The sequence below is a fragment of the Rhineura floridana genome, chromosome 3 (assembly GCF_030035675.1).
Source record: "Rhineura floridana isolate rRhiFlo1 chromosome 3, rRhiFlo1.hap2, whole genome shotgun sequence".
NCBI classification, from domain to species: domain Eukaryota; kingdom Metazoa; phylum Chordata; class Lepidosauria; order Squamata; family Rhineuridae; genus Rhineura; species Rhineura floridana.
This window is the reverse complement of record NC_084482.1, coordinates 31,001,780-31,145,958: the sequence shown is the minus strand read 5'-3', so window position 1 is coordinate 31,145,958 and position 144,179 is coordinate 31,001,780. Positions and strand designations below refer to the sequence as shown.

Below are 144,179 nucleotides of genomic sequence, written 5' to 3'. Positions count from 1 at the left end.
GTCACTGAACTCTTCATCGGGGAGAATACATTGGAACCTTGCATACCACCACACAAGGGTGCATGGGTGTAGCAGGGTAACTGGTATCCCATAGGTCAAATTCAGTATCTGAAGCAACCCTTTCTGGGCCCCAGTGGGCCTGCCAAATAGTTGTATAAAAAACCCCATCTTGGCTTATTATTTTACCAGCAAGGAACAGAGCAAGCAACAAGGCTCCATATGCATTTCATATACATTTTATGTTATCGCTCTCTCATGTGCAATCTTAATCTTAGAAGGCACAGAAGAACTGTTGCCTGTCTGCTTCTTGAGAAGTTCTTTCAAGAAACACATTTATGCTTTTTACCATCACCATCCTCTCACATCAATGACCACATAACATCCAAACATAAGTTCTCCATATCTGCACAATAGATGATATCAATTTTATCACAGAACATGGTCATTTGTGAAGGAATTAGATCAATTTAGCCTCTAGACTAGAAAACAGAGTGTCTCCCCAGTCCTCCCACAAAAGAAAACATCAATAAACATCAATAAAGACTAGCCCACTAAAAATATAACTGTAAGGGATGCCTCACCATTGGTCATGCTGGCTAGGGATGATGGGAGTTGGAATTTAACACCATCTGGAGGATCCCAGATTCTGCACCCTAGTCTTATAGATCTGGATACAAAAAGGAGGAATATTCCTTAGGAGCAAAGGGGGGAAGGCTATTTAGGGTGATCTTAGGGTTTTTGTTTTCACTGTTATCTTTTTGGCGCCAGGTCAAGACTTTCCTCTTCTCCCAGGCATTTTAGCATGTGTTTTTAAATTGCTTTTTAAAAATGTGTTTTTAAATTGCTTTTTAAAAATGTGTTTTTAAAATTTGTATATTTGTTTGTAATGTTTTTAATTGCTGTGAACCGCCCAGAGAGCTTCGGCTATGGGGCAGTATATAAATGCAACAACAACAATAATAATAATCGTGCAGAGTGCAAGAGGAGGGCTGTGCACATAATTTTGATGTGAGTTTCTAACCTTAATAGTTGCTAATATGTTCTCCAGTAGTTGGCATGGTGCTTCAGGTATGACTATTTCCTTAGCCAGGGCTCTCTTGGATGGCCAGTTAACTGACTTGACTGCCTAATCAGCCAATAAATGGGCACACCTTGGTGACATGATGCACTAGGAACCAGGCAGGGAGGAAAGCAGTTGCATATTCTGCAGGTCTCCTGCCTCTTCGCCTACAGCAAGATTCACTCCTATAGTCTACGCTAATGGAGGACAATCTGGACACACTTATTATTATTATTTATTATTATTATTATTTATTTATACCCCACCTTTCGGCCCAAAGCCCTCAAGGCGGCTTACAGAAGACACAAATATCAAAATACAATATAAGAATACATCAATAAAACAATAAAGCAATACAATAAAGCAATACGATTTACAAAACACAATTTACAAGAGTTAAATAATAACCATCACAATCTACATTTCCAACCTAACACTTGCAGCGCTAAAATTGGCCCCAAGGTACCATCTAAAAGCACATAAGTCCATGAGTCCACTACCTAGCTGGAACTAAGCAGGTCTGGGTATGTCAGGCCTGGGTGGATATCTGCAAAGAAACCTCACGTACGCTGCCTTGAGCCCCATGATGGAAGGAGGCTTGGTGCCTACGGTAGGCCCTTCCCGGTAGCTAACTCGCTCCTTGAAGCGGCTCAGGAAGGCAAAAGTTAGATTAGTCCTGAAGGAATACGCAGGCAAGGCTCCTGAAGAAACAGACCTGCTGCTGTTGCTGTCGCCTCCTCCTCCTTCACCGAGCTGGTGTGGCTGCCTCTAATGCTACTGGCCCGCCTGCGTGCTTGAGGCTGAGCCAAGGCCGCTGTGGGACTGGCATGAGGAAGGAGCATGCTGTGTGGGGAAGAGTCTCAGTGGGCCTGCTGGTGTTGCCACTAAAAGCGCTACTGCTGGGCCCCAGCTCCCGCTCCCGCCTCCCGCTGCACACTCTCCCTCACTCTCCAACGGCTGCTCCATACCATTGAGGAGTAACTCCCTACATATTACTGTGCTGCCGATTTCCATTCATGGAGCTCGGCACGGCCGCTCCTCAGGCTACAGGTGCTGGTCCAGTTCCTGCCGGGTCCCCTACGTCGTTCCACCCTCTGCCATCCCAGTCCAGCTGGGCCTGCGGCAACCAGTGACACCAACAGTGCCTCTTCATTGAGCGCACTTGCTGCTTAGCATACCTTCACAGACAAAATGGAGATTTTAGGAGCAAGTCTGGCCCTCTAGGTAACAAAGAGCAGGCACTTGGGCTAGCTGCTGCCATTTAAACTTCCCGCAATGCCCCTGGCCTGCTGTTGCTGTGGTGTGTTACGAAAAATTAAAACTGCAGCTAGACCCAACTGTCCATGGTGCTTGGAGCATCAGAACAGTGCAAGGAAGCACTGGATGTGTCCTACAGCACACTCTTGGTTCAGGCAAGGCAATAGTGAGACTCACCCTGGGGTATAATTTACAAAATTCCCCATGATCTTCCGCATCATGCATGGATTCTCAGCAGACAAATCAGTATTGAAAAGGTTCTCTAAAGGTACAAAATGTGAAAATCACTGCTCTGTGGAAAGGAGATTAACAAGGCTCAAGCTGTAACCATACTAACCTGGGAGTAGGTCCCATTGTTTAGGGTGGGAGTGACTTACTTTCCAGTAAGGATGGAAAGATCTGTCAATTTCAGTTCTCTAATGTATTTTTTTCCAGTCTTAAATTCAGTTCTCCATGTTTCTGCAGCTATTTAATTTTAAAAAAAAAATCCTCATTGCAATTCTTTAGCATTTAGTGCGGATTTCTCCTAACAAACACATTTTGTATGCAGTTTTACCCAATGTACACATTTTTGCAAGTATTTTCTCCTAATATAATACATTTTTGGATGCTATTTTCCCAAATATATTCATTTCTATGCACACTTCCCTAATATATACATTTTTGTCAACTTTGATTGCACTGCAAAATTCGGATAAGTGTGAATTTCCAAGGATGGCTGTCTTTTGGTTCTCATATTGTTTCGGAAAGTGGGAATTTGATAGATTTGCCTTTGAATGTGAACTGAATCAAATTTCTTCCCCATCCCTACTTCCAAGTAAACATGTACAGTAGGGCCCCGCTAATACAGCGGGTTGGGGACCAGGCCCCTGCCGTAAAGCAGAAATCACAGTAAACCAGAACCCATAGACTATAATGGGCAGTGTCGTGCGAAAATGACGCCAAAATGTCGCAAAACGCCATAAAAGCGCAAAATCGGCTTTAAAATGGGGAATTTCCCCGGATTGAAAGCCGCTGCATGAGCAGAATGCCACAAAACGGAACGCCGGTAAGCGGGGCCCTACTTTATAGGATTTAGGCATGGGGCAGAACTTAGATTCAGTTCACATTTACAGGTGAACGTACCTAATTCACATTTTCCAAAACAATATGCAGACCTACACTAAACCATCCTCCATCCCTAACAGGAGTGTGATGACAGACTATATACAATTGAGGGTCACACTTGATAAGATGATGGAGATCTGTGATCAGGTCTCCTCCCATATATGTATAGCCCCAGCTGGGGAGCCAGAGCAGCAGTCAGGAAACCAATCAAGACTGCAGAGGGGCAGACGTAAGGAAGATGGATAAAGAAGAGGTAAAAGTGGGGGGAAATAGCACTGCCAGCCTCGGCTTGGCATTCAGCTTAGAGAAAGGAGTAAGAAAAGAGGGACTGAAGAAGGAGCAGCCAGATTCCTGGCAAGGGAGTGGCTTCAAGAGAGCCTACCCATGATAATTAGTAAGGGTTGCTGTGAAGCAGATTTGCTCATATACATGTTACATGTGAGCAGGTGCCAACTCTTCCATCAACCACTTAATCCCACTCATTTTTAACTCCCAGATTGTGAGCTGTGCCTGTCCCCAATCATCTGTTTCCCATAATGTGCTCTGCAGGTGAGGGCCTCCTGCAGATACCATCTTATCAGGAGGTTCATTCTGCACAATATAGGAAACGGACCTTTAGTGTGGCAACACCTACCCTGTGGAATTCCCTCCCTTTGAACATTAGGCAGGCGCCATCTCTGCTATCTTTTCGGCGCCTTTTGAAGACTTTCCTCTTTCAACAAGACTGTTAGGTTGAGACCTATCCCAGTCTGCGTCTGTGTCAGAATTGCTTAATATGCTTTTTAATAATGTTTTCAACCCTTTTTTAAAGTTGTTTTTTAAAAAATGTTTTTAACACTGTTTTGTTTTAATGTATTTTAGGACCTGTTGTTATGATGTTTTAAAGTGTTTTTAGCGCTTTGTTTGCCGCCCTGGGCTCCTGCTGGGAGGAAGGGTGGGATACAAATTAAATAATAAATAAATAAATAAATAATGCAGCAATTTCCTGCCATCCTGTTTGCTGTGTCTGCTACAGAACAGGTACCCAACGTAATGCCATCCAGACGATGCTGAACTGCAAGTCCCATCATCCCTGACCGTTGGCCTTATTGGTTGGGGCTGATCAGAGTTGAAGTCCAACAACATCTGGAGGGCTCCATGTTAGCTATCCCTGCTGTAGAACCCACCCACCCCAACTGACCTGCTAAGCATACCTTATCACAAAAGGCGTTATAGAATATGTAGCAGAGTTTCCTGATGGTACTGTGAGAACTGGCTGTCAAGAGGCGGCACACAGCAATCAGTGTGAGTATCATCTCTGTGTGTGTGTGTGTCTGTGACTAAGGTGAGATACTGCTCTTGATTGAATGTCTACTACATTCAGGCAGATGACACCCTTTTGAGTCTATGCCATCCTAAGCAGTCCACATAGAGATTAGCTTCAGTCACCTCTGAGCAGGGCCTGTGAGCTCAGGTTATGAGGTTTCACTGACCTCATAGGGGCCCAGAGGGGAGGCTGCAGGAAGAGGAGTGTGCAAGGAACAAAGACACAGGGAGCTGGGCGACATGACAAGTCCAGGAACCAGCCAGAGCGCTAAATGTAGGAGATTAGAGCAGATCTTGATCCAAGGCTATAAACCCCACCACCCACCATGTTGGCACTAATGGGAGTCACTCTCCTCTTGCTGGCAACCCACACTTCCTACATTAATATGGCCACCAATGACCCAGAAGTTACCACACTAGGCTGCATCTCAGAGCGTCTGAACCCGGAAGAATGCCGCGAGCTCTACATTCGGCTGGCCATCCCGCAGAAGGATGCAGAGCGGCCCTCCGAGGAGAGGGAGCTTTTCCCTCCTAGCCAATGGCAAGACATCTCCAACATGGACCAATGCAAAGACAGCCTCAACCACTGGCTAGCGATGCAAAGGGGTGCCATCGATTGGGACCGCCTGGCCCGAGCTCTCCGACAAATTGGGCGCCCCGATGTCTCCAGGGAATTAAAGAAGAGTCTCAACAAGAACCGGAGCTTGGAACCGAAATGGACTACAGAAGGAAACCAGACGGTGGCAGGGACCCCACAGCCAGCTCTACTCATTGAAAACAGGGTGCCCAGCCAGAGAAGCCGTTATGGACCTGTCCAGAAGCACAGGAAGACATTAGTGAAGGAGGGGAGCTGGGGGTCGAGCACTTTCTTCCTAAAGCTGTTCCCACTCCCATTGCACAACCTGACCCTGCAGCAGTGCATTGGCCCAGCCACCCGACTGCTCCTCACAAGCTTCCTCACGGGGCTGGTCCTCTGGCTCATTTCCGTGTATTACATCATTTGCTGGAACTTGGGTCAATGTCTCTTTGCCAGTGGGGCTCTCTACAATGTGACCCCAACTCAGCAGAACATGAACTTGACGGTGATTTGGAATCACCAATCCGGTGAAGATTCTATGGATGAGGACACATCAGAGGATGAGGACGGTACTGAGGACAAACCGTGACATCTCCTCCCCACCCCCCCCACCCCCAGCAGCTCCCGGTGAATTCTGCAGGAAAGTTGATCTCGTTTAATAAATTCACTTGTGAATCTTTTGTTTGGGCTCAGTCCAATTACTTACCCCAGGCTTGGCTTAGTGGAACACATTGCAGACTCAGAGCACACCGCCCGATGTTCTGTTGTTCTGTGACAGCAGATGCAGGAAGGTAACATGAGTGGGATAGTGGAGAGGGGTGCAGATGCCCTGGACACAAAGCAGACCTGCAAAATAAAATTGTGCGATATATTGAGAGCTATCAAAATGTTAAATTATGTCAGAACATTTTCTTTTTACTATGTGGAATAACTAAGATGGTTGCTTACTGAGAAGTTTAGGGGAGCAGCAGGCTAGGCAGAGTGACACTGATGCCGCATTGTCATTGGTCCTGTGCCTACAGCCTAACACAGGAAAGCACATCTGCCCTCACTAAACACAGCTGGCAGAGGGAAGAGAAAGTCAGAGACATGTCATGCTGGATGGCAGCAGCCAGCTGATTTTTTTAATATATATACATAGCCTTCTAAGCAAGAGTAGTCTATCTGAGTAATGAGAATTTTGAATTTCAGCAATAGTACCATTAAAGGTCCACGACAATTTTTAACTTGGCCCAGTGCCAGTTCCTGTACTTACTCAGTTAAGAACATAAGAAGAGCCTGCTGGATCAGGCCAGTGGCCAACCAGTTGCCCATGAGAAGCCCACAAGCAGGACCTGAGTGCAAGAGCGCTCTCCCCTCCTGTGGCTTCTGGCAACTGATTTAGAGAAGCATACTGCCTCTTTAACCTGGATTCCTGCATTGAGCAGGGGGTTGGACTCGATGGCCTTATAGGCCCCATCCAACCCTGCTGTTCTATGATTCTATGACGATGATAGCCATCATAGCTAATAGCCACTGATAGCCTTATCTTCCATGAATTTGTTTAATCCTCTTTTAAAGCAATCCAAGTTGGTGGCCATCACTGCCTCTTTGGGGAGCGAATTCCATAGTTTAACTATGCGCTGAGTAAAGAAGTACTTCCTTTTGTCTGTCCTGAATCTTCCGACTTTCTGTTTTATTGAATGTCCATAAGTTCTAGTATTATGAGAGAGGGAGAAAAACATTTCTCTGTCCACTTTCTCCATGCCATGCATTATTTTATACACTTTTATCATGTTGCAATGTTGCAACCAGAGGCTATAGCCAAGGCTTGGCTCAATTTGACTCTAAGGTTAACTAAGTCACTCACATTGGCGGAGAAAGCTAATATTCAATCTGAGAAGGCCAAATGACATACTATGTGAGAAATCTGCGATTGGATGTTTTTTGGTTTTCCTTTTGTCCTGTTGTGGGAGGAAGGGAATGAACTAGACTGGAGTAGTGGCGCTGGCTTTTCTCTTTCCACATCTGCTGTTTCCTCATTTGAATCCCCCTTCTTGCAGCTGCCATTAAGTCCATGGTAGAAAAATCTACAGGTACATGTATTTACACATGAAAAGCTAGCAGTAACTTCAGGATCAGGAAATACAGTACAGGCAGGCAGGCTTAAACATTTCCACGCCACGTGTTCCTGCTCCAGTCAAATTGAGAGCTCCAGGAACAGCAATAGAAACTGGACCTTTAAAGTAAAATTAAAAAATATTGGAGAATGCAGCCACGGCTCTCTTGTATGCAGTTTGATCCCAAGGACTGATTAAAATGTTACACTCTTCAGTGGACACAGAGACTGCTGAGAAGCGTTTCTATGTGGCAGTGCTCGCAAGGAGGTCATGATGTTGAATGGAAGAAAAGAGAAGCAGTGCTATTCCATCCATTCTGCGGAAAGACCAATTGCCTTTGGCTGTCCCTCTGCTGCTGTCACCCAGCAGCAGTCATTCCATCAGGCTGCAGCACAGGGAGAGAAGGAAAGCAGGGCTATTCTATCGGCTTTGCTGAGACACCAGCTGCCTTTGGCCCTCCGTCCTCAACGAGCCCCTAGCATTAGCCATTCTGTCAGGTTTTCAGCCTGAGGGTCCCCTTCCCTTCTGGACAACCTTCCAGGGGCCACATGCCAGTGGTGGGTGGGGCCAGAGGCAAAAGTGGGTGAAGCAATGAATGTAAATTTTACCTTTGTGCAGTAAGCTAGTTTCTCTGCGTCCTCACATTCCTCTCTCTGTCCTCCACTAAGAGGCATTATGAGAGGACACATTCCAGCCAAGCTAAAACACTAAGGGAAGACATGGAACTGGGGCTGGCGAGGTGTGTGCAGCTGGTGAGGGGTGTGGCTGGGAGGCTCCTGAGGGCCAGACAGAGAGGTCTGGAGGGCCACATTCAGCCCCTGGGCCTGAGATCCCACACCCCAGTTTTAGATTATAAGCCCAATGGCAGAAATTGTCTTACCGCTGATGACTGTAGACTATTTTAGGAGCTTTTTCGGCTAAAGACCACAGGAAAAATAAAATAAACAATGCTTCAGAGGGAAAGGGCTATAACTCAGAGGTAGAACATCTGCTTTACATGCAGAAGGTCCCAGGTGCAGTCCAGCATTTCTGGGTAAGGTTCTGAAGGTCCCCTGCCTGAAACCCTGAACAGTCACTGCTGGTCAGTGTGGACAACACTAAGCTAGATAGGCCAAGGGTCTGACTCAGTATAAAGCAGTATCCTGTGTTCCAATGAAATCCAGTGGTGAGTCTCATAGAGGACTGGCAGCACTACTAGCGCAGAGGACAAAATAGTGTGAATCAGCCATAAAGAACTTGTCCAGATTGTAGCTGCTGTCATGTATTTATGATTTTGCACTGCATTGCTAAAGAAGTTGAGGGGAAAGGTACCACCAACCAACTCACATATGGTTTTTATTGTGTGACAGTCACTCTTTCTTCCATACTTATCCTCCTAGTGGATTTAATGTGACCTAAATGCTTCTGAAGCAACAGTCGCTGCTTTGTGTTTTCCAGGGCACTGTGCCGCTTCCAGGAGATTTGTAATCAACCAACTCCACCTTGTGGCTTCTTTGGGCTCTTGTTACAGCCGATGCCAGAAAGGAGGGAATGGTAGACCAGGCCAGAGATAGAACCATCTGGCTAGATAGGCAGATGTAGTTTTGAGTGTATCTGCTTGAGTTTTGCTTCATATATCTGCTGGGTACAGACAGTATTTAACAATAAGTATTTTTATGGAAGCTATGCTTAACCTGTTTGGGAATTAGATTGGCGGTATGATGCTTTAGATTCTGATATTATTATTATTGTTGTTGTTGTTGTTATTGTTGTTATTATTATTATTAAACAGAATATCTTATCTAATTGTTCTGTGCTGCTCTAAAATGTGGAATTCTAATTATATTGTTTGTATTGTTTGTGTGATATTTTGTTCTGTGCTACTTTAAAATGTGGAATTTTTATTGTATTTTTTGTATTTATTTGTGATACTTTTAGGAAGTTGTAAACCACTTAGAGATGTATTTGAAATATGAGGTGATATATAATTCACTTAAATACATAATTAATAAATAAATGTATGTGACATACCCCAAGAGTCCAAAGCACTTTCACATATATTTGATCAGTAATCCTTCTTTATTATTTATTACATTTATACCCCGCCTTTTTTTCATGATAGAAACCCAAGGCGGCTTACATATGGTTCCCAGGCAGTCTCCCATCCAGGCACTGACCAGACCCGATCCTGCTTAGCTTCAGCAGGGAGCTGGCCTTATGTGCCTTCAGACCATAGCCTTTCAACAGCCTTGTGTGGTAGGCCAGTATTTCTACAGTTGTGGGGACTGAGCCTTAGGAAAGAGTGGCTTGCTTATGGCCATCTGATGAGTTCATGGCTGAGGTGAGATTTGAAGCACGAGAATTCTCACCCTCATGCTCTCTGCCACTGTGGTACATCAGGTCTCTAAAATCTTTTGAGCCATGCTTCTATTGGGCTTCACATTGTAAAGTATTCCTAACAGGCCAAAAGGCTAAACAAATACATTAGGAAATAGCTATATCCAAATCTATGGCCACTTATTTTATTGTTGCATCTATATCCCATCTTTCCTCCAAGGCGCTCAAGATGCCATACTTTTCCACTTGGATCACTGTGACTTCTGCTTGCCAATGGCCACCTACAGTACACTCCTACACAGAACTGAGCCTCATGGAATACTTACTTATAGGACAGAGATGGAGAACCTTTTTGGCTCCACAGGCCAGATGCTAATTGGGATCGACCTCACTGGCCAAATTTGACAGGTGGGCAGGAGGTTCCCCACTCCTGTTATAGGATTTACTCCCAGGCAAGTGTATATAGAACTGCAGCCTTGGTGAGCACCTGAGCGAGACAAGATTTAAGCTGGGGAGTTCCTGACATGCAGTTCATACAACCTAATCTGGTGCATGTTTACTTGGACATAAGCCCCACTAGTGGTGTAGTTAGGTAAATTTAGACTCTGGTCTTACAAGGAGGCCCATTTAGATAGCCATGTCCAGTGCTTTTTTTGTGACAGTAGTTACTAGTACTGAGTACTGGCACATCTTTTTTGGCTGCCCATGGCAGCCATTTTGTACTGGCACACAAAGCATTTTTATCAAGAATTTCAAGATATGAGTACCAGCACCTATTTATTTATTAATTTATTAACAGCACTGGCTATATCTATTACATCAGCTGGGAAGTGTATAGTTCTCTTATTCCCCATTCCATCACCATTCTGTGTTTTACAACTCCTTCTACATTCCTAATACATTAGAACCAAACCAACCCTGATTGAAGGGGAAAAAAATACTGTGAGGATGTGCAAGTTCACATTTTAGAAACTCACATAAATCATTGCACCACCATGACTAGAGGAGTAAAATGGACTTTGTTGGGAATAAACACCATTTTGTTGTAGAAAAAGATCATATGTCTAAGCATTCCTGTTTAAGCCAGGCATTTGATGGGTGAAAGATACTGGTCTTGGCACCCCTGAAATCATTGGCTGAGAGAACGTGATTGTTTTAAAAGTGTTTTTGGAATGTTTTTAAACTGTTTTTAGAAAGTCTTAATGATATTATTATTGATGTGTTTGCTGTCCTGGGCTCCTGTGGAAGGAAGGGTGGGATATAAATTTAATAAATCATTAGCAATTAAAATAATATATTTTAAAAGTAAAAATTAAATGTGCATCTGTAACCATGTATGTGCCCACCCGTCCACACCCTAGCTATAAGATGTGTTTAAAAATAGGGGGTGGAGGATGCTGTGGTTTCCTTATTAGCCCTGGCCTTTCCATGTGCTGGCCTAGCTGCTCGTGTGTGGCCTATTTGCTGCTGCTCAGTGGAGGCTGGTGACTCCATGTCAGTGTGGCAGTGGAATACATTCTGGCTTTTCCAGGAGCTGTCCAGAGTCCTGAAACCTAATTAGGTTTCAGCACCACGGGCAGCTCCTGGAAAACCCCACTGCCCCGCTGACATGGAGCCACCAGCCTCCACTGCCCTCCACGCTACTCTCTGAGAAGTCATGGGGAAAGGGCTGGCCTGAAGTCCAGTCCTAGTGCACCATTGAGCCCCACTGTGTTGGATGGGGCTTATTCCCAGGTAAATGTGTATAGGATACGTGCTTTAGCCACTACGATCCCAACAAGCTACAAAGACAGGAGTGTTACATTACTGTCATGTAAGAGAGCCTGAAATGTGGCTTTTAGATGAATCAATCATTTGGATGCACCCACCATTCAGTGCCTCTTGTGCCACTGATCCACCTCCCCTCTTACCTCTGCCCATATATAGTCAGTGACATCATCCCAAGGGAGGAAATAATGATGCACTGGTATTCCTCTGCATAGCCTGTGCTGACCAGCATGGTGGGAACTCCCAGAAGTATAACCATTGCTCTGAACACCTAGCCTAACATCTCATTGACTGACTGGGCAAAGGGGAAGGTGTGATAGCAGTAGGCAATATGAACTATTTTACACAGTAGTGTTGTCAGGGAATGACTGGGACAGAAGTCCAGAAGTCCACCTTGCATCTGGCTCCACCCCTCTGAGCCACTAGGTGGTGCCTGACTCCAGCCTGAACTCTAATCTTCAGCATATGTGTGTGCTCTGCTGATTTGTTTTGATAGGCTAGCATTCTCCTTTGTAAAAAAAAAGGGGGGGAGTGAAATCCTGAGCATTCTTCACAAGCATTAGCAACAATATTCTGAATCCTACAGAACAACTGATGCCATACAGATTCTTAGAACCGCTACATGCATTTTATTCGGAGACCTCACCTCCATTCTAATTTCCACAAAATCATATAAGCTTAGGCCTATATAGCTGGATGACATTGGGGCTTCTTGAATCTGCAATAAGACAGGCACGATTCACCAAACACATAACTGGTGACATAACAGGGCTGCAGTCCAATGGGGAAGACTGTAGCTCAGTGGTATAACATCTGCTTTCCATGCTGACGGTCCCAAGTTCAATTCCTGGCATCTCAAGTAGGGGCTGGAAATGTACCAGTCTGGAGTGTTGGAGAGACACTGCCAGTCAATGTAGACAATACTTCCCTAGATGGAACAATGATTTGACTCAGTGTAAGGCAGGTTCCTATCTTCCTACACTTTTTGGGAATTGGAAGTAAGGCTCCTTTAAGTCAGTAAGATTCCCAATGGTCAGAGAAAAAAATGTTTCCCTCCATTATCTTGAAAATGGCACAACTCAGGGTAGGAAGGATAAAAGCAATGGCTGTGCCTGCCAGAGGGTTATATTGCATGTAGTCAGGAGGGACAGTGGAAGATGCTGAAGTGTGTGTGTGTAGAGGACAGGGTATTGGTGAAGGAGGGACCAGAAGGGGGTGCTGTTGGAAAAGGAAAAAATCATAAGGCACTATGAAATAAAAATGTTAAGATAAAACTCCCCCGTTTTAGGCTTAGGTTGTTGGGCTGCAGCAGCCATCGTCTAATATCTGTATTTAAATAACACCGCGTTATTAGGAATGTTGTTCTAAGATATGAAACAGCATCCTATAATAAAGTGATAATAGCAAACTCTGAGTGTGGATTCTTATGTAGCCAAAACAAGAAGGAGATATTAGCAAGCTTGGGGGAACTCCACGTTTTGCAGAAGTACAAAAAAGAAAAGAAAAACCCTTTTGAAAATAAACCCAACGGGGAAATGACTCCAAAACAGCTCAGTGAGGAGGACTGAGCATACACCATGAAAAGCTGACTGTCTGTTGTGGAGAATGGAAAACTGGGGAATGATGGAATGGAAATGGGAATGGCTAGTTGGCTAGAATCCTGAGCAGGAGCACTCCACACTGCAACATTTTGTTGCAGGTCCCACTGTTCAGCCTAATGATAAATACAGGTGGTGCAGAGGTATTTTAACTACTACAGCTATATTAGGAAACTTACCTGCAAATGCAGGAAGAGAAAAGGAGAAAAATAACACACCTAGCCTCTAGCCTTCTAAGGTATCAGAAGTGATATAACTTGCTCAGAACTTGCTGAGCCCATAGGGAGAGGATTACAATGCACAGCTTCCTGAGATAACCCCCATAAGCCATAAACCCACTCCAGGCCCTTTCCTTGCATTAAGACAAGGAGACGGTGAGCTAATTGTCCATTTGAGAAGCATGTGGATGACATGTCAGTGTCACAAGGGCAGACGTCACGCTGCATCTTGGATACATCGACTGGTCCCAGAAAGGGACTGGCTTGATGAGGGAGAGATGGCAATTGATAAGACGTGTTGCTGTTCTCTAAAATGTTATGTAATGTTGGCTAAAGAAAGCTTGCTCTCTAGTCAGGAAGTGCGTGGCTCTGGCGAAAACATCAAGCCCAATAAGAGCAAAGACCCCTTCAAAATAATGGTGGCTTAAAAGCCACCATTATTTCCTTCCTATCTCCCCACCGCCCATTTTTCTTTTCATTTTGATCACTATGACATATTTACTCTGGCCTTTGACACCCGATAGATACAGGCCACATTCACACCAGACATTTATTCAATTATTATTCCACTTTAAACAGTCATGGCTTCCTCCAAAGAATCATGGGAAGTGTAGTTTGTGAAGGGTGCTGAGAATTGTTAGGAGAGCCCTGTTCTCATCACAGAGGTAAAGTTTTCCAGAATGGTTTAATAGTAATTTCCTCTTCCCAGAAAACTCTGAGAATTGTGGCTCTATGAGGGAAACAGGAGCCTTCTGACAGCTTTCAGCACCCTTCATAAACTATACTTCCCAGGATTCTTTGAGGGAAGCCATGACTGTTTAAAGTGGAATAATAGTGGGATGTGTCTGGTGTGAATGTGGCCCCAGATATAGATTTTGGACCCACTCTATTCTTCTTATAAATCGTTCTAACTGATTTTACTCTTGTATTTTATAGCGTTATAACCTGGCCTGAGACCTTATGGTGAAGGGCAGGTAAGAAATCCAGTTATTATTGATGATGATGATGGTGTGTGTGTATGTTTTGTACCACTGTTTGTTTATTTGCTTAAATTTGTTTGTTTTTGACAAAGTCCAAATCCAGGATTCCACAACTCGATTCAAATAAACCTGTTTTATGAGAAAATTGGGGAAAGAAGCAAAAAATAAATAAATAAATCAGCCCTAGCATTCACATCCTGATTACGTGCATTGAGTTGCATATTATACATTTTACAACTAAATGTATTAAATAAAATCAACATTGCTGAATATTTAACTCTCTATCAACTCACTCCTTTATCTGTCTATTTTTGCAACTCCATCTCTATCACTCTGAGTTTCTCTGCCTTCCTAAACAATTACACTGCTGCCCCCTATGCCTGGAACCCCTCCCCACACACACACACATGCACACACACTCTCTCCCTTCAGATTCTTTGTGTAACCCACCTTTTCCATAAAGCCTTTGGTATAACCACTTATTCTTCATCTAAATGGCATACAAGTGCCGTTGCACATATTCATCTCCAATTCACTTCACCTCATCTTTCCCTTTGTTTCTCCCTATTACTGCCACCACTGGCAAGCATGTAAACTGGGAATGAGGAACCTGTGGCGTTCCAGTTGTTGCAGAACTACAACTCACATCATCCCTGACCACTGACCATGGTAATGGGTTGATGGGAGGATTAGTCCAACAACATCTGTGCAACTACCGGCTCCCTATCCCCGATGTAAATTTAGACTGGGAGCTCTGTAGGACAGGGATCTGTCTTTTCTTAGAAAGTGGTAGGTAGAGAGTGGATGTCATTCAATGAAACAGTTGAATGGAGGGGGGTAGCCCAGAATGACTCAAATCATAGACGGACTATATTTTACTCTGCAGCTTTCAACAAACACGCTCACTAGATTCAGCCTGATGAACGTGCAGCTGATAGCAACAATCTTTTGAATAGAATCTGAATCATCATTACTTTGAATGAAGAATTTAAAATAAGCATCCCCTGATGAAGGCTATATAAGATTAGCCGAACTGCGTTGGGCTTTTTTTACAATTTTAATTTACATAAATGGAATAAAACAGTGACTTTTTACTTACGCTTTTTCTTAGAAAGTGCCATATACACTACAGGACCATCATTTACTTCTTTAAAAAATTACTTAAAAGTTTAAACCACCTAGTGACTGCCACTGCCTAATCTCAAGAGGGAGTAATTCCAGAGCTGGGGTGCCGTTACCAAAAAAACCCTGTTCCAGTGGCTAATCAATTAAATTTCTATAAGTAACTGCATTACTAACAGCCCACACAAACACACACTGGATCGCAACACAGAGAGAGGTTAGTATTGGAAGAGGACAGTCTTGAAGGACAGACCCCATAGAACATATTACAAAAATCAAGCCAGGAAGGGCCCTATTGGTCCCATCATGGGCAGAAGTTCAACCATATGCAAAAAAAATTGATTATATGCCCAAAGCAACAGTGTAGCTGTGACGTACAGAGATCTGGGAGCAAGATTTTCAGCAACTTGCTGCTATTATCTACTAGGGATGGGTGAGAAATTCAATTCAATTCACATTTCAAGCTGCATCTATCAAATTTGCACTTTCCGAAACAATATGAGAACCAAAACCCATCCTTCAAAATCTGCACTTATCCAAATTTCGTGATGCAGTTCTCTAGCCAAGCAATGTTTATAAAAATGCATATATTAGGGGAAAGAGTACGCAAAAAGAATATATTGATGAAAATAACATACAAAAATGCATTATATGATGAGATATTTCTTGCAAAAACATGTACATTGGTCATAACATCCTACAAAATGTGTTTATTTGAAAAAAAATTGCACTAAGATGCTGGGGAAAAAAATTTAAGCAAAATTTGCAGATTGCTGCAGAAATGTGAACTGAATTTAAGACTGGAAAAATGAGAAACCGAGAGAACTGAAATGGAAAGATTATTGGCATCCCAATTATCGACCTCTAGATCAGCTCTGATGACTTATAAACCAGCTGTCATTGGCACACCCTTGGCAACTGGCAAGTTCTGCAGCTCACTACTCGATGACGGTTGCTTCCCCAGCTGCAAAGTATGTGCAAAGTAGACACACCAAGCGTAGTGGACCTTGAGCTGCAATGGCTTCATTCCCTTTCTTGGGTCTAGGAATCCCATGTATAAATAAAGCAAATGAGAATCCAGTAGGTAAAATTAACTCCTGATTTAAATACTCTCCAAATCCTGCTCAGAGCTGTTTTAAGTAATGGCGCCAATTAAGATGTCTTCCCTAGCTAAGCCTATGGCAACGTGCAAGCTGTCACATCTCTGGAGTCTAAATCCCCATTTGGGGCCCAAGGCTGAAGCTTCTTTCCTCCCTGGGGGTGGTAGAAGACTGTGTCAGAAAATCTCCAAATGTCTCATTAGTATCTCTGAATGATGCTTCACCTAGTATGTGCTGCAGTGCAAACCACAGGGAGAGGCACAAGAGCAAAACATCTGAGTCTTTCAGGGTAAGTCTTAGCAAGGAGATAGGCACAGGGTTAAGACTGATAGCATATAAAGACTACCAGCTAAGTTGGGCAAAAGGGCTGAATCTCAAAGCAGGGATTGAATCAGCATGTATTCCTCAGGGATCACTATCAATTAATGAACCAAGCTGAGCATTCTGGCAAGCTCTGAGAGCTATTCTGCTAAGGGCAGTATATAAATTGAAATAATAAAATAATAAAATAATAATAAATAAATAATACCCAATTTCCCCTTTAAAGATAACAAGCAATGGAGAATTCCCATCAACACCAGGTACGTTTTACCAATTATTCATTCCTCTCACTGTTATCATTATTAGAAATTCTGCCACAAATGTGTGGCCTCATAGTTAGGTTTGATGCCACATTGTTCTGAAAATATGAAGATTTAGCTACATTGAAACTATTAAAGGAAAGAACTGAACATCAGGAAATAGGGGTGCAATTCGTGGTGTGTGTATATGCCTTGCCATTTGTTTTGAAAATTGTTCTTATATTTGAGGATTGGGATTTTACAATTTGAGATTAGAGAAAGGTGGTTCAGTATCTGAATTTTGCAGTATTACATTGTAAGTTCTGTAAAGTACCTTATTGGTAGGCAGGCCTTTCTTCTTGGAGTGTTAAATAAGCCTTTCAATGGTGCATTCTCGACCAAGAGAATCAGGGGACCTGCTACAATTTGCACAACTTATTGAAGCATTTGCAGACTATTACTGTTAAAGAACTGATGATTTGTGAGAGCATTAGGAAACAAATTCATGGTTTGAAATGGGTTTAATTGGGGGAGGATAGATGTCTTGACCTGAATGTATGAAGAAGCCTTATGCTTAATCAGATCCTTGATCCATCTAGCACAGTACTGTCTGCTGTGAGTGACTGCAGCTCTCCAAGGTCTCAGACATAGTTTTTTCTATGAAAAATAGCGGCCATCTGCTGAGTGCGTCTCTTTGATATCGCATATATCAAGGATGGGAACCTGTGGGCCCTTCAGATATTGTTGAAGTCCATCTCCCATCTGCCACAGCCAGCATGGCCGATGGGAGTTGTAGACTAGCAACAAATGAAGGGCCACAGGTTCACCATCCCTGACTTACATAGAGAATAATAACAACAGGTTACCGGAACATGACGTGAACAACCAGGGAGGGTTGTTAAAAAGCAAGTCTATTCAAACGTGCCTTTTCTCACAGACCTCAGTAAAATCAATTAATACAACCAGTCCTAATTCTCATGTTAAAATATTTGTACTTTCACCTACAACTAAACCACTTAGGCCCCAAATATCTGAAAGACTGCCTCTTTCTCAACAGATCCTCTTGAGTGTTAAAATCAGCAGAGGCCCTCTTGGTAGTTCTGCTGCCCTCAGAAGCTCAGGGTGGTGGTAACCCAGGAGAGGGCCTACTCTGTGGCAGCCCCTAAGTTGTGGAACTCCCTCCCCACAGAGGTGCATCTGGCAACTTCACTGGTCTTTGATACCTGAGATGTATGTTTTTAGCATCCACCCTATTTTTTGTGGTGTTTTGGGGTTGTTTTTACCTATTTTTAATCATGTATTTTAAAACTATTGTGAGCTGCCCTGGAATCTTTGGGTGATGGGTGGGTGATTTATTGTTTATTATTATTATTATTATTATTATTATTATTATTAATAATAATAATAATAATAATAATAATAATAATAATAATAATAATAATAATAATAATAATAATAATAATAATAATAATAATAATAATTGGTAACTACTAGTTAATTTCTCTGAATGAGAGAGGGAAAGGAGTTTATCTTTCCTCTAGAGATGACATTTTCAGTGGTAAGGACCACATCAGTAATATAATTTGACACTGTCCAGCTACACATTATGTGGAAGCTCATGACTTTAATGTCTTGTTCTATTACAAAAAGCAGCCATAGGGAGTTTTGGATTGGGGCCATAGTACACAGGAAGGGGGGGTCTCACACTTTGCCCACACACCATAGTACCAATTTAGTTCCCTCCCCTGCCAAGCTGCTATTAACCCCAGAGAGAGAAACTTACAGGTTTAACAAAGTTTTGCCAAAGTTCCATAAAACTTTATTGTACATGCAAAAAAAAAAAACTACTGGATGCATCTGTGTTTCTAGAACTCTTTGTGCTAAGTGTAAAAACTTTGGTAAATCTCTTAATAGGGTTACCATGTGTCCAGTTTTTGCCCAGAGACTCCAGATTTTGGGGGTGCTCTCTGGGTCTCCAGGTGACTCACCTTAATCTCCGGACTCTCAGCTTTAATTTAAAAAAAAGTAAGTTTCTAGGTGGTCTGGTTCACGAGATATATACCAAAACGTCAGCACACACACCCGCAACTTCTGTTAAATCAGCTCATAGCAGGCTGTTCTATCCCTGCCCTTTCAGGTTTGTAGCCAATAAGTGAAGTCGGGTTGTGATTTGTTGACCTCCAGGCAGTGCCTAGACCCCATTGCAATGCCAGAAAATGGTTGTTTTTTCCTATTTATCTGAAAATCTCATAAATGGAGTAAGTATATAGCTTTCAGTTTAAAGTTTAAATTTTCCTGGGCTGATGAAGACGGCAGTGTTTTAAAAACCTTCCCAATATGAAGCTTTAATCCAATACTTGTTTTCTGGTAGTAAAGCTGCAGTGCTAATCCCACATACCCAGAGTAAACCTCATTGAATTCAATAGAACTTACTTTTGAATAGACATGGTTAGGATTGTGCTGTAAATCAGTGGGACTTTTGAGTGAACGTAGCAAAGAATTGTGTTTGTGTTGTAAATCTTTCTCTCCCCCTCCAGTCCTATTTTTAAAGCAATTAGGCAGGGCTTACCTAGGTATCACATTTTTTATTATGTAGGAAACTAATACTGATTTTTTAAAAAAATGTTCTGCAATGAGCAACTGGTTTGACAATAAACTATTATACAGGGTGCATGTATTTTTACATCTGCAATGTGTTTGTGTGTATGGAGTCTTTCCAACCACCTTGTGTGGTAGGGTTGGTGATTGGAAACCCAGGCAGCTCACGATAAGAAATAAATCCCTTTAAAATCCAATAACCATAAAAACAAGTATAAACAGTTGCAAAACAGCTTAAAGTGGCATGATTCTGAATTTTGGGTTGAGTGAATGAAGTTCCTTATCACTTCCATTCATTCATTTATTCATTCTATTTGTATGCCACTTTTCCACACAAATGTGTCCAAAGTGGCTCACAACACAAAAGAAAAAAATGCATATCAATATAACATTACAATAACAGTCCAACGACAAGTATGTGTCTACGATAACTTTGTCCCCCTAGAATCCGTCCAAACTAAATTCTTACGCTCTATTCTTGGCATCCCTGCCTGCGTGCCCAATTCCATCCTGTGATTAGAAGCCGGGGTATCCAAGATAGAAACGCATATTTGGACGTGTAGAATAAAATTTTGGCTAAAAATGATTTTTGCTCCTGTAGGCTTGGCCCCACTTATACTGTCCGATCCTTTTCAATCCAAGTGGAAACAGTCACTAAATGTGGAACTACTAAGATTAGGCTTCTCCACCACTTCGATCTTCACTTTAGGCTATACTAAAGCAAAAGCTTCCATATTCCAACGAATTTTAGATACAGATTTTCTAAATCAGTTAACGTTGGCTGCTCCTTACTCTGATCTCAGATTCAACTCTAGACCATTCGCCCTCGCTCATTACCTAGCCACCCTGACTATTCCAAAGTTCAGGAAAGCGTTTACGCGTGCAAAGCTCAATATTTTTTCCTCGGCACTTTTATTGGGTAGGTTTAAGAAAACTCCGTATAAAGAGCAGATCTGTCCTTGTGGCGAAGGGGCAGTGGAGGCAGTAGGACATGTCCTACTGCACTGTACATTTTACTGTGAACTACGTCCTGTTTTAATCACTCCTATCTTGCAAAATATTCCTGGTAGGGACAAGGCTTTTATGTGGAATTCCTTCTATCTGATCTCACTCCGCAAATATCAGCCAAGGTAGCTAGCTTTTGTGCTGCTGCCATAAGCTGCAGAAGGAATTTGACTTCTGGCTAAATAACATAGCACTGATTTTAACATGTATATTTTTAAGCATTATATCTTGTATTAACTGTAAAATTGAGAAAATGACTGGTTGAATTTCTCTATTTTTATGTATTTTTTACCTTGTATTTTAAACTGGTCTTTGTACCATAATAAACTCAGTCAAATCAGTCCGATGACTATTCAAACACAACCTTGAGGTTGTAGTACTCTGCACGCTTCCTTGTATGAATAAGCCCCATTGAATACACTGGGACTTGCTTCTGAGAAAACAAACATGGATTGCACTATAAATAACTTTACAGGTTGTATAAATAATAAACATCTTTGATAGTCATGCTTATATAAATATTTCTTCATACTGTGTCCCAATAAGTATTTGATTTCACACTATGGTTGTAGATTATTATTTCCTCCACATTTTAAGTGTGTGCTTCTTCCTTGGAGTGGTCATGGTTGCCCTCTCTTGTTTTCATCCTGAGAGGCCGATTAGGCTGAGAGATGGTGAGTAGCCCATGGTCACCCAGTACACTTTATAGCTCATTTCCATTTTGAAAAATTAATTAAAACGATGTACATGCAGGCAAAGTATATTAAGTAGATCCACACAATACATGTAAAGCACATCCAGCTCGCATTTAAAGTGCATGACTTCCCCTAAAGAATCCCAGGAAGTGTAGTTTCCCCCTCACAGTTATAGTTCCCAGCACCCTTAACAAACTACAGTTCCCATGATTCTGTGGTGGAATTAATGTACTCAAATGTGTATTGAATGTGCTTTAAATGAATGGTGTGGATCTGCCCTAGGTATGATGTGTATTCATTAGTGAATTGAAATGAACAATTTTAAAAGACACTTCTTAAACAGGGGAAGGATTGTAGCTCAGTGGCAGGGCATATGTTCTGCATGCAAAGGTCCAAAATTCAATTTCTGGAAAAGACTATTGCCTGGAATCCTGGAGAGCCAATGCTAGTCCATGTCATCAGTACTAAGCTAGATGGTACCAAATGGCCTGAGTCAGTATAAGGCAGATTCCTTTGTTCCCAAAAGTGGGAAGAGACTCAAGAGACACAGTGACTCCAAAATTTATTTATATATTTTATCTACAACATTTATATACTGTTTTATTGTAAAAAATCTTAAAGCGGTTTACAGAAGGAATTAAAACAATAAAAGTATTGTTAAAGACAGGTATTTAAAAACATTCAAAATAATAAAACCAACAATGAGTTAAAACAGATAAAAAATGCAATAGCTTCAACATGCCTGGGTAGGCTAAACAAACATGTTTTTAGTGGGTGCTGGAAAGAGTGCAATGAAGGTATCTGCCTAATGGCAATAGGCAGGGAGTTCAAAAGCGTAAGTGCTGCCACACCAAAAGACTGATTTCTTACAAGAGCAGAACAAGTACTATGTGGAACCCATAACATGGAAAACACACCTTGAACTTGGCCTGGTATCAAATTAGCAACCAGTGCAGATTTCAGAGCAGAGGTATTATGTGCTGATAGGGTCTCACTCATGTCAGCAATCATGCCACAGCATTCTGCACTAACTGCAGCCTCTCGGTCAGGTTGTGCTGCATGGGGATTTCTGTGACCTTGGCTGACTGGCTGCCAGGATTTTTATAGTTTTGGTTTTTGGTTATGAATCCTGACTGGTTATGGGATGCTGAGTTGTCTGCTTTACTCATAGGAATCTTGTTGTGGTTGGTATGTATTGCATTTAGGAAATCATCACTGCTTTTTTTCTTTTCTATTTGCATCTAATTTACCTTTAACCTCACTTCCTTAATCCATAGAAGCAACAACAGTGGTTCCATGCGCTCAGCTCAACTCCCTTAAACCCATTGATGATGCACCTTGTTGGTTGCACGATGGTTTGTTTCTTGCCCAATAGTGGTAAAAGAGAATTCACATATTTGGAAGTGTTGCTTCAATTGTTGTTGTGCCCAAGCTGCTGCCTGTGAAGGTAGACCAAACGGTGTGTGTTTTCTCTCTGTTAGTTATTACTCACTGGAATTGAGTTGGCTGTCAAAGTGAGTTTATAGCAGCCCCCAGGGTAGACAGAAAAGGGTAGAGAATCTTCTTACTCTTACTCATTTCTCAGACCTCTTTCTGAAGTGAAGGGTCAAATCTGTAAAGACGTTTGGGGCAGCCACGTTAAAAGGCAGGCAGGGCATTCCAGGCAGGGGGTTGCCAACCCTGCTTGGATATGGATATCTTTGCAGAGGATCCCTAGTCAAGCTTTACCAACAGCACAATCCAAACCATATCTACTCAGAAGTAAGTCCTGTTGAGTTCTATGAGTCTTACTAAGTCTGTTTAGAATTGCAGCCTTCAGGGGCATCCATCTTTACTCTTGAGTGCTCCCATCTAACATCTCCACAACACTAGGCTTCTTTCTTCCTACAATGGCCTTCTGGTGACTGGCCTGGCCCAAGGGCATTTAAACCCATCTTGCCAGAACCCTTTTCATATTAACTTGTCTGGTGGAGAACTATAGAACATCTGCCATACAGCCCCTTCCATGTTGCAGAGGATTCTTAGACCTCTATCTAGGGATGGGGGAGAAACTCAGTTCAGCTTGCATTTAAAGGCAAACTTGCCTAATTCACACCTCCTGAAACAATACACAAAACAAACCACAGACATCCTTCAAAATTTGCACTTCTCCAAATTTTGCAATGCAGTTCTCCAGCCAAGAAATGTGTACAAAAATGTACATTTACTAGGGTAAAATATGCATATATTGGTAAAAATAACATACAAAAATTAATTATATTAGGGAATATTTCTTGCAAAAAATGTGTATTAAGGGAAATTGCACAATATGTTTATATTAGGAGAAATTCTAATGAATTTTCATGAGGACATTTTTTAAAAATGCATACTGATGTGGAAATAGTCCCAGGCTATGGTCTGAAGGCGCATAAGGCCAGCTCCCTGCTGAAGCTAAGCAGAGTCAGTTGTGGTCAGTGCCTAGATGGGAGACCGCCTGGGAACCATATGTAAGCTGCCTTGGGTTTCAATCATGAAAAAGAAAGGCGGGGTAAAAATGTAATAAATAAATAAATAAATGTGGAGAACTGAACTGAAGATTGGAACAAATTGGGAAAAGAGAAAAATCAAAATTGACAGATTCTCCCATCCTTACCTCTATCTGGTGGATACTCAGTTCACATGAACTGAGGTCCTAATTGGACCTATCACCACCCAGTGTGGACTTTAGAACATACCTATACTCCACCCACTGATCAGTAAATAGCAGGGAGAAATCAGTAGTAGTGCTCAAGTTATCTTTTAGGGTTCCTTCAGATGACCTATTTATTGAGTGTTCATCCTGATTTGCTTGCACAAAGCTTATGAAGTAATTAGACTATGCCTGGTCTTTGAGCATTCATTCTGGTTTGTTTAGGGGTGGTTCTGATTTGCCCGTGGGGTGTTTACACATCTTACTATTAGTCATTCATTCATCCCACACTTTTCAATGCATTGTTATGGGTTTGGGGTTAAGATGGATGATTTCTATTAGTCCCCTTCCAGCTGCTGATTTGGAACCCTGCACCTGGAGGTGGGCAGCAGAGAAACCTGTTCCTGGTCAGATGAGTCTCTTTTGCTAATCTAATAGAGTGGGTTAATGGGTCTATCGAGTGACCATTAACTGGTGAATGGGCCAGGGAGATCCTATAGTTATTGAAACTCTTCAGGAGAGCCTCCCCCCCCTCCTGGGGCTTAGGAGAGGCTTGTGTTTTTAGCTGGGTCTGAGGAAAGGCTGGGAACTGGAGGCAGGCAGAGAGGCTGGCTCTCTGCACCATGGCTTTAGGGTGCCTCCTGTAACCCTGATGGAAAATGCAAGATCTATTGGACTGCTGATGCTTTGAACCCCTGCTGATGCTTTTGTTCTGGTTGGAATGTGTGTAAATAAATAAACCATATTTCATAAAGATAACACAGACTCTGCTGACCTTCTTTCCAAGGAAACCAAACCCCTGGGTAAGCGCAGGGACCCCTGAAAATCTCTCACTGCTTGGAGATTGGGGTGGCGCAGAACAGCATTTTCCTGTCACTTTTCATACCATAAAAAGTCTGCTGTTGTGTTTTCAAAAGTGGGTTTGTTGTGCCAGGGCGGCACAGCCCTTTAATCCACTTTAATTGTGCAAACCTAAAGTTCTGGTATGTGCTTGAATCCCTCTCACAAAATACTGACAGGCTGGAGGCAGCCTTAAGAGAAGCTTGTCTGTCATTATTGATTTCTTTGATGATAATAATCTTCCAAAGAAGCTTAGGGTTCCCTGGAACACAGTTTGAAAGGCACTCCTTTAGAAGATCCTGAGCAGATGGCCTGTGCTCAGAACAATTAAGAGATTATCAAATGATCTCTCAAACCCATGAAATGTTCAGGGAGAAAAAGTCATATTTGGGGAGGAATTTGTTTTCTGGAGAGAGAGAAAGAGAAAGAGATTTAAAAACAGTGCCAGTTGTTCATAGTGGGTGGCTAATCTTCTTCTTTGCTTTGCAGATCTCCAGTGTGTAACTGAGGAGGGTGGTAGAGCGTAAGGGAAAAGGTCATTGTCACTGAAACGACCATGGGCAGCCAAAACAACAACAAACACAGCTTGCTGTGAGTGGGCTGGATGACTGATGCCAGACACAAATACACCACCCACCCTAAATGAGTCAGACCAAGAGCTATACTATGAGGAAGGTGAAGAGGATGAAGGGAGTGAGGGGGGACATTCAGATATCTGCAGCATCCTCTCTGATGACTCTGTCTGCCCTGTCTATGAATCTGCTCCGTCTGGCAATGATGATGGCATGGAGCTCACATTCTACCGGCTCTGTCTCAAGAACGATGCAAAGCTCTTGCAGGAGAAACTTGATAGGAGGGTGACCAGAGAAGAAGTCATGGAACTGGATATCAATGGACGGGTAATTGAACCCCAGACCCTGACACAAAGCACCTAAGAGCTAGCAGTGAAATGGCCTTGGATGAAAAGAAGGCATGGCTCAAAAGGGATATAGACATCACATAGAATAGCACTATAGACCAATAATGGCCCTTCTCTATTCCAAGAAATCATCCAGTCATGGTAAATCATTCCAGCCATGCAGTGAGCTCAACATGCCTTGTGTGGTGACTACACAACAAAGTGGTCATTGAACTGCTCCACTATGTGTGTGGGGCTAGCTAGATCAATTTTCATTGAGTGTGGGGGGTGGGGTGGCTGTGGCTGGATGGCACTAAGTCAGGTGTGCAAAATGAAAGACATCCTAGGGTATGAATGAATCGGACAATTACCTGAAGGAGGCCATTGGTCTACGCTACCATCAATCTGATTGGTTCTAGCATCAAATGTTTATGCATGAGGGCTCTTCCCAGCCCTTTCTCCTAGGAGTCCAAAGCTAGGGACTGAAACTAGGACCACTTGTAGGTTGTGCCTGTGCTGTTGTAGTTCCACACTTAGCTTCTTTAAAATACTAGAATATGTGTCTAGGGTCCCCAGACTCCACACAGGAACTGTGGAAGGATGGAGAGAACCATGCCATGGTCTGGATCCCTGGGAGATAAATATCCCATGATGGGCTATTATCCTAGTTGCTCCTGTGGCTGTGTGGTTAGATGCTGCTCTGTGGTGCAGAAGTCTTGAGCTGCAGTTCTGCTTTTCCTCCCTTTTCCAGCTCACAATTATTTTTGTTGGCAGAATAGCCAAGAGGCGTGTTCTGTCTGCTGAGGCCACATATGCATCTCCCCACCTCCTGTTTCTCACTGCATTGCTTTTACACACTCCGCTTCTGGCCAGGTCACACTGTTGCCTCCTGGGAGTTTGCTGTGATCGCAGCTTCCATTCTGCCTTGTCCACATGGTTCCCTTCCCTCTTCCTTGCATAAGGCTTGTTCCCCTCACACAGATACCAACACAGAGATCTGTGTTATGAATAGCAGCTTTGAGAAACAGAAGGAGTCAGACCATTGGTCCATCTACCTCAGTATTATCTACACTGACTGGCAGCGGCTCACCAGAGTTTCAGACAGGAGTCATTCCCAGGCCTACCTGGAGATACCAGGGATTGAACCTGGGACCTTTTGCAGGCAAATCATGTACCCTATCACTGAGCTACATCCCCTCCCCTTGATTGACGGCATTGATGCCCTCTTATCAGAACTCAAACCTGTGCCCTCACTTCTGGGAAACCTGTGGGTTTTGCATGCAAGACTACTGACCAGTGGTCCATGGGAGGCTCCTGTTGCAGAGTTGCTGTCATCAGCTATTCATAGCAGAAAAATGGTGTGTTATGTGTGGGAAAAGGTTGGACTTGGTTCTGTGATGATATTACTGCAAACCACCCAGAGGACTTTTGTTATTGTTATTTAGTGGTTTATAAATATTGTAAACAAATAAATAAAACATGTTATCATGCTATTCTGGCCATCCCCAAGTTTTGATTTGTACCTTCTTTCCATGTATGGTAAATGGAGGAGCACTATCAGTTATGCAATGTCATGATTGATGGATAGCAGTGGAGTTTTTCAATATTTTTATTAGGTTTTCAATATACGTTAACCAATTATTACAGATACGTTTATTTCTCATCACACTAATACCATTTGCCCTCATATTCAAGGGAAATACTTAATTACATACAGGAAAATGTTACATTATCTTTACTTTACCATACTTATTTTTTTCTCCTTTTGTTGACTCAGTTACCCCAAACTGAAAGATATCATCGGGGAACCAATCTCCACACTGCTGGTCTCCAATGCAATCAAGAAACTTTTTCCATATTTCAAAAAACTGAACTTTTTTTCACTTGTCCTCACATTAGCTTGTTGTTATATGCCTTCAAGTCAATTATGACTTATAGCAACCCTATGAATCTTTTGGATGTATTCATAGGGTTTTCATGGTAAGAGGTATTCAGAGGTGGTTACCATTGCCTTCCTTCAAGCCTACAGCACCTGGTATTCCCAGGCGGTGTCACATCCAAGTACTAATCAGGCCTGACCCTGCTTAGGTTCCGAGATCAGATGAGATCAGGTGTGTTCAGGGCAGTATGGCTGTAGGCCACATTAGCTTAACTGTCCATTTTTCCATCACAGCTATTTGCCATACTCTCTGATACCATTGATTCATATCCAATCCTTTAAAGTTCTTCCAATGATGAGTAATTATCACAGCACACAACAAATGAGAAATAAGATTCCTAGATGTTAAGTCCCTCAGTGGTCCAGAGAATATATTTAATAAGGTTAAGGCCATGTACAGTTGTATCATCTGTTGAGTAATCCTGGAGATCTCTTGGAGCACCTTTACCCAGAAAGCTTTGCAGTCCCACCACATGTTTTGGTATGTTGGTAGCAGTGCAGTTGGCAGGCATTCTATGGGAGTGACTGTTGTTATTGCTCAGATGCTGGAACAATCAGAGTGCCATGGTGGAACCAATCAGAGTGACTGGAGCATGGGCTTTGGACTTAGCGGCTGGTAGAGGGTAGGAGTATGACCACATTTCACCAGGGTCAGCCCTGGTGCAGTGACTGCCAGTCTATTTGGACTAAAGGATTGTGTTTCCTGAATGGGCAGATAGGCAAGGAGGAGTCAATGTATGGGAGAGAACATTCCTTCCTCATGTGGCTGAATCTTAACACCTGTACCCTTTTCCTCCACAGAATGGCCTATTGGTGGCATGTTTCAAGGGCTTCGTAGACATTGTCACTGTCCTCAGCAAATGCCCATACCTAGATATCAATCATCAGGATAATGATGGAAACACAGCACTCATGATAGCAGCTCAGGCAGGTAGGAAATGTTCTGCTTTCAGAGTGAGAAGTGGTGGGTGGTATCCAAAAAGATGGAAGGCTCACACAGGGTTGTGCATCTGACCAAGGTTCTAAAAACAGAAAATTGAAGAATGCAGTTTCATGTTGCCTGCAAGAAAGGACAGGTGCATCTGTCCATTTCAGTTTCTCTCAGTTTCTCATTTTTCCAGTCTTAAATTCAGCTCTCCACATTTCCACATCTGTTTACATTTTTAAAAGTCCTCATTAAAATTCATCAGCACTTTAGTGAAAATTTCTCCTAATATACACAATTGCATATTTGTATGCAATTTTACCTAATATACACATTTTTGCAAAGCAATTTTTCCTAATATAATGCATTTTATATGTTATTTTCACTAATATATACATTTAGATGAACACTTTACCCAGTATATACTTTTATTTTTATTTTTTGTACACATTGCTTGCCTGGAGAAGTATGAATTTTGAAGGATGGCTATGTATCAACTCACATATTGTTTCAGAAATTGCAAATAAAGTAGGTTGCAGGTGAAATGCTTTCTGCCGATAATTTACTCTGAAATATTATTGATGCATATTTTACAGATTTCTATTATTTTTCCGAATCCTTCCAATCAATACATTTGAGTCCTGCAAATTAGTTGATTGAGAAAGAAGGTTCATTGGTTAAGTTTATGCTGATGTCACAAATGACAAGGTTCAGAATGGCTTGAATAAACTGTGCCCCTCAATAATATTAGGTGAGGGGTTATGTTTTCATGGTCTCAGCATGTGATTGGCACTAATCTAATTTATCTATGGCCTGCCATTCCATTTGCAAGTACCACCAGCTCAGTGGAGAGTATCAGCATTTGTCCAAAAAGGGAACTCTTTGAGAAGACCCACTAACTCTGGAGGCCTAATCCATTAAACTCAGAACTAACCAATCTCTTAACTGGCAAAGTAGTGTTAGTGTTTCTCGCATGTATACCACATGTTCCCATTTGTGTGCCAGCATGAAAGTGTGAATATTTATTTATTTATTTATTATTTGATTTATATCCCGCCCTTCCTCCCAGCCGGAGCCCAGGGCAGCAAACAAAAGCACTAAAAACATATGCATGTATATGTGCATGCATTTGTAGAGAGATTATGTATTTGAAATAATTGGCATTTCAGGGATTATATTATCTGATACAAAGGAGCTATACATCATGGATAGGGTTGCCAGGTCTCCGGTTTTCACCCAGAAACTCTGGATTTGGAGAGTCCTCTCCACTGCTCCAGATGAGTCACCCCAATCTCTGGACACTCTGCTTTCATTTTTTAAAAAATTAAGTTCCTAGGTGTTCTGGTTCAAGAGATATACACCAAAACTTCACATTCCCGCCACAACTTCTGTTAAATGAGCTCATAGCTGGCTACTCTAACCCTGCCCTTTCATGTTTGTAGCCAATAAATGAAGTCAGGGTTGTGACTGACAAGGAATTTGTTGATCTCCAGGCAATAGCTAGAACCCATTGCAAGTCCAGAAAACTGTTAACTTTTCCTACTTGCCTGAAAATCTCATAAACTGAGTAAGTTTATAGCTTTTAGCAGTAGCAGTAGCACCCTTTCTCTGTGTGTGCAGGAGATGTAGAACAAAAGATCACAGCAGGATCTTGGTAGGCATGCACAGTAAACAATTTCAGTTATGATAATAAAAGTGTACATACAGGGTTTTTTTAATTACTTGCAAAAATAGGGTAGTATACATTTTATCTTTCAAATAATTTTTGAACAGAATTTTTTTAAGTGTGCATGCAGCCTATGATGTCATTACAATGCGTTACACTTTTCTAATTATGAGGAGTCAAACAAGTTTAAATTTTCCTGGGCTGATGAAGAGGGCAGTTTATTTGTTCAATTCATGGCCTGTTTTGAAAACCTTCCCAATATGAAACTTTAACCCTATACTTGCTTTTCTGGGAGTTAAGCTGCAATGCTAATCTCACATACCAGGAGTAAACTCCACTGAATTTAATAGGATTTACTTTTGAGTTGACATGGTTAGGATTGTGCTGTAAATAATGGCACTTTTGAGTGAACATAGCAAGGGATTGTGCTTGTGTTATAAATCTTTCTCTCCCCCTCCAATCCTAGTTTTTAAGGCAATTCGGCAAGGCTTGCTTAGGTGTCACTGCTTTTATTTTGTAGGAAACTAATACTAATTTTATTTTTTAAAAATGTTCTGCAATGACCAACTGGTTTTGACAAGGAACTGTTATATGGAATGTATGTGAGGTAGGGTTGCTGATTGGAAACCAAGGCAGCTCACAAGAAATAAATCCATTTATGTGTTTAGAATTGTAGGAGCATCTATCTTTACTCATGAGTGCTCCTATCTAACATCTCCACAACACTAGGCTCCCTTTTTCCTACAATCTTGAATATGGCAAACATAAATATCACTAGGGATGATATATATGTTCTCTCAGTTCCTCTCGGTTTTTCATTTTTCCAATTTTAAATTCAGTTCTCCACATTTCTGAAGCAATTTGCAATTATTATTTTTAAATCCTCATGAAACTTCATCAACATTTTAGGGCAAATTTCCCCTAATGAACTCATTTTTATATGCAGTTTTGATTTGTATGCACATTAATTTTGCAAGCAATTTTCCCTAATAGAATGCATTTTGTATGTTAGTTTCACTCACATACTCATTTTTATGCAAACTTTCCCCTAATATATGCATTTTTGTAAACTTTGGTTGGAGAACTACATCACAAAATTCAGATGTGTGCATTTCAAAGGGTAACTGTTTCAGTTCATATCTTGGTTCAAGAAGGGTGAATTAGTTAGTTTCTCATTAAAATGCAAATTTCTAACCCATCCCTATGTATCACACAAGTATTTTTTAACTGCAGCTGAGGAGCAAAGTACACCTAACATGCAACTGCACACACAGAAGTTCCAACATTTTTCCATTGAAAATCTTTTCCCCATTCCCCTCACCTGAACCACATGGGGAAAGACAACTCTGAAAAAAGTGCCAGTGGGGAAAGGATTAAGCCATTCTTTTGGTTAGAGTCACAATTCATATGCATTTGTGTGTAACATGTAGTTTGCCCCTGAGAGCACCTTGTTGAGTGCAGACTTGGTAGCATATCTGGGTTTGTCTCTCAGTAATGTGTGGCATGACTGTGAAGAGTGCAAAGGAGGGACAGGACAAAGGGAAAGGCACTTGAATACTCTGTGCCTTTTTTCATCCCATATTTTCCTCTACTCTCATTGTAGAAAATTATGATTCTGCTGGCCGCACAAAAGGTTTTCGGAAAAGGCCACATGGATGTATACAGAGAAAGAGCTGATCGAGGCAATTGGCAGGAAGAGAGAAGATGCACTCTCAAGTTTCCTGCTCTATTTCCAATAATTTTGAGTGAACTCTCTTATATCCAGAAGCAAGCAGATGGGTATAGATATAGATCATGTGGTTATTCTGAATTAGTATTCTGGGCAAAGAAAAGGGCATCGTCATCATCATTATCATCATCATTATTCCTCCTGAAGGAGTCCAAGGTGGCGAACATAAATAAAACAATTTAACAAGGAAAAAAATACTAAAAACAGTTTAAAACATTCCAACAACACAGTTACAGTTAAAAATATTGTGCAAAACCATTAACCCATTTTACTTCTGTCCTATTTTAATGAAAAGGTGACAATGAGCTCAGGTTCCAGATGGCCACTCCTCTGTGAAAAATAGAGCCAAATTGTATCATCATGATAAAGATCAAATTTGATTAATATATTATACGCACAATGTGCACATTTGAATTCAGGTCTCTTTTGGCATTCCAGACTTGCAGAGGAGTTATCATTTCACACTTCCTTCCCTTCCTAATTTATTTGTCTGTTTAGTGCTCTGCAATTTGTTTAGGCAGACTGTATCCCAGACTGCATGTAACACTAAGCCAAACTATGGCTAAGTGTGAAGGAGCAATTACGCTGGTGCTCACAGTGAGCATCACTGCTTCACTCCACCCCCAGTCCTGCTGCTGCCCAAGGTTAAGCCATGGGTTGGCTTGACATTATATGCAAACCAGGGCTTGTGGTTTGTCTCACTCCCAACAAGGCACAAGCTGATACCAAGGTTTGTTCTTGAATTGCTGGTAGGGTTGCCAGGTTCAAGGCCTGAGACTGATCCTGCATCTTTAGGAGAAGAGAAAGTCAGCCAAGTGCAGGTGTTCTTGCAACCCTGTAATGAGAAAAACCACAAGGTGGAATTCTCCCTTCCCCCTGCACAACTTTTAAAGATACAGAAGACCTCCTGGAGGCCGGGCCTGGCAACCAAGAGGTCTTCTGTATCTTTAAAAGCTGTGCAGGGGGAAGGAAGAATTCCACCTTGTGGTTTTTCCCATTACAGAGTTGCAAGAACACCTTATTTAAATGTAATAAATAAATAAATATTTTAAGGAAAAGCACTTTTAAAAATAGAAATGAACAGTCCATCTGCAGCATGGAGAGAGGGCCAAAACTGACAAGTGAACCAGTGTTTGATTGGCTGGTATTTACATCTGTCGTTCAAAATGTGTAGCTCAGTGGAAGCTGGGTTCAAACCACAGTTGAAGAATTGGCTGTGAGTCTGTCTTCATCCGAAGCTAAACAAAGTTCTGAACTAAGTTCTGAACTTAGAATGCAATGTAGTATCATAAGCCTGTACTGAAGTATCCCCCACTTTCCCAGCTACAGCTGAGAGACAATGACTGTTGCAAGTGAGCTTCATGGCTAGATGAGGATTTAAACCTGGGTTCTCCCTGGTCCTAATCTATCACTCCAACCACTACTCCACACTGACTCTTACTTGTGGTGCACTGGTCCATTAGCTCACATATTCATTCTTTCATTCATTCATTCATATCCTCATACTTATTATCCCGCACTCCCTCCCAGTAGAAGCACAGAGAGGCTAGCAATATGCCACAACAACTTAAAAAAGAATGTGAACAACATGTATGATGCAACAAAGAGGCTTTCACCTTGCACCTAAATGAAACCAATGTAGGGGCAACCAAATGTCATTTGGGAGGGAGTTCCATAATTATAGGGGCTGCCACGAAGAATGCCTTGTCTGCTGTTGTTGCATGCCCAGCAGAAGCTAACAGTAGAGTAACAAGCAGGACATCCCCAACAGATCTTAATTTATGGGTAGGGCAGTACTGGAGAAGGTGTTCTTTCAGGGCACTCGTCGGGTCCCAAGTCGTTTAGGGCTTTGTATACTAATATCGGCACCTTGAATTGGGCCCAGAGGTTTACAGGCAATCATTGCAGGGATTTAAGGATTGGGATAATGTGCCCCCCCTCAGTGCCCCAGATAATGATCAGACAGTGACATTCTGCACCAACTGCAGTTTCTGGACCATCTTCAAGGGTAGCCCCATGTAGAATCCATTCTAGTAATCTATTTTGGAAGTTATTAACATAGGAAGACTGAGGCCAAGCTGTCCCAGTCCAGGAATGACCACATCTGATGGATCAGCCAGAGCTGGGTGTAGGCATTCCTCGCCACTGAAAACACTTGAGCCTCCAGCAATAATGTAGAATCAAGGAGCACCCCCAAGCTGTGAACCTAGTCTTTTCAGGGGGCTTCATAAGGCCAAATTGGTGATTTGTGCTTGTGGCAGGCTGGTAGACATGATCCATTCAATCCCTGGGGCAGGGGAAAATCTGCATGGATAGAAAAATCATTCATTGTGTGTTTACACCCGTGGTCTTTAATCCACGCTAAAAATGTATTTTTGATAAGTATTTGCAACCATAACACTGTTTCCTTTCTCTCTCTTGCCATGAAGGACACATTACTATTCTTAACTATCTTCTGAACTACTATCCAACATTAGAGCTTGAGATGAGAGACTTCAGGGGTCTGACTGCGCTCATGAAGGCTGCGGTACAAGGGAGGAATGAGTGTGTCGCAGCTTTGCTCATGGCAGGTATGTTACTCCTCATGAGCCAGCTCAGGATGAAAGGGTTATTTCTAACACCTACTGCTAACTTGTCAAGTAGTAAAACATGTGTTGAACTGATATGAGTAGACCCAGCAGCAACAATCGGTACAGTCGGGTAGTTGCTAAGACCCAGGGGTGCAATGGGAGGAGTATCTGGTGGCACCAGAGGAAATTAAGCATAAGAGAGTTATGCTCCACTCCCTCATCCAGGCATCCCTGGACAATGAAAGATGGGAGATCTCCCAAGATGTAAAGAGGTGTGATTCTCTTGTACACTGTTGAGTGTGAGGCAGATGAGCTCCAAAGTTGTGCTCAGGGACAATTCTCCCATTTTCTGGAGCAGCGTTCTTCAACCTTGGGCGCCCAGATATTGCTGGACTGCAACTCCCATCATCTTTAGCTAGCTTAGCCAATGGTTAGGGATGATGGGGATTTCACTGATGAAATAATGGTATTAAGCTGTGTGTTAGAATATTTTAACTGTGTTTTAGAAAGTTTTTAATTGCATTGCGTTTTGGAATGTTTTAAACTGTTTTAGTATGTTTTTCTTTTTCATGCTAAATTGTTTTGTTTATGTTTGCCACCCTGGGCTCCTTTGGGTGGAAGGGCGGGATACAAATTCAATAAATAAATAAAATAAATACAGTAGGGCCCCACTGCCGGGTTACATTCCAGACTGCCCAAAAGCAGAATTCCATCAATAAAATGGTGCCCGGCGCCCGAAAAACACTATAAAAGCGGAACAAGCGCCGTATGAGTGGGGTCTTACTCTAATTGAAAGCTGCTGTATTAGCAGAACACCGAAAAGTGGGCCACCAAAAAGTGGGGCCCTACTGTATTCCAATAACGTCTGGAGCTCAAAGTTTAAAGAACACCACTGTAGAAAGATGAGCACCAGAGGGAGTTGAGTTCACCTGTTTCATGCTCCAAGGAACTCCAAGATATAAACAGTCACATGATCACTAACTCAGGTAGGCAAAGCCATATTCGTAACAAACACCCTGCCTGTGATCCAAAAGCATGAGCACAGCCAACTTAGGTCTGAGATATGTCCTGGGCAAATTGGCCTCTGGAGTGGCTCCCTCCTCGGTCAGAGGGCCACCTTGGGCTTTACCAGGCAGTGACAGGCAGTAGCCTTTTTAGCAATGCTCAACACTGGCTGCTGCATCTAGTTGCCATTTCAATTTCCCACAATACCCCAGAATGATGCTGTGTTAGGGGCATTGTGGGAATTTAATATAGCAGCTGACCCAGCCACTTGATGCTGCTCAGTGAGCTAAGCCAGACTTTTTTTTAAATGCTGGGCCTGCCCAGGACAGGGATCAACAGTGGGGCCTGCCAGGTTGCTGGAGTTCTGAAAGGATGCCCTGAGTGTGGGGGTGGAAAGATGGCTCAGACACCCTGGAATGCCTTATCTATGAAAACAAATCCAAGGGTAGGCTGTTGTTGTTACCCTGCTATCCAACCTTGGAAGCAAACACAATTCTAGTTGATTTTTAAAAGGGCAGCACATATGTTCAAAAACACAAAGGTTTCATTCAAGACTAGGAATGCAGGAGAAATTTGATTCAGTTAGCATTTAAAGCCAAATGTATCAAATTTGCACTTTCCAAAACAACATGAGAAGCTACACAGCCATCCTTCGAAATTTGCACATATCCAGATTTTGCAATGCAGTTCTCCAACTAAGCAATGTTTGCAAAAATGCATATATTAGGGGAAAGTGTTCATTTAAACAAATATGTTAGTAAAAACAGCATACGAAATGGCATTATATTAGAGAAAGTTGCTTGTGCATTACTCAAAACTGCACTACAAAATGTGTTAAGAGAAATTCACACTAAAAAGCTGAATTTTCATGAGGATTTTGAAAAATAAATTTGCAAATTGCTGCAGAAATATGGAGGACTGAATGTAAGATTGGAAAAATAAGAAACTGAGAAGCAAAACTGACAGAACCTTCTATTCCTATTCAAGACTAAGTTCGAAATGGGTCTCTAGATAGCCAGTGGGCTTTTCACTCACCTTTTGTCAAAAATGAATAACTCACATTGGTCATTTAATGCTTGATAAGCCCTCTTACAGTTGGAGTCCTCCTCTCACTGCAGTCCAATGATGGAAACCAGAAGCTCTGCCTGCTCACATTTTCTTGATCTAACTCTGAAGATATATTTTCAATTTGTACCTACTGCCATCTGCTGGTACTTAGGAAGGACAACAGTCTTTAACTCTTCTTGTTACCATGTTCAGTGAGTGCCCCAGTGCCATCTAACAGCAGCCCTGTGGGCCAAATAATTACACATGATGCTCAACACGTCATTGCAGGTTTCTTTTTTAAAAACAATTCCTCCAAATAGCAGGACCAGAGGGGTTGATCAGGATCAAGACCACTGCAAAGGATTCTTAACATCTTCCTTCCCCACGATGGTCCAGATGAAAGGTGCTATCATCCCCATGAGGAATCCTCCCATTGGTTCCAACTCTGGAGAACTAGGGAGATGCCAGGTCCCATCATTCCCAAACCCTGCCCAAGGGACTTGCGTAATTAAGACATGCAAAAGGTATGTGGCCAGCACCGTTTCTGATTTTCCCAGCCCAATGGATCAAGTCCCACGGAGGACTGACAGGGGCAGACAGGAAGGCAGCATCTTAGCAGAGGCTACGAGACTAAAGTAATCTTCAGGAAAGTAAGCTGACCCGTTTACAGGGCTAGTTTACAGCTCAAGAACCACAAGGAGGGAGAGCAAGAGCCTTGAGGTTGCCCCTCAACAGCCCCTGAACTGCAGACTGAGCGAGCACAATGGTCACTTGGTCATGATCTTCCCCGCTATAGGGAGATGCATTGTATTTCTGTTTCTATTATATAAATTGTTTCTAAATCTATACATATAGGTTAGCATATGCCAATCGGCACCCTCTCTTGTCCACTTTTTTGGTGAAACATAAGTGGTCACCCCCAAGTCATATACTCCATCAAGACACCGCACCTCCAACCTGGAGAATGAGCTCTTACTACAATTCTCAGAATTCTTTGAGAGAAGCTATAGCTGTTAAAGCGGTATAAGGGTGCTTTTAAATCTATGGTGTGGATGCGACCTTAGTGAGCTGCCAAAGGGTGCTGTTAGTGATTAGCATGTTGGACTTGGGCTGCAGAGACTTAAGTTCACATCCCTGTGATCAGACATGAAGTTCCCCTTGGGCTAGTCACTGTTTTACCCTAGCCTACCCAACAAAGGGATCCTGTGCCATGCCAGACCTGTCCTCCAACACCCTCCCTCCCTCCCTCCCTCCCTCGATTATAACACTGGAAAATACCACTCCAGCAAATGATGTCACTGTTCCTGTTGTAAAAATAAGTACTGGAACTGATCTCCCCCCCACCTCCACCCCCCCCACATTTCTGCTCCACTACATCACTGAAAGGGACCAAAGTTGGATTCCTAACAACTTGTGGTTCCCCCTAGGAGCTGACCTCACTGCTGTGGACCCAGTTAAAGGAAAGACAGCACGGGAGTGGGCAGCCCTGACTGGGCGCTTTGAAACGATTGTACGGATCTGAACCCTTCTGCAGCGCCCGTGCGCCGAGCAGTTCTGCAACAAGTACTTGCCACAATGGCCCATTCTGCCTGAGTTGGTGGCAAAAGCAGCGGGCACAAAACCCAGAGCCAAACACCTGTTGGAGACAATCTGCTCCACCTTCACAATCAATTTCCCACACGACCCTGAGCCAGATGGTGTGATGGATCACATGGTGCGCATGACCACTTGCTTGGCCAGCCCGTTTGTGACCACTGCTTGCCAAACTGTCTGTCCTGGTAGCCCACCAGAAGTGGGCAAGCAGAGACTCTCAGTGCCAGAGATCCTCAAGGACACACCAGATCCTGGCACCAAATCCATGGTCAGCGCATCATCCTGCAATGGGCAACTCATGACACCAACCCAGGTTCTGCTGCCGTACCAACCCCACAATACCATTGTGAAGCTGCTGTCTTTTTCCTTGTGCATGCGACACAACAGCATCTTCCCTGGAGGGATCCCAAAAATCGAACTCACCAAGTCGCCTGCCCAGTCACCTCCCAAAGAGAACGAGCCGCGACGCTCCAAGGACAAGAATACATTGCAGCTGCCACAACGGCAGTATAAAGAGCTCAAGGAAGAAAAGAAGAAAGAAGAGGAAGAAGGAGAAGAAGGGAAACCCAAGAAGAAAGAGAAGGGCAAGGGGAAAGGAAAAGGCAAAAAATCGTAATAGCTAGTGGGTGTGGGTGTGGATGAATTTGAAAAGAAACCAGGGATTAAAGGCCAAAATCTGCCCCGGTGATTTAGATAACATTATCCACACGTCAATTTTGGCCATCTCTTGCCAGGCTATGTGGCCAGGCAACAGGGCCTCTGATGCTTCTAGAGGAGGGACTACAGAGTAACAAAGTGGCAGGGGAAAGGGGGGGGAGTGCTTAACCCCTACCCTGCCTGCAGTTTCTCTGCTCTAAATAGCCCCCTCCCACCGCCTTCCCTCTCCCAGGTTTCAAATGTATGTTTGCCCTCCTGGTCTGAGCTCTGGGGAGAGGGGGAACCTCTTGGAGAGGATTTGGAGCTGGAAAATGGTAGGGTGGGAGGTGCTAGCCCCTCCTTTCACTTCTCCACTCTAAGTGACCTCCTCTCAAAGTGGCTTTGTTTAAAAAGGCATCAGGGTACTGCCATGCATGTCACAGATAGTTTAGCATGTCGTATATAGTTTACTCCAAAGACTTCTATCTCGCTAAGCCCTTGTGGCTTCCAGCAAAATCCTGCAGCCCTTTCTCTGTTAGGGTGAACGTGGATGTCATATTAACAGGGGTACTTTAGAAGTGCCCTTACCGCATTCTGTTCAAATTGTGTACCATTCTCCTTCTGAACTAAAGTGTGAGGGGGAAGGAGGGATGGTGGGCAGAAGAACTGTGAATGATGTCAGTTGGCTAGCACCTGTGATGTCATCAAGATAGCACCTGTAATATCACCTCCCCCATTCCCAGAACAGTTTTGTTGGTTTTTTAAAAAAACATCTGCCCTGAATACTGTGAAGCTGGGAGGAAGCTGAGCTCACACTATAAGGAAAGAATCTCCTGTGACTTCTCTTTAAATATTACTTCTGCTTTCACCCCTAGTGAGGATTTACAGTTGTCAAACGGCTCCAAAGAAACCCAGATTTTACCACAGCACTATCAGTACCCCTGCCTCATGCCTGCTTTGTTTTTTGCTTGCCTGGGGGAAAGTTCCTGACAGGCCTTACAGTAATGACGAGATTTGTCAAGAACTTTTCCCCAATGCTTTTTTCAAGCCTGATTGTTGGGGGGGGTGTAAGTGTGTGTGAATGAGAGAGAATGAATGAATGTGTGCTCTGTGTGTGTGTGTGTGAATAGAGGATGGAGTGACTACTGCCAAGGTCTAGCCACACCCACTGTGTCCACACCCACTTTTGGTTTGGCCACATCCACCACCGCCATGTTACCTCCAGAAGGCTGGCCATCAGGGAATGCGGCCCTCTGGTTCTCCACCCCTGATGTAAACGGGCACTACTTTCTGAACAGAACACCTCCAGGGAACAGAACTTCTGCAGCCAGCATCAGAGTTATTAGGAAAGTTTGCAAATGTTGATGGGTTCCTTCTTCCAGCATAAGGGCGCATCTGAATGTGAATTTCTCCTGTTTATGGTACAGGGTTTTTAGAACCAAGCAGGAAGTACCTAAAATTCACTTCAGAAAATGGTGCAGCAAAACCCCATGATGATGTCATAACTTGCGTGATTTGAACAGAGTGGCCCATCCTAGATTTGCTCTTATGCACATAGGTGGTCTAGGCTGAGCTGTAGGCTTCTTCATGTGGGAGCCAGAATGTCAGAACTGGAAAATATTCCAAAAGCCACTAAAGATTGCTATTGCCCAGGGAAAGATCCAGCATAGGTAGGAAGCCTTTGTAGGCCTTCCTGTTAAGGACAGCCAAGGGGCCTGCCTGTCACCCTGATACCTGGGAATCCTTTAATGTCCAGAGATATGCTTCGCCTGGGACAGCTGCACATAGCACAATGGGTGCCCAATTCTACCCGTTCCTGTTGTTATGTTATGTTACGGTTTATTTCTAGACTGCCTTTTGGCCAAAAAGGCCCCCAAGTCGGCTACCTGTCCAAAGCCGTGTTCAGAGAGAGCTTGTGTACTGATAGGGTGACCACGTGTCCTACTTTACAGAGGATGCTCCTCTATTCCAGGGGTACAGAGGATGACCCTCTGCTCCAACATGGTGCCCTCCATATGTTGTGGACTACAACTCCCATCAGCCCCAACCAACATGGCCTATGGTCAGGGACCGTGTTGGTTGTCCCTGCTGTATTCAAAGGACTGTGCGGTCCAGAAACAGAGCACAGCCAGTCAGCACCTAAACAGCAGACTGAGCAAGTCAACTGGTTCCAGTCTTCCCTGCTATGGTAAGGTGTGTTGTATTGCTATTTAAATGATAGTAATTATTTCTAAATTTGCATCTATATATATCATATGCAAATTCTACACAAATATGTGTCATCCTCTTTTTTTATGATGCATTCCTGTTCTTTTTTTGGCAGTGCTGAAGTGGTCACCCTACTGTATATACTGAATATGTAGAGTGGACCAGTGCTAAAGGGGAACTCATTGATTTCATCCCTCCACTCCCTCTCCCACTTTACACTCTGTCTTCTTGAGCTTGATTTTAGGAAATGCTAAATAAAACTGAAAGTGCTTGCTATATATGCATTTATTAATAAATGAAACCTCACAGATGAGCATTGCTGGTTATTGCAGACGTTTTCCCCACCACCACCTCAAAGGATTAGATTACAGGGAGTTAACAGACTATTTATTTTATTATTTGCTTGTTTGTTACATCATTTCCATCCTGGCACCTTTCCATTAAAAATAAATAAATTCACAAGGCCATTAAAACCACCCACTTATTATGGTTTGGTCAGAGAAGAGATTAACAACTTGACTAGATACAAAGGAGGACAAAGACTCCCTAGGCTTGCAGTCAGCTTGGAGGCAAATAGCAGCTTCCCTCCTCCGGCCAATAGCAGCGTGAGGGGAGCAGACTTTCCACTGGGACAGCAGCACAATTGAAAAGGGTTTAAAGAACTCCCCCCCCCCGTGTGCCATGGTCCTAATCAAACCCTCTCTCACCATAGCTGCTGTTATACATCACTTAGAGATTTTTGAAATATTAAACAGTTTATACATGCAAATAAATAAATGGGGAAAGGTGCACATGCAATGACAAACTATGTATTTAACAAATGTTCAGCCTGGGCTTTTTATAGTTTATATAGATAACCACTTCTGTGGCAATACATCTTGCCACACTAAGCCAGATTCTTCCTCCTGTGCACCACAGTTCATCAGCAAACATCTCTAGCTCTGCCTAGGCAGGTGAACTAGGACATATTTTGTGGGCTAATAATATTCATGGACAGTTATGATTGCAAGCCTGCCTTAGCCTTTGTTCTAGACACTAGTTAGGGGCTGATTCTAAAAATTCTGATTGAGATGTTTTCCCATATTTTCTTCAGCAATCTCCATGTTGTAGCAATATCTGAATAGTTTTAATGGGGGCTGGGAGGAATGGTTCATGAAAATGTTTTTTTTCTGGAGCAATTTAAAATCATGTGTTATTTCACAAAGGAATATTTATCAGGTTCTAATCAGCCCCCCTTCTTCTGTTTTCCACTCCTCCCTATCCCTAAAACGTGGCTCAGAGGGAATGTTCAGCAGTGGTGTTACACAATGTGCTGAAATGGTAACTAAATGCAGATTCCCAAATCTGTTATATGTGTCAAGCTTCAGTATTTTATTTTTTAAAACCCAACATTTCCAAAATATCTCCAAGCAACAGTTAACATTGCTATGAAAACAGCCAGAAGAGCTCATATGGGAACAAATGAAGCAATTGTCAAAGTCTCCACATATTTTTTTGTGTCCGTGTAAAAGTCTGTAACATTAGTGCTGTATATTATAAACAGTTAAAACCATGAAAAATATCCACTATTTTTTCAGAATCACGCACATAGAAATGCAAAATTCTTACTGCTTTTCAGTATGACAGTGAAAGAGCTGTGTGTAACCCTGCTGTAGACACATTTGTACAAAAGGTACAGATTCTATATAACTACCCAATTATATCTGTTTCATTCGAGGCTTTCCTCAAAGAATACTGGGAATTATAAATTGCAAACATGTTTACAAGTCATTGGAATTAATCTTGCAGGTTTAAAACACTGCACAAGGAGATGGAATGCTTGTCTGCACATGGGATAATGTAGAAAAGTGCTAATAACAGATCAGAAGTTGCTTCACACTAACCCTTTTCTCCGGAATTCATTCACTCAGTTATTACAAGCAATCCAGACAACATCACTGCCAAATCTTTGTATTTCCGCATTTTCCCATTTATTCTCGATTTATAAAGATCTGAGGTGCTTCCTGACAGGGGCTTAATATTGCAAATGCATCATTTTGCAAAACGATCATTGACTACAGGACTTTTCAACATTAGATTTTATGTGGAAAGGGTAAATACAGATTAAATTAGAGGGATATGTCCTGGCATTTTGATGCCAGCAATGTTGTAGTGGCTGTTAAAAAAATTGCATTCATGAGGGGCATCAATCCCACAATAAACACCTGTCTCCAAACACACTTACTGCTTTTCTGGTTTGCAATACAAGTACAGCACCAGCCTGTGTAATGTGTGCATTGGCAAAGCACTGCTGATGCTTCTGGGGAACAGACATGGAGGAGAAATTATCCATGTTGGTAATGCCCTGCTATGTCTACTCCTATTACATTTTCCACCTCACATTTCCTTCTTCCATTACGCTTTGAGCTTAGCACAAGTACTCAAGTAAACGGATGAATGGATATAGACAGATTTTAACGTTTTGTATTTCCAACTAGGAATGAGAAAGAAAATAGGTTCAGTTCTGATTTAAAGGTGAACCTACCTAATTTGCACTTTCCGGAAGACTGCAAACCGAAACGCATCCATCCTCCAAACTTTGCACTTCTCTAAATTTTGCAGTGCAGTTCTCCAGCCAAGTACAAGAAAATATATACTAAAGTGTGGCATATAAATGTATATATTAGTAAAAAATAACATGCACAAATGTATTGTATTTGGGGAAACTGCTTTACAAAAAAAGTCTACATTAGGCAAAATTCCGTACAAAGAAGTGTATATGTAGGATAAATTTGTACAAAAGTGCTGATTAACTTTCATGAGGACTTTAAAAAATGCAAACTGATGTGGAAATGTGGCGAACTGAATTGAAGATTGGACAAGTGAGAAACGGAGAGAGACTGAAACTGACAGATCCCGGCATCCCTCACTCCAACACAAATGCACTCTTTTGTGTGTGTGTGGAAAACAAATAGATGTGCCACTGCATAAGTGCAATTAAAAAAAAAAAGACAACCCTGCAACAAAGGGAAGAAATTAGTAATTAAAGGGCAAATTAAATGAGGGAATGTCTGCACTTAGTGGCTTCGCCAAGGCCAGTAAAGAAGGCACAAGTGGGGAAGGAAGGAAGGAAGGAGCCAGCACAGAGGGAGGGAAGCTGAATCAACAGCACAGGGCTCTTTCCCCAGCTGGATTGGGTCATGGGAGCATCCAAAAGCTCCCCCCACTGCAGCCATACAAAAGGATGTGTAGAATTGCCTGCTGGGCTGGGGCCGGGAAGTTCTGATGATGTCTTCTCACAGGCAAACTATGCATTGCTATGAAAATGATCTAAAGCAACAGCAGCTGATGTCCAGAAGACTATTTTTGACCAGGAACAACTCAGGACAAAATGACAATTTGTCCTGTGACAAGTGCCTACTCCCTGTAGATTCCCCTGCCTCCAATACATTTTCTTCTCCCTCCCTCTACTTTCCCTGATCTTCTAGGTCAGGGATCACGAGCACTTTTGGACTAGTGGGCACATGGTGAATATTGAGAGAGTACCTAGTGTGCCAGACACAAAATGGCTGTCATGGGGGCATGGCATAATACAACATTAGGGAGAGTATAGCCATTGCTGCTTCCTCATCTAACCCCAGACAACTTCATGTTTACCATGCAAAGTCAGCTATGTCCTGCTGGTCCTGAGTACAGCTGTTAAAGGCACAGAAACCCTGCTTTCCCCAATGCCAATCCTCAACCAAAGCCTAGGCTGCCATCTGTACGCACGCATTGGCTATAACACTGCCATGTTGGAACTACCAGGCTGGTTCATTTCAGAGAAATCACTTAGAATGGTACCTGCACATTTTGCTTCATAACCTTTCTAGAAGGGTTAGAGACCTTTTTCTTTTAAAGAAAGTTCAGAGTCTGGGGCCCCTGCTTAGGGCACCAATGAAGGCCTTTGCGGGAGCCATGTTGCCCGTAGGTACTTGGTTGGCGACCCCTGTTCTAGGCAGCAAGTCCCACTGAAATGAATGAAACTTACTTCTGAATAACATAGGTTGCCTGTCTATTTTTGCCTTTGTTGTGGAGATGGACATTGCAAGACTACAGTGGGAAATACAGTGTTAGAAGCAAGGTTTAATTCTGCTTGCAACTGATTGAAGCATTGCCTCAGGCAGCACTAAAAGGCTTTATTAGTATGGAAGTAATCAGAGGCCTATATCTCTTTCTCATGAGAGCATACTAGAGTCCCCTCAGGATTAGGAATCTGACTGGTCCGATCTCTCCATACTATGGACCCTGAAGGAGTAAAGTAGTCAGAGCTTTTATGAACAGATTTCAGAATGGGAAAAACAGTATTGGATGCGTCTAAAAAGGTTTTGGGATGGGGCGGTATAGTAGACCAAGGCTTCGTTCAAATGTTGCTTTAGCCTGGTTCACATAATGTGGTAATCCAAACTATGGTTTACTGAGACTATGGGAACATGCAAACTCCCAGAAAGGAGCTCCTTGGTCCTTTTTACTCTTGTGTTGCACTGAGCTACTGCAAGGATTGGTTTAGCTCAGCACAGAGCAGGAGTAAAAAGGACCAGAGAGGAGTTTTCCTCATCCTCTGGTCCTGCTGGTGCTGTACTATTGTGAACTAAGGTATGGTTTGGCTTTGCATGTCATCCAAGCCCAGACTCATAGTTTGTCTCACTCCAGAAAACCAAGAGCTATAACCAAGGTTTGTTCTTGGTTTGCAGCTCATGATTTGTGTGGAGGAGGTAAACTGTGAGGTCAGGCTCAGACAACACACTATGCCAAATCATGGCTTAGCCCTGGGTAGGGTGGCAGCAGGAGGACTGGGGGAGGAGCAAAGGCAATCTCCTCTCCAAGAGCAATGGTTTGGCTTACCATTATGTGCAAACTGAGCCATAATATCACAAACACAACAAATTCTGCTTCAAATTTCTGACATACATTAGCTGCCTCAGAAGCGAAAGAAACTTTCTGTATATGTTCATATTTTTATTAGCTAGTAACTGCTCAATCATCTGGTGAAGCAACCAATGGATCTTTCTTAAATGTTTTTTGGAGGACAGAAATCCAGTTCTCGAGGACAGGGAAGTTCCTTTTCGTCCTGTCAATCTCCCAGCCCAGAGTACCTGTAGGACCATCAAAGATCTCTCAGACGGCAGACTTCTTCCTTCTTCTTATTTCATCCCCATGCTCTGCTGTTTTTTTCTTTATCTAACTTCTCCAGCACAGCTTACATATGGGATGGGGGCGTTCAGCAGGATGCGGGAAATATCTGCTCTGTACACACTGTCCTAGTTTGTCTTCAGCGTCTGGTGGGGAAGGAGAAAGGGGGAAGCTAAGGATAAGAACATAAGATCATAAGAAGAGCCCTGCTGGATCAGGCCAAAGGACCATCAAGTCCAGCATCCTGGTTTCACAGAGGTCAAATTCATGAGTGCAACAGCACTCTCCCCACTTATAACATAAGAGCCCTTTTGGATCAGGCCAAACGCCCCTCCAGTCCAGCATCCTGTTCTCACAGTGGCCAGCCAGTTGCCCATGGGAAACCCACAAGCAGGACCTGAGTGCAAAGAGCACTCTGCCCTCCTGCAGTTTGCAGCAACTGGCATTCAGAAGCATACTGCCTCTGCAGCAACTGGTATTTGGAAGCATACTGGTTCCACCTATGAAAGCAGAGCACAGCCATCATAGCTAGTAGCCACTGATAGCCCTTTCCTCCAGCAACTGGCATTTAGAGGCCCACTGCTTCCCACAGTGGAGGTAGAACATAGCCAATGTGGCTATTAGCCATTGATAGCCTTGTCCACCTTGAATTTGTCTAACCCTCATTTATAGCCATCCAAGTTGATGGCCATCACTACTTCTTGTGGGAGTAACTTCCATATTATTATTATTATTATTATTATTATTATTATTATTATTATTGACAGCTGGTATAGCACAATGGGGAGGAGAGCCTGGCGGGGAGTCCAGAGTCTGTGAGTTCAAATCCCCACTTGTGTCTCCTGGTGTCAAGGGCCAACTAAAGATCACCCCCACAGGGAGTGGCTCAGGGTCGGAGCTTGCAAAAGTTACTTTTTTTGAACTACAACTCCCATCAGCCCAATCCACTGGCCATGCTGGCTGGGGCTGATGGGAGTTGTACTTCAAAAAAGTGACTTTTCCAAGCTCTGCTCAGGGGTTACGTGCCCTGCCCCCTGTGCAGCCGTGGGCAAGCTGCATAGTCCCAAGGAGCCCAGTGGCCCCCCAGCTGGCAGTTGCGGACAAGGAAGGCGCTGGCTTGTGCAGCTGTGGCAAGCTGAGCAGGCCCTAGCCAGCTGGGGAGGACTAGCCTCAGAGGGAGGCAATGGTAAACCCCCTCTGAATACGGCTTACCATGAAAATCAACTTGAAGGCAGTCCATTTCCATTTTCCCATTTTTTTAATTATTATTATTATATCCCACCCTTCCTCCCAGTAGGATCCCAGGGTGGCAGAGCAGAATTCAAACAAGAGTATGTATATGTCACTTTAGCCAAATCACTGGGTTGAAACTATGTACTGTGTGAAGAAGCACTTTCTTCTCATAGGAATTATTGAGGAGATGCTAGAAATTCTCATTAATTCAATGTCTTGGGAGGACCAAACTAGACATGTTTTTTGACACGTGTCTGTCTTGTTCTCATGTATAAAGAAAGGAATAAAGGTCTTATTTTTAACAGTAAAAGGAGCACAAGAGAGAGGGACAGAGAACTTCTTTCAGTCTAGGCCTTATGACCCCTCAGGTGGCTGCTCCAGGTACTTCTCTCCCTTGAGCCAGGAATGGAGAAAAGTGCCTGGGGCAATAGACTGAGGCGAGGTAAGATGCAGTAGTGGAAGGGCGTCAACACCTCTCTCATATACTAATTTTTTTACTAGTGCACTAAGACATTTCCCCTGCATTTGATACATGAACAAGATAAATGGACACGAGTGCTATCATGTCTAGTTTGGCCTACAGAAGGCTGGGTTTGGAGACTGATCCTCTCATCTAAGCCTAGATGGCAGAATCCAGGCCATTCCTTCCACTTATGTCTAGGCCTGTATGGCTAAAACTGAGGTTTCGGAGTTGCAATATTCTATGAACATGTATAATACGGGGATTAAGATAACAGCAGCAAGCTCTGCCCCAACATACATTCATTTTAAGGTCTGAATAAAGACCCTACACACACACATTCTTAGAGGCGGCACAGTCCTGCAAGGGCTCTGCCTTAAGCCCTATTTGAGAATGTTTGGATCAGCTTCCAGTTCTGCTTCCACAAAATTAGTATGCCCCAAGTCTTTTGTCTATAACCAGTTTTCTCACAGTCTGAGGCTGGTTTACATATGCAGGAGAATGAGACAGAAATGAGGTGGAAGAATCCTGAGGTGGCAGAACATACTTCAGGCAGGGAACACCAGTTCTGAATTCTCCCTTACATAAGAAACTGCCCACGCAGCTCTGTCCTCCTTGAGCCGGCAGCAGTGTGCTCTTTCGAACAGGGGTGGGGAAGGGTGGGGACAGGACAGTGGCAAGGTCAAAGAAGCTCTGGGTTGGTGGCAGCCCTGCAGGTATGTGGGCAAGTAGCTATTTGCAAGGTGTTTTGCTCCCCTCGAGGTCCTCCATTAAAATATACCACATTCTTCTCCTGTTTCTCTAAATCCCCTTTCCTGAGATGAAAGCAAGATCTGCCTTCTGAAGTGGCTTTGTTTTACCTCCGAGGCCGAATCTGTCTGTTTCTTCGTTTTGGCAGGTTTGGTCTGCCAAAATGTCATCATCCCACAACTCCCACCCCAAACAACAGAAGGGGGCTAGGCTTTGATCATGGCAGGCTGTGAGTTGGACACTTGAATAAAACATCTTTCAGAAATCTAAATATTCCATTGGAGAATGTCAAATAACTCTCCTCAAGAGCTTGTGTGTAGGAGTTGATTTGGCTTCAGTATTTTGGCTGTTGAATGAGAAATTAATGACTCTGGTTGTAACACCTCACAGACAGTTTCTCACTGTCTTCATTAGAATACCCAGGGCCAGAAAGGGCTTCTGTCCCTTTACAAGTCGCACAGAAGACAATGTCACTAGCTGTGGGTTCTCTCAACACTGGAGTCCTGTGGCAGGAAAAGCCACACTTGGATTTCTAAGCCAGTATGGCACATCATTAGCTGGAAATAGAATTAAAACTGGTTTCAGCTGGCACTAAATATAATCTAGTGTAATATTATCTAGCAATGCCCATGGCCAAGATCTTCAGAGTTTATTCAGAGGTCAGTCCCATCCACCAAAGGTCCCTTGCAACTTTAATTAGAAGCTTCCTCCTTGATGATTCTGCCTCTGTGTTTTTCAGCATAAGTCTGTGACATCTGCATTTTTTCCTTTAGGAACTGGTTGAGAGAGTCATATTATTGTGCAAGATTTCTTGTGCTAGGAGTGGGAGCATATCTTCCAGGTCCTTAAACAATTATACTATCTGCTTGTTCTTAGCTGGACACAATTGAAAGTGCTAGTGCTGCCCTTAAAATTCTTGATGGCTTGGGAGCAGGGTACCTGAAGGATCACCTATCTCCACATCAGTCAGTTTGTGGACTGAGGTAATAATCAGAGGCTCTTCTCCCGGTGCCCCCACTGACCAAGGTATGGCAGGTGGCAACCAAGGAGAAGAGCATCTCAGAGATGGTTTCCCATCTATGGAATGTTCTCCCCAGAAAGGCTCACCTAGCACCAACTTTGTTGTCTTTTCAGAACCACTCTGGACCTTCTTATTTCCCCCAGATTTATAAAGAACTTTTAACCCTGCACTGATCAGCTTTATCCTATTATGCTGCTTTTATTTTGCTGCTTTTAACCCTGAAGGGCTGGGTAAAGCTTTTTTGCCCAAATTAAAAAATAGTTTGTCCTATTTGCCCTGGACGGCAAGTGCAGCTTTTCCCAACAGAGATTTGGAGTGACTGGAAAACCTGCAGAGAGTGGAGTTTTTGTTCAGTTTTGTGCCACATTTATGAAGAGAACAAAGGACGTATGTCGAAAAATCTGCCAAGCTTGTTTGATGAAATCCTGCAGCGGAACAGAAGAAAATACTGTGTGAATCACTTTGAAATTAGATACAAGAGCCCTCTCAGATCTGGGGATCCCACTGAATACTGGACAAAATCCTTTACAAAGTAAAATCCTTTACACGCAGCAACCCCAAAGAGCTCATACAGTGCAATCCTAATATAATCATGTTTATTCAAAATAAGTCCTGCTGGGTTCAATGGAGTTTACTCCGCAGTAAGTATGTTTAGGATTGCAGCTTGAACATAAGAGAACACATGGCTCAATTAATTGTTCCCATGTGCTTTGCCATATTAAACTCTCCAGAATTAGTACATATCATATATATTGTATCAATAAATGATCAGATTATTTATTGATGTAGCCTTCCCAGAGCTTGGAAGTAACTAGTTACATGTAATGAATTACTTGTTATTTATTACTTTTTTGAGTAACGAGTGGGTAACTTCATTACATTGTGCTGGTAATAGAACGAGTAGTAACTTCATTACTTTTGAGGAGTAATTGTAATGTTTCCAGCATTACTTTTGCGCATTACTTGGGGGGGAGTGTGATGCGTCCTTCCCTGGCTCTCCCTGTCAGGTTCCTACCTGCTCGTGGTTACTGCCTGTCTCTAGGCACCACCAGGGACTCCACCAGTCCGGACCGCTCTCTCTTATGGTTTCTCTCCCCGCTCTAGCACAGATCTCAACAGATCCCCCTGCTAGGCAACCACCAGTAACGTCCCAATACTAGTATTCCCAGAGACTCTGAATACTGGTATTGTTATTCTCTTCACCGCTGCCACCATTTGTTACAGTTCCCCTTCAGCCTTGGTCATTACCTTACCCTCCCTTCTAGTCTGTGAAACCCCAGCCAAGGATCAGGCCTTTGGTAAACCAAATTAAGTATTTGTTACAGATAACAAAGCTAACAAGATTTCTTCTTAAGGCACATAAGCATATGGTTTTACTCAATACTAATCCGAACTCCACCTCCCTCCTGGCAAACAACTCTCTAAACCCCACCAACCAACCCACTCAGTTCTCTTCTCCCCCCCAGATTCCACTCTCACTCTTCCTTTTATACATTCAGCCATTTTAAACACTCAGCCAATCATCTCGCATTCTACTGCCCATTCACTCCCCCTCTTTCACTCCACTTACCATGTATCTTCTAAAACAACAACACTTACCATATATACATTAATATAGGAACATCACAGGGAGCAGGGGAAGTCTTCTGCTCCTCTGATTTGTGAATAAAAATCATGTGCTTCAAATTGGGCTTCTGTGCAGCGTTGTTCTTCATGCTCTATGGGTGCTTAGGAGGTGATGAGGGAGGAGGTGGAGAGCGAGATGGGGTGGAGAAAACAATTGTTTAAAAAATGACAGGAGTAGAAGGAGAAAAGAGCTGGAGGCAATATATATGTACAAAAATCCAGTCCTCCCAACAAAAACAGGCTTTTGAGGTTGATAATTTTATTGATTAGCCGATAATCAATGCAAAACCTTGTCGTTCCATCTTTTTTCGGAACCAGGACAATACTTGAGGCCCAGGGACTGATGGATTCCCTGATCACTCCTAATTCCAGCATATCTTCCACCTCCTTTTTGATCTCATTCAAAACTTTCCCATTCACACGGTACGGAACAGATCTGATTGGGGCATGATCTCCAGTATCAATGGAATGTATAACTATACTGGTTCGGCCAGGTTTGTTGCTAAAGAGATTGCTATAGGTTTTCAAAACTCTCAGAATCTCTTCTTTTACTTCCTCCTCTACCTCCTCTGACCATTCCACTTGATCTACCCCTCCTTTGTCTTTGCTTTCCTGTACCAAATCTGGAAGTTCAGGCCCACTTCCCTCAGGTAATAAGGTAACTTGCAACACCTGTACATCCCTGGTATGGTAAGGCTTCAACATATTTACATGAACCACTTTGCTTTTGTTTAATTGGTCTGTGGTGATTACATACGTCACTGTGTCAAGCCTTTCTCTGATGGTATATGGTCCTTCCCAGTTAGTCTGTAATTTGTCATGTTTTCTGGGTATGAACGCTATAACCATATCTCCCACATCATACACACGTTCCCTGGCTGTTCTGTCATACCAGTAATGTTGCTTCTCCTGTGCTTGACTCAAATTCTTTTCCACCACCTCCATCATTGATGTTAATTTATTGCGGAATTCCAATACAAAATCTACTACAGATGTTTTGTACTCTCCCAGGGTTCCTTCCCATGAATTTTTTAATAGTTCCAAAGGTCCCCTCACTTTTCTAGTGAACATGAGTTCAAAGGGTGAGAAGCCTGTTGACTCTTGAGGGACTTCTCTGTATGCAAATAAGAAGCATCCCAACCGTTCATCCCAGTCTTGTGGGTGATCTTGAACATAGCTTCTTATCATGCCCTTCAAAACTCCATTGAATCTCTCAGTTAGCCCATTAGTGGCGGGATGGTAAGTAGTGGTCTTTAGATGTTTTAGACCACAACATTTCCACATACATTGCATCACTTCTCCCATGAATACACTGCCTTGAACTGTCAGCACTTCATGAGGGAAACCCAGCCTCATAAAGATTTTTAATAAAGCCTCTGCCACTACAGGGGCTTCTACAGATCTCAGTGCTTCTGCGTCTGGGTACCTGGTGGCAAAATCCACCACCACCACTAGATATTTCTTGCCATGCCTTGTGGGTTTGGAAAAAGGGCCCACCAAATCTATTCCCACTCTATAAAAGGGTTGTCCAATTATAGGAAGGGGCTTTGAGGGTGCCTTGGTCTTTACTCCACTCTTTCCCACCTTTTGGCATATTCCACAAGATAGACAATGTTGTTTTACATCCTTGGAGATGTTTGGCCAATAATAGTGTGCAGCCAATCTCCTCTTGGTCTTTTTTATTCCCAGATGTCCTGCACATGGGACATCGTGGGCTACCTCTAGCAATCTGGTTCTGTATTTGCTAGGTACTATTAATTGCTTCACTGGTTCACATTCATCCTTTCTCTCAGCAGGCATCCACAGTCTATATAAAATCCCATTCTCACACACAACTTGATTCCTCAGTTTGTCAGTGAAAGGAATCTGTTGGGTCAGAGCTTGTTCCTTTATCTGCTTCAAACTTATATCTTTATGCAGCTCTTCCCTGAATTGATCTGCTTCTTCCCCAGAGACCACTTGATACAGTTTGTCTTCTTCAGCAGGCCTGCTAGTGGTTGCTATGGTGACCTGAGGCTTGTTAACAGATTCCACCCTGTTTGTTTCAGCCCCCCTTAATATGGCTTCTTTTTCTCTGCCAAGTTGCTGTCTGGTCACTACATAGATCTTTCCTTGGGCGCCCATTACATCCCCAGTATTACTGGTTCTTGTTGCTGGGCATTAATGCCTACTTTATATCGGCCCTCTCGGCCTCTCCAAGTCATATCCACCAGGGCCACAGGCAAGCTTTCTGGCTGACCCCTCACTCCTTGGATAGTCACAGTTTCCTGAGGTAATATTACCTCAGATTTTATTAAATCTGGCCTCAGTAATGTCTGAGCGGCACCAGTATCAAGCAATGCCCAATAATTTGCCCCTTGTACACTCACTTCCTCTCTCAGACCTGAATCAAGGTCTGTTACTTCTGTCCAGTTTATCTGGCAGAACTGAACCTTTTTCGCTGTTTCTAAAGCCTTGGGCTCTGTTTTCACTGTCCTTGTCTGAGCAGGATTACTAATGGGGTTGGCAACCTCACATTGAAAACGTAGGTGCCCCGGTCTACCACATTTGTAGCATAATTTCTCCTCACTTTTAGGGTACACAGATCCACTCTGGGGTGTCCTGTGCCCTTCAGATTTTAATGGAGGACTCACTCGCTGTGGTACCACATCCCTTCTGCCAGCACTATATGGTCTGGGTTTAAACTCTCTTGATGTTTTCCCCACCCAGCCAGTTCTATTGGAGGCAAAGTGATCCGCCATCTCGGCGGCCTCCTGCACAGATGTAGGGGAACGGTCTTTGACCAGGAGCCTTATTTCTGGTGGTAACTGATGGTATAATTGATCCAGTATCATGAGGCTTTTCACCTCTTCCACTGACTGAGCTTTGGCACTACTTATCCACTTTCCAAATATATCCATCAACTTTGCTCCCAGTTCCACAAAAGACCTCCCTGTCTGTATCTGGCAATTTCTGAAAAACTTTCTAAAATAATCAGGCCCCAGTCTGAATCTTTTAAACACTGCTTCTTTGAATTCAGCATAGGTGACGGGCCTGTCTGAGGGGAAATATTGGTATACCTCAGCCAATTCCCCTTTAATCAGATTTGATAAATACTGCATGTATTTATCTTCAGGTAGCCCCCACAACTGAGCTGCTTTTTCAAAGGTGCTGAGGTAAATTTGAGGATCTTGACCAGGCTCATAGACAGCAAAGTCCTTTGGAGTAATTTTTATTTTTGCTCCATCTCTGTCCTTTCTTGTTTCATCAGAATGAAACTTCTCTCTTTCAAATTTTAACTTTTCTACTTGTAATTCGGCATCCACTGCTCGTTGCTTCTCCCTCTCCTCAAACCCCATTCTCATTCTCTCAGTTTCCATCTTCAACTTCTCAGCTTCCATCCTCAATCTCTCAGCTTCCAACTCTCGCTGTTTATCTTTTTCCTCAGCCTCAAAGACCCGCTGCTTTTCTTTCTCATCAGCCTCCCTCCTCAATCTCTCAGCTTCCAACTCCCTCTGGTTGTCTTTTTCCTCAGCCTCCCATCTTAACTTCTCTCTCAAGTACTCTATATAAGCGGGATTGCTTAAATATCCTTCTGGGGTCTCTTCTCTGACAGGTTGTTTTTGCTGAGCAGTTGCAAATCCTATAAGTGCTACCCTCAATTCATCTACCCCTTTACCCTCGTGAGGTAAATTGAATGTTATGCACTTCTCCACCAGCTCCTCTCTTTTCATTTTTATATATTCAGCCATGGTGTTTGAGTTCACTCACTCTTTGCCACACACTCTTTGCCAGTCACTCTCACAAGAAATCTTGTTTTGTTATTTCTGTTTGCCACACCACTGTATCTGGATTCTCTGTTGTTCGTATCCCACCGCTACTGACACCACGTGTGAGGCGTCCTTCCCTGGCTCTCCCTGTCAGGTTCCTACCTGCGCGTGGCTACTGCCTGTCACTAGGCACCACCAGGGACTCCACCAGTCCGGACTGTCCTCTTTTATTGTTTCTCTCCCCGCTCTAGCACAGATCTCAACAGATCCCCCTGCTAGGCAACCACCAGTAACGTCCCAATACTAGTATTCCCAGAGACTCTGAATACTGGTATTGTTATTCTCTTCACCGCTGCCACCATTTGTTACAGTTCCCCATCAGCCTTGATCATTACCTTACCCTCCCTTCTGGTCTGTGAAACCCCAGCCAAGGATCAGGCCTTTGGTAAACCAAATTAAGTATTTATTACAGATAACAAAGCTAACAAGATTAACAAGATTTCTTCTTAAGGCACATAAGCATATGGTTTTACTCAATACTAATCTGAACTCCACCTCCCTCCTGGCAAACAACTCTCTAAACCCCACCAACCAACCCACTCAGTTCTCTTCTCCCCCCCAGATTCCACTCTCACTCTTCCTTTTATACATTCAGCCATTTTAAACACTCAGCCAATCATCTCGCATTCTACTGCCCATTCACTCCCCCTCTTTCACTCCACTTACCATGTATCTTCTAAAACAACAACACTTACCATATATACATTAATATAGGAACATCACAGGGAGCAGGGGAAGTCTTCTGCTCCTCTGATTTGTGAATAAAAATCATGTGCTTCAAATTGGGCTTCTGTGCAGCGTTGTTCTTCATGCTCTATGGGTGCTTAGGAGGTGATGAGGGAGGAGGTGGAGAGCGAGATGGGGTGGAGAAAACAATTGTTTAAAAAATGACAGGAGTAGAAGGAGAAAAGAGCTGGAGGCAATATATATGTACAAAAATATGTTTGTTGGGGCATCATCATTGCTGGGGGTGGGGTGAGGGGATGTGAGATTCTGTTATGCCATTCTGTTAATCTTATGGATAAAAAGAAATTCTACTACCATCTGTGTGTGTGTGTGTGCTTATTTTTAATGTTGTTTTAGGCTACTTAGATGTGGAGCAGCCAAGGCCAGCACCTTGTAGGCAATTAAAAAAAAAGTAACTAAAATGTAATTGTAGCAATTACTTTTGAGTAAAAGTAAAGTAATCAGTTACTTTCAGAGCAATTGTAATTGTAACGGTAATTACTACTTTTGGGGGGCCATGTAACTGTAACTGTAATTTATTACTTTTTAAAAGTAATCTTCCAAGCTCTGAGCCTTCCTAATTTATGCCCCACTTTACAATCCAGCCAGAGCCCTCATGACATCTGAATGCTATCTCTTTGTAGAGTTTCTGCCCTTTTTTCTAGCATGGGCCCTGTGCCTTTCACTGCTTCTTGAGGGGCAGAAATCCAACAGATAAAACTTTCCCATTGCTGAATCTTCATGCTGGTGGGGAGGGTTGGAAGCTTTGTGTGATGTGTTTTTGTCGGTTGCTGACAAAGGCCAACAGCAACCCTTCCAGGGAAAAACTGGGTTCCAACTCTGACTTCTGGTTTTAATATGTTGAGGGTTACACTTAATAAGAAAGAAAAGGGGGGAGAGAGAAGAGAGAAATCTTGCACAGCATGATCCTGTAAAAGAAGAAAAAACCACGGATGTCAGAAGCTTGTGCTACAAAACACACTTCCACTGTCAAACGGAGCAGTGATGAAAGATTGATTCAGAAATAGACTGAGGCCAACTGGCTCCACAATGAGGGGGTAGGCAGCTGAGTTTTCCAAGAAGGAAGAAAGATGGCTAAGACGATTAGAGAAAGGTATTCCAAGGCACATTTCCTGCAAGGCGGGGACTTCCTTTTCCTGCCTGCATGGCAACAGATCTGCTTTTTATCAGATCAGAACTGTTGATTTCCAATCGAGGGATGCAGACTCAACAAAGTTCTTTCCCATCCTAAAATTCTGAAATCAGCCATTGGCTAAGATAATGAAACAGCCCTTGAAAGCTCAGCAGTGCTCTGATAAACTCAGATGATACGGACATTCTGGAAAGGAAAAAGGGTTAACGGCATTCTCTTAAATAATTTTGCAGTGTCTGAATAGGATATGGCTCTGCATCTCTTCATAGCAGGAAATCTCAGAGGATCAATTTCTTTTCTAGCATTTCCTTCCCTTTCCCCCCTCCTATCCCTACCATGTCACTGGCAGCTTAAGTAAACGAACTATTTGCCCTTTTTCTACATTCAATCAAACTTTGAGTTGACATTTAGAATTTGTTTACATTTGAAAGCAACTTCAAAATGTTCAGGGGGTGTTATCCCCCTCACATTCACATCATTTCCAGAAACCATGGCATATGTTCTTTATTTTGTGTCAGGTATACAGATTCAATACAACTAGCACTCATAGGTCACACCAATCCAAGTACTGATAAAACTGCTAATTTAAATGTCAGACCACTACAGTGGTGGCGGCAGCAAACAATACACTCACATAGGGTTGCCAGGTCCATGGCCTGAGACTGATCCTGTATCTTTAGGAGAAGAGAAAGTCAGCCAAGGGTAGGTGTTCTTGCAACTCTGTAATGGGAGAAACCACAAGGTGGAATTCTCCCTCCCTCTCCCCTGCACAACTTTTAAAGATACAGAAGACCTCTTGGTTGCCAGGCCCGGACTCCAGGAGGTCTTGTGTATCTTTAAAAGTTGTGCAGGGGGAAGGGAAAATTCCACCTTGTGGTTTTTCCCATTACAGAGTTGCAAGAACACCTGCACTTGGCTGACTTTCTCTTCTCCTAAAGATACAGGATCAGTCTCAGGCCTTGAACCTGGCAACCCTACATACTCACAGGATTTTGGTTTAGTACAGGGATGGGGAACGTATAGCCCTCTGGACTACAACTCCCATCATCCTTGACCATTGGCCATGCAGGCTGGGGCTGATGGGAGTTGGGAGTCCGGCAACATTGGGAGGGCCATAGGTTTCTCATGACTTGCCTAGTAGCTCTGGGCCTTCTACTTCAATTGAGGCCCCATTTGCACTAAACACTGAAAGCAGTATCATACCACTTTAAACATCCACGGCTCCCCCACAATGAATCCTGGGAAATGTAGTTTATTAAGAGTGCTGAGATTTGTTAGGAGATCCCTATTCCCCCCACAAAGGTATTATTCCCAAGGTGGTTTGATATTCAATCCCTCTTCCCAGGGAACTCTTGGAACTGTATGAGTGGAATGGGGGGTCTCTTAGCAATTCTCAGCACCCTTAACAACCTACAGTTCTGAGGATTCTTTGGGGGAAGTCATGACTGTTTAAATTTAAAGTGGTTTCAATGTATAGTGTAGATGGGGCCTGACTGTGACTATTAGCACTAGCCCTGCCCACCCCTAACCATGGCTTTCTTTAAAGAAACAGACACTGCAAAATAACTATGGTAGGAATTTATATTTAACCCCAGACCAGAGAGAAAATTGTGCCAAAAGTCAACTTGAAAAATGAGAGCTAGTGTAACGTAGTGCACTGCAGTAGAGATCTCAGTTCAAATTCCCAGTCAGCCCTGAAACAGTACTGTATGCACTTCCTAGCTTTAACCCCGCCCGTTCAGGATTGCAGCCAATCAGGGATTGTGTTTCAGTTTCATTGATTTGAGGCAGTGTCTAGAAAACAAAATGGTGGTTTCACCCCCTGTTTATCTGAAAATCTCATAAATTGGGTAAGTATATACATTTCAGTTTTTTTTCCTCTTGTGTGCAGGAGACAGATCTTGGGCAGTGTTTTGAAAACCTTCCCAATGCTTGCTTTTTGTAAGAGCAATGCTAATCCCATATGCCCAGAGTAAATCCCATTGAATTCAATAGGACTTACTTTTGAGTAGACATGGTTATGAATGTGCTCAAAATCAATGGGACTTTGGAGTGAATGTAAAAAAGAATTGTGTTTGTGTTCTAACTCTTTTTGCCCCCTTCTCCAGTCCTATTTTAAAGCAAGTAGGCAGGGCTTACTTAGGTATTACAGTTTTTATTCTATAGGAAAGTAATACTGATTTTTTTTAAACTAATACTGATTTTTCTGCAATGACCAACTGGTTTGACAATAAACTATTATATGGGCTGTATGTATTTATACATCTGCAGTGTGTGCGTGTGTGTGTATGGAGTCTTTCCAACACCCCTGTGAGGTAGGGTTGGAAACCAAGGCAGCTCACAACAAGAAATAAAGCCATTTAAAATCCAATAACCATAAAAACAAGTATAAACAGTTGCAAAACAGCATAAAGTGGCATGATTCGGAATTTTGGGTTGTGTGAATGAAGTTGCTTATCACTTGAGGTTGCATTTCTGTCCCTGTTTGAGTAAGCCCCACTGAATACACTGGGACTTGCTTCTGAATAAATAAACCTAGGATTGCACTATAAATATCTTTACAGTTTGTGTAAATAATAAATATATTTGATAGTCATGCTTATATAAATACTTCTTCATTTATCATATTTTTGGTTTTTGGTTAGGAATCCTGACTGGTTGTGAGATGCTTAGTTTTTTGCCTTACTCATAGGAATCTTGTTGTGGTTGGTATGGTATTACATTTAGGAAAGTGTTACTGCCTTCTGTGTTTTTTTTCCTATTTGCATTTCACTTATCTTTAACCTCACTCTGTTACAGCCATAGAAGCAACAGCAGCATATGCAAGATAATTAACTCCCATTAGTGATAAGAACAAGAATTTATAATTATTATTTCAATTAAAACAAGAGGCTTATCAATACTTTGAAGAGGACCAGATATTTATTTTGTTTCTGAGCCCAGGACTGGGTCTTTCATGATGCCCAGGGGGAGGGGGGGAGCAGGAGAGTAGTTGATAAGACAGACATCCTGGCATTGGTAATCTAATTAGCAAGGTATGTGTGGGGTTGTTGCACACTTCCAGGCGCAGTTTCATTTTGAGTATGGAGGTGGAACCTGTGTAGATGTGGTTGATCAAAGGGAGAAGAAATATTGAGTTAAGCAAAGCTCTGCTTTTATAAAACCTAAGAAACATACAGATACTTTGAATGTCTGAGTGCCTGCACCAGTGGAATACTGGAGGAACTTGTAAAACTTGCTGCAACAGTATTTACAACTGAGCATGTAGTGTGAAAGACTCCTTTTCCTAACATTTTGGCTTCTTGTTTTTCTCCACCCACCACATATTTGAAATATATCGTATATGGTTAACCGTACTGCTGCCCTGACTTACTTTATGTTTGTTGCTATTTTGTGTTTTTATTATGTTTTTATATTGATTGTGTATTTTTATTGTTTTTATTATATTTGTAAGCTGTGCTGAGCTCTGTTTTTAACAGCAAAAGGGCAGGATATAAATTCTCTTAATCAATCAATAAATACTCCATAGTGTTGGAAACTAGAGTCTAGGCATTTAAGGCTGAAAATGTTGCTTTTAAAAAAAAGATTTCTCACATCTTTCCCCAGCTTTTGGTGGTAATTCCTAGGCACAAATACAAAACAACTGGACAATCCAAATATTAATATGCAAATAATTTGCATAATATGCAAATAATATGCAGATATTTGCATAATATGCAAATACTTTACATAATATGCAAATTAACCTGCCCGGATTTGTGGAACTGGAATATGGCAACCCTAATTGTATTGTATTAAATTTATATCCCACTCTTCTTCCTAGAAGGAGCCCAGCTCTTAAGAGGAAAGGTGGGATGCAAATGCAATTTCAAAAAAACCTTTAATGGAAGTACTTGGGTAGCATTGCTAAACTTTATGCTGATACAGTCCATATCTGATAGTTGCTGCTCACTTTCACTACTTTCTCAACTCCTTATACCAGTTGGTGCTCTTTCTTGTTTCTTAGTTTACACACACACTTTTGACTGAGTCGCAAAACACTAAATCAGCCATCAGGGGAAGCTGCCCTTTGAACTTAACTTTATCGAGAGTATATGAAACAGATGTGAGACATAAAGCTACATTTAAAAATAGACCAAAGACATGTCAAAAATTAGGAAGGGCATTGCTTATGGAAACTGTAATGTTAGAAATGGATTTATTCCATTCTAGATAGTGTTTTTAAAATGTCTTGCTGGCTCCTAATTGCAGATCCATCTGCTGCTATGTGCTGTATACAGGGATGGGTGAATCTCCCAATTTCAGTTTCTCTTTTTTCCAATCTTCAGTTCTGTACATTTACATATCAATAAGCAATTTTTTAAAAGTTCATCAGTATTTTAGTGTAAATTTCTCATAATAAACATAATAAAGAACTCATCATGCAACGTATTAGGGACATAGAACTTCAGTTTAATATGAGTCAGTTGCCAGCATTTCCCTATATTAGGCCCAGCGCAAAGGTGCCCTCACTTGCAACTTACCTAACTACTTTGAGTCTTCCCAAGTACAGAAAGGCATTTTCCCGGGCCAGATTTAATGCTCTTCCCTCAGCTGTACTTGATGGGGAGGTATAAGAAAGTGCCCTATGCAGACAGGCACTGTATTTGTGATTCCGGAGTGGTGGAAGGGGTGGAGCACGTTATGTTACATTGTCACTTTTACTCTGATCTTCGCACTCTGTTCATCTATCCCTGTCTTAAAAGGATCAGAACTTTCGAAGAAAATGAAGTCCATGTTTTACTTGAAGATCGAGATCCATTCATCACGGATATGGTTGCGAAATTCTGTGTTGCGGCCATGGCTTGCAGAGAAACAGCTTGGTCCAATTATCTTAAATTTTATTTCAATTATTTTATCACCTGGTATTAGGCTTGGGTAAAATGTATTTTATATGTCTGTATTTATATTTGTGTCAAAACTGCTGGTCTTGGACCAAATTAAATAAATTCAATTCAACTTATATTTGTATGCAATTTTGCCTAATATGCAAGTTTTTGCAAAGCAATTTTCACTAATATAATAGATTTTTAATGTTATTTTCACCTGTATATGCATTTTTATGCACACATTGCCCTAGTATATGAATTTTATACACTTTACTTGGATGGTGAAGTTTATTGCAACATTTGGAGAAGTGCAGATTTCGAAGAATGGCTGTGCTTCAGTTTGGTTAAGTGTGAATTAACTTGACTCGTGGTTAAATGCAAAATGAATTGAAGTTCCATCCCTAGCTGTATCTACAGAGAAGTGGAGAATCCACCCTGGAGTGAGGATGAAAGGTGACTGACCTGAGGAAAGGAAATTTTGTGGAAGAGATTGCAAGGGTACAGCTTGCCCGTGTAAAGATAACAACCTGACCTTAAGAAAGTTTCTAGAGGACTAATCATATTGGTCTGTTGCAGCAAAAACAACAAAGAAGTTTGTGACAACTTAAAGACTAACAAATTTATTATACATAATATTAGATGCATCTGATGAAGTGGATTTTTGTGTTTGTGTTTGTTTTATTTATGTTTGTGAACAATGCTGGGGTCTTTATTGATGAAGGGTGGTTTAAAAGTGTAATCAATCAATCAATCAATCCTTATTCAGTAAGAACTGCTGCAGTGTGGCATTGACATTCACTCTGTGGTGAGGAATGTCTGTTGGCTTTATATTTAGTCTCCAGATTTCACTTATGGAAACTTATTGAAGGTATTTAAGCAAAATGGTCACAAGATACGGCTGGTTGGCCACCACTGTGCTTTTTTAAAAAAAGCATGGCAGTAGGACTATGATCTCGATAATTTAGTGTGGAATCTTTTTTAAAAAATGATTGATTTCATAACAACTGGAACAATTACAAAACAACACAGAACCATAGCAGTGTCAAAACTCAATAAGAATACAGAAAAAGTAATCAGAATGCAGGAGAAGAATTTAGAATAACATCTAAAAAGGTGCATTTTAAATAATGGAAACTGCAAAAAAAGTTGCAGTGTATCCTCATCTCCTAAAATGAGTGCTCCTGCTCATGTTTCCAGCCAGCCAGCCATAACCTCCTTCATGATACTCCATTCTACTTCCAGTTTTCTTTTCCAACTGATACGTGATGTTATGAGTTTGGGGGAGGGTTGGAATGGATGATCCCTGTGGGTCCCCTTCCAGCCTCTGATTTGGAGACTTGTGCCTGGGGGGAAAGAAACTCGCTCTGCTGGACAGATGAGTCTCTTCTTTGTTAAAAAAATAGAGTGGCCAGGTAGGATAATGGGATTATTGGTTGCCCAGCAACTGGTAAATGGGCCAGGAAGACCCTTTTGTCATTGAAACTCTTCAGGAGAGCCGTCGCCCCCTCCTGGAGCCCAGGAGAGTTTTGTAGTTTTGGTTGTGTCTAGAGAATTGCTGGGAACTGGAAGGCAGGCAGAGAGACTGGCTCTCTGCACCATGGCCTTTGGGGTGCCTCCTGCAACCCAAATGGAAAAGCTGGATATTGGACTGCTGATGCCTTGAACCCCCTCCATCCTAAGCTCAGGTTGGAATGTCTATAAATAAATAAACCATATTTCATAAAGACACCGCAGTCTCCGCTGACCTTCTTCCCGAAAGGAAACCAAACCCTGGATGAGCACAGGGACCCCTAAGATCTCACCTCTCAGAGATTGGGGAGGAACGCAACAGTATCATTCCATAGCTGCATGGCTCTGTCCTCAATGGCCTAAGTTTGGGGTTGTTTACCTCCTTATAGTTATTGGGGTTTTTTTTCTTTATGAGTTCGTGCACTTCTGCAAATCCCAAGCATCCTGCTGATGCCTTTCTCTGGTTTTTCAGTGCCCTTTTAGGATCCAGTCTGGTCAGCACTCACTACCAAAGTTCACAATGAAGGAGTGATGGTATCTGAAGACTTTAGAATAAAGGTAATAATGATTTCCTGCCCTCCTTTCCTTCTCAGGCTTGCCACTATCATGTACTATGTAACAATAACAGAATTTAACAGCCCAATCCTGTGCTGCTTTATATGGAAGTAAATCCCACTGTGTTTGATAGGGCTTACTACTGGGAAGGGATGTCAGAGAATTCTGATGGAAACAGAAATTGCCAGTATTCAGTTATATCTGGGGCAGAAATCAATCCAACAAATACAATTGGTATTCACTGTTGCCATTTTCAGTCCACAAATATGTAACTGATTATGTGTTTTTCCCCATTTGCATTGCCTTGCCTTTGCACTGAAATGAAAGGTGTGGAATAATTTAATAAAACATAATTAATTATGTAAAATTCTGCCACAGTGGACAGCAAGAGGAATAACGTAGCTTTTTTCTGAAGCCAAATTAGAGTAGAACGGAAACAGTGCTACATATGACAGGTCAGACCAGAAATGTATACCATCTTATATCATTACTGCTAGGTAAGTGTGCATAGGATTGCAGCCCAAGTGGTCCATGAGTGTCGCTTCCTCAACTTCCCCCAGCATCTTCCATCTCCTTAGCCATATCTCTACTCAAGATGGAACAATTGAAACACCCACCCACCAGTGAAGATGGTCTATTAGAGCAAATGGGGCACTGCCCCACCAACCTCAGTCTGCCCTCAGTTAGCCCCCACCTGCCTTCCTTTTTACTTAGAACCAACCATGGGATGGTCCTGCCTGTCAGCCCCCTCCTCCTTAGTCTCAATGTTGCCCCTTGTAGAACTCAGCAGGGAGGAGGACAGGGCAACCCTACAATTAGTTGGCTCCTCCTGTTATTGTCTTTGACTCCACCTAATTGTGTCCTCCATGATTTCTACCCTAAAAGTCCCAATGAGCAACAGCCAACACACACACACACACACACACACACTTATTTGTAGTAAATAACAATACCACGCTCTGACATGTTTTTAAGAACCACTGCACAAATAACAGACCTATGATACATTTGGCCAATATGGGATGACAGCTTTCAACTGCAAAAGTACCGGCTCTCTGAGCAGGGCCGCAGGGCCAGGGACATAGCCAGGACAAAATCTGGAGGTTCTGTGTCAGAGCTGGAGTGGAAGCTGATGAGCCATCATGGATGAACCCTATCAGAATCTGGAGAGAGGATGGTGAGGTCAGGTGTTTGCAGGTGGTCCAACCACACTGCCATTCTCACTGAACACAGAGCACTCAAGGTCAGGGCCAGTAACGTAAGAGGATTGTTCATTCACAGGCCTCTCTTTTTCCAAATTCAGAGGCTCACTGATGGCAGCTGGCCCAATGGATCCACAAACCTGGAGCCAGCACTGCAGGTTTTACTGGCTTATCAGATCTGATTGCCTGACATGAGCAGTGACATAGGCAGGATACAATCTTGCTGTCCAGACCGGTAAAATACCCACTAGTCTGGTTGACAGCCCCAAAATTCGCCAACTACTTTCTGAAAATGAATATAGCAATAGGGAGGGGTTGGGGAAATGAAACAGAGTAAGGTGAGGAAATAGAGATTGTTTAATTGTTTCAATTACAGAAGAAATAGAACAGTTGTGCAGGGCTCTACTGTGTTTTGGAGGAAGAGAGAGAGAGAGAGAGAGAGAGAGAGAGAGAGTGTAGATCTGTGCTTTGCAATAGGAAATGCTTTATTAGCTGGGAGTGGTGGAGAAAAGCCAGGCAGGAAGAGGCAGTAATAAGAAACATTTTTAACTTCTCCCACCTCCAGAGCTTGCCAAACCACTGCTTTCAGGGCGAGAGGGAAAGCACAGAGGGGACTGGAAAGAAAATCCTGGCTTCCACTCCCCCATTCTTCTCCTGCCTTCAACACACCGGCCTCCCTGAGATAGGCTTCACCAGAACTAAGCTTCAGACTAAATCAGGGGATGCTGTTCCTTTAAAGTTGGAAAATCCAGGAGGGTTTGTACTGTCATCAGAAAGGAGACCCATGAATCTATCTCAGGCTAGGCATCCAAGAATTGTGACGAGCTGTCCAGGGTGATCTAAACAAACGCATCTCTCGGGGGGGGGGGGATCACTTCAGCCTTTGGTACCGAAGAAAAATCTCACATTTTTGGGAAAGCGTTAGCTAAGGCCTGCTGAAAGCAGGAAGACAGCAGGATACAGGACGTGCCCAAGCGCTGGTGTCTTCCACCTACAAAGACTCCTGGGTAAGTTGGAATAAATGTTTCTGACTTTTTCATTTTTACTTGGAGGGGATTTAACAAAAAAAAAAAACCTCCCAGCCAAAACAAGAAAAATATTTCAAATTTCTAAGATAAGTCTTTAGGCACCAGGCCTTCATAAAGCATGGAGAAAATTTAAATGTCTCAGTACCTAGCAGCATGGGCAATTTAGCATGTTTGCTTTTTACAACCTGGCTCCCAGAGAACCCATTACAGGCTGGATCAGCTCCCTTTAGGTCCTCTGTTAAACCAGTTGGCCATTGTTTTGACTCTTGTTGAGCTTGGCTCAGCTGGAAATTTTAGTGAAATATTTGGGCAAAACATTGCAAGGATTATGATGGACAGCAGCACCATTTCTTTGAGAAAAATCAAAACAGACTTTCCAGGGATAGTTTAAAATGCTCCAGTTATGGATCATGAGAATCTATAGATGGATTGCCAGACCACCAGTAGTGAAACTGACCACAGTGCAGGTCAGCGAGGATTTATGGCACTAGTGGGGAACCTGGTGTCCTCCAGATGTTTTTAGACTACAGCACCCATCATCCCTGACCATTGATGTGCTAGCTGGGGCCAATGGGAGTCCAACAACATCTGGAGGGTCACGGCTCCTCACCTCTGTTTTGTGGTGATTGTCTCTATCTGTGTCTGGAATTGATAGGCATGCTCATTTTAAACAAAATGTGGCATTCTTGAACACATCAAAAGCACAGGATATAGTTTTATTACTCCAAGTAATTTGGATAAAGAAATGCCAGTTTCCTAAATGACTAGCTCCAGAGGAACTTACTGATTCCTGAAATCGTTAAGTTAGCTACCACCACTGCAATAGATATGAGTCATTTCGTTTTTTGATCATCCCCTAATGAAGAACTAAATACTCGAAATGTGTTGGGATTTAGGTAGCACTTGGATAGAGTAATTTGTCTCTGCTGGATTTTTGTCCCTTCCTAGATCAGAACTACACATTCAGTGTCTCTGTATGTTGTAAGCTGCCTTGATGTAATTCTGTGAAAAGTGCAGCTTATAAATACTTTAATAAATTAAAAAATAAGCAGCTGAAGGAAAGAGGTTGCAGAAGGAAAGTTGTGGATGGGAGAAGGGTTAAACTCTTCCCACCTACTCTACCTACTTTTCCACCGCAAATCATATCCTCCCCCTGCTGCTTTTCAGGAAGAAAGCAGTGGTTGGGAGAAGGGTTAAGCACTTACCACCTGCCCCCCCTTTCCACTACAAATCATACCTTCCCCCTTCTGCTTTGTAGCTATTTGGCAAAGGGTGAGATCCACAGGTCAAGATTTCCACCAAGTGTCTGGTTCTAGCTAGGGATGGACAAATCTGTCAATTTCAGTTTCTCATTTTTCCTATCTTAAGTTCAATTCTCCACATTTCCACATCAGTTTGCAAATTTATTGATTGATTAAAGTTTATGAAAATTTGTCAGGATTTTGGTGCAAATTTCTCCAAATATTCACATTTTGTAGGCAATTTTGCCTAATATACACATTTTTGCAAGCGAAAGCTAACATCATTTCTATTGTCCTTGTGATGCCATGGTTTAAGTCAGTTTTTAAAACGCAAAACTGTGCATGGTCAGCGTATTTTTAAATCAGGGTTGGCAAACTGTTTGGGCTCTAACACAGGGTGGGGAACTTATGGCCCACCAGATGTTGCTCGACTAGAACAGCCATCATCCCTGATCACTGGCTATGCGGCCTGGGGCTGGTGGGAGCTGTAGTGTAACAAATCATCTGGAGGGCTACAAATTCCCCATCCCTGCTCTGACACATCAGGAAAGTAGAAGCCATTGTAGACCATGGAATGGAAGGGGGGGAGAAGAGAAATGTTCATTGTATGCTTCACAACTGAAGAAATACACATGGCTGTCTAAGGGGGTCCATACGAGATCATTAGATCAGGTCAGATTAGTTTATTTGTAGCTAGTCGTCACACCATCACAAAGCAAAAGTTTAACGGTATAATAGTAACACAAGGTAACATCATGCCTACTGAGGACTTTTTTGTTCCAGCAGGCATTTTAACTGAATTCTGAATTTATAGCTTTAACTGATTTTTATCTTTATTGTACACCACTTAAAGACTATTGTAACTAAGTGGTACATAAATTGTTAAAATAAATAAATAAACAATCAATAAAAGTTACTCAGACCCCAATAAAACTATATATACCATTAAATCTAGGGTCCAAAATTACTTGGCTACACCACTGCTTATCCGCATCACTGGATCTCAGCATTCCTGATTGGTGGCTCTCTCTTCCTCATACTACCAGCCAATTGACAAACTCTGTAGGCTCCTCCTCCCTGTGCTTGGGAAATGTCAGCAGGAACTGAGGAACTCTGAAACACAGGATGGCACGCCCCTCTTTTTCTTTCAAACTACAAGTTCTGGAATTTCCTGTACAAGCACACAAGCTCTCTCTCTCTCTCCTCTTCTAGACAAGGCCAGGTGTGAGAGAAGCCCTGACAAGGGGCCACACATTACAACTCTCCCACTCAGCAGTCTTCCTGCTGCCACCTACCATTTTGGCTTCCCACAATGTCCTGATGTAGCATCCCTCAGGAACATTATGGGAACAATGTCATGGTAAAGTGCCAATTTGTGTTCAAAGATAATGACTCTAGGAAAATAGTGAAGCTTTTATACTTAGCCCACCTTCACTTACCAGCTGAAGCTGCCTTAAACAGTCAGTCCATTGGTCCATCTTGCTCAGAGCTATATTTCAGAGCTTGGAAAAGTTACTTTTTTGAACTATAGCTCCCATCAGCCCAATCCAGTGGCCATGCTGGCTGGGGCTGATGGGAGTTGTAGTTTAAAAAAAGTAACTTTTCCAAGCTCTACCTCTGACTTACAGAAATCTTTCCTAGTCCTGCTACTGATACCTTTTAACTCGAGATTAAATGTGGGGCCTTGTACATGCAAAACATGCCATATACCACTGTGCTATGCAGGACCTTAAGCACAGGGGGCAGTTGCCTCAGGCAACTACCTTTGGGTGTCACGAAAGGGTAGTAAATTGTTTGATAAACAATATACCGCAAAGGTGGGGAAGAGGTGCTTGGCGGATTTTCTGCCTGACATGCCAAAATAACTTGTCTAGTTTTGGGTACTATGCACCTTGACTTTTTGTGGGTGGAAAGGTGTGCCTTAGACAGCAAAACATATTTGCCGCCCTGGGCTCCTGGAAGGAAGGGCAGGATATAAATAAATAAAATCTTGGGCTGGCTATAACTATGGTCCACCTTCAAGGGTATGAGCTGGCCTCTGGAGTCATCATCAATAACAACTACTGCTGGTAGATTCAATATATTTCTAAGCCTTGTAATTTTAGAGATATCAGAATTTTAAAATGGTGTGATCAAGGCCTGTAGGTATTTAATAAGGTATTAAATGCCTAAGGAGAATCACTACCTGTCAGTAGGCCCAGCTTTATTACTAGGCTGATGCAGAAGGACACCAATAAGACTCTGCAAGAAGCAGTCACTCTTTTGCAAAATTTTAAGAGATAGCATTTTTCAGGAGACAGTGCTGAATATGGCAAATTGTACAACTCTCTGCACTGAATTGTTTCATGGTCTTTGTAAACAGTTGCCTGGACATCTGTCTTCAGGACTACATGTTGTTTTAATTTTCCAACTATAGTGTTGCAATATTTAAATGTGGTGATCATCCTTTCTCTTGTATAACTGAGATCAATCTTGCCTTATCACTTTTTATTAGTATGACTCAAGTTTAGGAATGGGCAAAATCTGTCAATTTTGGCTTCTCTCCATTTCTCAATGTTCCAGGCATCAGTTCAGTTCTCCACATTTCCACATCAGTTTGTGATTTTTTGAAAAGGCCTCATGAAAGTTCTACAGTATATTAGTGTGAATTTCTCCTCACTCACACATTTTTCTATGTAATTGTGCTCAATGTGCACATTGTTGCAAACCCTTTTAATATAATGTATTTTTGTATGTTGTTTTCTCTAATATATGCATTTATATGCACACTTTAGTATACGTATTTGTGTACACTTTGCCTGGCTGGAGAGCAACGTTGCAAAATCTGAATAACTGCGAATTTTGAAGGATGGCTGTGTTTCAGTTCACCTATTTTTTCAGAAAGTATGAATTAGCTAGGTTTTTCTTTAAATATGAACTGAATAGAATTTCTCTCCTACCATACTCAGGATTAATGTAAGTACACCTATAACTAGGGTTGCCAGGTCCATGGCCTGAGACTGATCCTGTATCTTTAGGAGAACAGAAGGTCAGCCAAGTGCAGGTGTTCTTGCTACTCCATAATGTGAAAAACCACAAGGTGGAATTCTCCCTTCCCCCTGCACAACTTTTAAAGATATAGAAGACATCCTGGAGGCCGGGCCTGGCAACCAAGAGGTCTTCTGTACCTTTAAAAGTTGTGGAGGGCGGAGGGAGAATTCCACCTTGTGGTTTTTCCCATTACAGAGTTGCAAGAACACCTGCACTTGGCTGACTTTCTCTTCTCCTAAAGATACAGGATCAGGATCAGGCCAAGAACTTGGCAACCCTACCTATAACCTTATTAGCCTGCCCTTATTGCAACCAGTGGCAAAGAAGAACATTATTTGTTCTTTCTCACCATGGCCCAAAGATCAGTTGCATGCTACATTTTATTTTCCCTACAGGTCTGTAAGGTAAATTGGGATGATTGTTTTGTTTTGATTGTTTATTGCAGGGCTGGGGAAACCTGTGGCGCTCCAGATGCTGTTAGACTCCAACTTCCATCATCTCCAACCATCATGTCTAATAATGAGGGTAGGAGCTGTAGTCTGGCAACATCTGGAGGGCCACAGGTTTCCCATCCCTGAGTTATTAAAATTAATATTCCATCTTCCAGTTCTAAAAAGAGCCCTAAAGCAGTTTGTAACCATTAAAACTGCTCATTATACAGCCATGAGAGTGGCTGTACACTATAGCCAGCGTTGATTTTTCGCATTCCGCAATGTTAAATTGAAAAGACACCCCCATGCCATTCAGATGCTTCCCATAAGCTCATTTCAAAACAAAACTTTACAAAACTTATAGTCCTGAACTCAGAAATGCTTGCTTAACAACCCTGTAAATTTTCATGACGATACACAAAACAGTCAGAGAGAATCAAGAGTTCAAAGTCTAAAAAGAGGGGGGGAGAACAGACCCCTTTTGGACTTTTTTCTGTCAGAGTTCTCATAATCTGTTGAAATTCATTAAAAATCAGCCATGTTCACAGAGTACCTGTAATCCTGTTACTGACTTTGCCCCTTGTGCTCAGAGGCACATGTTACCAAATTATTCCAAGCTACACAGGAAGTGGATTGGACTGTGAAAGACCAACCCAAATTGTGTTTGCATTTTGACAAATTTGTAAATATCTCAGAGAGGAGGTCAGGTCTCCTGCTCCCCTGGTGCATTCACTATAGCTGCCCAATTTCCCTGCTTTTTAAAGTTTGATAGAAATATCTGTGGGCTATAGATATGTTCTTAAACCGCAAGGTTTTTTGCCTATTTGTGAATTACAATTTAAATCTCATCCCTATTCAAACCAGAGAGCATTAAAAAGCCCAGATTTTAAGAAAAGAAAACAAATGAAACACTTTGACAATAGGGAAGATCAAAAGTCACTAAAAGCCTGGTAGAATAAAAAGGTCTTAACCTGCAGCCTAAAAGAAATCAAAGAAGGGGCCTGTCTACTATCTAACCCTCCAAAGGGACTGATCTGTCCCTCCAAAGAGGGTGTGTAAGAAGAGCCATGGTGAATCTGACTCAGAGTCCATCTCGGCTGTCTAGCACTAATACTGGTCAGCCAGGTGCCTTTGGAAAGTGTACAGGCAGGATATGAAGGAAACAGCACCCCTTTGCCATGCCTTCCTAGCATTTGGGACCTAACCTGACTAAAAATTGCCAGTATTTCCATCCTGCATATATAGTATTTGTCTAATCCTTTTAAAGCCATCTAAGCCAGTGGCCATCATGTTGTGACAATGAATTACGAAAGTCCACTCTTGGGTGCCAGCTTCTGAGCTATCCTGCAATACAGCCTGGGGGTGGGATGGTTTGTGTCCCTCCAGACATTGTTGGATTCCATCAGCCCCAGCCAGCATGGCCAGTGATCAGGGATGATGGGAGTCCAGCAACAACTGGAGAGCCACAGACTCCCCATTCCTGATGCAGCTTTCTGTAACTCAAAAGGATGAATATTTACTTTTTAATATGTGAGGTGAGATTTTCACCCATTTTCTGAAACTCTTAAGAAGGTAACTGAAATGGCAATAGCTAAGAGGTACAATCTAGGTTTCTTAGACTGCAAATCTGTCATCCAGTTGTGCACACTTCACTCCATTACAGACACTGGGTTTAAAAAAATCTGGTCATTAGGTGGAGGACTGCAACCGTGGGAAATTCTCCAGCCCCTCCCTAACCCTGAAACAAGGCCAAGGCCAAGGCCAATCCTTGAAGTCACACATTCTAGATTTTTTTTCTTTTAAAAAAGGAACCAAGTCATGAGTGCTATTTTGGCATTAAAAAGCAGAAACAGCAAATACGTTTGAGGTTTCCAAACATTCAGCCGCAGAATTGTACTTATCATTTATGGGTTTTTTTTCTAAGGTTCAAATCCCTTCTTATAATCTTCCCAGTAATCCTTATAATGACTCTGTAAAAGGTCATTATACTCAAGCCATATTCCTCAAGCCATTACATTCAACCCATCTTTTAGATTGGGGTGAGGGGGGGGATGCAGATGGAGAGACTGACTTACCTAAGGGCACAATTTCTCTTTGTCCCCAGCTACTATTTGAGCCATGGATGTCTAGCTCATATTCTTTACTCTTATGAAACATCAGCTCTAGGAAGTAGAAGAGCTTGTGGGAGGTGGTATGTTGAGGGAAAAAATGAAAATCAATGATGTGCTTGAAACCAGCCTAGACCCAAACAACAAAAATGCAAACTTACAAGGCAGGAGAACAGGACTGGCCCAAGACATTATGCTGCCTGAAGCAAAAGGCTAGATGGTGCCTTCCCCCTGCTGCCTGCCTCCATTCCATGTATAAAAGCTGACCAGTGGACTGGCAGGTGAATTTTACTTCAACACTGGCAACAGGACAGCACCCCCCCCCCACTGCACCAGAAGGCAACAGCCTAGCACATGGTGCACACTGTTCTGTCCAGTCCCTGCCCCCCAGCATTTGCCACCTGAGGTAGCTGCCTCACTCTGCCTAATGGGAGGGCAGGCCCTGTAGAAAAAGAGTCATAACTCTATGGTAACGAACATGCTTTGTGTTCAGGAGGTCCCTGGTTCAGTCCCTGCCATCTCTGATTAAAAGGATCAGGTAGCAAATGATGAGAAAGACCTCTCTCTACCGGAGACCCCCAGATAATGCTGCTGCCTGTTGAAGTAGACAGCACTTGCCCAAATGGATAAACAGTCTGACCTGGTTTAAATCAGATCGCTGTCAGTGATTTGTTTGCACAAAGTTTGCAGGGACTTTAGACAGTGTTGGCTATCTATTGAACATTCATTCTGATTTGTTTGTGGAGAGGTTATACAATGCTGTGTCAAGCACTAGTTATCCCACACTTTCTATTGCATTTTCGTGTCATTTTCCTTATTGCTGCCCTAGGCTCCCTCTGGGAGGAAGGGCAAGATACAAATAAATAAATAAATAAATGTGCAAAAAGTCGGGGGGGGGAGTGGGTTTCCTGCACAAGAGCTCCAAATGAACTTTAATAGTGCAACCTGAATTTGCTGGCATGCAATTGAATCCCACCCAAAAATGCTGACGGTCCTAGGTACCTAAAGTACAAAGAGAAGATCCTGTGAATGTGAAAATTATAATCAATTCTCATGTAAAGTTGGCCTGTAGAAAATGTGGTTTAATAGGAAACAATCCAAACTGCGGTGAAGCAGCTATGTAATTGCTTTGCCATGAGGCCTGCTTGCAACCCCCAAACCACATTGAGCAGTCCGCTGCATTTTTCTGGTAGCAACGTACGTGTGGAATGTGACTTAAGCACATAAGAACATAAGAGCCTGCTGGATCAGGCCAGTGGCTCATCTAGTCCAGCATCCTGTTCTCACAGTGGCCAACCAGGTGCCTGGGGGAAGCCTGCAAGCAGGACCCGAGTGCAAGAACACTCTCCCCTCCTGAGGCTTCCGGCAACTGGTCTTCAGAAGCATGCTGCCTCTGACTAGGGTGGCAGAGCACAGCCATCATGGCTAGTAGCCATTGATAGCCCTGTCTTCCATGAATTTGTCTAATCTTCTTTTAAAGCCATCCAAGCTGGTGGCCATTACTGCATCTTGTGGGAGCAAATTCCATAGTTTAACTATGCGCTGAGTAAGTACTTCCTTTTGTCTGTCCTGAATCTTTCAACATTCAGCTTCTTTGAATGTCCACGAGTTCTAGTATTATGAGAGAGGGAGAAAAACTTTTCTCTATCCACTTTCTCAATGCCATGCATAATTTTATACACTTCTATCATGTCTCCTCTGACCCGCCTTTTCTCTAAACTAAAAAGCCCCAAATGCTGCAACCTTTCCTCGTAAGGGAGTTGCTCCATCCCCTTGATCATTCTGGTTGCCCTCTTCTGAACCTTTTCCAACTCTATAATATCCTTTTTGAGATGAGGCGACCAGAACTGTACACAGTATTCCAAATGCGGCCGCACCATAGATTTATACCACGGCATTATGATATCGACTGTTTTATTTTCAATACCTTTCCTAATTATCCCTAGCACGGAATTTGCCTTTTTCACAGCTGCCGCACACTGGATCGACATTTTCATGGTGCTGTCCACTACAACCCCGAGGTCTCTCTCCTGGTCGGTCACCGCCAGTTCAGACCCCATGAGCGTATATGTGAAATTAAGATTTTTTGCTCCAATATGCATAATTTTACACTTGTTTATATTGAATTGCATTTGCCATTTTTCTGCCCATTCACTCAATTTGGAGAGGACTTTTTGGAGCTCTTCGCAATCCCTTTTAGTTTTAACAATCCTGAACAATTTAGTGTCGTCAGCAAACTTGGCCACTTCAACGCTCACTCCTAATTCTAGGTCATTAATGAACAAGTTGAAAAGTACAGGTCCCAATCCCGATCCTTGAGGGACTCCACTTTCTACAGCCCTCCATTGGGAGAACTGTCCGTTTATTCCTTCTCTCTGCTTTCTGCTTCTTAACCAATTCCTTATCCACAAGAGGACCTCTCCTCTTATTCCATGACTGCTAAGCTTCCTCAGAAGTCTTTGGTGAGATATCTTGTCAAACGCTTTTTGAAAGTCTAAGTACACTATGTCCACTGGATCACCTCTATCTATATGCTTGTTGACACTCTCAAAGAATTCTAATAGGTTACTGAGACAGGGCTTTCCCTTGCAGAAGCCATGCTGGCTCTGCTTCAGCAAGGCTTGTTCTTCTATGTGCTTAGTTAATCTAGCTTTAATAATACTTTCTACCAGTTTTCCAGGGACAGAAGTTAAGCTAACTGGCCTGTAATTTCCGGGATCCCCCCTGGATCCCTTTTTGAATATTTGCGTTACATTTGCCACTTTCCAGTCCTCAGGCACAGAGGAGGACCCGAGGGACAAGTTACATATTTTAGTTAGCAGATCAGCAATTTCACATTTGAGTTCTTTAAGAACTCTCGGGTGGATGCCACCCAGGCCCGGTGATTTGTCAGTTTTTATATTGTCCATTAAGCTTAGAACTTCCTCTCTCATTACCATTATTTGTCTCAGTTCCTCAGAATCTCTTCCTGCAAATGTTAGTTCAGGTTCAGGAATCTGCCCTCTATCTTCCACTGTGAAGACAGATGCAAAAAATCCATTTAGCGTCTCTGCAATCTCCTTATCGTTCTTTAGTACACCTTTGACTCCCTTATCATCCAAAGGTCCAATCGCCTCCCTAGATGGTCTCCTGCTTTGAATGTATTTATAGAATTTTTTGTTGTTGGTTTTTATGTTCTTAGCAATGTGCTCCTCAAATTCTTTTTTAGCATCCCTTATTGTCTTCTTGCATTTCTTTTGCCAGAGTTTGTGTTCCTTTTTATTTTCTTCATTTGGACAAGACTTCCATTTTCTGAAGGAAGACTTTTTGCCTCTGAGAGCTTCCTTGACTTTGCTCGTTAACCGTGCTGGCATCTTCTTGGCCCTGGTGGTACCTTTTCTGATCTGCGGTATGCACTCCAGTTGAGCTTCTAATATAGTGTTTTTAAACAACTTCCAAGCATTTTCGAGTGATGTGACCCTCTGGACTTTGTTTTTCAGCTTTCTTTTTACCAATCCCCTCATTTTTGTGAAGTTTCCTCTTTTGAAGTCAAATGTGACCGTGTTGGATTTTCTTGGCAATTGGCTATTACATGTATGTTTAATTTAATAGCACTATGGTCACTGCTCCCAATCGGTTCAACAACACTTACATCTTGCACCAGGTCCCGGTCCCCACTGAGGATTAAGTCCAGGGTTGCCGTCCCTCTGGTCGGTTCCATGACCAACTGGTCTAGGGCATAGTCATTTAGAATATCTAGAAATTTTGCTTCTTTGTCATGACTGGAACACATATGCAGCCAGTCTATGTCCGGGTAGTTGAAGTCACCCATTACTACCACATTTCCTAGTTTGGATGCTTCCTCAATTTCATATCTCATCTCAAGGTCTCCCTGAGCATTTTGATCAGGGGGACGATATATCGTTCCCAGTATTAAATCCCTCCTGGGGCATGGTATCACCACCCACAACCATTCTGTGGAGGAGAAACTTTTGGGGTTTTGAGCTTGCTGGATTCAATGCCTTCTTTCACGTATAGAGTGACACCACCACCAATACATCCTTCCCTGTTCTTTCGATATAGTTTATATCCAGAGATAACCATATCCCACTGGTTTTCTCCATTCCACCAGGTCTCCGTTATGCTCACTATATCAATGCTCTCCTCTAAGACCAAGCACTCCAGTTCTCCCATCTTGGTTCGGAGGCTCCTAGCATTAGCTACAGGCACTTGTAAGCAGTGTCTCTCTTCAAGTGTCTTTGGCACTTTTGGTTTGGCCTGTGGTAATTTTGCTCTTCTGAATTTATATCCTGTGCCCCTGCTCTCACAATGCCTACTTCTAGGCCTACCCCTTTTAAAATGTCATCATTTCTTTGGTCTTTATCCCAGGGGGGAGGTTTATTCCGAACTGGACCTTCCTCAGCTCCTGTAGGGTTTCCCCCCTCAGTCAGTTTAAAAGCTGCTCTGCCACCTTTTTAATTTTAAGTGCCAGCAGTATGGTTCAAGTGGAGCCCGTCCCTTTTGTACAAGACTGGCTTGTCCCAAAATGTTCGCCAGTGCCTAACAAATCCAAACCCCTCCTCCTGAAACCATTGTCTCATCCACACATCGAGACTGCAAAGCTGTGCCTGTCTGGCTGGTCCTGCGCGTGGAACTGGTAGCATTTCAGAGAAAGCCACCTTGGAGGTCCAGGCTTTCAGCATCCTACCTAGCAACCTAAATTTTGCTTCCAGGACCTCACGGCTGCATTTCCCCATGTCATTGGTGCCAACGTGCACCACGACCACTGACTCCTCCCCAGCACTGTCTACCAAATTATCTAAACGACGGGCGATATCCACAACCTTCGCGCCAGGCAGGCAAATCACCTTGCTGTCTGCACGCCCATCACACACCCCACTGTCTATGTTCCTAATGATCGAATCACCCACTACAAGGATCTCTCCACCCCCCGGAGATATGTCCTCGGCACGAGCGGATAGCTCCTCATCCCCCAAGGAATGGGTCCCTTCTAAGGGATCGTTTCCCTCTTCCTCGGCTGGATGCTCTCCTTCCCCGAGACCATCGTTCTCCATGATAGCAGGAGAGCTATCATCGTTGGAGTGGGACACAGCTATAACGTCCCTGAAGGCCTCCTCCACACACCTCTCTGCCTCTCTCAGCTTTTCCAGGTCAGCCACCTTGGCCTCAAGGAAATGAAGTCGTTCCCGGAGAGCCAGGAGCTCATTGGACCGAGAGCACACCCACGACTTCTGTCCAACAGGCAGATAGTCGTACATGCTGCAGGCAGTGCAAACCACTGGAAAGCCCCCACACCCCTGCTGGCTTCTTACCTGCATAGTTTTGTTTAAGGTTTATTAAGTTAATGAGTTGGAAACTGCGGTTTAGTTGAGGTCAAGGAACAGACGGGCAGAGTAGGGGGGGCTGGCCTCCTCGCCCTGCTGCCGAACTCGCTCTGCTGCTTAACTCGCCTTGACGCTTTGTCAGCTGGGGCCTAGGATCTGTCTCCTAAGTTACAGGTTCTTTCAGGATTTGGCTCCTAGCTCACGGTGACCCTAGGCTGCCCTTATTACTTATTACTCTGAGCTGTTTTAATTCAATTAAATAATGAAATAAATGGGTGCTACTTATCCTCTTCTCGCTCTGTTGCTTAACTCGCCTTGATGCTTTGTCAGCTGGGGCTTTGACGCTTCATCAGCTGGGGGCTCCCCCTAGCTCGTGGAGCAGGCTGAAGATGATCACATGAGCACATGACAAATGTCAGCAGTGAAATCCCACACTAAACGCAGGTTCTGATGTGTAAGATAAGTTCCACTTCCTGCTCAGCTTAATGTCATTTAAGGGGATTTAGAATGTCAAAAAAAAAAAAAAAGACGACCATAAGCAGAGCCCTGCTGAATCAGGTTTATGTAGTCCAGCATCCTGTTTCTCATAGTGGCCAACCGGATGTCTCTGGAAAGCCCACAAGCAAGGCACAAGGGCAACAGTTGCCCTCTCCTGCTGTTGCTCCCTGCAGCTGGTATTCAGAGGCATGGTGCCTCCCAGTTGGGAAATTCCATTTATCTGTCATGATTACTAACCATTGGTTGATCAATCTTCCATGAATGTGTCCAAAAAGACTTATATAGGCATTCAAGTGCCATTACCATGCAATAGAAGATTGTGCTATCTGGATGGACGGACGGACAGTCTGTTGAAGTGATGCTGTGGCAATCCATTCAAAAACTGTCAGTGTGCACACAAACATACACACTTATGGCTTTCCCTTCATAACTGTGACGTCTGTTATCCCTTCCTTCAAGAGTGATCTGTGGCAGGACACAGGAAGCCCAGTTCCTGAAAAATTCTGGAAATTCTGCATAGTCCCCTTCCAATGTATTAGCCCTTAACAGACACTGCCCATGTTTCTGAGCTGTTCCCAGCAGCCTGTGGGGAACATCGTGTTTGTTAGGAGAACCTGGGTGATTAAGCAGATGTAACCAAAAAATAAATAAACAGTAAGTTTTAAAATGGCAAATCAGCAAATGCAGAAAATGTTCACCCTGTGGACTTGATCCAGGTATATCATATAGGCTATTTCCCTCTTTTCTGCTTGTACTGAAGTGCTGTTGCCCAGCTTCCTGCTTCAGGATGAATCTGGAGCCCTCAGCCCCTAATGCTGGAAGGGTCCAAGTGTCATTTGATTTTACATGGGGTGGCTCCCTGGCCACATATACGCACCTGATTAATTGGTCTGGGGAAGTTTACCAAAAGTAGACGAATAGCTTGCACCATTTATTTGTGTTTAGTTACAGAGTATGATGTCTTTTCTGGAAATTAGCTTGTGCATGAGCTGTGGGCTGATACATGTAGCTCTGACAGTCCCCTCTTTACTCCTCCCTTCCTAGAGTGGGAAAATAAACCAAGGAGCAGCTGGCTTGGGCTGCAATCCAACACATGTCTACTCAGAAGTAAGCTCCAGTGGGTTCAAGGGACTTACTCCCAGATAAGTGTGTACTGGATTGCAGCCTCAGTGTTACAAACCAGCACTCGTAGTTGATTTTTTTCCAAACAACCACAAGCGGAAGCCAACGTTTGTTCTTGGCTTTCCGGTTACGGCTTGGGTTGGAAGAAACAAATAGCAAGCGCTGGTTTGCACGTAACCCTAAACCACCCATTCCGTGATGTGTTTCCCCACTCTAGGAAGGGAGGGGCAAAGCTGGTAAGGCACACAGCTCACGCAGAAGCCAATTTCCCTAACTATGTTTATGGCCAGTGTTACATCCAAATGTGACCATTGTCAGAATGTGCTATGGCAATGAATTTTGAAGGCTCATGTGTAGAGCTGTAGGAGAAATTCAATTTTGTTTGTATTTTAAGGAGAAGCTATCTAATTTGCACCTCTTGTACCAATATGCAAATCAAAACGCAGCCATCCTTCAAAATTTGTGCTTCTCTGAATTTTGTGGTGCAGTTCTGCAACCAACCCACGTGTACAAAAATGCATATATTAGGGGGAAATGTGCATAAAAATACTTATATTCATGAAAATGATGTACAAAAATACATTATATTCGAGAAGATTGCTTGCAAAAATGTGTACATAAGTCAAAAACGCATACAAAGATGTGTTTATTAGGAGAAACTTGCATTGAAACGCTGGAGAATTTTCATGAGGATTTTTTAACAAAAGAAATGTGGAGAACTGAACTTAAGATTGGAAAAATGAGAAACTTCACAAAATTAAAATGACAGATTTGTCCATCCTTACCCATGTGTCCCAAACTTCATGTCTGTGAGCATCACCTGTAGCTTCCTTTGGTTTGACAGAGGGTAAAATAGGATGCACACAACTTTTCACCTTTCTTGTCTTCTCTGTGTGGGCTGCGATTGCTCAATAGTTTCCCAGTTTTTGGAGGCAATTTACAGAATAGCCTGATTTGACAATTCCCAGGTCTCATCTTAAAAAGATCTGGAAAGCAGTAGACACAAGAAGGCGCCTTGTTGGCGCATCCTCCTGAGAGACTTTGATGGAGACAGCGTCTATGAGAACTAGAGATCAGGCCAGTTGCGAAAAGACGAGGTCACAAGATTCCCCAAGAGGGAGAGAATTCTGGGAATCAACAGCTGGAGCAAAGGCAGAGCTGAAGTGTTGTAGCTGTTGGGCTGTCCAAGACGAGGAAAGTGAGCCGAAATAGAGAACAGAGTGGGAGGAAGTGCAATAGACAGAAAGTGTCTTTATGGAGCATTTGTTTTTATTTGTTTGCAGGGTGGGTGTACGATAAGGAGCATTCACCCTGATTTGTTTGAAGGGACCTTTGCATGTCTTCCCGTCAATCGTTTGTTCATCCCACACTTTCTGAAGAGCAAAAAGTCCAATTCTTCTTTAAAGTACATTTATTGTGCTAGGACAACAGAGCCCTTTCATCCATAATTAACTGCACAAACCTAAAGTTCTGGTATGGGCTTGAATCCTTGAATCCCTTTCACAAAAGAGTGACAGACTGGAGGTACCCTCAAGTGACAGGGAAATGCATTGAAAAGTGTGGAATGAATGAATGATTAACCATAGGCATATGATCACCCTGCAAGCAAATCCAGATGAATGTTCATTGTTGTATAACGTCCTTGCAAACAGATCAGAACTAGTCCTCAGGGAAGACTGGATATAATCTAACCTCTGTGTAAGCTTTGTGCAAATGAATCAAGATGAATGTTCAATAAACAGGTCATCTGGAGGAGCCCTAAGGCTGAAATGGGAAAGGAAGGAGAAGAGAGGGGAGTACCTGCTCCAGATACAGACATCTGATTTGCAGTGAGCCAGCATTCCCTCTGCACTGAATCTTGTTCCTTTCTGATATCACTATTTACAGGCCAATGTTTTCTGAGTTTTAACCTCTGTTTCCCATCCATGAGCAAAAACAAAGCAAGCCATTTCTGGGGGAGTTTATATCCCCCCCATGGCTGGAGCCATGCTGCTTAGGTGTTACTCTGATAGACCTTTGCAGATTTATGGATCTCTCTGTTTACATATCTCCATTTCCCGTCCCCCTCCCCAACATCAGGGACAGAATCTAAATAATCTTGATTCCTGTCCGGGCTGTAACGCCCTGGCTACACATTGGAATTCTTGAATAGCAGGAAGCTGAAAGACGGCTTGTTTGTGCTAGGAATCTGTGGGCGACGCAAAACAAAATGGTTCCAGACTCTCCGGACCCAAATTTTTCTGCGTTTACAAAGAGGAAGGTTGCAGTAGTTGGAAGGGGAATGGGTGAGGTCAAGACTCCATTGGGTTTAGCTTGGCAAGAGTTTCTGTTTCACAAGGAAATGAACAAACAAGTGACCCAAAAACAAAACAAAACAAAAAAGCCCACCCAATCATCCTCCCACTTCTGTCTCCTCAATGGAGCAGCTGGAACATTTTTGGATTTTTGCAAAGAGTATTTTTATATCAGTGATAAGCTGGCTACAAAACCCCTAAGTCTCTGAAATCAACAGCTGGCCTCAGCTCATGGAGATAAGAGGGGACAGCTTGGAACAAAGCCAGGCAGTGTAGCCTAAAAGAGGATCCAACTGCAACGCAACACAGAGCAAACTCAGCATCGTTTGAGGCCAGATACTTCCCAAAACCAAAATTAGGCATCCATCTCTCCTTTTTAAAAAAAGTAAAAATCTAAAAGCTTTGTACCCACAATTGAAGCTCGGATCATGTCTTATGTCGTGACCAGGTTTACTAAGGTAGTGCACCATCTCCAGGCAGAGTTTATCATGAAGAGTCAGTGAAAGGAAGCCTGCAGCTGCTCAGAAGCCTATCCTCTCTCTGCAGGAATACCTGCAGAATAGCTCCCTAGGCTCTCTATCCAACACTTTTGTATGAAACTGGAAGTGCAGAAAGTGCTGCTCTCCTAATGCAGTGATTCTCAAACTGTGCGCCGGGGCACACTGGTGCGCCGCAAGAGGTGGCTAGGTGTGCTGCAAATATTATGAAAGTATATTATTATTAAGTTATTTTTATTCATCGTTTAAAATATATTAATATATTTTTTAATTTTGTATGCGAAGTGCGCCAGAAAATTTTTATATGTTTTACAGTGTGCCATGAAACAAAAAAGATTGAGAACCACTGTCCTAATATGAACCAGACTTCCATTTTCTGAAGGAAGCCTTCTTGCCTGTAATAGCTGTCGGACTCTGCTGGTTAACCATGCAGACATCCTTTCTGCAGATCCTTTTCTGATCTGCAGAACATAGGAGCAGGCGCCACAGGGGGGGCTGCATTGATCTCCCGAGTCCTGGCTTCCCAAAACCATGGGTTTCTGCTGCTTGCCAAGAGGGAGAGGGGGAGGTGTGGGGAGCTCCACGTGGTATGCAGTGGCAGAAGCTGAGGACTGACTCCGCTGCTGTGCACTGCCGCACACCAAGCTCCACACACCTCCTGCTCTAGGTAAGCAGCAGTGACCCACAGTATTTGGAAGCGGGGAAATCAGCTCAGTCCCACCCGCACTGCCAGCTGCCAGTGGCAGTATACATTCTCGCTGAGCTTTTGTTATTGTGATTTTGAATAACCCCCAAGCATCCTGGCAAGTGTTGGCCCTCTTCACTTTTCCTTTCAGTTTTCTTTTTAACAGTTCCATTATTTGGGGGGGAATTCCTTTTTTGAAGTCAAATGTGCCTGTGTGTGGGACTTCCTTGGGACTTGTCCACTGAAATATATGTTGAATTTAAGAGCACTGTGATCACGGTTCCCAATCAGTTCAACAGCATTTGCGTCTCACACAAAGTCCTTAGCATAACTTAAGTCCTGGGTCACATCTCCTCCAGTCAGTTCCATTACAAACCTTTCTGGGGCACACACAGGGTGTGTAGAAGTTGTACTCCTTTGTCATGACTTTGAATACACGTTTACCTAGTCTCTGTGAGGGCAAATGAAGTCTGAGCCCTTCAGACGTTTTGGACTACAACTCCCATCAACCCCCCAGCCAGCATGTTGCAGCATTGAGTTGTATGCATGGAGGACACCAGATTGGCAAAGGCTACATTTCACCAACATTTCCTCCGCTGGATGCTCCTTGATTTCATTCTCCATCTCAACATCAGAATGGGGAGGCCCTGTTGGAAGTGCATCCTCTGTGACTCCAGGGCTTTCTCTGTGGTGGCTCCCAGGTTGTAGAATTATCTTTCCTCAGAGGTGTGCCTTCATGCTTTTTGACAATTAGTCAAGGCACACCTCTTTACCCAGGCCTCTTCCTGTATTACTGTACATTGCTGGGTACTTCAGTTCTGTCTTGCTGGTTTTTTGCTTTGTTTTGTTTTGCTGTTTTGTTATTCTGATATTGACTATTTTATGGTTTTTCTTTTATTTTAATTGGTCATTGTACTTATTTTAATTGTTTGTTTGTTGTAACTTGCCCTGGGATCATTTGGTGAATATGCTTTTGGGAGGGTTGGGGGAAATCTCAGAGCACATGGTGGGGGCGGGATAATGTTCTGTTGCATAAAGAAAAATCCTTCCACTGAAAGAATGTTTACCTTAATGCTACATTGAACATGACTTTATGTCCTCTTTGAGGTACAGAATGACACCACTTCCAGTATGCCCTTCTCTGTCCTTTCTATAGAGTTTATATCTAGTGATAATTGTGTTGCGCTGTGTGTAATTTGTGTGCTTAATTTCATTTAAAGCAACACCACAGCAGCAGAGTAACAGCAGACGATGAAATGCGAGTGTGCCAGCGTGTGCGTGCGTTTACCTAAGAAAGCAGGCTTTTACCCTGCATCAGCATCACTGAGACTTGAGACTTAGTAAAATAAGAAAAGTTATTTTATTTATAGAACTACATTGTAGATAGAAAAGCATACCTAGCTCTAACTCACTAACTTAAGTTGGAGGCAGGTGTAGGAGTTAGCCTCATGGCTTGGAGAGAGCAGAGACAAAGGGATGTCTCCTCTCTCCCGGACAGTCGGAGGACAAAAAGGAGTGGAAAGGGTGGAAGGAGGAGGGGCAGGTAAGCTTCCCTAAAGACGTAACAGTCTAGCGACAGAAGGAAGTCAGTCAGAGCATCACAGGTAAAGGTAAACAAGCCTATCCATCTGGAGTACCCTAGCTCTATCTCCCTTCTGGAGCAGAAACAAAAGAACAAAACAGGAGTTGCTCTTGCCCCACTTCCAACAAATTGTTCCATTAGTTCTTTCCATTCCATCTGGTTTATGTACAGTATATCTCTGCTCTCCTTTAAAACCTCCAGCTTACACAGTGGCATCACTAGGGGGTGCGGGGGGTGCAGACCGCACCAGGTGACACCATCAGAGGGGGGTGACTCTCAGCTTTAATTTTTTAAAAAATTAAGTTTCTAGGTGGTCCGGTTCTCGAGATATACATAAAAATGTCAGCCGCCCCCCAGTGGCGTCACTAGGGGGGTGCGGGGGGTGCGAGCCACACCAGGTGACACCATCAGAGGGGGGTGATTCTCGCCTTTACTTTAAAAAAAAATAAGTTTCTAGGTGGTCCGGTTCTCGAGATATACATAAAAACATCAGCCGCCCCCGTTAAATCTTTTTTTAAACTACTGTATAGCACTTCGTAGCTTTAACCCCGCCCATTCAGGATTGCAGCCAATCAGTGAAGTGTTTGTTTGACCTGTGGCAGTGTCTAGTAAACCTCATTGCAAGGCCAGAAAATGGTGGTTCCCCCCCCCTCGTTTATCTGAAAATCTCATAAATTGGGTAAGTATATACATTTCAGTTTTTTCCCCTCTTGTGTGTAGGAGTCAGATCCTGGGCAGTGTTTTCAAAACCTTCCAAATACCTGCTTATGTGGGGGTAAAAGCATTGCTAATCCCATATCTCCAGAGTAAATCCCATTGAATTCAATAGGATTTACTTTTGAGTAGACATGGTTATGAATGTGCTGAAAATCAATGGGACTTTGGAGTGAATGTAAAAAAGAATTGTGTTTGTGTTCTCTTTCCGTCCCCCCCCCCCAGTCCTATTTTAAAGCAAGTAGGCAGGGCTTACTTAGGTATTACAGTTTTTATTCTGTAGGAAACGAATACAGATTTTTTAAAAACTAATACTGATTTTTCTGCAATGACCAACTGATTTGACAATAAACTATTATATGGGCTGTATGTATTTATACATCTGCAGTGTGTGTGTGTAGTCTTTCCAACAACCCTGTGAGGTAGGGTTGGAAACCAAGGCAGCTCACAACAAGAAATAAATCCCTTTAAAATCCAATAACCATAAAGCAAGAATAAACAGTTGGAAAACAGCCTAAAGACGCATGATTCTGAATTTTGGGTTGGGTGAATGAAGTTTATTTATTTATGATTTGATTTATATCCCGCCCTTCCTCCCAGTAGGAGCCCAGGGTGGCAAACAAAAGCACTAAAAGCACTTTAAAACAGCATAAAAACAGACTTTAAAATATATTAAAACATATTTGAAAATATTTTTTAAAAACTTTAAAAAACATTTTTTTAAAAAAAGGCTTAAAAACATATTAAAAAGCAATTCCAACACAGACTCAGACTTGGATAAGGTCTCAACTTAAAAGAACAAGTTGAAAGAACAAGTTCCTTATCACTTCAGGCTGTAGTTCTCTGTACACTTCCCAGTCTGAGTAAGCCCCATTGAATACATTGGGACTTGCTTCTGAGTAAACAAACATTGGATTGCACTATAAATATATTTAAAGATTGTGTAATTCATAAACATATTTGAGAGTCATGTTTATATAAATATTTCTTCATACTGTGTCCCAATAAATATTTGATTTCACACTATGGTTGTAGATGATGTTTTCCTCTACATTTTAAGTGTGCCCTTCTTCCTGGGGGTGGTCATGGTTCTCCGTTGTTTTCATCCTGAGGGGAGGATAGGCTGAGAGATGGTGAGTAGCACATTTAAGGTCTTTTCACCTCCTCCCCCCCTTTTTTTATTTGTGTTTATTTTATATTTCTCCAATATCTTCCCCTGGCTGTTTTTATGTATTTTAAATATTTTTAGATTAAATAAATAGGAAATCATAATTGTGAACCTCCCTAAAAGCAATTTACCTATCCTTATGTTTTGGCAAAGTGATGGTGTGAAGGCATGCTGGTAGAACAAGAGACCATGTTTGAGGCATGTTATAAGGTGTTTGAGGACTTTGTCACACATTACTTTTTGAGACCTGTAGATTCATGTTGGAAAGAACACGTGCACGTATTGAATGGTGGCTTGGGTGCTGTTTTTTCAGTCTACGCTGCATGCGTAGCGAAGGTGATACATCATCTGGCAGCTAGCTTCATAACGTGAGAATGAAAAACATTTGGATCACCATTCACTTGTTTACTTTTCTCACTATTGAGACCACTTCATATATTACTTTTTCATACACAGAAATTTAATCTTTGTATAGGAAAAAGTATTTTGTAAAATGTGAAGGACAGTGGCTGCCCAGTCAGTATAACCACTGTACAAGATCTACTCAGCCACTGTAATTACCTTTTTGTTTTGAGTGCCCTTTTGTCTGGGTCTTGGTTCAGGTGTGTATCCAACTCTGATGTGCTTATGGAAGGGGTGTGCAAGTAGTGCCCCCCAAGTGTGGAGGCTCGGACAAACATTGTGTTATGGAAAACCAAAGTCTGTGTGAAAGTACATATTTGGGGATGCCATCAGTGTAATCCTAAACACACTTAATAAATAATGTCGAACTTGCACGTCACAAAATATATTACGGTCATCTCCATAAGCACCAGGAGGGTAGTCGCCCAGGGGATCTTAGTCCCTCTGCTTTTTTGGGAGCAGGGTCTCTATGTCTCCAAGCATCCTACAGTCAGCATGAAAAGGGAGTGTGTTAGTCACTGAGAAGAGTCTTCTAATATGGTTCATTGCCTTTTCTGCAGATTGGAGCCAATCAGAGTGAAAGGAGGTGAGTCAGCCACTGAGAAGACTCTTCTCAGTTGCTAACGCTCTCCACTTTCATGCTGATTGGCTCCTAGAGATGTTTGTTGTTGTGAGAGAATGCATTAACAAAGATCTCATTCTTAATCCAGGAGCAAAAAAGGGTGTACATGGCTGTAACTATCATGAAGGGACCCTGCAGCTCTGAATTTTCTACTAAACAACTGATAAATACCTATGTAACTTTGTGTCTGGAGACTTATTATTAAGAATCACTTTCCATAATTGTGAGGAGGTGTGTCCACACGCATGCATCCCAGGCACCTAAATGAGGGGTGAGAGCAGCATAGGGACATAAGCAGGTGTCTTATTCCAGGGGTTCCCAAACCTTTCTTCTACATAGACCACTTGAAAATTGCTGAGGGTCTGAAAGTATCTGAAAATGTACTATGGGCATATGCAAGATAATTAACTCCCATTAGTAATAAGAGCAAGAATTTGAGCTGTGCGTATGATATTGTAATGTAAAGGTGTAATTTTAATTTTGCTAGTTGTTTATGTCACTACTATTGCCATTACATTCAGTGATATACGGGAATTACGATTTACGAGTAACATTAGTACAAAAAACATTACTAAGGATTCTGTATGGTCTGATACGGGAGGAGGTCCATGGGGGTGACACCATGAGTTACTGCACCAGGTGACACCAACCCTAGTGACGCCACTGAGCTTACACATCTTTGCTTGGAGGTTTCTGGTATTAGCACATGAACACCTATGCATGGTCTTCCTTCCCAGATGTCTCTGGCACATTTGTTTTACTCTATGGTGCTTCAGCCTCTTTGAATGGCATTTAACTGTCTAGTACTTCCCTCTCTCATTTGGACTACCATAAACATTTTCACCCTCTTCTCTTAGGGATGACTTGTTCCAAACCAGATGCTTCTCAGCTCCTGTCAGCTTCCATTTAAAAGCTCCTCTGCCACCTTTTTGTATTTTATTTTAAGTGCCAACAGTTTGGTTCCATTCTGGTTCTTGTCCATCTTGTTCTTGTACAAGCCTGACTAGTCCCAAAATGTTCGCCAGTGCCTCACAAATTCACACCCCTCCTCCCAACCCCATGGTCACATCCACTCATTGAGACTACACAACTGTGCCTCTCTTGCTGACCCTGCATGTGGAATGGGTAGCATTTCAGAGAAAGCTTTCTGGAAGGACTCATATTTCAACCCTTTTCCTAGCAACCTACATTTTACTTCCAGAACTGCATAATTTCATTTCCCTGCATCGTTGGTACCAACATGCACCACAACTACCAGACTCTTCCCCAGTTCCATCTACCAGGTTATTTAGATGACATGTGACATCTGCAACCTTCACACCAGGAACGGAAGGCCCCATACGGTCTGCATACTCAACACAAACTCAGCTATCTATGTCCTTGATTATTCAGAAGGTGCCACCCAAATCTCTGTATTCTACCCTGCACATGAAAGGATACTGAATCTTTGCCCCACTCTGTTGTGCTTATAGAATGTTTCGTATCCCAAATTAGGGGGGGAAATAAAATGGCAGCAGAGCTGTCAGAAAACTAACCCCCAGCATGCTGAGTGATGCTGTGCCAAAAGCCCATGGTCATTTGCAGAGATGCAATTTGGTGAGATGATCCAAACAACTGAGGATAGAGACATGCTTACTGTTGTGTCAGTGTCAGGGCGTCTCCACCTCTGTTTTCTGAAAATGGGGGCACACTAGTCAAACCCTGCCCCTTTTTACTCTAAAACCTGGTCAAATCAGCTCCAGTGCGTTGTGTTTTTTTTAATTCCCCTTCAGACAGATTTCACAACTGATTGGTAGAACAACCCATTGCCCCTCCAAGTGTGGCCAATGGAAACACTTTGCTGTAGGCTCAGGCAGTGACAGTGATTGGCCCAACACTTTGCTGTGGGCAGTTCTGAGAGATCTGAAGTCAGCAGTGGGAAAGAGAGGTGTGTCTAGCCGAGGACATAATCACTTCAAAATGCAGCCAGAAAAACCATTCTTGTTGCTTTTGAAGTGACTAGTGTGCCCACAGCCTGAGTGTGTTATTTTATCTCCTTGGTAAAGACCTTTGTCCTATCTATGCTGTGAATGTTTTCCTTTCTTTTCACATGATTCACATGATTCTTTGCAGACTCTTTTTAAATACATTTTAGAAATATGCAAATATATGAATATGCATGCTGCAAATCTTTAGTAAGATAAATACTGTTATCCTGCGAGTTTGAAAAGTGCATATTAGAATCCTGCTTCTAACTCATTCTGCCCTTTTCTGCAGAGAAAATGCTGCAAGGAGTCATCGCTGGCCTTTTTTTGGCACTCCTGAGCCTCCCAAGAAACATTACAGCTGGTAAGAAATGTTTGGGGGCAGGATCAGTACAAGGGTCTCTGCAGAATGATGTCATTTGGAGCAAAGACATATTAGGGAACAATGATATTAATGTCATCCAGCTCCACCACCCTCCGATGTCTGAAGATCTCCCACTCCCTCAAATGACTCTGACCTTTCTCCCTTGCTGCCCTGTATGCTTGGAACATTTCTGTGATGCCACCTCTCTTACATCATTCAAAGCCCTCCTCAAACCCTGGCATTTCCATCAAGCCTTTGGCCCAACTCCCTCATTAGCTAATTCTCCATTTCTCCACTTCAGGAAGGCTGGAGCTTGGAGTTATGGCTACAGTAATGAAGCAGCTGAAACTGGGAGGTTATATAGGAGCTGGAAATTTAACATAATGCATAGGTTGATCCCTAGAAGAGCATCTACAGTATGAGGGATCTTTCTCAATTTGTTCCTGTTTCTTTAACAACAGCTGGATCAGCAAATGATCATGCTTGCCTCTATACCTATGAAAAGTTTAACCATCTGATGAATAGATGAATCATGAACATTTATCAGCATTTTAGAATTAATTTATCCTAATAAACATGTTTTCCCTGCAGTTTTGATACTGAGTATATCATGGCTATGACATTGTTCACCTGGGCTAGGAGGTTGGATAGTAGAGACAGACAAATCTGTCCATTTCAGTTTCTCATTTTTCCAGTCTTGAGTTCAGTTCTCAACATTTACATCAGCGTTTTTTTAAAGAAATCCTCATGAAAATTTGTCACCCTTTAGTGCAAATTTCTCCTTATATACACATTTGTGTAAGCAATTCTCCCTAATGTAATGCATTTTTATATGTTGCTTTCACAATTATATGCTTTTTTACATACACTTTCTGCTACTATGCACATTATTGGGTTGGAGACCTGCATCACAGCATTTGGAGAAGTGTGACTTTCAAAGGATAACAGTGTTTCAGTTTGCATATTGTTTCAGAAAGTGTGAATTGGGCAGGTTGCAAACTGAATTTCTCCACCAGCCCTATTGGGGGGAAACCAAGGGGGAAATGTCAGGGGAAAATGCTGTCCTCCTTTGTCTCCCTACAGGTAATCTGACCTGTGTTTGCGAGCATACAGACTGTGAAAAAAACCTCATTTGTTCAGGGAAGCTGTGTTTTGTTAGCAGACATCAGGAGGATAGAGAAATTATCCACAAGAAAGGATGTCTGAAAGCTGACTCTGAGCTCTGTTGGGGCTCCTTCACAGAAAAGTATGGCATGAAATGCTGCTGGTCCAACATGTGTAATCGGAATCTCGCCATCCAGTTGCCAGGTATGGTATTTATTACTGGGCTCACACTTGCCTTAAGTACCTTCAGCGTGTCCACTGTATTGTCCTAAGTGTGTATGGGTTTGTTTTTGGCCAGCCACGGCAGCTGTCATCAACAAGGCTCAAAATGATACGGTGACATTAAAATCTCCTCCACCTAGTTTTAGGCATCATTAACTGTCACAGCAGCCAGCGCCACGCAGGCGCATTCACAGCCACCCCACCCAGAGCGCCCTGTTCTGATCCCCTTGATCCTTCCTAGAGCAAAGCAGGGAGGGAGGAGGCAGAGTGCCTTGCCAATGCTGACACCACTAAGGCAGATGCAAAGGGAAGTGGGAAAGCTCCCCCCAAGTCAGCTGGGAGGGGAAGAGGGTACTACCACCATCATGAAGAGAAGGAGCAATGGAAGGAGATGAGGAGGAGTGGTGGCAGCGGCTCAGGCTGCGCAATCTCTTGCATCAGCCCTCTGAGCAGTGTGCGGCAGCTGTGAAAAAGGCAAACTCCGTGTTGGGGTTGTTAGGAAAGGGACTGAAAACAAAACTGGCAATATCAAAATGCCATTGTGCAAATTGGCCACTGATTGGCCACAGTGGGAACAGGATGCTGCACTAGATGGGACGCTGGCCTGATCCAGCAGGCTCTTCTTATTGCTGTTGTGTTAAATCTATGGTGAGGCCACACTTGAAATACTGTGCACAGTTCTGGTCACCACATCTCCAAAAGGATATTGTAGCGCTAGAAAAGATTCAGTGAAGGCCAACCAAAATGATCCTATGAGGAAAGGTTGCAACATTTGGGACTCTTAAGGTTAGGAAAACGACGAGTAAGGAGAGATGGAGCATGGTAGAGGTGTATAACATGATGCAAAGTGTGGAGAAAATGAACAGAGAACAGTTTTTCTTCCTTATATAATGCCACCACTTGTGGACATCCAATGAAGCAGAATGTTGGAAGATTCAGGACAGACAAAAGAAAGTTAAACTATGGAATTTGCTCCCACAAGAGGCAATGATGGCCACCAACTTAGAGGCTTTAAAAGAGGATTAGACATGAAGGAAACGGCTATCAGCAGCTACTAGCCATGATGGCTATGTTCTCTCTCCACTGTTGGAGGCAGTACCGGAATACCACTTGCTGGGAATTGGAGGTGGGAGAGCGTGCTGCTGAGTCCATGTCCTGCTTACAGGCTCCCGTTAGGCACCTGGCTATCCACTTTGAAAACAAGATGCTGGACTAGATGGGCCTTAGGTCTGATCCAGCATGGCTTATGTTCTTAACCTGCATTTCAACCGGCCTTTGAAAAAGTATGAATCACCTCTTGCAGATTTTCGTAAGATACATTCATTTTAGTGCAGAAGCTGGGCTCATAAAGTAGATTAAGAACCTGCTGTGAGCGCTCTTTCTGTAACTTGTTTTTCTTCACTCTAAAAATCCTTGTGACCCATACGAATGCCACCTCTCACCAATTTATTGTTATTTGGCTACCTAAACCTTTGGGATACAGGGAACTATATGTTTAAATAACCAGATCTTGATTATTAGCTCCCATAAGCAAAGGATCTAGACTCCTTTTTTAGTTATGTTACCATTTGTGTGAATGAATAGAATAGCACATAACTGGCCTACTAGACTCATCAACATCAGAAACGCAACAGTAACCAAGTGGCTTGATTTCATTTCCTTCCAATCAGGTGAAAGCAATCAGTCAGAAGAGAGCCCTTCTCTTAAGAACCTTCTCCTGATGATCCTGGTTCCGTTGTTTGCTATTTTGGTCCTTGCTGCATTGGTGGGACTCTTTGTATGGAAGGTGGTCCAGAGCCGGCAGAGACAAATGCTGTTTGGGTCTGATGAACTGGAGGACATGGATTTCATGTTGAAGGCATCCATAGCTGGTGACAGTACTTTAGAAGTAAGTAGTTGTCAGGAATAGCACCTCAGTCTCACCCTACCTTGGAATGCAAATTGACCTGAGGAAACTTGAGCATCTCTGCTTTCTTTGGCTCCTGCTTCCCTACAGACCTTACAGAAGGAAGCAGGAAGAGGCTGCTGCTTTCATTTGAGCTCCCTGGTTGTGCTTCAGACCACGCCAGCTGGCCCTTAGCCAGCTGCCAGGGGCAAATAACACTCCGGCAGGACCCATCACTGATGTCTGCCCTGGCCCCTCCTTTTAAAATAAAATTTCTGGTCTAGTGCTCTGGTCTGTGTCAGCTATGGCTGTGAATAGCCACCATGTAAATTTCCCACAATGCCCCTGAAATCATCTTGCTCCAGGACATTGTGAGAAGGTGGACCCAGCTGCTCAGCGTGCTGGCTGCCTACTGCCAAAGCCCACAGACTGAGGAAGGGGCTCACCAAATGTGTACATTTCCCCTTACCTTTCCCCCCTGATTGTGCCATTCCACCCATGTCGACCTCCAACAGTAGAGCAAAAGCATTTGCTGGAGGTGTGCCTGGTCCATGGCCTAAGACTGATCCTGTATCTTTAAAAGTTATGCAGGGGGAAGGGAGAATTCCACCTTGTGGTTTTTCCCATTACAGGGTTGCAAGAACACCTGCACTTGGCTGACTTTCTTTTTTCCTAAAGATACAGGATCAGTCTCAGGGATTGAACCTGGCAACCCTGGGCCAAGGACCTGGCAACCCTAGCCTCACCCTCCCATCTTTAGTACCTCTGTCCTTCTGCACTAGGAAGGAGGCCATGAGATCCAACTAAACTTTCCTTAAGAATTGACTTTGGTATCAGCATTTGAGGGTAGAGTTTGCCAAAGCTGGGGGGGTGAGTGGGCTAGGGGAGCCTGCCTCCGTAATTTCCTCCCCCGCTTGTTTTACAAATAATTAAATTTATTACAGATTTTTTCTTTCCCCCCCCATTTTTTTTGTCCCCCCTCCCTGAACATTTAAGGTGGCTACAGGCCTGGATAGAAAGGCAGATAAGCAGGCTACATCAAAACGATTCCCATTGTGTGATAAAGTGCATTAAATATGGCTTGGCAGATTGATGTTAGACTTTTGCCATTTTCCAAAGTGTGTCTCACTTGCTATTCATCTGCCCTTCATCACTTGTTTCAAATTGTATTCAGAACTTGTTGAATGACGATTGCACCACTGGAAGCGGCTCTGGGCTGCCCTTCCTCGTCCAAAGAACTGTGGCTCGGCAGATCAGCCTAGTTGAATGTGTCGGTAAGTGGGCATGGGGGGAACAGTGTGTAAATTGTAACTGTAAATTGAAAATCATCTAGCATGTGCAGAAGAGGACTATATATCCCAGCTCTTTGATAAATTCCTGCCTCTCAAGCCATTCCTTAGCTCAGTGTTATCTGGAATTGCAGGAATATACAGATGTATGTGTACTGAATTGTATGATAGGCAGACTCATGTAACACCTCTGTCTGGACTTGACCACTCAGGCTGCAGGGAATATTTGCATATATGTGCATATTATGTGCAGGGAATATTTGTGTCTATGGATGGATTCAAACATCTGGAATCCATCTTGCTGTCTGAAGTGGTCCAGTCCAGACACAGATATATCACGTAAGCCTACTCAGCTCCAACTCTGAGCTGCCTCACTAAATATACTTTTTATATTATGGTCTCAAGCTATCACACAAAATGATTAAGCCAGCACCATGGCTGATTTGCCCTGATCTCAATACAAGTGGCTTCAAGCCCTGCCCAATGAGAAGAGACTTCTTCCCTGGAGATTTTGAGACAAAGCATCAGCTGTTGTGAGAACTGAATGATCCTCAAGTTCTTCCACAACCTAGAATTCCAATGATTTAGCCCTCCTCACTGAAGTACACAGAAGCACCCAAATGTTAACCTTCCCTTCTCCCACCAATTCTCATCTGGAGCCCCTTTCCCCTCAACCATCCCACCAGCATTACCCTATAAACAGCACCAATCAACAAAGATTATTACGGGAAATGTTTTTCATGCTATGTTTCATTGGTAACGTGGAACCATCTGCTACAAGGAAATGGGCACTGGCAAAAGTCAAATTTAAAGAATGGTGGCATCTCTATAAGCCACAGGAAACTTTAGAAGAGAAATCGATTTAATATTTAAAGAGCACTCACAGCATGTTCATCACACAGATTGTGAATTCAGATTTTCAATTTGTATGACAAAACATACCTAGGAGTCAAAACACTGGTTTGGCTGTTAGTCTTGCCTCACTTCATGCTTCAGATGTCTGCCTGTTTTTTATTTGTTTATGTGTTCAGGTGTATATCTTTTTAATGCCAACGTTTTAAAAATAGTTGAAAACTCTTCCAGGGACTGCAGGGCAGAGGCGGGTTAGTGATATCACAGTTACTAGCTAGTCAGCAAGTGTTTATTTATTAAATTTATTTATTAAATTTGTTAGACGCCTATCTGGCAGGGGTTATCCTGCCACTCTGGGTGACATACAATAAAATACAAATACATTCCATAAAAAACATAAGCAGAAAAATTAAAACCACCCCTAGAACTGCAATCTAACAACCTAAACCCCCTCCCCAGCCTGGTTGAAGATCCAAGTCTTCAAGGCCCATCGAAAGCACAGCAAGGAGGGGGCCTGGCGGAGGTCAGTTGGCAAGGCATTCCATAGCGAAGGAGCCACTACAGAGAAGGCTCTTGACCTAGTCCTCTCCAGTCTAGCTGCTTTTGTTGGGGGAATAAGGAGTGAACCATTCATGGACGATCTTGTTCGACGGCGCCCCTGGTGAGAATGGAGGCGTTCCTTTAAGTAGAGAGGGCCAGCTTCAAATAAGGTCTTGAAGGTTAAAGTCAGAACCTTAAATTTGGCCCGAGCGACCACCGGCAACCAGTGCAGCTCCCTGAGAACTGGAGTAATATGATCTTGGTGGCGGCTGCCTTTAATCAGGCGAGCTGCCACATTCTGCACTAGCTGCAGCTTACGGACCGTCTTCAGCGGAAGACCCACATATAGAGCATTACAATAGTCCAAACGAGACAGAACCAGAGCATGCACCACCGAAGGGAGCAAACGGCTCGGAAGGTAAGGGCGTATCCTTCGTATGAGGTGAAGTTGATAAAGCGCCGCCCGACTAACGGCTGCCACCTGTGCCTCCATAGTTAATTGGGAGTGAAGGATGACCCTCGAACTCCAGACCTGGTCGCTCAGGGACAGATGTACCCCATTGAGCACCAAATTGGTAATCCCCAGCTTTGCCTTATCACCCACCAACAGAACCTCAGTTTTATCCGGACTCAGCTTAAGCTTATTCCTGCCCATCCATTCCCCCACCGACTCCAGACACTTGGATAACAATTCTGATGCCACCAGTGGGGAGGATTTGAATGAGAGGTAAATCTGCGTGTCATCTGCATATTGATGGTATTGCAGACCAGATCTTCTGATGATGTCTCCCAGCTGCTTTATATAGACATTGAATAACATCGGGGAGAGGATGGATCCCTGTGGCACCCCAGTGTTCTCCACAGCTGGGTTTTTCCACTGTACAAAGTGACCAAACTGCAAACCTGCAGAACCAGTTTTTCAGAACTCAGTTTGAGGAAAAGTTACATGTACACAGAAGGCAATAAGGATTCTCCTAAACCTTCTGTCTGTCCCCACCCCCAGTTACACGATAATTGATTCCCCCCATCTCCAATTTTCAGATCATGACGTAAAATCTCTTGCTTCAAGACCAGGGCTAGTAGTTAAGATAATTGGCATGACCAGGGTCGGATTAAGCTGAGGAGGACCCCTAGGCTGATTGGTGTTTGGGGGGCCCTTCTCCTCTTAGGCACGCATGTGTGCCATCAACCAAGATGGCGGCAGAGGCTTCAGCCCCTTAGGGAAACCTCGGCCGCCATCTTAATTGATGGCAAACCACAAAAAACAGCGGAGAAAAAGGTAAGTGAAGCAGGGGGATGGTGGGCGGTCCAGAAGCTTTTGTCCCGCGATCCGTGGCTCCTGTCCTGCTTCCGCGGATCGCGGAAGGAGAGCGGAGGGCCCTCTGTAGCTCCAGGGGCCCTCGGGCCAGTGCCTTACGGGCCCCCAAGAGCTCCAGGCCCCTAGGCTCCAGCCTACTAAGCCTAATGGATAATCCAGCCCTGGGCATGACCACACCTTGTGGAGGTGGCCTGTTATTGTCTTCATCCTGTGGGAGATCCGTACCCATGGTGACTGAGTTGTCTGAATTGTTTAACCCAACAAAGGTTGCCCATTCTGCATATCACCATAAATCATGTCAGTTTGGGAGACCTTCATAAAGTCCCCTCTCCCCACATTTGAGTCCTGCTAAGAAGTCCCTGCTTTGTGCTCTCTCTGGTAAGATTTGCTATGGGGGGTGATTGTGGGGGGCAATTCTTTGTCATCCATGCCTGTGGCATAGGAAGAATTTGTGCTGACATTCTTGAGTGTATATTTATGAGCCATGCACCAGCTCAGGGAAGAGAACCTAGATGCAGATAAGCAAAACCTAATGTGAAAATTGCTACCCCAATAGGCAAAGGGCGCTACGGTGAGGTGTGGCGTGGTACATGGCATGGGGAGAATGTAGCAGTCAAGATCTTCTCTTCCCGTGATGAACAGTCATGGTTCCGTGAGACGGAGATCTACAACACAGTGCTGCTGAGGCATGACAACATCTTAGGTGAGTAGAAATGGTGCAATCCTTACAGAACCGTCAGCACAGAATCATCAATGCCATGACAGCCCCATATGGCAAATTGTTGCTACATAGTCTGATACCCCGGCAACACACACAGCCATCTACTTCACACTTCTCTTTGGTACTACCAGACCAAAAGTCAGAGGGAGGTGTATTAGTCAACAGCAAAAACCAAGGGGAAAATAGTCAGAGGCAGTATAAAATATTTATTCTTGGAAATGATCTATGCTGGGCTTTTCTTGTAATAAAATATATATAAAATATTGGGATGAAATAAGCTTCTTCCACTATCATTTTTCACAACACAAAATCATTTTAAAAATAGAGTAGCTACAAACTCTACCATATTTTGCACGGCCAGAAACCCTTTTAAAGAACAATGTTTTGAACCTTATGATAGAACTGAAGAAGTTCTGAATACGTCACGTCAGATCCAAGAACAAAGGTAAACCTTTATGCAGACTTTGGATATTTTCCTCGTTTTCCTGATATTCACAGATCCAAATCTCCAAAGCAGTGAAGTAACTTCTTGGATCTTGGTGATGCTTGCTTAACAGCCACGCACTTAACCCAAGAAGACAACCCATTTTGTATGCCAGCAGTATAGGGTTCCTCTCAAGCATGTCCTCACATTAGGGATGGGGAAGAAATTAGACTCAGTTTGCATTTAAAGGCGAACCTACCTAATTCATCTACTTTCTGAAACAATATACAAAGCAAAACACAGCCGTCTTTCAGAATTCACACTTCTCTGAATTTTGCAATGCAGTTCTCCAGCCTAGAAATGTGTACAAAAATGCATACATCATGCTAAAATGTTCATAAAATGCATATATTAGTGAAAAAGGCTTTATCCCAGTCCGTGTCTGTGCTGGAATTGCCTTTTAAGATGTTTTTAAAGTTATTTTTTAAAGATGTTTTGTTTTAATGTGTTTTAAAGTCTTTTGTTTTTTAAGATGTTTTAAAGTGCTTTTAGTGTTTTTGTTTGTTGCCCTGGGGTCCTTCTTGGAGGAAGGGCTGGATATAAATAAAATAAATAAAATAAAAATAGCTTACAAAACTGCATTATAATAGGGGAAATTGCTTTGCAAAAATGTGAAGATTGGGAGAAATTAGCTCTAAAATGCTGATGAATTTTTATGAGGACTTTAAAAACAAAATCCCAAATTGATGTGGAACTGTGGACTACTCAACCTAAGATTGGAAAAATGAGAAACTGAAAGATTCACCTATCCCTGATGCACCACATATCCTTTAGCTTATCCCTGCTTTCTGTCTGTGTGCAGTCACAGTTAGCAGTCCTGGAAAAGGCCTCTGCAGGAAACCATGGGGAACTGAGTTTGAAACCTGCTGCTAATCACAGCAGAGTATTTAATAACATGGACTATGGGTCCAACAGCATAAGATCTACTAACAGTCATATCTCACTTATGTCCCCCTATAGTTTTTCTCAGAGCTTGGAAGTAACTCGTTACAAATAACAAGTTACTTGTAATTCACTACTTTTTAAAGGAACGAGCGGGTAACTTCATTACATTTTCTTAGTAATAGAACAACTAGTAATTTCTTTACTTTTTAGCAGCAACAGTAATGTTTCCGACGTTACTATTGGACATTACTTGGGAGGGGGGAGAAGGGGGAGTCTTCTGCTCCTTTGATTGGTAGACAAAAAACATATGCCTCGCACTGGGCTTCTGCGCAGTGTGGCTCTTCCCTCATGGAAGGGGAGAGCACTGGAGGACAAGGATGAAGAAGGGGAAGGCAGCAGCAGCAGCAGAATGGAGGTGAGTGTGTGTTACCGTTTCCGGCCCGCTGGCCCTGCTCCCCCTTGCCCTGCTGCCCCCTCTGCTTGCTGTGCCACTAGCTCTCCTCCACATCACCAGCCCCTCCTGCAGAGATTTCCTTTTATTCCTGCACCCCTAAACAACCACCAAGATGGGGAGGTAAAGAAGCTCTCAGCAGCTATGCCAGTGACGACTCAAGAAAGGTGTGTGTGAGAGAGAGTGCGAGAGAGCATGAGCACGCCTCTCTCTCGGTGAAACAGGTCACGGCTCTGTCCGCAGTTTCCCAGCCTGATACTTTTGTTCCTCCTCTTTTGCCACGCTGATCCCACTACCAACGTGGCGCAGACACTCCCCTGAGGCAGCCGACTGAGGAAGGAGAGAGGATGGAAGGAGGGGGAATGAGCCGGGTGCTTGGTGCTGGCAACACCCACTCGCCATCCTTGTCATTGCCCTGCTCCTCCCTGTCTCTGTATCTCTGCGTGGTCAGCTGCAGGCCATTCAGAGACAGGTGCGGAGGCCGTGGTGACTTCCTAAGCAGTTGCCCCTCCTCCTTTTCGTTAGGAGTGAACTGACTGAGGCGGCTATGACTGCTGGAAGCGAAACCTCCCTTCACCTCAACAACAGCAGAGCATCCTCAACGGGGGCAACGGGCCTCGTTATTCTTTTTTTTTCCCTCCCTTTTTTCTCTCCTGGTTACCACAGCTCTTACTGCTGTGGTCTGGATGTCAGCCAACCCTTTGCTCTCCCCAAGGGCCCGCCCCACTGCCCACCGAGAGAAAGTCTCAAGCGAGAAGCCTGCAGAAGGTGTACTGATGAGTACAATAGACCAAACATAAGAAATAAGACGCAATCAGATGATGAAAATATTGGCTCTTCCACGCAGTCGCCAAACACACATGTGCGAGTGAAATGGTGAAATCTTTTATTTAAACTGTAGTGGCCTTGTAGGTGTTGCTGCGTGAAAGTGTTTCTCTGCCCACTCCTCCCAAGGAGTACAGTGCATAAGCCCACCTGTACTGGTAGTGTTAAAAATGGATTTGGTCAGCTCTTTCTTTTCCCCCTCCTGAAATCTGAGCTGTCCTGCCTAACAGTATTCTGAGATAAGGGATGTTTTTAGGTTGCTGACTTGTGCTGGGAAGACATAAAAGACCAAAATAAGGAATGCTTATTTTAAAATATTTTATTTTATTATAAAATGTATATGCTGTCTTTTAAAAATGGTTTTGGCCACGGGTGATTACATCATGTTAAAAAGAAAATACAAGCCATAAAATGCAACATTAAATCTAGGCAATAAATAGAAACATAAGAATAAATCAAGAGGTATCTCGGTGAAATGTTAAAAGCCAGTGTCATTCATATATGCGGGGTTTGTTTGTAATCTTTTTTGTAATGGTACTATTATGCAGTACTGTCGCCTCTTCTCCTTCCCTTTTTTTTGGTGCTGGCACCTTTAGCACTTTTACCAAGGTGTAAATATCGGCACCTCATTTTTAGCAAACAAACAAAAAGCTGTGTGTGCATATACACACATACAGATATATAAATATGACAGAATTGTCAACCTCAAACCCATCTCCATTCTTCACAGTCCTGTCCTTACTTCATCTAATAGGAATATCAATAGAGATTATTTGCTGGAGGAATGCTTTTTGTCATTAATTTTGAAAAATGTATTTTTCCATCACAGCCCCTCAAAAATAATGTGTATTCTACATGATCATAGGATGACACAGCTCTAATAAAATCAACAAAGATTTTTGTGGTACTAAAGGCACCAACACACTTACTGTGGTAGGAACCTTTTTCTAGGAAAGAGCCTGTGCCATTATATGCTCCTAGTCTACAATCCTAAACACACATATTACACAGTAAAGATGGGACAGGTTTGGACTGGAGCTAATTGTATAAACACAGAAACATAATTGTTTTCTAGTGCAGATACCACTGTCAGTGCCATAAATGATTTCTGTCTAGGGCAGTGAGATAAGTGTTCCATTCTTGCACTGGCAGCATGCTGTGTAGATGAAATAATACCAGCATAAACTTGCAGAAGGGGAAATTAATCAAAGTGCTTTGCAACACATTTTCTCATGATGTGTGTGTGTCCTTTCTGGCCCACTTGCCCTGCCGCCGCCCCCCACTCATCCTGCCGCTCCTCAGCCTGCTTGCCTGCCCCCTTTGCTCGTCCTGCCACCCCTGCTCATCCTGCCGCCACATCCTGCTCACCCCCCCCACTCGTCGTGCCGCCCTCTCTCACACACATGCACACGCACATATGAGAGAGTTCACATATTCCTCTCTCTCAGCCCAAGTACATCTCTTCCTCTCAGACCACACATATATATACTCTCAACCTCTCTCACACACAGAGAACATCCATCCATCTCTACCTCTCCCAAGTGCATCTCTCTCTCCCACAAATAAATGGGCACCCGCAGGGATGGGGGGGCAAAGTAAAACATTGTAGAGCAGGCTGATTTCTCACAAAAACAGAGAAGAATCTTATCTGAACGCTTTGTCTCATGTTCTAAAAATGCTAGAAACTTACTTTTAAAAAAATGAAATCAAGCAGCCTGGGGATTATGGTTCCCTCTGGGGGCACCAATGAAGGCTTTCAGGGGCATTAAGGTGCTCATGGGTACCAGTTTGGGGACCCCTGCACTAAGGCATGTATTGGAAATAGTTATTTGGATTTTGCTCTTCTCCAGATTTTGTGGTATAACTCAAAGTTAAAAAACCATGCAAAAATGTGTAACTTTTAAAAAAGCATTTTAGGATAAAAAATGCTTGAATGCATACACTGAGATAAAATACATATTTAAATATGTGGGTAAATACAAATTCAAATATGGATTTTTGCATGGATCAATGTGGAAATAGGACAGAATGGACTATGGATGAGAACATGCAGAACTGATGCAGACTGGAAAGAGACTGATCCATCCATCTCTGTTTGCCAAGGAAACAAAATCATCAGTATTCAGCAGAAGAATATCAAAATATGAATATTCTTTAACATATCTGCAACAAAAACCTCATCAAAATAAATTATTTTCCCAAGTGATAAAATGAAGGCTTTCTCAGACCCCATTATGTACTTCTGGAAATTCTGAGATTTTAGTAACAATAAGAAACTATAAAGAAATAATTCTATTTCAAAGTTAAATGAATTATAAATCAAAATATTCTACGAAATCAAAATAACATATTATAAATCTTGCTATAAACTCCATCCTAAACACACACTATTTGCTTGTAGATGTAGTTTTAAAAGTAACAAAATGAAGAAATGTTTCTATGCTGATCATACCAAACTATGTCTTGGTTGTATTGTACATATTCTGCTCTTAAGTGTTGTTATGGGCCTTCAAGTTGATTATGACTTATAGTGACCCTATGAATCAGCGACCTCCAATAGCATCTGTCATGAACCACCCTGTTCAGATCTTGTAAGTTCAGGTCCGTGGCTTCCTTTATGGAATCAATCCATCTCTTGTTTGGTCTTCCTCTTTTTCTACTCCCTTCTGTTTTTCCCATCATTATTATCTTTTCTAGTGAATCATGTCTTCTCATTATGTGTCCAAAGTATGATAACCTCAGTTTCATCATTTTAACTTCTAGTGACAGTTCTGGTTTAATTTGTTCTAACACCCAATTATTTGTCTTTTTCGCAGTCCATGGTATGCGCAAAGCTCTCCTCCAACACCACATTTCAAAGGAATTGATTTTTCTCTTATCTGCTTTTTTCACTGTCCAACTTTCACATCCATACATAGAGATCGGGAATACCATGGTCTGAATGATCCTGACTTTAGTGTTCAGTGATACATCTTTGCATTTGAGGACCTTTTCTAGTTCTCTCACAGCTGCCCTCCCCAGTCCGAGCCTTCTTCTGATTTCTTGACTATTGTCTCCATGACTGTGCTGAAGTATTGATAATCCTTGACAAGTTCAATGTCCTCATTGTCAACTTTAAAGTTACATAAATCTTCTGTTGTCATTATTTTAGTCTTCTTGACATTCAGCTGTAGTCCTGCTTTTGTGCTTTCCTCTTTAACTTTCATTATCGTCATGGTCTGTGGATGGGTAGGAGGCAACAAGGGAGGAGGTGGAGAGTGAGTCTGGTGGAATGGAGAAAACAATTGTTTAAAAAAATGGAATGGCGGGAAAAAGGAGCCGGAGGGCAAGAACATGGATAAGGAGGAGAAGGAGGCAGCAGCAGAATGGAGATAAAGAAATGTGGAGGTGAAAGATGACAACATGTGTGTGTGTATGTGTACTTGCTTTTGGCACACAACGTGGCCTCCACCACCCCCTCTGGCTACTGTGCTGCATTTGCAGTATTTTAACTTTTTTGCATCTGAGGGGAAAATGTTTGCTTGGGTGAATGTCCCTTGGTTGGTGGCAGGGCAGAGTCCGGGAGGTGGTTAAGTGAGAGAGATTATGCTGGCTGGCTGAGTGGGGGGGGCTGCACTTGGTTTGACGTGCAAAGATCTGAGTAGTGGCCTCTGCCTCCCCACCTCCCTTACCAGTGGAGAGACCACCATTGCTATCTTATGGATAAAAAGAATTATTCTACTATGTCTGTATGTGTGTGTTTATTTTTAATGTTTTAGGCTACTTAGATGTGCAGCAGCCAAGGCCAGCACCTTGTAGGTTTTTTTTTAAGTAACTGAAATGTAACTGTAGTGATTACTTTTGAGAAAAAGTAAAGTAATCAGTTGCTTTCAGAGCAATTGTAATTGTAACAGTAATTACTACTTTTTTGGGCCACGTAACTGTAACTGTAGTTTATTACTTTTTAAAAGTAATCTTCCAAACTCTGGTTTTTCTTCTAGTCTGCAATCCCATCCTAGTTATCCTGTCGCTTCACTTTTTCCTGTTTTTCTCCCTTTCTCCTCCACCACCATTAATCCACCACCACCACCGCTCCTCACTTTCCCTTTCTAGCATTCCCTTAGGACCAATGAACAGCCGTTCTGTATTTATTTCTAAAACACCTTTATCATTACGCCCGGGTGTGTGGCCCGCTCCTGATCTCTGTCCTCCTTCACCAACCACAGGATTCATTGCCTCCGACATGACATCAAGGAACTCAAGCACACAACTGTGGTTGATCACCCACTACCATGAGCATGGCTCCCTCTATGACTACCTGCAGTGCACACCACTGGATGTGGAGAGCTGCCTGCGCCTGGCCACCTCCATCATTTGTGGGCTTGTTCACCTCCACGTGGAGATCTTTGGCACCCAGGGGAAGCCAGCCATTGCTCACCGAGACCTGAAAAGCAGGAACATCCTGGTCAAGAACAATAAACAATGCTGCATTGCTGATCTGGGTAAGTAGACTTCAGATGCTGAGTTTGCAAGCCGTCCTGGCAAACCAGAAGTGCTGATGCTGTACACCTCTGCTTGAAACGTGGAAGCTTTCTAGGGGAGGAAGGATGTCATGGGGAAGTTCCCTATCTCTAACTCTCAAGGGTGCCAAATGATTATCTAACATAGCATTCCCCATCCTAGCACTTTTCAGATATTGTTGGACTACAACTCTCAACTACAGCACCCATCAGCATCAGCTAGCATGGACAATGGACAGGGATGAATAGCATCCGGCACCATCTGGAGGGTACCGGATTGGGGAAGGCTGGCCTAATAGTATATCTGCCTCCCTGGCTCTGCTGTATCCACACTACAAGTGTAACAGCCAAACTAGACATGTCACCATTCACACAATTAGTAATTATGTTACTTATTTTAAAAGTAAAAAGCAGACGTGGGGGCCCTGATCCAGATTAAGACCCTGGCAAGAGGAACATTCATACTTGTCTTCCTCCTGCAGTTTTGTTAGTCCAGTTTGCGGGGAACGTGCCTGCCATTTACTTTTTTAAGATTCACACATGAATGGTGCCACATCTAGTTTGACTTCTGTACCGAAGAGGGAGCAGATGCATTATCAGAGGTGCTTACAGCTTCAGATAACTCCTATAAGTAAACCAAGCAACACGTATCAGACAAGGCAAAATAACACTAAGATCACTAACCAATCTCACTCAAGGGGAGGGGAAATAATTATTTTCTGACCTCAAAAAAGGAAATCAGTCAGATCCTAAAATGTAAGCCAAACCCATCTACTTTAAAATCCCAATGATATTTTATTGAAGACCCCTGCTATCCTTATCTCTAGTTAGTTTTGTATAAAGCAGAAAATTTAAGGGCAGTGCATGCCCTTGCCGCCGCCACCAAAAGTGGGGATCTTCTTGGTTTCTCAATCTGCACTGTAGATGGCCAAGGGCAGGTGAGAAACAAGCACAGGCTGAGGTTGTGGCCCATGTGGCCCATATATACTGGACAATCATCTAAGTCCCTTCAACTCCACCATGCAGTCTTCATCCAACACACCAAGCCATACCTGCAGCCTCATGCTCCCCAGTAGTAGCAGAAGTATTTAAATTTATATCCTGCCCTTCGTTCCAAAAGAAGCCCAGGGTGCCAAACAAGTTATAAAATACTAAAAATATCCTAAAAACCAAACATCTTAAAACTTCTTTAAAAAATCTTGAAACAGTCTTAAAAACAATTCCAGTACAGATGGGATAAAGTTCACATCATGAACACCACAAAAGTCATGCCATCCTCTAAACCGGGGATGGGGAACCTGTGGCCCTCCACATGTTGCTGGACTCCAATTCCCATCAGCCCCAGCCAGGAAGACCAATGGTCAGGGACAATAGGATTTGTCATCCAAAACATCTGAAGGGCCACACTCCCTCCCCCCACCCCATTCAGCTTTCCTTATATGCTTCTTTCTCTACCAGTAATGTGAGCTCTTCCAATATTTAGCAATATGATGGCAGGGTGGTGCCACTGTTCCTATGTCACAGAGAAACAGGCATAGATACGTGAGGCGCTTGATAGGATGTTGAATCTGGCTATGTCACAGATGTTGAATCTGGCTATCATCAAGGAAGCAACTCATGGATGTCTGCTGTCCTAGACCAACATTCTCCTAACCACTGGTATTGTGGCTCCCTTTCAGGTCTGGCAGTCATGCATTCCCAGAGCAGCGACTACTTGGACATTGGGAACAACCCACGAGTGGGCACCAAACGTTATATGGCTCCGGAGGTTTTAGATGAACAGATTCGTATGGATTGCTTTGAATCCTTCAAGCAGACTGATATATGGGCATTTGGCCTTGTCCTCTGGGAGATAGCCCGGAGAACAGTCATTAATGGTAAGGGGTGTGAATGGAAAACACACGCAAAATGTATGTTGAAAATGCAGCTATCTAGGCAGTAGCTCTACAACAACATGATTCAAATGGTCATAAAACATGAATTCAGAGATTCTGCTCTGAATAATCAGGTTGGTTTTTCAATCCCACTGTTTTTATGATACCCATAATATTTATTGTCCATGCTGACTTCTGACCTCATAGCCCAGGGATGGGGAATTCGTGGGCATTCACATGTTGTTGGACTACAGCAGGGGTAGCTAACGTGGTGCCCTCCAAATGATGTTGGCCTCCAATTCCCAACAGCCTTAGCAACTATGGCTAGTGGCCAGGGATAATGGGAGCTGTAGACTGGAAAGCACAGTACTGGACTAGATCATCTAGTTTCCAACAGCAGACAACTGATAGCTAGGGGAAGCCCACATGCAGGGCATGAAAACAACAGCCCTCTGGTATTGCTTGTCCTCCAGCCTCTAGTATCCAAAGATAGACTGCCTACAAATACTGAGGTTCCATTTAACTATCGTGAATAGTAGCTGTTCCCCATTATGCCCTAGTTTGGATATAAGGGGGTGGGGGCTACAGGAAAATCTGTCCATGTTGGCTCCATCTCGTAGCAAGATGGTTGTGTTCATTCTGCTATTTCATGCAGGATTCAGTTTTGGGCACAACATCATAACATAACCATGATGGCTTTGTTCTACCCCTAATGCTTCTGAATATCAGTTGCTATGAATTACAAGTGGGGAGAGTGCTATTACATTCCGGTCCTGCTTTCAGGCATCCCGTAGACATCCGGTTGGACACTGTTAAAACAGGATACAGTACTGGACTAGATGGGCCTTTGAACTGATCCAGCAGGGGTCTTCTTATGAAAGGCAGTGTTTGCAATAGTATACCAAAAGCTGGAGCCTGTCATACAGCGGAGGCTCATAACCAACTCACCACAGATTGAGAGCCAAAAGAGGCTTCAAAGTGCTTTCCCTGCAACTACTGTGCACTCAGACATCATGTGAATAATACGCTAAATGCCATGCCTGAAAGCAGCCTTAGAAGACATTTGAGTTTTATCTCACTGGGTCTTTTGAAGCAGGATGGAGAATCCATTGCACTCCAGATGTTGTTGGACTCCAATGGTCAGGGACGATAGGAGTTGTTGTCCCCAAACATCTTGAGGGCCACGGTTCCCCATCTCTGAAGGGAAGTCTATACCACAGCAGTGGCAAACCTCCAGCCTGTGATCCTTATTAGGCTCTCCAGGCCTCCTCATTTAGCCCATAAGAGTGTTTTGCAGAAGCCAAGCCATGTCCGCCTGCCCTACACCTGATATATATGAAGTCAGGTTTGGGGCAGGTAAAGATTGGGCTGGGTTGAAAGGGGATCTGCAGCCACCACCAAACTTGGCAGCACCTGCAAAGCCCTGTGCAAAGTCCCGTGCTCCTGGGTTCACAAGCTCCAGTGATCAGCTGATTGTCAGGTCTTTAGAAGTGCTGTACATGGGCAGGGCCAGATTATCCATTAGGCTTAGTAGGCTGAAGCCTAGGGGCCTGGAGCTCTTGGGAGCCCGTGGGGCACTGGCCTGAGGGCCCCTGGAGCTACAGGGGGCCCTCCGCTCTCCTTCCACGATCCACAGAAGCATCCGCGGACCACCATCCCCCCGCTATTCCCCCGCTTTACCTACCTTTCCATTGCTATTTGCAATGCGCAGATTTGCCATCAATAAAGATGGCAGCCAAGGTTTCCTTAAGGGGCTGAAGCCTCTGCCGCCATCTTGGCTGATGGCATGCATGCGTGCTATATGCACGCGTTGCTGCCATCTACAAAGATGGCAGGAGAGGCTTCAGCTTCTTAGGGAAACCTCAGTCGCCATCTTTATTGATGGCAAACCTGCGCACGCCGCAAAAAACAACTGAAAGGTAGGTGAAGCATGGGGATAGGGAGGCCCAAACACCAATCAGCCTAGGGGCCCTCCTCAGCTTAATCCGGCCCTGTGCACGGGGCTTCTCAACCCCAATCAGCAGATCGTTGGGTCACGTGGAACAATGTGTCCCTGGCTTTGTAAGCTCCAATGATCAGCTGATCGTTGGAGCTTTGCAAGCTGTGTCTTTGTTCTCACGGTTTGGTTTCAAAATGAAACACCCAATGTCATTGTGGCATCATCTGACAGACAGGTGGGTGACCCTACCCACCTGTCAAACTTGGCCCACCTGGTGGACGGGTGAGGGAGATAAGGATCCAGTTCCCCACCCCTTTTGTAACATCTAACACAGCAGCTGGGTAAACTGTCCATTTAGGATTTACAATAGCAGCTGCAACTGGGGGAACAGGGAAAGGAACTGGGCCAGCCCGTATACCACCATCTCCCTTGCATTTGGCTCCCTGTGCAGAAATAATCACTAATCAGGCTTGTTAATGTGAATGCTTTTGACTAATCTAGTTGGATGGAGGGTTTTTTATTTTTCTTTTCCACACAAATGATTAGCTGTAAATTATAAACACTGTAATCTAGTGTCAGCGCCTGGCTTACTGATTAAAGGGACCATTAGACTCAATCAGCACTTTGTTTGTTCAGCTCTGATTAGGAAACAAGCAGCATCACAGCTCAGTCTGGCAACTGTCCACCTCCATGGAACTTCTACTATCCTCTGGCCAATCCAGCAGGGGGATAGCAGCAAAGCTATTCCTGCTCCATAAAGATGCAGAGGCCTTTCAGAGTTGCTTCTTGCCCTATTTTTCCCTCGTGCACTTATAACATACATTTACGGTAGAGGCCCAAAAATGATCACAGCTATGCTACTATGTAGTGTGAAAACAGTACTATGTATAGGACCATAGGAAGCTGCCTTATACTGTTCTGCAGTGTGTACAGGTTCTCTGTTCTGCATAGAGTGATGCAGACTGGGCAAATCTAGTGCACTTTCCAACAACAAGTTAGTATTTACGCCAATAACATCCTGAGAGTAAAATAGTAAGGGTGCCCCTGCATAGTGCATTTTCAGGTATCAAAAGCATTCAGTCAGTGTGTATTGGATCATAGAATCATAGAATAGTAGAGTTGGAAGGGCCCTATAAGGCCATCAAATCCAACCCCCTGCTCAATGCAGGAATCCAAATCAAAGCATTCCCGACAGATGGCTGTCCAGCTGCCTCTTGAATGCCATCATTGGATCCCTGCTGTAAATAACACAGTAAGAATGCTAAACAAGAGTCAGTGTGGTAGAGGTGAGAGAGTTGGACCAGGGAGATCTGAATTCAGATCCCCACCTAGGCATGAAGCTCACTAGGGCAGCTTTCAGACTGGCTGTTTATTAGCATCCACACTGATATGCTTGCACAAAACATGCACTAAGGTTACAGGATGTCACCTGCTTATTCAGCATTCATCTGGATATGTTTGTGGGGAGGCTATACAACATGGCCAGCTGATGGTTGTAATCCTTCATTTTCCAGTGCAATTTTCCATCACCTTTCTTATCAGAATTTTTGTAGTTAGGAAAGTGATAATTTCACAAGAAGGTGCAAGTTAACAACCACATCTTGTGTGAATAAACAGCCCCTCTGGAAACATCCCAGGTGACCTTGGGCCACTCATTCTCTGTTAGCCTAACCTACTTAACAAAACTGATGTGAGGAGGGCAAAGAACCATGTACCCACTGAATTACGCAGAGAAAGGGATTATTTTATTTATTTATAAATAACTAGCCTATCCTGCTCTCTCACCCATACAGGCATAGAGGAGGAATTGCAGACACAACATGGGCAGGGAATGTGGTGGCTGCACCATGCAGTTGCAAAGGAGTTGGTACAGAGTGCAGAATTCAACATCCTCTGAGTATTAATTCTTGGGGGGGGGGTGTTCCTGATCCTAAACACTATACACTAAACACTATGGAGATCACTATATGGTTCCAATCTGCTTGCATTCTGATAGCCCGACGTTTGATCCCGATCTGCCCTTTTTTGTTCCCGCTTCCTCTCACACTTGCCAATTCGATCCGCAGTTAATTTTCTTTTCGGTGGCCCAAATTTCATAGTTATCAACGTAGACACTTATGTAAATGATGACAGTATTCAACTTTTTTGGTGGCAGGAAAAAAAATGCATAATTGTTAGTTACCTTACATGAATGTTCATAGTGTTCCCCTTGTTTTTTTGGCGGTGGGAAAAACACTATATAATTTTTAGGTAGCTTATGTAAATGATCACAATGTTCCACGTGGCTTTTTCGGAGTGGGAAAAACATGTAAAATAGAGGGGAAAGTGTGGGGGGAAATGTTCGCTGATTTGCAGCCGCAGTTGCAAAATCCATACCAATAACAGCCATAGCCTGCCTCAAGAAATCAGTGCCAGTCCGAAATGATGGCAAACTAGCAAATTCAGCTGGAATCCGGTGCCAGATCCAATTTAGCAGATATTCTCCCCCATCCCTAGTGAACATACATAACTTTAGCAGACAGCCCACCATGGAAGCATTCTCATGTTTTGGCCAGACCTACAATCTTCTCTTCTGGACCAAATTCTTGGGAACTCCTCATTGCTATTGGCAGAAGCAGCTGGCTGTTACACAGCACTGATTGGCTGGGAACCAGTGAGATCACCAACCCACTTCTTCCCTTCAATAGCCTTCCAACATTTTAAAATTTTATTTTGGGTCTTTTTTTAAAAAAAAAAGTGGGAGAAAACTTATGTTTAATTGAATTAATATACAGGCTCCACCTTAAACATGTTTTTAAAAGACAAACAGTTCACTTGAAGCATGTGGAGACTGGAGAGCACCAAGACAGAATACTGAATAAGCATTAGATATAGGTTGTGAACACACTAGTCACCTACAGTGAAATATTTCCATTACCCACATCTGGAGGGGGAACAGGTTGATCTGCTAATCAGTTGCAAAATCTCTTTGAGGCTGTAAGCACACTAGTCGCCAGATCAAAGTGTTTCCCTAGCCACATCTAGAGGGGCAATGGGTTGATCTGCTGATCAGTTGCAAAATCTCTTTGAAGCTGAATTTTTAAAAAAAACACTCAAGCTGCTCCCACCAAGTTTTACAGAAAAAAGGGGTAGGGTTTGACTAATATCTTGTGCCCCCATTTTCAGAAGAGAGAGGTGGAGATGTACTGGAACCAGCAGAACACTGAGTGTGTCTCTACCCTAACTGGCCCGTATAGTTGTCAAATGCTGAGATTAAACCACTATTGATCCAGATTTGTATATATGTTGCCCCACACCCAAAGTAAAAATTGGCAGCTATCAAGAACAAAAAAAAAGGCATTTGAACTAGAAGTTCTTTAAAGGCCAGGGATTTCTTAGCAGTCTGATCTATAAGGTGCTTCCTTTGGTGCTGCAGCTTTAGCTAGCTTCCTTGCAAGTTCCTCCTCTAGCTAACCTTAGGCTGACACACTGCCTGATATTAAGGTCTCAGATTCAGAGCCATTCATCCCAATACAATAGTGTTTGCCTCAGTCCTGTGGCTTGGATTCTTCTCAGTTTACAGTAATGGCAGCCTCTATTCATTCTGGCCTTTCCCAGATGTGTCGTTTATATTACCAGTAGAGTAGCCCTACCTTTTTCTAATTCTCATCCCTACTGACCCTGCCCTGACCCCCAGAAATGAAAGACTTAAAAGAAAACAGTCATTAATTAAAAAGCAAAAGAATTGCCTAATCAAGGCACAGGTTGAGCAGGCTAATCCTATATCTCTCTTTCAGAAGAAACACTGCCAATTCATAAGCCTATTATATTCACAGTTCATGGCCTTAATTGGATGCCTGCTAAGTGCCTAAAGTGGCCACAAGTGAATACACATATGCAGGCAGGTAGATACATACTCACATACCCTAATCCTTGCTAAATGTGAGATCCTATACAATATATAGGAGAACAGTTAGTTGCTCTGCTCAGGAATGGTCAGATGACTGTTTTGATGGGTCTGATCAGCCACTGCATTATGGTTCTTTTTTGTTAGAACAAGGCATAGAGCAACACTTCATTGGCCATCAGGACAATAATTTTTTTTAAAAAAATGTCAGCCTACCCCCGATGAGTTAAAGTCTTCAGTGCTGAAGACATATTGAGCCAATTAGTATAAAATGGATTAAGACCAGCTGCCAGAGGTTCTAGGTGAGCAGAGTTTTTGGCCACCAGGTGGCACCAAAAGCATCTTCTTGGCGATCACTTGTGACCGAGTAAGATTGTCTTCCAAAATATAGTCTCTAACAATGGATCCGTCTGAATCTGTATCCACTGCCGATGTACCAGACCATGACTAGGGGCTTCTGGATTTCACAGTCCTGCCCCTGTCGCCATTTGCCAATCGCCATGGGACTTTGTTATGGAAGATGCCTGTGCGTGAATTTGTTTTATGTGGGCAGATCGGTGAACGATGATCAACACACAATCTTGACAGAAAAAGGCTTTCTTTCGTACCATGACGATTGCAAGTCCTTCATCTGCTGCAGCCTTCATCCGCCTTCACAGCTGTTGTAACATACACATTGTTATCCTCCGCCTGTTCTGCCGTTGAGGACTTTCTTGGATCGTTCTTTATCTGGTTCCTCTCCCTCGACCTTACCGCCATGGGTGACCCTGCTGGGAGTACATGACTCCTGACGGCATCGCTCACAGGGTTCATTGGAACACGCAAGCCCACTCACCACTACAAGGTTACGATCCAGCAAGGGGACCAAAAGCATAAGGTGCTAGGAATAATACACAGGGAACCTGGTTTCTTGCCATTTTGTTTGCAACTGCTTCAATATAACTTCTTGTAGTTGGAGACTAATTGCGGCTTTGAGGGAGTGGCTGCACCCTGTTCAGCCTCACAGGATCATTAGCTTGGGAGAAACGTCCTCTGAGTTCCATATCCATAGTCTTTTTAGTGTGAGGGTTTTTAACTTAGAAAAAAGGTAAGGGGGGACACACAGGATAGAAGTGTATACTAGTATGCATAGTGTGCAGAAAGTAGACAGAGAGACATTTCATAATACTAGAACCCAGGGTCACCTAATGAACCTGAAAGGTGGAAGACTCAGGACAATGTAGTGATGGCCACCAGAATCGACAGCTTTTACATGGGGTAAGCCAAATTCATGGAGGAGGCTACCAGTAGCTACTGGATGTGATGATTATATATTGTCTCCAATATCAGAGGCAGTATGCCTCTGAACACCAGTTGTTGAGGGTTCTGCTTGGGAGAGTGCTCTGGCACTCATGTTTTGCTTGTGAGTTACCCATGGGTATCTGGCTGGCAACTGTGAGAACAGAATGCTGGTGGTCTGATCCAGCAGGACTCATTTCATTTTTTTATGTTTAACCTTCCTAACAGATGCACTTTTGCACTTATTTCAAAAGCCCAGCTATACAAGACTTCATAGCTGCCCTCTGCAAAAGTTTTAATATTCTATTACACTTCGAAAATAAATTAAATTACACTTAGTATTTAGACCATAGTCAGTATCAATCTGTACTGCACTTGTACAGTCTTACAGTTTTGCACAATACATTCCACCTCATAATGCTAGCATGTGCCCCTGATGCTTCATGGTTCACTGACATTAATTTTCCAGATGCAGTGGTGGATCATGTTTAGTATTCTTTCTGGTGCACACTGCACAGCACATTTCAGTTGTTACCGGCTGGAGTTCTCCTTTCATGCTTCTCCACCCCCAGACTGGAGGATCATGAACATTGCCATTGACAGTTTCCCAAATGATACACAGTAAATGCAGGGGCGTCACTACTGGGGTGCGGAGGGTGCTTCCCGCACCCAGGTGTCACCATGAGGGGGGTGACACCCAGAGCTGCCCCGCCCCACGCCATTGCCCAGCCAGGCTGCTCCAACTCCTCGGAGGCAGGCTGGCGGGCGAGCGTGGGAGCAGCGTCGGCGGGGCGAGGGAGGCGCGCTGGCGTTCCCAGGCCTTCTCCGGCTGGGTGCCCCTCTGGCGTGCGCCCTCCCAGGGGCATGGACAGGGTGGCTGGACCTGAGTGCGCGCGCGCACGCACGCGCAAGCCCAGCCACCCCGTCCATGCCCCTGGGAGGGCGCGCACCAGAGGTCTGCACCCCCTCTGCAATCCCGCTAGTGACACCGCTGAGTAAATGTGCCCACCCACAATCTGGGATAGCATGGAGCATTTTCTGATGGAAAATTTGACATGCGAGGTTGAATTAATTCCTTGCACTAGTAAAGCTATCACAAGGTATAGTCAGGCTGTGTGTCTTTAGATTTCTCCCATAGAAAGATATCAGGATTTTGTAACTAAATCTACAGCCTACCATTTTCCTGCAGTCCAGAGATATCCCACTGCTTAATGTTTCAGATCTGCTGAGATGTTGCTGATGTACTGTTGCCAAATAAACCTCCATTATTGTCAAACTCAGTGTGTGTGCAAACAGCCACAGACTATAATTTTGTATTCTTCTTCAGCTATTGATTCTTACACGGTTTAATATCACAGTGTGTCACTGTCTATGACAGAGTACATGGAAATGGTTTTTGCAAGATAAAGAAGCAAGATTAAGATATCAGAGCCATCAGCAATCACTGTGACAAGCCTATGTGCATCCATGTTTTATATATATATAAATGAATATACTGGTGAAAACAACATTTAAAAATGCATTATATTAGGATAAATTGCTTGCAAAAATGTGTACTTTAGTCAAAACTGCATGCAAAAATGTGTTTATTAGGAGAAATTCACACTAAAATGCTGAAGAATTTTCATGAGGAGTTTTTTGGGGGAAATCACAAACTGCTGCAGAAATGTGGAGAACTTAATTTAAGATTAGAAAACTGAGAAACTGAAATAATTGAAATTGACAGATCTTTCCATCCCTAGTACTGATGTGCAAAACTCTGTTGAAAGTGATGAGAAGCTGATTTTACTGCAGGCTTGGAGCATGTTGGCTTACTTTATCTGTGGATAAAGTGCCCAGGCCATCTTAAGGATCTCAGTGCTTTCTAAAACAGGAATGGGATCTTCTTTCCTAAACTTCACACTACATACATGGTGATACTGTGCATCTGTAGGTAGCAATAACAAAGTAACTTTGCTTGAACATTTGCTGCACATGGAAATATATGTTTGTCAAAGCACTTTGTCACCTCCTGAAAGAAACAACAGCCAGATGAAAAAAATACATTGTGCATAACTTTCCCTGGCAACATTAACAAACACATTGTTTTAAAATTGTGTAGTTGAATACAGAAATATCCTTAATATGCTGACAGTTGGAAAATCATCCTCAGTAAAGTAAAAACTATTTCTGTGGGTTAACATGGCCCTTCTTGATAAGTACCCTAGTTGTGATGACAGGAGGAGGGAAGGAAGATATATTCCAAGGGCTATTCCATAGTGTTATAGTGTATCTCTGCACCCCCGGTTGGATTCTTGTCAGCAGAGACTGGGGCAGTTAAGTATCAGAAATGGGCCTTCCTCGTAGCAGTGTCTTTGAGCACTCTGCACTTATCCACAGGAGTGAATGAAAGCCATTCACTCATACAGGAGAAAGTAAAGAAGTTCACTTGGGCACCACCACTGGAACTGGGGCTAAACCTGCTGTGTGTTCCTGGTGACTCCATTGTCTGAGACCAAGGACATGCTTAGCCTCCTTTCAGCTGTACCCCAGGCCAGACTGCAGACCATTTCCTCGCAGAACAGAAATGGAGCCACTGAAAATTAAATCTGCTATTTGAATAAACCCATCCCTCTGTCTGTAAATCCTCACCCTGTGTTCCATTTATTGCTCATGCTCGACTGTGGCAGAGCACGGGGACCTGCAACAGACACACAGACAGACAAAGATACACATTACACACACACTTCCAGAGGAGTTACACAGTCTGGTGTGCAGCAGTAGGGATGGAATGCCCTATAGATTTGCACAACCTCACCTCAAGCTTCTCTCTCCCCACTGCATCATCTTTTCATCCTGCAGGGATTGTTGAAGATTACAAGCCTCCTTTCTTTGATATGGTGCCAATCGACCCGAGCTTTGATGACATGAAGAAAGTGGTTTGCGTTGACCAACAGACACCCACCATTCCAAATCGGCTGTACTCAGATCTGGTGAGTAATGCAGCATCAGCAAGGTCAGCTTTATTCTAAGCAGGGAAGGGACTGTAAACAGTAATGGGGAAGAGCCCAATGAGCCAGGCTATGGTCTCGGACCCTGCCCTCCATCCTTGTGGGGAAATGAGGAAAGTGTTTCACACCGTAGCTGGATATGAATTGGACTTCCATGTCAAATCCATACATACCAGCCTGAGGAGAAACTGAGTAGCATCTTTTGTGTCCAGAGAAAAAGGACAATCATAACAACTAGGCTTGCCAGGGTGCAACCCAGAGACCATACATTTAAAGCCCATTTAAAGCAAATGGCTCCCCCCCCCAAAAAAAAATCCTGGGAACTATAGTTTGTTAAGAATGCTGGGAACTGTAGCTCTGTGAAGGGTAAACTACAGTTACCAGGATTCTTTGTGGGAAGGCATGCACTTTAAATGCTTGGTGTGGCAATGTTGCATTGCAGCTCTGAAACTACCCATTAACCAGAAGACACAGTAGCCACGTAGGCAACTTCTCCCTCCCGCTCTTCCCTCATCCTGTTTGTCTGTGCCCTTCCCCATCCTGCTGAAGCAACAAAGCAAGGAGTTCTCCAGGCATGTTACACGGCATTAATTGGCCACCTAGTGTTCAAAGGCAGGAATGCACAGGAGTACAGGCGGGCCCTGCTTATACGGCAGGTTCCGTTCCGGACTGCCGCCGAAAAGTGGAAACCGCCGAAATGCGGAACCCATTGACGATAATGGTGCGCGTCACGCAAAAATGACGCAAAAATGTCATGCGATGAGCAAAAACCGCCGTAAAAGCAGAACAAGAGCCTTAAAGCAGGGACTTTCCCTAATTGAAAGTCGCTACATTAGCGGAATGCCGAAAGGCGAAGTGCCGTAAAGCGAGGCCCGCCTGTAAAGACTTCTGGTACTCCTTCTGGTGAGACCCCAGTCCATTCTGGATGACTCACATTCAGGATCCTTAATCAACTCGGAAGAAACATTAGTTAGAAGGAGCAATGCAAATAAATAAACTCCACTTGACTCCCATTTAAACAACATGAGAAAATAGCCTTAGTAAAAGTGAGACGAACAATGTTGAAAAAGTTAAAGCATATAAACATACATAGATGGCATCCCTTCCAAGAGGATAGGCATCCCTCCAAAAAAATTAGGGAGGGCCCTGATGGCATGATATCTGGGGAAACCACCCTTCAGGTGAGACCATTGGTCTGTTTTCCCCAGGTAGCATGCCATCAGGAAGAATGTACCAAATCAGTCCCAGTAGGGTGGGCTCAGGCTGCCTAAGAGGAGAATAATACCTGTTGTAATACATGCCTACCGAAGGAGGCGTCTGCAGAGGCATAACAATCTACCTTGCAATGTCTAATAAACATATTTGGAGTAGACCAAACCACAGTTCTACAGATATCCACAATAGGACCACTGGACACGAAGGCCGCCGTAGTGGCCGCTGACCTAGTGGAATGAACTGTGATGTTTTGTTGCTCTGGGACATCAAGTGACTTATAGGCCAGGGTGATGCAGGCATGAAGCCAACATGACAACGTCAAACTGGTAACCCTCCTGCCCAATGTCCTCAGATGGAAGGAGATGAATAGAGTTACCGTCAGGCGAATGTCTCTGGTCCTGGCCAGGTAGACTTTAAGAGCCCAATGAACGTCCAGAGAGTGCCAGGCTTTCTCAAGAGGATGGCTTGGACAAGGGCAGAAGGAAGGCAGCATGATGTCCTGAATACAATTGAAGACAGAAGACATCTTAGGGTGAAAGGCCGGATCTGGGTGAAGCACTACGGAGTCCTTGTGAAAAACATATAGTTGACAGGCAGTGGATAAGGCTCCCAGATCTGAAATTTTGTGTGCAGAGGTGATTGCCACAAGAAAGAGCACCTTGAAGGACAGCAGGCGCAGCGGAACAGATCACAGAGGCTCAAACAGAGGATGTTGCAGAGCCTGCAGGACTTTTTGAAGACTCTAGGATGGGAACCGATGGGCTACCGGTGGTGAGAGAAGAAATGCCCCCTTTAGGAAGCACTTGGCCAGGGGATGAGATCTGAGAGGAGCCTGGCCAGGATGTGCTGACAAGATGGATAAAATGGCTGAGGCCTTTCTGCACAGGGTGTGGGCCACAGTCCCCTGGAGAGTTCCTCATGTAGAAAGTGGTGGACTGTAGAGCTAGATGGATACACCCACTGTTTGGAGCACCACTTGGCAAAGGCCAACCACATGCCTTGGTATATGCAAATGGTGGAGGGACATCTGGAAGCCAATATGGTTGCAATTATATTCTTGGAAAGCCCTGAAATTGTTACTGCTCAACATCCAGGCCATCGGGCTCAGCCACTCAGGATCTGGATGGAGTATCGGCCCCTGGGAGAGAAGATCTGGTCACAGAGAGAGATGCCACAGAGCTTGAATTGAGAGGGTTAGCAACTCTGAGAACCATGATCTGCATGGTCAGAAGGGTGTCAGCAGAATCACCCAGGTGTGTTCTCGATGGAGTTTTCAGATTATCTGGCCCAGCAAAGGAACTGGGAGAAAGGCATAGAGAGTCCCTCTTGGCCAAGGTATTGATAGTGTCCTGCTCAGAGCCCAAGACACGAGATGGAGGCAAGGCTTGGTTTAATTCTCATTTTATTAGTGTGATGGTTACATCCAAAGCAGTGCACTTCATAAACCTGTGTACACTGGCTCACTACTTTCCCTAGCTAGCTACCTAAACAATCTCTGCAGCGTGTGGGGAGAGTTGACTCAGCACTAGAGTCTGGGTGGGCACCTGCTTAAGTAGGGAAGGTCTTCGCCCGTAAACGCTGGCTCCTCCAAAGTTCCACCTTCCTCTTCTCGTGCCATCTCGCACGGGATGAGGGGGGGCAAGCCTCTGACGGCCCATCTGACAGCAGGGCTCCACTAGGTGACAGCTCGGCTTCAGGGAGCGGGAAACTGGTTGGTGGGGAAACATTTGAAGTGCCAGGTGGGGATTCCTGTGGGGGTGGCATGTGTGAGGGGTTACTTCCCAACTGCTCAGGCGGGGGCTCGCAGGTGGAGTGGAATCTGCCTTGATGGGAGCGCTGGCTGAAGAAGTCTGCAGGCTGGCAGCACTCCCCCTTCCTTCAACGTCCCTGGGGACCTCGTCCTCATCTGACTCCTTTCCCTGATCTAACTTCCTTTGCGCCTGGGGTGCAACAGATAGGATGTTGACTGCCTCCGCATCCATTTGATGCCATCTTGCAAAGAAACGTGGGAGCTGTGCATTCTTAAATGAGGCGAGGAGCTCTACTGCAGAGGGCCCAAACTGGTAATGCAGCTGAAGGAACACCTCAGGATGTAGTTTCCATTCCCAAGGCCAAATCTGCTGCCTGCTGAGCCAGTCTGCAGCAATGTTTAGTTCACTGCTGAAGTGCTCAGCCCGCAGAGAAAGAAGGTGACGCTTGGCCCAACTGAAGATGTGGGTTGATTCTGCTTGTAGTGCCCTTGATCGTGTGCCCTCCCAGTGGTTCAAATGTGCCTTCACGCTGACATTGTCGGTCTGGACATCCATCAGTGGAAACATCTGATAAAAGTGCGGGAGGGCTAGCCATACCACTCGTAGCTCCAGCACGTTGATACTTAGGGATTGTTCTGATATGGTCCAAGTCCCTTGAATGAACAGGGAGTTGCAGTGGGCGCCCCATCCCAGAAGACTGGCATCTGTTGTAATTAGGGTCCTCTCAGGTTCCTGAAAAGGAGTACCCCCCCACTAGATTTGCAGTCAGTGTCCATCAATGGAATGATGCCCACAGTAGCAGTGGAAGTGGTAGTCTTCCATGTCTAGAATTGGCAATGTCCGGTTGGAATGGTAGGAGGGCCCACTGGAGAGGCCTGGTGTGATGCCAGGCCCAGGAAACAATGTTGATGGTGGAGACAAACAGCCCCAGTGCCCTGGCAAGAAACATGACATCTGCCATTTTCAGAGACTGAAGATGGCGAGCAGCATGGATTATAGTTGCTATTCTTTCCAGAGACAGGAAAACCATTGCACAATTTGTGTCCAAGATGGCCTCAAGATGCTGAATATGCTGTGCTGGATACAGGTGACTTTTGTCCAGATAGACAAAGAAGCTGTGGTCTCTCAAGGCTGCTAGGGTGCGACGTATGTGCTCCTGAGCCTGTGCCCTGGTAGGTGCCTGTACCAACAGATTGTCCAGGTATGGATATATGTGTATATCCTGGAGCCGGAGATGTGCTACCAGGGTCACCATCAACTTCATGAACACTCCTGAGGCTGAGGAAAGACCGAATGGTAAGGCCTGGTACTGGAAATGGTGCTGGCCATAAGTGAACCACTGAAAATGCTGATGGGCAGGTAGAACTGGGACGTGAAGATAAACCTCTATCAAGGAAATCCCTTTCGTAGAGAGCCTCCACAATGGACACGAGGGACTCCATTTTGAAACATCAGCGTCTGAGAAAGGTGTTGAGGAATTTGAGGTCTAAAATCACCCTCCAAGAGTAGTCTTTTTTGGTCATGGCAAACAAGATGGAGTAAATGCCTGAGTAGCAGTTTTTGCGATCCATTGGCTCTATTGCCCTTATGAACAGCAGGTGGTGTATGGCTTCTGCCATCACAGAACACCTTTCCAGCAAGTTGGACAGGGTGAAGGAAGAAATCTGTGAGGAGGAAGTTCCCGAAATTCTATGGAATAGCCATGAATCACAGAGTCTCTCACCCAAGCGTCCATGGTTATGTGTCTCCATGTGCTGGCAAAGTAGAGAAGCCTGCCCACAAGTGGAATGGGCACAAGTGGGTGCCTTTCAAGTGCAAAGAAGTTGTATTAAGAGTGCATGGGGAACAAGCACTGCTTGTTCCAATAGCCTTGTGCAGAGCAAAGATCCCAGCCCCTACCACTGGACTGCAGGGCCTGAAATGACTGCTGGTAGGGGTACGAGGAAGACCTATGAGTAGCTCAACAGTCCTCTCTTAGTAGTGACCAACACAGGCTTACTCTTATCCTTAGGATCTACCAGCACAACCTTGAGGGCTTCAACTGAACTGGCAGTGACCGACCAGGAGAGAGACCTCGGGGTTGTAGTGGACAGCACGATGAAAATGTCGACCCAGTGTGCGGCAGCTGTGAAAAAGGCAAATTCCATGCTAGGGATAATTAGGAAAGGTATTGAAAATAAAACAGCCGATATCATAATGCCGTTGTATAAATCTATGGTGCGGCCACATTTGGAATACTGTGTACAGTTCTGGTCGCCTCATCTCAAAAAGGATATTATAGAGTTGGAAAAGGTTCAGAAGAGGGCAACCAGAATGATCAAGGGGATGGAGCGACTCCCTTACGAGGAAAGGTTGCTGCATTTGGGGCTTTTTAGTTTAGAGAAAAGGCGGGTCAGAGGAGACATGATAGAAGTGTATAAAATTATGCATGGCATTGAGAAAGTGGATAGAGAAAAGTTCTTCTCCCTCTCTCATAATACTAGAACTCGTGGACATTCAAAGAAGCTGAATGTTGGAAGATTCAGGACAGACAAAAGGAAGTACTTCTTTACTCAGCGCATAGTTAAACTATGGAATTTGCTCCCACAAGATGCAGTAATGGCCACCAGCTTGGACGGCTTTAAAAGAAGATTAGACAAATTCATGGAGGACAGGGCTATCAATGGCTACTAGCCGTGATGGCTGTGCTGTGCCACCCTAGTCAGAGGCAGCATGCTTCTGAAAACCAGTTGCCGGAAGCCTCAGGAGGGGAGAGTGTTCTTGCACTCGGGTCCTGCTTGCGGGCTTCCCCCAGGCCCCTGGTTGGCCACTGTGAGAACAGGATGCTGGACTAGATGGGCCACTGGCCTGATCCAGCAGGCTCTTCTTATGTTCTTATGTTCTTATGTTCTTATGTTCTTATGTTCTTATCCCTGAAGAGCATGGACCCAGAAAAAGGGGCTGTGGAAAGGTTAATCACACTGTGTTGTCAGCATCCTAGTGGTGTAGCCAAAGTGTTCAACAAGGCAGCATCCTGGTGGACATAGCTCTGGCTATGAACTGCATAGCATCAAGTGTCGCGTCTGCCACGAACGCAGTGGCTTTGTGTAGCTGAACCAGAGTCTTTTGGAGACAAACTGAATTGGGCTGAGGATCCTCCAGAAGTTCATCCAGCCACATCATGGAGGCCCTGGTAATCAAGGCGGCAGTGCAGGAGGCCTGGATTGAATATATGGTGGCATCATTGTAAACCACCCAGAGAGCTTCGGCAATGGGGATGTATACAAATGCAATAAATAAATAAATAAATCATGGGTCTTCCTGAATGCAAAATCCAGCCTATGCTCAGAAGCATTCTTGAATTGAGAGTCCCCCTCTTTAGGAAGAAAGGATTTGGAAACTACACTTGAAACTGGCCCATCCACAGAAGGGACTTCCAGGAACTTCATAATGCAGGCGTTGATGAGTAGAATTTATTGGCAAATGCTGTCACATGATGGGTCTGTAGAGGATGGCCCCATTCCTCACAAGCCAGTCTGTCCAGTGGGTCCAGAACTGTAAAGGCAAGGAAAGTAGACCTGTGGGCCTTCAGCATCCTAGTGCCATTAACATGGTGGGTAGGCAATGGCTCAGTTTCTGGGGTGTCCAACCCCAACGTGGCAAGGGCCTTATGGAATAGCACATGGTAATCGGAGGCCTGAAAAAGATGAGAAAGGTCCTCCTCCCCATCTGACTCACCACTCCACTCAGCATCCCCCACTGCAGGGGTGATGAAATGGTCCAGTGGTTCAACCTCAGTATCAGCAGGATATTGGACCCTGCCCTGAGGAACATCAAAGGGATTAGGGGATGATGACCATTGCTGCTCAGATGAAGGTAGTTTATGAAGCTGGGGGGCAGACACAGGAGAAGGTCTCTGAAGATCAGATGACAGAGACCCCAACAGAGTACCTCTGAACTGAGAAAGGAATGCCTGGTCCGGAAGAAGTTCCCAAAGGGGAGCATAGGGTGACTGGAGGTCCAGAGATGCCTGAGGATCAGGAGACTGATGAAGGTGAGGAGAAGGCTGGGGATCAGGAGACAGAGCTAACTGAGTAGAGGTGTGTGCTGTGTGGTGTAGGCTGACTGGCGGGGAAGCAGCTCAGGGGCCTTCCTGGAAGATTGGTCTGGAAAACCCTTGAATTCCTCATCAGAGGAGTCCACAGGTGAATGGAAAAGCGCCTCTAGCCTGTGTTGTCCATGGGACTGCTCCTACATCTTAGCCTCCGATGAGTCATCTTAGGAGGTAGGGGTGCTGACATAACGAGCCCTCCATGAAGCCATCTTTGGCCGAGAGAACTGACTTCTTGATGCATTTGGAGTGCTTGGAAGTATTGAAGGCTTTGTGCTTATGTGACTTGGATATAGCCAGAGAGGTTGATGAGGTGGATGGCTGCTGAGATGCCTGCTGCTGCACATCAGAGTGCTGCTGTTCCATTAACATGTCCAAAGGAGCAGCCTAAGATGACCCAGCCATGGTTACACGCACACAGTAGAGGGAGCGGTACCAGGCATTAGTTGAATAGAGTACTAATTAATCCTGCTAAAGCAAGGAAGGAAGGAGCTCTTCAGGCATATTACATAGCATGCTAGAGACAGGAGTAGATAACTGAACAGAGGAAAGGACAGGCAGGAGAAGCGGCAACAAGAGCCCTGCTCACCTGATCAGTAATTTTTAATGGGCCGAGCAAACCTCTAGAATGAAAACAGGCAAAGCAGCTGCAGAACCCAGCTGTTGTGGCCCATCAACTGTTGCTGGACCCCCAGCATCCCTGACTCTACTGGCTATGCTGGCTGGACCTGATGGGAGCTGGAGTCCAACAACAGGCCACAGGTGTCCCCATCCCTGTTGTAACAAGACAGCTTTAGTATAGGCAGAGCTCTGTGTGTTTTGTAGATCTGCAGTTACACTCTGGTATTGGGTGCAACATTTGGATCCCTGGGAATCTCAGCATCTATTTCCAAAAGAGGGGTGTCCTGCTGTGAAGATAAGAGTGCAAATGTGTGTGGGTATTGTCTGGTGGAATCTCAGGAGCTCAGAGGGAGGGTGGCCTGGGCTTTGGATGGTCAGGAGATAGGACTCAAGCACAGAGCTGTTCAGCCTTCCACACTAGCAGAATAAACTGTGCATAAACTATGAATAAAATAAGCAAACATCAGGACTTGGTTGCTCTGGGCTATATTCAACTAACTTGTTGCACTAGTGGAAGCTAGCACAAGGATTTCCACTAGTGCAACAGGACTTCCCCCCCAATCTTCCCCTGCTTTCCCCAGATCACCACACCTGGGGGGGGAGGGGAGATTGTTTCATCAGGCAAGCAGAAATGCTTGCACTGACAGAACAATCTCCTTAATGCTACATTGAATTCAACCCTTCATGTAAGTCAAGGACATGGAACCTGTGGCCCTTCCAATGCGATTGGACTCCATCTCCCTTCAGCCCCAGATAGCATGGCCAATGGTCAGGGTTGATGGGAGCTGGATTCCCTATCCCTGGTATAAGTTATTGAGGCCACTGAACATGGCTTTTCCTCATGCAGACAGGGCATGCCCCTGGTTAGCAACTGAATTTTTAATCCATATTTTTAAGTGAGCAAAGACTGAAGGGTCAGCAACATTGGCTCTGTCTGCTCTTTCATCCCTCCAAGAGCCCAACACAGACAAAGGGCTATTTAACCCCCTGGTATGAAAAGCAACAGGCGTTTGCAGGAGTCACTTCTTATTGTGCATCTCAGCTCCTCATTCTTATTTGCCTAGGTCTCATCTCGACCTCACTATTACCCTGTGAGCTAAGGCAGCACTAGGAGACAGTGACTGGCCCAAGATATCCAGTAAGATCATGGTTGAATGGGGATTTGAACCCTGGTCTCCCTGGTCCAAGAGCCTCTGGTGCTGTTCCCACTGGGAGGATGGGATTAAAGAGCTATTTTCCTATAGCTCTAGCTGCAGAGAAAGTACCTGAGGTGCAAAATGCGTTGAGGGGCGATCCTTCGGTTTGGGATCCCCAAGACCATCACTTCCCTGTCCCTTGAGTACGTGCATCCTTGAGATCTCATCTTCTCAGCATGCTAGTCCAGAAGGTAACTGTTTCAGCTTCCTGTTGCATGGAGATTAAAAAATATATATCATGTGAACTAATTCACACATCCACATTTAAGGTGCATGCAGGATGTAGACTAAAGTGAACATGGCTTGAGCTTTTCCACCTCGTACATGGTGAAGAAGTCAAGTGCCAGCTTCCTTATGCCGACAGATCCTGATTTTCCACTGCAGGACCCTTCCCCCACCCTCACATTCCTAGAGCTTTGTTTAGATTTGTTATCAGGATCTGGCTGCACGGTGAAGCTATTGTGTAACCCTTTCACCACACACGAGGGGCGAAATGCAAGTTCTGCCACCAGTTCCTTCTGCATTTACACTCATGATACATTGAACAGGAGTGAACTTGCCTCCATTCCCAACACAGCTGTATGTGAAAACAATGTTCTGTGAGATAAGTAGCTGCAAAGTGGATTAGGTTCAACATGGAGATTAAAAATCTAAAAGTCTAAAGAGTGTTGCTAATTTCTTCCCACCCTTTAGACGAAAAGTGCAACCTCAGGCTGTGTAATCCCAGTCACATCTGTTTGGGAGTATTTATTGTTGAACTCAGTTGTACTCAGAGCTTGGAAAAGTTACTTTTTTAAACTACAACTCCCATCAGCCCCAGCCAGCATGGCCACTGGATTGGGCTGATGGGAGTTGTAGTTCAAAAAAGTAACTTTTCCAAGCTCTGGTTGTACTTACATCTGAGAAAGCATGCGTAGGACTGTGCCGCACTTTTTTTAGAATGGTCATATGAAACTGAATTAACTCTAATTAACAAAAGACATTAAAGCAGCAGGGCTGGCTCAAGGTTTGAGGAGCCTTCAGCAAAGGGCCTTCTGGTGGGCCCAGGTAGGCTTGTCTGTCTGTGGCAGGCCAGCAACAACAGACAGGAGCAGTGCTGCAAACAGCATTTGGTAGTTGAGACTGAGCCACAATTTAAATTTCCCACAGTGTCCCTGAACAATGCTAAGGGAAGGGAGGGGCTGTTGTGGGAAACAAGATGGTAGCTCAGGCCCAGCAACCAGGCATAGGGGACCCAGGGGATGTTAGTACTGATGCCAAGCCTATAAAATATATTATTATCATGCAAAGAGGAAATATGTCCCAACTCAATAGACAAAAAAAAAAGACCCTGCAAAGAAAACATTAAAATTCCACAAGATATGAACTAATGATATGAAAACTTTATATCATGGATATAAACAAATTAACAGTATAACCTTTAAATACTCATTTAAAAAATACAACTCTACCTGAGCATGACTAAACCAAACGCCTTTCAATCATAAGTCTTCTTCAAGGGTCTATATGTATATTCTATAAAACATATGCAGATGTATACACACTGTTCTGACTTGCCATCATCCTGGGCTGACTGCATAAAAAGCTTCCAGGTTGCTTTCCCCTGAGAATTACTGAACATGCAGAGATGTCCTAATGCTCCAGAGATGGCATCAACTCTCCTGGCTCATTCAGAAAAAAAATATTCTAGTCAGATAAATTGAGGGCATCCCTCGGTCTTCATTGATCCAACTCCCTCACGCAGGCTGAGACACTTTCAACCACATTTCAACTGCGCCCAATTTGAAAATTCTAGCCCCTCAGCCTCTTCCCTCGGATGTAACTTTGCGCAAATTAGCCTATTGGCTGCTTTTATAGCCATACCTTTTCTGGACCTCCCTTTCCTGTCAGTAAATGAGAGACAAAAGCTGTTTCCTGGAACATAGAAACAGAGAAATCTGCTATATATGGTCAGACCAACTAGCTCAGTATTGTCTGATCCAACTGATAGCTGCTCTCCAGAGTTTCAGGCAGGACTTTCCCAGTTGTAGGAAGAGATGCCAAAGGCTGAACCTGAGACCTTTTATATGCAAAGCATTTGCTCATAGGCTTGTGGGGTCCTATCATTGTTAAAGTTCAGGCCCAGTACCAGCAGTCAACCAGGACAGGCACTGTCTGTGGGCCCCAGGGGCTCAGAATGGCCTCTCACTGGCCCAGCTCAGCTGCTCTGCCACTCACCACTGTCTCTAAAGGGCCCCCAGTTGGCTGTTTTAGCAGCTGGCAGTGCCACTTTTGAATGGGAACCAAGCACAGTTCCTGTCCGTGGTGATTGCCTGCCATCTTAATTTACTCAAAATGTTGTGTCCTAGCCTATAGATCTATGAAATCTGATAACTGGGATTGAAGTTGCAACCTAACTTTATCTAAAGTAAAATGTTGAGATAAATCTAGAGGTTCCCACTCATGAGAAATATCTAAAGAATACTGAGAGAAGAAAAGGTGTTTTGGTGTGACTAGTGAATTTCGGGTGACAGGAGAAGGGTGTTCCACATAGCCCTAATCAATATCATAGATACATATGATTCTAAACATATAGAATGGTACTAGCTGAAAGTCTAGAGTAGCTGAAAATTGCAGCTGCTACTTGAACATAAACCTCCCACTTTCTTTCTCTCTCCTCACCCCGCCTCCCAGACTTTGTCTGCCTTGGCTAAGATCATGAAGGAATGCTGGTTCCAGAGCCCGACAGCCAGACTCACAGCTTTGAGGATTAAAAAGACACTGAAAAAGCTCAGCAACTCCTTCAACAAACCCAAACAACACTCTTAACTGCAGGGACCAGCTCTGGGACCAAGATCAAATTTCTGACTTATTGGCTCAGCAAGAAAGTTCAAGGTCACTCCTTCAACTTCCGGTGCTGGTCCTGGCCTCTGTCCATGGGTACAGCAAATCTTGTTTGAAATCTGGCCAAGAGGATTTGGGCTAGAGCCCCTACAACTGGGATTGATCCTTTGCAGGAAAATTTCATAGAACAGATGACAGCTTCAGGCTTCCTTCATTTGTTTTCTCAAGCAACAAAAATCTGGGGGGGGGAGAACACCCACCTCCCCTAGAACATGCATTAATATAAATACCCCCTGAATCTGTAACCTGACGCCAGCCCGTCTCGCCACCAACGCCTGAAAAATGGGAGGGATCGTACTTGGAAAGAGCACAGCTGCTCTGCCCAAAGGGCTGCTGCCTTGGAAACACCGATTAAGGGCCATTCATAAGCCAGTATTTAGACTGAGCCTATAGGATGTGTGTGTGTGTTCTGTCCACATCATGTGTATGTGTGCATGGTACGCATATGTGCATACAAAAGAAAGTAGACAAAGAGGCACATACTTGCAAGACCAGGATCAGCTTCACATGCACCTGTATGCTATTGTTCTATGCCGGCAGAATTTCAGACTGCTACAGCCACAGCTGTTTGCACATATATGAACACAGAAGGCTTTCTGAATGGATAGAAGTGAGCAAATGTGTTGTTTTCTTAGTATTACTTTCAAACATGACTCCAAAAAAGGGGGGGCTACAAAATAATCCAGAGGGTGTGAAAAATTTAATTAAGAAGATAACAGGATAGTGTTGCACTGTGTGTGTGAAAAGATGAGCTCCAAGAATTGAGATAGGTCAAAGCAATGTCTCTCCACCATTAGAATGGGCATTAGCAACTCCCCCCAGGAACATTCCCATATCCCAGGCATCACAGGGACCAAGGAGAGCCCAATAAGCATGGGTGCTCCCACTTCCTTCCTGCACTTCCGAGCCAGGTTGCAAAGGAAAAATGTTTCTTTGCATCCCCAGCTTGTATTCAAGTCACGGCTATGAAGGTAGAATTGGTAATGCAGTTACAGTACGCTCCTGTCCTGATTCTTCTTCCTTTTAGCTGGAGCTTGAATTTTCCCACTGCAGCTTGAGATTTCCTGTGCCTATCATATATGATGTCTGGTCTGGGAAAGTTGGGTGTGGTTTGCCCCAAACAACCTGATGAGCCAAACTTTGAAGCCTGGCAGGCCTATTTAGGCCCATGGGCTAGAGGCTCCCCACTAACATCTGATTCAAACATTGCACATCCCTTACATGGTGGCATTATATGCATAGGATGCAACATTTGCAAGTTGCATATAGTGTATGCATTATTCCAACCACATAAAGAATCTCTGCGATAAGTGCCACCAGGTATGAATTGCATAGACCATGCACGATTGGGCCGGTGCACACACAAACAGCTTGCAAACATGATGCCCTGTGCATGGAACGTGGTCATTTGGAAATGTCTTCTAGGGGTTGAAACATTTTAATCAGCCTCCAAGTTACATTGTCACCCCTAAGAAATTAACCTTCCTCACCTTGCATCCTTCAGATACATTTATATCTGCACATAATATATCCATGACAGGGCAGCTGAGTAAACCTATGTGAAAGACATGTAATCTTATTTCACAAAGAAAACTCTAAGTTGCTTTCAAAATGTCAGTATTTTGCACGAATATGGGTTTTATATTTATTAAATTTGCATTAAAAAAAGCTCCCACAAAGTTTGTCATTTTGTACAAGCCACATTATTTTTGCATAAATGTTTCCAAGTGGGGAATAATTACAGGGAAACGCTTCTATAGGAAGTCTTTGACCATTGGAAACCATTAACTGAACCTAATTAAATGTTCTGTAATGGAAAGGGGGAGGAGCACAAAGGAAGGGGAAATAGCAGAAAGGGTAGAAAAAGAGAATTTCTTAACATGGAGGAGACAAAAATAAGGCTGAAATTCTACATGCAGGCTGTTTAAACCCCTTACATCCCATTATGGCAAATGGGGGTTAAGCACCCTATCTGCTGGCTTATAAACAGACACTTGCCCACTCACCTATGGCAAGTAAGAATTCCTCAGGGAAACTCTACCATGGGTCACAAATAACTGAGTTATTTAGATAGGTGGACTAGTAAAAAAAACGTTTTGCTGGCTAGTACACTTTGCAGATGTATTTGCCAAGGGGCAGAGACTTGATCAAAGCAAGCCTAGGGCTGGAATTTGAATTCAAAATTCCTTCCGTTGCGCATGTGCTTTTGAAAAAATTTTGATATGTAGGATTAGCCAGCAGGTATTGTGACACCCTTATTGCAAACACCTCTACAGTACATCAAAATTAGTTTGATTTATAGGAAATGATGTCCCCACTTCATGCAATACATTTTTAGACTAATGTACATACATTGTTAAGTATACACCTACAAATGTACAACAAACAAGTTTTTGCCAATATGTTTGTGAATCTGCTGACTCATGCTCCAGTCCAGCAATATTTGATAGGTGTGAGGGCTCCAGTGCTCAACAGAGTTCGGCAACAGATTCACATGCATAAAGAAATGCTGATCTGCTTTCTGTGTAGAAAAGAATGGGACAATCTGTGAGCATGCAAATGGCAAGTGCAGCCTGGAATACATGTGGGACTCGAGACTGGGGGAAATGTCAGCCTCTGAATTTAACCAGATATTTAAAGGAGATAATATTGATGTCAAGTTTTTGCCTGGAGGAAGGAAAACTCTCTGCCTGTTTCACAAAGGCCACATTCACACCATACATTTATTATGCTATTATTCCACTTTAAACAGTTATGGCCTCCTCCAAAGCATTCCGAGAAGTTAGTTTATGAAGGGTGATGAGAGTTGTTAGGATACTCCTATTCCCCTCATAGTGCTACAGATCTCAGAGTTATCTGGGAAGAGAGATTGACTGTTAAATTACTAGGGAAATTGTAGCTCTGTTGTGTGGGAATAGGGGTCTCCTGACAGCTCTTAACACCCTTCACAAATGACAATCCCCAGGATTCTTTGGGAAAAGCTGGAATAATAGTGGAATAAATGTATGAATGTGGCCAAAGGAATGGGGACTAGGAGGGAAAAGGAAAGGGGGCAATGGAAGATCACATGCCTTGCATGCAGAAGGTCCCAGTTTCAATCCACAGCATCTCCAGGCAGGATTAGGAAAGACTCCTGCCTGAAATTCTGTAGAGTCGCCACCAGGTAGTGTGGACCATGATTCTTCAACCTTGGATCCCCAGATGTTCTTAGACTACAACTCCCATTATCCTCAGCCAGCTTAGCCACTGGTCAAAGGATCATGGGAGTTGTAGTCCAACAACTTCTGGGGACCCACAGTTGAAGAACTGTGGCGTAGACAATACTGAGCTATGGTCTCACATACAGAGCAGTGGTCTGACTCAGTACAAGGCAGCTTCCTATGTTCCTAAAAGCCCAAAGAGCTGCATGCTTTTATAGCCAGTGGTCAACAGTTATCAAGGATGTACATGTGTCCAAAATATTATGGCTGGCTCCATGATTTATTTTTATTAGCCTAGGAAGTTCTGAATTCCACGTGGCTCTGGCTGGATGTTTTATCAAGCTGTGGGTGAACAAATATTTACACATTAAGGACTCAATCTATTTTCCAGCTCCAAAAGTGGATGCTGAACTGAGCCACAAGATAGCATGGTGAAAGCTTAATGAAGCTTAGATAGTATGTCAAGGTGCAGCTGCCCCTCCCACACCACCATCCCACTCCATTTGTTACCAAAGCTATGTTCTCCCAACACCCCATTGGAACAGGAGTTCTGCTGCATATTTATTTTAACCAGAAGCATGCAGATGCACATCAATAACTTATGTGTCTGTCTAATGACTTTATGTATCCCAAACAGCTCTGATTGGGATAAAGTCAATATAAATCATTCAGTGTGCTGGAAAAGAGCCCTTCTGTGGAGACTGTAAATTCAGGGACACGTCTGAGACTAAGCTAAATATGGAATGGATAGGAACCTTCTGGTCTCCATAGCTACTGATGCTGATATAAGCAGAAGCATGCTAAACTGTAGAAAGATAAATTTAGGTTAAATATGAGGACAGCTCCCTTTTAGCACAAGTACTGTACTCTCATTGTGTAGGTCATGCATATTGGAATGCAATGATACAAGCTCCATACACATAGGGACACAAGCTGCAAAGTCCCATTAGTCACAGCTTTCTGACATGTGTCTTCTATATATTTACTCTAAATATTCTCTGCTTCACAGATTATGACACATACTGCAACAAACAACTTTGTACAAGTAGCTAAGACTTTACTGCATGAAGTGTGAATTGGCCCTAGTACATAAATCTTAGTGCCATGTCACTAATTTCCCACAGGCACATGAAGTTCTGACATGCATATTAGCTGCTCATGCTCAGATACCTGCTAACATTCTTATGTAAAGCATAAACCACTCCCTACAGTTGAGGGTTAGAGAATTTTTCTGTGAAGAGTAATTGATCCACAGGGAAAGTCAGTTGGGAACATGGGTGGTGGGAGCCAATGGTGGGAAGAGCTAGAGCTGAGTACTTGGCAGAGCCAGGGTCCTCGCTCTCTGCCATTAACTCCTAGGGAACTTAACTTCCCTTGAATTAGTTTAGGATCAGGTGCCAGGCTGCAGTCTTCAAGCCACTTTATGGAAGCATAAAGATCAGAAAGCATTTTAAAGAGTAATTTTGGCTTCAGTGATTCTTCATCCACAACATAATTCAGGGCTGGTACCTTTAACATAGGCAGGTAAAGATGAAAATAAACTGCTTGACCTAATGCCACCAGATCTGCAAGGGGAAGACAATAGTTTTTTCCTAGCATAACTACAAAACACAGCCTTAGAAGAATTGTCTAACCGCAAGAAAAAAGGCCACTGGTCTCATCATGCCCACTGCTCAGTGCTTCTTTAAACTGGGGAAATGAGCAGCAATTGCTTATATTTAATTAATCTATTTAATTTCAATGTTGAGTGGCAGATGGTTATTATTACAGACCCTTCCAGCCTATAATTTACTGCTGGATTTCCTAAAGTCCAAGAAAAGCTGCAGTCATGCTTAGTAGCACATAAGTCCCACTGAACTCAGTAGAAAGAACCTCAAGTAAAGGTGATCAGGATCAGGCTGTAAATCTATTAGGAGGCCCACATTATTACTGCTGTCATTGAAGACCTTTCCTATTCAATAATGGGATTTAAGGATGCAATACTACCAGCGTCTCCAAACTGTGGTCCATCAACCACCAGTCGTCTGTGAGCTTCGTTCAGGTGATCCACTGCACGTCTGTGGATTTGTGGCGAGGAGGCCAGGGCCCCCCACTCTGCCCGTCTGTTCCCTGACCTCAACTAAACCGCAGTCTCCAACCCATTGACGTAATAAACCTTAAACAAAACTATGCAGGTAAGAAGCCAGCAGGGGTGTGGGGGCTTTCCAGTGTTTTGCACCGCCTGCAGCATGTACGACTATCTGCCTGTTGGACAGAAGTCGTGGGTGTGCTCTCGGTCCAATGAGCTCCTGGCTCTCCGGGAACGACTTCATTTCCTTGAGGCCAAGGTGGCGGACCTGGAAAAGCTGAGAGAGGCAGAGAGGTGTGTGGAGGAGGCCTTCAGGGACGTTATAGCTGTGTCCCACTCCAACGATGATAGCTCTCCTGCTATCATGGAGAACGATGGTCTCGGGGAAGGAGAGCATCCAGCTGAGGAAGAGGGAAACGATCCCTTAGAAGGGACCCATTCCTTGGGGGATGAGCAGCTATCCTCTCATGCCGAGGATATATCTCCAGGGGGTGGAGGGATCCTTGTAGTGGGTGATTCGATCATTAGGAACATAGACAGTGGGGTGTGTGATGGGCGTGTAGACCGCAAGGTGTTTTGCCTGCCTGGTGCGAAGGTTGCGGATATCGCCCGTCGTTTAGATAGTTTGGTAGACAATGCTGGGAAGGAGTCAGTGGTCGTGGTGCACGTTGGCACCAACGACATGGGGAAATGCAGCCATGAGGTCCTGGAAGCAAAATTTAGGTTGCTAGGTAGGATGCTGAAAGCCAGGACCTCCAAGGTGGCTTTCTCTGAAATGCTACCAGTTCCACGCGCAGGACCAGCCAGACAGGCCCAGCTTCGCAGTCTCAATGCGTGGATGAGACGATGGTGTCGGGTGGAAGGGTTCGGATTTGTTAGGCACTGGGGAACATTTTGGGACAAGCCGGGACTGTACAAAAGGGACGGGCTCCACTTCAACCAGAATGGAACCAGACTGCTGGCACTTAAAATTAAAAAGGTAGCAGAGCAGCTTTTAAACTGACTGAGGGGGGAAACCCGACAGGAGCTGAGAAAGGTCCGGTTCGGAATAAACCTCCCCCCTGGGATAAAGACCAAAGAAATGATGAAATTTTAAAAGGGGTAGGCCTAGAAGTAGGCATTGTGAGAGCAGGGGCACAGCATATAAATTCAGAAGAGCAAAATTACCACAGGCCTAACCACAAGTGCCAAAGACACTTGAAGAGAGACACTGCTTACAAGTGCCTGTACGCTAATGCTAGGAGCCTCCGAACCAAGATGGGAGAACTGGAGTGCTTGGTCTTAGAGAAGAGCATTGATATAGTGAGCATAACCGAGACCTGGTGGAATGGAGAAAACCAGTGGGATACGGTTATCCCTGGATATAAACTATATCGGAAGGACAGGGAAGGACGTATTGGTGGCGGAGTCGCTCTATACGTGAAAGAAGGCATTGAATCCAGCAAGCTCGAAACCCCAAAAGAGGCAGACTCCTCCACAGAATCGTTGTGGGTGGTGATACCGTGCCCCAGGAGGGACTTAATACTGGGAACGATCTATCGTCCCCCTGATCAAAATGCTCAGGGAGACCTTGAGATGAGATATGAAATTGAGGAAGCATCCAAACTAGGAAATGTGGTAGTAATGGGTGACTTCAACTACCCAGACATAGACTGGCTGCATATGTGTTCCAGTCATGACAAAGAAGCAAAGTTTCTAGATATTCTAAATGACTATTCCCTAGATCAGTTGGTCATGGAACCGACCAGAGGGACGGCAACCCTGGACTTAATCCTCAGTGGGGACCGGGACCTGGTGCGAGATGTAAGTGTTGTTGAACCGATTGGGAGCAGTGACCACAGTGCTATTAAATTAAACATACATGTAACTGGCCAATTGCCAAGAAAATCCAACACGGTCACATTTGACTTCAAAAGAGGAAACTTCACAAAAATGAGGGGATTGGTAAAAAGAAAGCTGAAAAACAAAGTCCAGAGGGTCACATCACTCGAAAATGCTTGGAAGTTGTTTAAAAACACTATATTAGAAGCTCAACTGGAGTGCATACCGCAGATCAGAAAAGGTACCGCCAGGGCCAAGAAGATGCCAGCATGGTTAACAAGCAAAGTCAAGGAAGCTCTTAGAGGCAAAAAGTCTTCCTTCAGAAAATGGAAGTCTTGTCCGAATGAAGAAAATAAAAAAGAACACAAACTCTGGCAAAAGAAATGCAAGAAGACAATAAGGGATGCTAAAAAAGAATTTGAGGAGCACATTGCTAAGAACATAAAAACCAACAACAAAAAATTCTATAAATACATTCAAAGCAGGAGACCATCTAGGGAGACAATTGGACCCTTGGATGATAAGGGAGTCAAAGGTGTACTAAAGAACGATAAGGAGATTGCAGAGAAGCTAAATGAATTCTTTGCATCTGTCTTCACAGTGGAAGATATAGGGCAGATCCCTGAACCTGAACTAACATTTGCAGGAAGGGATTCTGAGGAACTGACACAAATAGTGGTAACGAGAGAGGAAGTTCTAAGCTTAATGGACAATATAAAAACTGACAAATCACCGGGCCCGGATGGCATCCACCCGAGAGTTCTCAAAGAACTCAAAGGTGAAATTGCTGATCTGCTAACTAAAATATGTAACTTGTCCCTCGGGTCCTCCTCCGTGCCTGAGGACTGGAAAGTGGCAAATGTAACACCAATCTTCAAAAAGGGATCCAGAGGGGATCCCGGAAATTACAGGCCAGTTAGCTTAACTTCTGTCCCTGGAAAACTGGTAGAAAGTATTATTAAAGCTAGATTAACCAAGCACATAGAAGAACAAGCCTTGCTGAAGCAGAGCCAGCATGGCTTCTGCAAGGGAAAGGCCTGTCTCAGTAACCTATTAGAATTCTTTGAGAGTGTCAACAAGCACATAGATAGAGGTGATCCAGTGGACATAGTGTACTTAGACTTTCAAAAAGTGTTTGACAAGGTACCTCACCAAAGGCTTCTGAGGAAGCTTAGCAGTCATGGAATAAGAGGAGAGGTCCTCTTGTGGATAAGGAATTGGTTAAGAAGCAGAAAGCAGAGAGTAGGAATAAACGGACAGTTCTCCCAATGGAGGGCTGTAGAAAGTGGAGTCCCTCAAGGATCGGTATTGGGACCTCTACTTTTCAACTTGTTCATTAATGACCTAGAATTAGGAGTGAGCAGTGAAGTGGCCAAGTTTGCTGACGACACTAAATTGTTCAGGGTTGTTAAAACAAAAAGGGATTGCGAAGAGCTCCAAAAAGACCTCTCCAAACTGAGTGAATGGGCGGAAAAATGGCAAATGAAATTCAATATAAACAAGTGTAAAATTATGCATATGGGAGCAAAAAATCTTAATTTCACATATACGCTCATGGGGTCTGAACTGGCGGTGACCGACCAGGAGAGAGACCTCGGGGTTGTAGTGGACAGCACGATGAAAATGTCGACCCAGTGTGCGGCAGCTGTGAAAAAGGCAAATTCCATGCTAGCGATAATTAGGAAAGGTATTGAAAATAAAACAGCCGATATCATAATGCCGTTGTGTAAATCTATGGTGCGGCCACATTTGGAATACTGTGTACAGTTCTGGTCGCCTCATCTCAAAAAGGATATTATAGAGTTGGAAAAGGTTCAGAAGAGGGCAACCAGAATGATCAAGGGGATGGAGCGACTCCCTTACGAGGAAAGGTTGCAGCATTTGGGGCTTTTTAGTTTAGAGAAAAGGCGGGTCAGAGGAGACATGATAGAAGTGTATAAAATTATGCATGGCATTGAGAAAGTGGATAGAGAAAAGTTCTTCTCCCTCTCTCATAATACTAGAACTCGTGGACATTCAAAGAAGCTGAATGTTGGAAGATTCAGGACAGACAAAAGGAAGTACTTCTTTACTCAGCGCATAGTTAAACTATGGAATTTGCTCCCACAAGATGCAGTAATGGCCACCAGCTTGGATGGCTTTAAAAGAAGATTAGACAAATTCATGGAGAACAGGGCTATCAATGGCTACTAGCCGTGATGGCTGTGCTCTGCCACCCTAGTCAGAGGCAGCATGCTTCTGAAAACCAGTTGCCGGAAGCCTCAGGAGGGGAGAGTGTTCTTACACTCGGGTCCTGCTTGCGGGCTTCCCCCAGGCCCCTGGTTGGCCACTGTGAGAACAGGATACTGGACTAGATGGGCCACTGGCCTGATCCAGCAGGCTCTTCTTATGTTCTTATGTTCTTATGCATTGATTGGATGGGAGATGGCACATCACATCTATCATATTGCTTTTCATTGTTTTTTCATTGCTTCTTTTATTTTACTTTAATACATTATATTGTAATTTGAATTCTACGGAATTACAATTGCTACAAGGGGCAGAAAAACCATTAAGTGGTCGACCAATTGCCCTCAGCAATTTTCAAGTGATTCATGAGGGGGAAAACCTGAGAACTTCTGCTCTATACACTTACCTGGGAGTCAGTTTCATTCAACTCAATGGGGCTTACTTCTTGGTGCTGCTGGAAAAACTTAAGAAGCTGCTTGAAGGTCTCCCCCTGCATTGATTTCAAGCTACCTTGCTGCTCTTGTTTGAACCGTATTCAACTTTCTTCACACACACCGTGCACATGTTCTAGTTCTAGAACTGGAAGCAGAATTCCAAGCAGAATTCGCCATTCCCAGAAACAGAACACTTCACTTCTTTGCTCATACTCCATATGCATAGAATATATTCTGCACGTACCATACCACGTGTGAAGAATTTGTAGCTGGTGTTTTATCAATTTATTCATTTCTAAAAATATTTATATACCCCCCCCCCGTAAAATATCAGGGTGGGGTATGACAAAATAAAAACATAAAAACCATTAAAGGCAATACAAAGCAATCATGAAAAAGACTGGATGCTCAAGAAAATTTTAAACACCTGCATAGGCCTGTGGCATTAAAAAAGTCTTCAAGGGTACGGATGGGGTACGCTGCCTAGTTCCGATCTGCTTGTATTCCAACAGTCCATTGTTCAATCCCAACCTGTCCTTTTTTTGTTCCCGCTTGCTTTGGCACTTGCCCATTTGATCTGCTGTTGTTGTTTTTTTGGTTGCGAAAAAAATAGCGTCTTTTTTAATGTAAATGTCTATGTAAATGATCATGGTGTTCCACGTAGTTTATTTTGTCCTATTTATCACACCTACACATTGTTACGAATGCATCAACTTAGAGGAAATTACGAAGATAATTACATAAAATCGGGGAAGGGGGAAATCCGTGCTGATTGCAGCTGCAGCCCACCACAAAAAAAATCTATGCCGATTACAGCTGCAGCCCACTGCAAGAAATCAGTGCCAGTCCAAAAAGAGAGCAAACTGTCGAATTCAGTCGGAATACTGTACCAAGTCCGATTCAGCGGATATTCTCCCCCATCCCTATTCAAGGGACACCTGAAAGTCAAAAGCAAGGATACCTGCTGAATCTCTGCTGGAAGAGAATTCCACAGCTGGTACTGGTGACACTAAATGCCCAACTTATGACTGAGGTCTGTAACACAGGGGACAACTAACAGCACTCCTCCAAATTATCTCAGTGATTGGGCTATGATATAAGGGCTCAGGTGGTCTCTGGGGTATCCTGGATCTGAGTTGTTCAAGGCTTTGTATATCAACAAAAGAGACTTGAACCTCACCCGATAGCATACAGGCAGCCAATGAAGATGTTTTAACAGAGGGGTCGCATGGTGTTGGCCATCTTCTCCCATTAGAAGTGTAACCACAGCATTCTACACTAACTGGAGCTTCTGGACTAGGCCCAAGGGCAGCACTACACAGAGTACATTGTAGCAATCCAGACCTGAAGTTACCAATGTATGGATTACTGCAGTGGCCAAGTGGTCCCAATCCAGATACACCCGTAGCTGACATACCAGGAAAAGCTGGTAAAAAGCTTGCTTAGGCACAAAGGAGTTGACTCACCATTCTGAGAATCTCAGCTTTCATTTCAGTTTTGTGAAGAGAAGGGGTGGGGGACCTCTGGATGCAGCCCAAATTTGGTTCTCCAGGCCTCACCATTTGGCCCAATGGGGCCATTTTCCCCAAACCACTGTCATCTGCCCCACACCTGATGTCATATGTGCAGCCGATCTCTGCAGAAATCAGGATCTGAGTTCTTTGCTCATCCAATAATGGACAAGGAGTTCAATCCTGCTTGGTTCAGCTACACAAACGAGTTCACTGGTGCAGCTGATCCCTGCAGAAAGCAGGATTGAACTTTCCACCCGTGAGCTGATGGGTGGCAAGTTCAATCCTGCTTGATTTGAGTGCACAAGGAAGTTCCTTGCAGGCAATTCACTTGCACAGTCAATCCCTGCAGAAAACATGATTGGTCCTCGCTCATCAGCTAACAGCCAGGGAGTTCAATCTTGCTTCGTCACTATATCCTCCCACTCCCATGTGCCAACTTTCACAGGTGGACTGGAAAACTCACCCTACAATCACCTGTTATCATTATTATGTTAGGTGCTTGACGTGTGGTTGGCCTCGCTCCCTGTTAAAGTTGCCCTGTCAGGCCAAAAAAGGTTCCCAGCCTTTGGTGTAGAGCTGTTAGTTAGCCAAGTCACATTTGCAGCCACTGGAAATGACTGTGGCAGGCCCATTGTTTAAACAGAACACCCTGTGGACTCATATGCTGTGTATCACCCTTGCCCTTATCAGCCAATCCACTTCTTGTAGAATGTAAGAGTTTCCTGCTGATAAAAGCTGCAAATATGACCAAAAAAACCCAAAACCAGACAGAGATGAAAGAAGAACTTAGGCCAAAAACATTGTTGAAATGACTCCTTAGTTTGATTCTCTGATAAAAGTCCAGATGGTGCAAAGACATTTCCTGGAATATGTGGTTTTCCCCCTCCCCCGTCACCGATTCCAGTAATGTTGCAAAATATTATAAAGTACACAAAATGGAAGTGACTTATTAAATAATCACTAGTGTCTTAAACCCTATTCCATAAACCAGACTAGGGCTGTTGCCTGCTACAAACATGCTTTTGGGAAGAGATCTGCTTGGCAATTTCAGAGCCTTCCTAGGGATAAAGTTGTCAAGAATGTCTTCTTTCACTTTTTAAAGAGAACAGATGCGATCATCAAACAATCAGTAGCTGCCTCCAAAGCCCAAATGAGCTGATTAGATCAGGTGGAAATGTTGAGATTAATGAGATTAAAACATTGATTTGGAAAGCAACTTTCCCTTCATAGTTTGGGGAGGAGGAAATAGAACACCACTGTACCTATAGTTACTTATTGTTTAAATTTGTATCCCACCTCTCAGCTTGGATATACTCTCCCTAGATTGTGAAATCCAAAGATTAAATTAAAGAACGTTACAGGATTTTGGTATGGGGTTTTTTAAAAAATAAAATTGGGCCACTGAACATGCACTGGCAGCTATAGTGTACTACACAGGGCTATGTTTAAGAAAGAAGGCATGTCTTGTTACTTTAAGAGACGGCAGCTATCTAACAGAGAAAGTGAGGACTAGAACGAAAAAGGAGTTGCAAGCTAGGACAGAGGGCTATGCAGCATGCTCCATAAAGTCATATTAGTATGTTTGAGGTAACTGAAAGTGTTTAAGGAGCCACATGCCAGTGGTGGGCAGGGCCTGAGGCAAAAAAGGATGGCATAACAACGGTAGGTTTTGCCTTTGTAAAGTAGGCTAGTTTCTAAACACACTTGCACCCTCCTCTCTGTATTGCATCCTGGCAAGCAAGAGGCATTATTAAAGTTCAAGGACATGTCCCTGTGAGGGAAAAACATTCAGGGTGCAAAGCAGGGCCAGTGAGGGGTATGCCCTGAAGGAAGAGCCGAGGGCCAGATAGAGAAACCTGGCAGCAGAGCCTCTGCCTTGCCTTCAGAAGGTCCCAGGGTCAAGCCCCAGCATCTCCAGGTAGGGCTGGGAATAGGGTTGCCAGGCTCAGGGCCTGAGACTGATCCTGTACCTTTAGGAGAAGAGAAAGTCAGCCAAGTGCCGGTGTTCTTGCAACACTGTAATGAGAAAAACCACAAGGTGGAATTCTCCCTCCCCGCTCCACAACTTTTAAAGATACAGAAGACCTCTTGGAGGCCGGGACTGGCAACCAAGAGGTCTTCTGTATCTTTAAAAGTTGTGCAGGGGGAATGGAGAATTCCACCTTGTGGTTTTTCTCTTCACAGTGTTGCAAGAACACCTGCACTTGGCTGACTTTCTCTTCTCCTAAAGATACAGGATCAGTCTCAGGCCCTGAGCCTGGCAACCCTATCTGGGATAACAGCCCATGGGAAGGTTGACAGCTGGGGTGCCTAACCTGTCGCCTTCCAAATGTTATTGGACTCCATCTCCCATCAGTCCCAGCCAGCATGGCCAATGTAGTCCAGCAACATCTCAAGGGCCTTAGGTTCCCCTGCACTGGGTAATACGGAAACGGGCATTCCCCATGCTTCTTTACAGAGGCCCACCTCACATTTTGTCAACCTCTCATCTAGGTTATCTCCTCATTTACTCTAGTCTTTGACTATATGCTAAGCCAGCAGTCTTGTGGATGTGGACAAACATTTTGGTAACAACAGCGGAGGGACACAGAACAAATTCATTTCGATGAACTATCAAAACTTTTGTTCTGAAACTACTCCTCTATTCATTCTACAGAGGTTTCTTATTTTCCAGTTATCCCTTATTTGCATTCTCTCTCCATCTCTTGGCAAGGCCCCTACAGCTGGACATGATCTCTGCGCCTTAAGCTCTGGAGGCCTGGTGTAACTCTGCCCAAGTGCACGCACACATGCAGATTAGAAATTCCACAAGTGAATCATGAGCTGAGCCTTCAGAAAGAATTTAAGATGGGGATTTTCTTTAAGTCTGGAACACAACTGCTCCAGCAGTACACATGCTCCCCAAGGGACCAGTCGCAGAATGCATGAGCATCCCATGGCTGAAAAAAGGAGGAATAGGGTTTTGATTTTCAGTTGCAACCAGATACCTTTTCACTAGAATCCCATTCTGTTCGCTGATGCATGTCAGCCACCAGCATGGTCCAAAAAGGGCTCCAGGAGAGGCCTACAAGCTCACACTTCTCTGTTGCCCTGTATTTAGCAGGTTCTCATGATTGGTTAAATGCTAGAGTCTAAAAATAGCTCATTAGACTTCGGAGTATCCAGTGTCATTCTGTCTACATTTCATACAGAGCCAGCAACACATATAGGTCAAGCATAATAAAAACACTTTTATCCATGTGTGTACAGGAAAGCTCTCAGTGAATACTCACCCCTCTGTGCATGGTCTTCTACCTGAAATATAAGCCTTTTCAAGTTAGCACAATTTAATGGTTAAAAAAGCATATTTATACCCATTTATACCCATGCTAAGATATAATCAGTGCAGACAACGCAACTAAGATGTGCATTACAAGTGTGTAACAACAGAAAGTGGCTAGCATCCAAACCAGGAAAAAATAGAGGGCAAAAGCCAAGATGCTAGAAAAATAGAAATTTATTGTGTGTTCAAACCCGACGCATTTCAGCCTCTAGTTTTTTAGGCCTTCATCAGGGGCTATAAACAAATAAAACAGCAGGGACAAATTTACTTATATAAACATGTAAAATCATACATATAACATCTCTAAATCAGTCTATGACTTACATTGCAGGCTACTGACAAGTTCAAATGAGCAGACCGCTTACAATAATATAAACACCTCAAAGAACAGAATATGAACAGACTTCTCATTCCTCTTTCGAATTCCACTCAACATTCGCATATGAGGCAAAACAGCACCATCCAGCTGATGCAATTATATTCTGTAACAAATATGAGAAATGCACATGCTGAAACTTAAGTGAAAACCTGCTTGCTAAATAGAAAGGCCAGGTTCACACACATTCAT

At 43.6% G+C, this 144,179-nt stretch overlaps 2 protein-coding genes and 1 non-coding gene across 3 annotated transcripts; 2 read left to right on the top strand and 1 right to left on the bottom strand.

Moving 5' to 3' along the window:
• Positions 1 to 25,483: 25,483 nt before the first annotated feature.
• On the top strand, positions 25,484 to 38,860 carry ANKRD33 (ankyrin repeat domain 33). The gene is given in 4 exon segments (XM_061613354.1): positions 25,484 to 25,771; positions 28,511 to 28,640; positions 34,459 to 34,599; positions 38,079 to 38,860. Coding segments are annotated over 4 exon segments (1,341 nt in total).
• LOC133382597 (5S ribosomal RNA) lies at positions 27,791 to 27,909 on the bottom strand. Its single transcript, XR_009761994.1, has one exon. It is a non-coding gene; the product is annotated as a 5S ribosomal RNA (ribosomal RNA).
• A 26,797-nt stretch (positions 38,861 to 65,657) lies between the features above and the next one.
• On the top strand, positions 65,658 to 130,714 carry ACVRL1 (activin A receptor like type 1). The gene is made up of 10 exons (XM_061615219.1): positions 65,658 to 66,158; positions 90,154 to 90,225; positions 91,309 to 91,533; positions 93,222 to 93,439; positions 94,611 to 94,710; positions 97,992 to 98,138; positions 105,007 to 105,282; positions 106,980 to 107,177; positions 117,119 to 117,249; positions 128,814 to 130,714. The coding sequence occupies exons 2-10, from the start codon at positions 90,159 to 90,161 to the stop codon at positions 128,946 to 128,948; spliced, it is 1,497 nt and encodes a 498-aa protein (XP_061471203.1). The 5' UTR covers positions 65,658 to 66,158; positions 90,154 to 90,158; the 3' UTR covers positions 128,949 to 130,714.
• Positions 130,715 to 144,179: the final 13,465 nt, after the last annotated feature.

Coding starts and splice junctions, on each gene's coding strand:
- ACVRL1 (XM_061615219.1), top strand. CDS start 90,159: ATGCTGCAAGGAGTCATCGCTGGCCTTTTTTTGGCACTCCTGAGCCTC. Junction 107,178..117,118: donor CCGGAGAACAGTCATTAATG/GTAAGGGGTGTG, acceptor TTCATCCTGCAG/GGATTGTTGAAGATTACAAG. Junction 117,250..128,813: donor ATCGGCTGTACTCAGATCTG/GTGAGTAATGCA, acceptor CCCGCCTCCCAG/ACTTTGTCTGCCTTGGCTAA.